This window comes from Phodopus roborovskii, unplaced genomic scaffold (genome assembly GCF_943737965.1).
Source record: "Phodopus roborovskii unplaced genomic scaffold, PHOROB, whole genome shotgun sequence".
Classification (NCBI taxonomy): domain Eukaryota; kingdom Metazoa; phylum Chordata; class Mammalia; order Rodentia; family Cricetidae; genus Phodopus; species Phodopus roborovskii.
This window is the reverse complement of record NW_026126612.1, coordinates 1-126,784: the sequence shown is the minus strand read 5'-3', so window position 1 is coordinate 126,784 and position 126,784 is coordinate 1. Positions and strand designations below refer to the sequence as shown.

The following is a 126,784-nucleotide window of genomic DNA, read 5'->3' as shown; positions in this document are numbered from 1 at the left end:
TCTCTCTCTCTCTCTCTCCCTCTCTCTCTCTCTGCCGCTCTGAGAAAATATCCCCATTGTGGTGGGGCGGAACAGGGAGTTCTTAGACTGCAATCAGCTCATGAGTCACCCTTGGGCCAATCACTGATGTCTGACTTCAGTCCTTTCAATGATCTTGTATAGTGTAGACAGTAAATATTTACTCTGACAATGACTGGGTGGTGAGTAAATGGGATGACATGTACTGGCCATGAGAACTGTACTTGGAGAAGACTAACAATGACCATTCCTAAATTTAGTCAGTCATTTTCTCCTAGTTGCATACACAGTGTCAATAGAGATTTGGGTTCATTGACATCCACCTGGTAACACAACAAATAAGATTGTGAGATAATGGCTCTTATGGTTAAGAGTTATTGCTGTTCTTCAAAAAGACCCAAGATTGATTCCCACACCACATTAGTGGGTCTAGTATCTTGTAGCCAGCTCCAGAGGAAGCCCATGGCTCCAACAGATATGTGTCTAAGAACAAAACCGTCATCTTTCAGGACAGGAGGGACAGAATTTCTTCCCTTCATTCCCAGGATTTCTACTGGCAATCATGTCAGCTAAAAGCAAGGGTAAGAATGCTTCTGTCACAGGATTGTTAACAGTACACCTACTTGGAGAAAAGCAAGGCAAAGAAGGCTGGAGGAGTATTGGGAGGGTGCAGAGTAAATATCCAGACAATCGCCAGATTTAGGAGGATTGCTTCATATAGAGGGACATCTTCAAAATTTGTTTTCTTTGACATTAATTCTACTTGAACACAAATTGCCTCAAATGGGTATATTCTTCATGAAGTTCTTCCTTATTAGGTTTTCTGGCATACCAGCAACTCTGCTCTGAATGAATCTTCCAGGGTAGGGAGACTGAACTTGACTATGGGTAGCAGTGGGGCAGTCACATCAGCCCCTGGTGCTTGTGGCTGGAAGAGATCCAGGAGGGAACCGGGTTTGCATATCTGTGAGCTGGGGTTGTATAATAGCCTAAACTCTAATTTGCCTCAGCAGCTGCTACCAGCTCCTGAGCCTTCTGTTCAATCTCTTTGTTTTATAATTTATCCATCTAAGAAAAGCAGAGAACACCTGCTTCATTACAAGATTGAGATGTTTGGGAAGAAAAAGGATCGCTCTTATGCAACGAAGATTCTATTTAAAATGCAAAGAAGTTTCAATGATGCTAAGTTCTTCATCATACGTGAAGCACATAAGGTGCCCTCACATTCAGCTTCTACTTACTGAATTTGTCTTCAGCATCACCTAGAGACCAGTGTTAGGCAGACTTGGCCTGGAGAGCCCTCAAGAGCCTGCTTAGCAGACTGGTATTGATTTTGAAGTGTTGGTATTCTTTCTCATAACTTCCATTTCATCCATTTCTATTGCTTATAAAAATCTTGGGTGCTTATGGAGTTGATTTATTAACACCTTTCATACTTCAAAACATCACATTCCCTGCAACTAGACCTCCTGGCACCTGCCTCACTGGCACCCTTCTCCTGCTTCCCTAGTCTCCAACTATTTAATATCCACATCTTGGTCCATCCCCACATCTCATCTGGATTCCCAAGTGGTATGCAGCTTTGTTCTCTAACTTATCCTAACCTGTCTCTTCACTGCCTATGTTAGATCTTTTGTACTGGCACCACCCAACATGCATATCCTCATTTCCCACCCAATGAAGTAGGTATTTATCTAGTCACTTACAAAGCCAACTGAATAACTACAAGTGGTAAAATATTCTCTTATCGAAAAACTGCTGAAAAGACTGGGCTTTTAATGTCTGGATGTTAGATCTAACAACCAGAGCAGTCTGCAGCCAGCAGAACTCAGGTGGGATATAAAGCACCTCCAGGCTGCATTATGGAGGATGAAGGGGTCCCATGAATGGGATGTGATCTTGATGTGAAAAGGAAATAGAAACCAAAAACACTGCTTATAAGAAAAGACTGGGAGTCAGAGATAAGTAATAGCTCAGCAGCAACTTGAGTAGGTGAAGAGCACCTGGCAAAATGTGATTACTGGGGTGCCTGCCATTTGCTCTTGGGGCTGTGTGTGTGTGTGTGTGTGTGTGTGTGTATTGAATGTTTGTGTGGGGCCATTGTTTGGAGTATGCATATTGATGACTGCTTTGTGTGTGTCGGTAAAGCTCAGAACAAGGGCTTTCCATATCTAAGCTCTACTGTGTGTATTGCTTGAGGAATGTAACGCATAGGTCAGTATGAGAGTCCATTACATTCAGCTCTATAGTCTTTGTGCCCAAGATTTCTGCAGTTCTATTTTATGTTTTGGAAGGTTCACCAAAGGGGGCCACTCTGCCTAGGGATCCTTGAGAATAGTAAATGGTATGTGCATGAGACATTTGAGTACTTTTCATGTGCATAACTTATGAAGGGACATTTCTGGACGATAACACTCTGGTCCGTCCTCCAAAGTGTTCTTAATCGGTGAGATGTATTTGCTATCTTTTGACTTGCAAATATTTTGAACGGCCACAGAGCAAGTGACATGAAATTCCCAGGCTTTGTCCAAAAGCTGGATTCTAGTCATTATCTTCCTGATAGTATTACCTGAAGGATGGTAGGCAGAGACGCCTATGATTTTAATGTTTCTGGTTCATTCATGTGTTGTACCATAACCCCCAATGCAATAATGTTGGTGAGAGGAGAGGACCTTTTGTGAGGTACAGTAATGCCATTACTATGGGAATGAATGAATTACTAATAGAAGGAAGAAATAAAAATACTTCACCCCATCAGGACCATTTACCTTGGTTTCTCCATGGTTTATGAAGTGTGAAGGTCTACAAGAGATTCAAATAAGATCCTTGCTTTCAGGCTTCTTACTTAGCTCCTAGGGACCTATGAGCCAACAAATCTGGTCAGAACTAAAAGGGCTCTGGGTATACTATCCCATCAATACACCAGTATGACAGCAAAGGGTATTTAAAGTAAAAATGGTCGCAACAAACACTTGACAGATTATTACAAAAATCTGTAAGAGTTAAATTTCAAAATTAGATTGCCCTGAATGGAACATTCAGGGCAATTGGGACAGGGGTTGAGAAGAAGGACAAGTGAGGGAAAACCAGGGTTCTTTCGGGATTACTCTGCTGCTCGTGATCCAAAGCTTAATCGACATGTGGACATTAAGAAGAGTTAGGCAGAGCTGATGAGTAAGGCATGTGGAAGCTAGGGAGGGAATACATTCTTTATTATGTAGTCGCCAAGAACTTGCATCACCTACGTCCCAGAGCTCCATGGATGGCAGAATATGAAAGTAGATAAATGTGGACAAGTAAGGAAATTTCTTCACACACTATTGGAAGAGCCACAAGACATTAACTGCCAAGGAAAAGGTGAGCAACAAGAGAAATGGTTTGAAGACAAGAGCTCACACCAAAACACTAGAAAACTTGCAACTTGGCCATATAAAGTGAGAAAAATTACTTTCTTTAGCATAAATAAAGGAGTAGCTTTTAAACAACTATTTGCTGGAAAAAAATGAGTTACAAAAGCAGGGACAAAGTGCTTTAATAAGCCTATGGGAAAGATGGTACAGTACTTCTCAGAGGCAGAGATATAGTACAACCAAAAACTTACGTAGACCTGGGGCCACAGCATTCATGCAGTCTTGTACCATGTGTAACCCTAACCCTGAAAACCCTAACCCTAACCCTGAAACCCTAACCCTAACCCATGATTCCTGTATTCCCAGCAGCACAGTGTTCCTTAGGTACTTTAGATTGGGTCTGTGTAAATGAGCTCAGTATAAAGGTCAATGCTTGCTGTATCTGAATGATACAAGCAGGGAAACCCATACGCCCACCTGATGCTGACTCTACAGGTGCAGCAAATGGCTGAACTGGGGGTCCTAGCAGTTCACCGGGAACCTTGGGGGCATGACATTGAAAGCTTGGAGAGCCCAGAAGACAATTCTTGACCCAGGGGGCAAGCACTGTAGACAGCCTCTACTAGGGCAATTATAAAAGTAACGGGGAGTCAGAGATGCCATAGAGAACATCCTTGGGCAAAGACTCCTGAAATTATGTAAGGGACGCCATTCAGAAATCTTGGCACTGTAGGATTATCAACATATAGCTTCAATCCAGACATGAAAATACACCCAATGAGCACTGCTAGGTGTACTGAGCATAGAAACCCTTAGGGATGATTGGGGGAAAGTACTGAGGGTCTAACTTCATTACTATTTGCTGAGAATATAGGGTAAGAGTCACGGGAGACTAGACCTGGTTCTAAGACTTGTTAGTTTTTCTGAGAATTTTAGATTTCACTCTGAAACTACCTCTTTTCTTGCTTTTGCTTATTATAGGAAATGTCTACTATGTCTCTTCCATTAGAGTGATTCACATTACTTGTGACTTCATGCACCTACAGCTCTGGTCCCAGTGTGTGTGCTGAGCTCCATTTCAAATGGGGTTCTGACCCTACGAGCTTTTGAGTTAGCACGAAGAAAGTCTGCCTTGGGGCCTGAACTTAGTTTCAAGTGAAAAGCCTTGGACTGGTAGGATAAGGATGGAGTGTTATACTTGAATGGCTCCCCAAAGTTGATATGTCATAAAACAACTTCTAATACACATTGTTGAGAGGGCCTTTTTAAGAGGTAACATGAACCACATTAGTCTCAAGGTAAATCCGCCCGCAACATCGGTCATAAAATTAAAGCACAGAAGCGGTAATATGAAGGATAAGTTAGACATTATGAAGACCCTAATGTTATTATTATGGCATCAGGTTCATTATCCTAAGAGTGAGCTTGTTATGAGAATGATTGCCCCAATTTTATTTCAGTCTTCTCACCCTTCTACCTGCCAGTAAGGAATGCCAGTGAACAGTCTCACGCCAAAAGCTCCCAACATCTTGAATCAGGTACCAATGCATTTCTGAAGTTTTTCATAAATTGCCCAATCTTGGGTTTTCTGTTTTTTGGTAGTACAAAATGATTTGAGGATGTGGAACAAGGGGTGGTGGAGATGACTGATAGCCTCATTTAGCCTCATCTATCTTTCTAATATTTGTTATAATGTTCAATATATGAAGACAGAATACCTTCCTGTAGATGGAAGTTTCTACAAACTCTCCATTGTTTCAGCTGTTACTGACAACGGAGGGAAAATCATAGCTCACAACTGTCTCCTCCCAATTTTGTCCTCTACCTAATTTACTTCTAATGATAGTTATTACTTCTTTATTAAGAATTGAAGAAGTGAGGGGAGTTGAGTTGTTGGGGAAGGTGAGAGATTAATTATTCTTTGTTCTTAAGGTTAACTGTAGTCCTTTACATTCATCTTGTTGTGAACATTAACTTTTCCTGATGATGTTAAATGAATTATTGAAAACAAATTAATTGTATTAAAGGTAAACTCTAAAATAAAGACTAAGTTTATTAGTGCCCAGGTGCAAGAGTACAAATATACAGGGGGTGTAATTGTAACAACAATTATGGGGGAGGAATAACAACAATTATGACAAAATTAATTCCATTTCTTTCTTTGCATGCTTCAAATAAACTATCTGTAGACTCATGGGCTCGTCCCAAAAGTAAACGTTTTTGATGTTGCTAAAACCAAAGTTTTTTGCAAACAAACATTTTGATGAAGAGACCAATATTCAAATATTCAAAGAAGTACTTTCATACTCATGTGTATACGTTACTCTAAACAACTGAGACTGAAGTAGATGATTCTAAAGGTCAGCAGCATCAGAGTGGGTTTTATTGAGCGTTAAGATAAATTGGCAAGGCCATCACAGTGCCTAGCTACTCCAGCCATTTCCCGTCATAAACACAGTGAATATAGACTTACTCTCAAAGTGCTTGAATTCCATAGTCTCAGTATTCATGCTCAGTTGATAATTAATCATTATAGTTAAAAGTGTGCTACAGTTGAAAGCAACCCCTAAGGAACAAAATGCTTTTAAATTCTTACATCCAAAGGCACCTGGTCACCTTTGAAGCAAAGAATTTATGAGACTATATGCTCTCTAGTAGATGTCACTTTTAACAAGAGAGGGCTATGTCTCAAATTGTGCCTGTAAGTCCCTGATCAGTAAAGACGAAGACAAAGCACAATTATATTATTTAGCATCGACAATAGGCAACAGGGAAAGACTTTTGTATTGGGAGTCTTCATCATCCCTGTCAAGGAGGAAGACTTCTAGATCACTGAGCACAACAGCTCTGCTGAGCTGCTAGGTGGACACTGCCAGGGTCTGGGGGCTGCTAACAGACATGAGCTTGCTAGGCAGAATCTTGATGGGAAACTGGCAGAACTCTGGGATCACTAAAGGGTAGAAGGAGCTTGTCAGGTAAGTGAAGTAAAGAAACCACTGGGGCAGAGGAGTCTCGGGTCTGGGGAGGCTGCATGTCTGACCTTCTTAGCACCCAGCACATACGAGGAGACTGTGCTAGAACTGTTAGACAACTCTTTTATGGATGTCCACCCGTGTGGGAACTGATTGTGGGCATGGCCTGTGGGGGTTCTTAATGGGGGTGAGGGGTTTAAGCATTCTCTGTCTCCAGTTTCTCTGTTATTTTGTAGCTCATATGAAATAAAAAGGCTCATGTTGTATATGTGAGCACCTCACTAGCATCTGATACTATAGGTACTTATTGTTCTGAATTGATCTAATGTTACAATGGGCAGAAATCAAGTTGCCTATTTAACCTAGGAGCAAAAGGCAAATCCCCTATAAGGGAGAGCGATATATACAGAAATCAGACAACACCGAAGTAGGAAACTTTCAACTATCAGCAAGAGTCAATAGGCCGTTTGCCCATTTTCCCTTTCAGTCATCCCCTTCTTTGGGACCCTGACTTTTTCTTTTCCCAGTCCATGGAAACACATGTCCCCCAACAGGCAACTACATTTGGTGAGGTAGTAGCTCCATGTCTCAGAGAACTGGACTTTCAGTCTCACCCTACATCCTCCCCAGGGAGTTGCTGCTGGCACCTAGAACAACAGGCCCACTCATCGGTTCACCTCCATGTCTGACAAGTAAGCTGGCACCCATCTTGCTGTCATAAAGCTGTGTGGAACTGGGAGGCAAAGAAGCTAAGGGCAGTGCCGAGGAACAAATTCTAAAATAGGGTAGGCTTAGCCTGCTGCTTCAGAGGGGGGACTGTGAAAGCAGCTAGAAGTGAATAATTGTTCTCAGAAAATGCCATAATCCTGGATAGAAGGCATGTGATAATATTTTACCCCATTAATTCTAATCCCATAGACTATATCTGCTTGTGGTTCTGTATCCTGATCTTTAGTGAAGTCAGAGGGAGAGGGAAAGAACTTAGATTATGTCTTTGCCTAGGGAAGTTTCTTGTTTTGGGATGTTACATCTTCAGAAGTAGGGATGCTGCTGTGTCTCTGTCAAACAATAGATTCTTTCAGACAGACATTTACTTGTTCTTTCCTCCTCCCATCCAGCTCTTCACTTTATCTGGTCTTCTGGTAGTAGTGACCCATACTAATGTAGCCGCTAGCGCCCATGCATACTTGTTGGTAATAAGAGGCAGCTGAGATCCTGAATGGCATGAATTACAGTGGTTAAGAAAAGCTGAATGGAAGGACTTTAAGGTAGGCAATGAGCCATGATCATATGAGAGAACAAAGATGTACAAACAGCTCAGTATATTTGTCATTGTTTCAGACATGATGAATGTGTTTTCCATCTACTACAGGCACAGATATTCTAGCTACACAAAATACTATGTTTTCTATGTATTTACTATTTTCCTTGTGTTCTTATGCTGTTGTAGACGTCATTTGCATACTTTATTATTTAATTGATATAAAACTGTATGGAGTAGATCTTTATCCTTTCTGATGGAGGAAACTGAGTTCTAGAGAAGGAAAGAATGGAACAGAGCCAACCTATTTCAAGAACCCTCACTCTGAGGCACATTTTCCATGTAGGGTCCAGTGGCATGGAAATTTAATGGGAGCTAACAGAAAGCTGAAGAACTTACTGCTAGAAATGTTTGAATAGATAGGGACTAAGAAATTACATGAAGGTGAGTGCTGACCACCATTTCCTAGTCTTTCAGTTTAAGACAGAACTGTAGGGTAGAGCTTTTCATCAGGACCTCACCTGCTCCCAACAACCACACAGATAATTTTATTAATTATAAATGCTGTTTGATAGTTCTGGCTTTCATTACTCACTAGCTCTCCACAACTTAACCCAGACATCTACACTCTGCCATGGAGTACCATTTTTCAGCATGGCATATCCTGTTTCTGCATCTGGCTGGTGACTCTGTCTTCACCTTCCCCGCCCCCCGTGAGACCCCCTTTTTGTCAGAAAGTCCCGCTCTGATATCTACCTGCTCTAGCTACTGGCCATTTAGCCAGTATTATTAAATCAATGAGAGAAATAAAACATTCACAGTGTACAAAAAGATTGTTTCACAGTACAGGCATGACTATTCATCACAACTGTCTTCAAGAGCTTTGGTTTTCTAAACCTTTAGTTTTCAGTCCAGATGAGCAGCTTGATTAATGAAGTAACAGTTAGTTTCCCAAATTCTAGCCCACAAACAAAGTCCTTGAGAGAACATTAAAACAAGCAATAGGGAAAGGCCATCTTAAATGCCCCTTCCCTCTTATAATGAGATTGATGGCTACCTTATATGCCATCCTAGAGTCTTCATCCAGTAGCTGCCGAAAGCAGAAGCAGACACCCACAGCTTAACACTGAGCAGAACTCGTAGGAATTCAACTGTAGAGAGGGAGAAGTGATGAGCAAAGGGGTCAAGAACAGGCTGAAGAAACCCACAGAAAGAGCTAACCTGGAACAAGGGGAGGAGCCTTGAACCCCAGACAGACAGCTTGAAGTTAACATAGATAGAACCAGGCCCCTGCACATGTGGATGATAAAGAAGCGAGGTCTGGGCACCAGGGGCCTCTGGTAGTGACAGGCATTTATCTCTAGTAGACACGGGCATTGGGGAGCCTACCCTATAGAGTGAATTCTCAGCCTAAACACATGTGTGTGACCTAGGTCTCGTCCCAAATGATGGGAGGACTTATGATTTCCATAGAAAGCCTCATCTTTCTTATGGAGGAGAAGAGGATGGGATGGGAGTCCTGGGGGGCAGGGAATTGGAGGGAGAGGGAACTGGGATTGATATATAAATAAGATTGTTTCTAATGTAACAAAAAAAGCATAAGTGGAAACTCTGTGGGCCATCTGCCCTTTTCCCAAATAGGACTGTTGAGATATCTCTGTGAGGGGAATGACTACAACAAGATGGTAAAATGTCCAGATGAGTTGTCCCATCCATTCCTCTTGATACAGTGATGTATTGGAGTGGGAGGTTCCTCCAAGATTTACTTTCATTTAGCTAAGAGTTCCAGAACTCAAGATTATTGGCAAGGGGTGTTGCAATTTTCTATAGAGTGAAAATATCAGCAAAACAGTCGAATCAGATTTCTTCTCACAGCATATTCTTAAAGCCTTCTGTAGAGTCTCAAGACTATTGAAATTCTTTGAATCCATTAGAAAGTATTGATTTTGGATTCTTTTGTTAGAAGAAATCCATGACAAGTCTTCAGCGCACAGTATTTTGCTTCTTAGAAGTGTGTGACTGTTCGCCATTGCCAGCCTAGTGTGTGCTGCTCAGGGCAAGAACATTGAGAATTGCAAATCTGTGATGTCACATTGAACAGTATGACCAGGTTTGTTCTCTATTAGCAAAATGAAAAAAGAAGAAAGCCACACGCTAAGTGCGGGTTTTTGTAGTAAGAAGGCATACATTTGAGTGTCTTTGTTTCTGAGCATAATGAAGAAAATGGGATTAAAGAGAATCAGACTGAAAATTCTGATATATTGTTGTAGAAGAAACCTGAGCAGCAGCTGCAGGAACCATAGAAATTTACCACAGCTTAAACAAGCGATTCGTTTGCTTCACTTCTAAAGGGGGCTATTTCATCTTTCTTCTTCATGTGTTCCTGAATCACGGTCTCAGAGGCAGTCAGTTTGACTATTTTGATGCCTCCCAGCTTGGTTGGCGTTGGGAAGCAAGGTCTGGGATTTTTACCACAGAAAGCATGATACACATTTAAAGAAAGCAAAGGGACCTCAAGGTGGTTGTGAAAGCAAACATTAGCTGCAACTGTGAAAGCAGGGACATGGAAGTGATCTACCAGCACAAAGGCTTTGATTTGCATCTTACATCACCGGTGGGGTTCAAAGATGTGGAATTAGTGTATATGTTCATACAGAACAAAAAACATTACTCTGAACAAAACTTATTCCTGCATATGTTATAAAATTCTTTGTCTCTGTTTTATTCTAACGTTTGAGAGGCTTACTGTGGCCCCCTTAGATTGAGCTGAGCACCAGTGGGAGCATTGAAATCCACTAAAATACTTTCTCATATTGGGCTATTAGAAATTGTAAGCACACTGTATGTGATGTCCTCTTATACAATCTCCTGGGTGCCTGCCTCCATTATCTCATCAAATAGAATTATGCCCAGTGGTTAAGTGAGCAAGGTATAATATTACTGTATTTTATTGGCTTATTGGCCAAGTGTTAAAAGCATTTTCTAAGAATAGATTTTACAGGTTCAGGAACTTTTTAAGAGAATTAAAGATGCTTGAACGGAAGATGAAATAATAAAATGCAGGGTACAAGATGACCTCAGCAAAGTTGATGAAATTATACTCCTTCTAGAATATCACAGAACACTTTTCCGGTCTATATGGAACATCCTGGTTCCTGCTTGAAACCACAAGGTTAATAAATGTTTGCTGGGAAAGAGATCTGCCTATCAATTCATAATATGGATGGTTCAACACTATAAAGAATGGGGTTCAATGAGATGAAGATGCAAGATGGGGAATGTATCATTCACCGCCCAGAAATGCAGGGAGATCTCTATGTCTTATATGAATGCTGCACTCTGCCACCCAAGCCCGCCACTCGTCCAGCCCCTGCTTTGAATTTATGAAAGGCAGTCCTAACATGGAGTCTAATTTCTTACTCTTCCTCTCTGTTTCATTTATATACTAAAAATTTAGAGTACCGTGTAAGTGCAATACCAAACTTCTTTGTCAGAAAGTGTGTTCTATCATGCCATACTGTCATGCCTTTCAACAATTAGTTTTCAACTCCTCCTTCCATTGGGTTTGTGCTGCCCTTAGATACTTGAATAGAGAAAAAATGGAGACCCACTAAACCTCCCAACTTCAACATTTACTTGTCTTTTTCTAATACATTGTCCCAGAGTTCCAGGTTCTCCCACTATATAATCTGTTTTGCATTCCATTGTCTGTATTCTTCTAGAGCAAAAATCACAAAGCTCTCTTTTGCTCACAAATGCAATTGCTCATTTTTCCAGGGCTGTGTGTGGATGGATCATAGACATTTAGGGCTGGCACACACTGGTTCTTGTCAACCTTCAGAGGAGCTCTGGACCTCCCCTAGCTGTGTAGAGCTGGTTCTTCCATTTGTATTATCTTTCCACTTTCAATTTTCTAAGAGTATTTTATGGTCATTTCACTTATCTGTCTGCAATGTATTTACATATAATTTTTCTCTTTGTTTTTACATGTTTCAGTGGTCTCTGATATATGTGATAAGCATATGTAAAATCCTTACACTAAAAATAGCACTTTTCCCTTACAGAGTACTGTCATAACTGGTTTTAGGGGCAAGAGAAACAACTCTCCTGCAGTTTGAACTCAACGGTGTCTAATGAAAATTGAGCATATAGCACAGATCGGGTGAAAACCCTATAGTTATATTTTTTTATTTAGGATTTTTATTTAAATCTGGAAACTAATAGTGTCATATGGTATACACTCGTATCAATTAGAGATTATCTCTGTCTGTGGGTATGACATCTGATTGTCTATCTCTGCCTAGATCTATTTTCCTATCTATCTACTTCTCCATCTATCTATCTCCATTCCATCTATCTATCTATCTACCTACCTACCTACTCTATCTATCATCTATATGATTTGCTTCTTTATGAACTAGCTCATAAAATTATGAAATGACTAAAGCCATAAGCTGAACGCCAGGGTATCCTATGGCCCTGTTCCAGTTAGGGGAGAAGACTTGCCAGTCAGGATGCTTCATTTCCTTTTCACATCTTTTGCCCTATTCACTCCTTGGTGGTAGATGATTACCTGTCCACAATGGGGAGTATAATTTTGCTTTAGAGCCCATGGGTCCTAATGCTAGCTTCTCCTCCAGAAAATTCCTGGAGGTCAAACTGAGAGTAATGTTTAGTCTGGGCATACCATGCTCTCAGCTTCAAATGGACACATAATCAACCAGCCACCACCCAAGCTGTCCAGGGGAATTCTCTTCTACCCACTCTTTCTAGTTTAAGGAATTTTTGTCTGATGGCAACCGTGTTCTAATAGCAACAGCAGATGTTTCCTACCTGGGCAGCACTATGCATATAATTTTTTGAGTAATCCTCGTGTTAGAAAAGTTGATTTAAGATTTCAAAACTTGTAAGGGAATTAAAGATTAAAGACCCCAGGGATGTTAGCTTCAAACACCTGATTCGTTACAGCAGCGCACCCATTGTAGAGTTTCTTTGAAAATTAGCTTCTAAGTACTTTACAGTGCCTAGGGTTCCTATTCTCGTTTATTCATCCATAAAATATTTGTTTTGTGTTGACATGTGCCTGTATGCACAGGCAACGAACTAGGTATGTTGAATCTCTAGACTTAATTTAGAGCCTGTGATCACAAAGACAGGCAGCCTGCATACCACTGGGGAGCTTCTAAGGCTCTTTGGCTTTTTTATCATAAATATATCATTTCCTTTTCTTTCCCGCATTCTACCTCTTCTGTTTTTATTTCTAAGTCCCTTTTATTTTGTTCTCTGCTTCCTATGTTTTTATTTTATTCTCAGGTTCTGTTAGGGTTTATTCAAGGGACCTACAGATTGCACTAAATTGACATTAGTTGTAAAGTTCTCGAAATTCCTAAGAGCACCAGAGAAACACCCCCCACACACACACACACACACACACACACACACACACACATACACACACCACTGTGTGAGGGGAACACAGTTTGGGGGGAATGCCCTTGATACCAACTTGTTACTGCATGCTAGAAGCTTCAGAGGCCATCTGTGGGATCCAGGTCCTGCAAGGCCTACTTGGCATTATAGCCTTAGTACTTCCCACAGTCCTCTAGCTCCAGTTTATCCCCATTATTGTGGTAAGAACCCCTGACAAAAGCAGCTTAGGAGAACTGAAAGTATCATAGGTGTATTTAGCATTTCTTTCAGGCCATGGTGCATCACTAAATGGAGCAGGGACTTGAAGTAGAAACTGTGGAGGAAGTCTGCTTGCTGAGCTTGCTCAGAGGCTTATCCTAGCTTTCTTTCTACATGGTCCAGGACCACATGGCCAGGGAATATTACAGCCTATATTAAAGGGTCCCTTCCTGTATCAGTTAGCACCACACAGAGCAACCAAATAAAGATGGAGGCACTATTGATTCCCTTTTAAGCAGGTGATTCTAGAATGGGGTCAGTTTGGGACACCCAATGCCAACTAGGACACACAGTGCATTGAAGTGTTAGATGTATTCATTGGAACAATAAATAGTAAGCATGCAAAGACATAAAGAAAGGACCAGTCACGGTTTTTAGGATTTATTGCTCTGGTCTTACTGTGTGGGACTAATGAGGACAGTTTTTATTTTTATAGTATTTTACATTTGTTTTCCTTTTGTTGAGAACAGACTGTTTCCTCACATAGATACCCTGATAATGGTTTATCTCCCCTACCCTCCAAGCTTCTCTCACCTCCTGTCCCATCTGTAGCACACTTTTTCTGTCTGTCCTTAGAAAGCAAAGAGGTTTCTAGGCATAACAATAAGATAAAATAAAGTATGATAAAACAAAACCAGCCACATCATATTTGAACAAAATAAGCATACAGAAAGGAAAAAGCCCAACAGAAGACACAAGAAATAGAGACCCATTCCATCACAAATTTGGAAATCCCATAAAAACACTAAACTTCTCATAAGATATACACAGAGGACCTGTAACATAAAAGAGGATTATATATGTGATATATACATATATAATATGTATATGCTATATTATATATCACATATATAATAAAGGCAAAGGATAAGATTAAAGTTTTAATGAAAAAGCCCTAGTGCAAAATTATGAAACAAGGAGCCCCAACAGATAGTGAGTTCATTTTCTGGGTCATCTACTCTTGAAATGAAGCCACCCCTTAAAAAATTGTTTGTTTACCTAGTGAGGTTCTCGGAGCAACTAAATTTTCATTTGCAAGTATTAGCAACTGAGATTGCTTCTGATGAGGGGACTGAAATCACTGCCAAGCCTTTGGAGGAACTACTGAATAGTCATTTAGTCTACTTTACTGCAGTAAAATAGTAAGTATCCATGTGGAAGTAATGATTCATCTCAATTTTCATCCAGCGTGATACTTGCCCTCTTTCTGCTATGCAGCTCGCCTCAGCTCTTGTTAACCTCACATTTCTAGGCTGTATTGGCAGATTTCCTTCGTATTTGGGCGTTTAATTAGTGGATTTTCTTGGGATCAATTGAACATCCAAGATGCTAAGCCTTCACCCAGCGGCAGCTCATTTGAGTCATCTTGAGTTCGTCTCTAAGAAGCTCATTATATCCCCAAGGGTTTTGCTGGAACACGCGCCACTTTCCCCTGGGTGGCTGGGACCCCCAGTGCCCCCCCCCCCCACACTCCCACATCCATGTATTATCTGTCCACTTGTCTTGATTGAGTTTGGATAACAAGAATCTCTATTCATATTTCTCTCTTCAGTTTCAACCACTAACAGATAATAGCAGGAATCTAGTTCTAAATGAAGAAAAAGGTCAAAATGAACACTCCACTGTGGGATATTTGTTTGTTAAAAAGGCATCTTTTAAAATGATGCCAGTCTTCTGGATATCCTACAAAGACAATTAGAGATGATGCTTCTTTCATTTGGATCCCCATAGAGCTTGGGGGTATTTCTCCATTACAGCTCATGAGGTTGTGTCTTAGTGTGTGTGTGTGTGTGTGTGTGTGTGTTAGTGAAAGTCTGTGCATATGTGTGTTCTTTGTTGGGTGGTGTTTATGAGTCCAAGGAATTAATCTTAGGTCCTCATTCTCTTGATTCCATGGCTCCTGGGACTAGGCCCCTAGGCAGAGAATCATTAAACACCCATTAGGAAGTTGAATTGCCAGATTAAGCAGATAACCCACGTTACATTCCTAGTCATATCTTAGATATACTAGTACTAATATCTGTGTTTTAGAAATGAGTTCGCAGAACATGCCTGTTTTTTACCATGTTTTCTGTGGAAACACATTTGATGAGACAGTATGAAGATAGTAAGGTGATGACTTCTTCTTGAACAATGTTAGAAACATATTATAGGTTAATTGTTTTAGGTATTTAAATAACTTCAAAGGAATGTGTAGAAGGTAAGCAAGTAGTGCTTATAACTTTCCATAAATAATATTATGCTTAGTCTGATGAACTGGGTGGGTATCAGATGTAGAGAAGTAAGGTCATTGTTGCAAGTTTCGAAATTTTCAGACATTCCTGTTACGAGTCATTGTTTACTCATAGGATGTGCATCCCAACCATCCTGGGACCGTGGGGATGGTAGAAATCTTGAGATGCTTATATTTCTTTGGAGGTAGGAACTAAACACTTATTGGAATGATGTTTAAATGCATTTTTATTTGAACCAACAGATGGCACGGGTTAGGGCAATCAGTAGCCATAATGTAGGAGCCTTGAATATATTTCATCTTCAGCACAGGCATCCCCATGCTATAGCCAGTCATTGGGCCTTGCCAGAGTGTAATGCCATGCTCAGTGTCTAGCAGTGTCTAGGAGGATGCTCTCGGAAAGCCAGTATTTAAAACTTTAATCTAGAATATTTTAACCATAATTGTATCTGCTTAACTAAAGTGATGACAGAATTGCTTTGGGATACAGAGTGATATTTGCATTTATTCAGAGTATAACCAATCGTGTTACTTTATTAAGTGAAGCATGCACATAGTATCTACTTGAATAATTTTTCAAGATGAGCAGCATAGAAATGATGACACAAAAATTAGTTTATTGCTGAGCATTTTTCTTTGGTGAGTACTTTATATATACATCAACTAATAACCTGTGAGGCTTGGAGAGGGTAAGCATGCTAGGAATTAAACACTAAAAGCCAACTTAGACAAGCAGACTTTGGGTCTTCAAACTTTAGCTGTTATGTGTAGATCAGTGCAATGATTTATTTTTAAAGAGACCAAATGTGAAAGACTTACATTGGATAATTTAAGTGTATAATCTGTAACTATAATACTTTTCTTAAAAATTCTTATTCATTTTTCATGTTTTAATACTTTTGACCAGTATGAGTTAATGCAATCTAACTATGACTTTCTGTTCACTAGCTCCTAGAATTAATCCTAAGATAGTTGAGATGTTTTGTTGTGTCCTGCTCTTAAGTGGTAGGGCACTGTAACAAAATAAATAACTAAATAAATAAATAACCAAAGCAAAAACAACAAAAACAGCAGCATAAGGAAGGGCCTATTTGGACTCACGTGCTGCCTCCTGGTTTATTCAGCCCGGGTTACGTCCATAGTGACAGTGAAGGCATGGTATCAGGGAGCAGGAGCAGAAGCAGCTGGTCACGCTAGTGTGGTCCCGCTTATGCTTCCTCCTGCAGCTTGAGACCCCGGCCCCTGGAATGACAACAATAAACACTTTGGGGCACTTTAACTAATTGATAAGTCTAGAAAAATTTCCCTCACAGACATGGCCGGAGACTTGTCTTCTAGGTGATTCCACCCCCCAAGTCTAACCTCACCTGTGCATTTTACAGTCTTAGGTAGATTATAATCACACAGCTTTACCCTGTCTTTATTTGTACCTAGTCTGAGGAGAAAACTACAGGTAGAAATCAGTAAGCTTATTTTTAAGTATGCAGCTGACAAACAGCTACAATTACAAATCTGAAGGATTCATCGTGTAGACTGTCACTGCTCCTGCAGTCTACGGCCATGTCTATGATTATTAATGAGAGGAAACCTGAGACATCTGACGGGTTAACTCACAGGAGACTGCAGGCATATGATAATGTTACTGGACCTCTATATTACGCATGGCTTTAATAATTTTTGCCCCTTTATTTATAAAAGGTATTCACCATCAATAAGTATAGAAAAAGAGAGCATAGTTCTTAACAGTAATGGCACCCATCATAACAAAATGGCAATGAGCACAGACATGAATTGGATTATCTTCAAGCTGTGCTTTATCAGAGAGCCAGCAGCCTGGGAGACAGAGGCTCGGCATCCTCACATGCCTGCCCTGGACTCCAGTCACCACCTCTACTGGAAATTAGGACAAAGGCAGCCATCATTCCAAAGTTTTAGCCCATTCCTCTGGGCCTCGTGGGTCAGCTTGGATTCCAGGCTGTGCCAATGCTGTACTTCCTTCATTTTTGTTATCCTCATCCTTATTAAACCGCAATACCTGCACTCCCCCCTTATCATCATCCCCTTGTTCAGATAAGCCCCAGGCCACCCGAGTTTCACATTCATCTCAAGATGCTGCCTAGGTCCAAGTTTAACGTAGCAACAAAACCATTAGCAGTGTGCAACTGCTGAGCTACTTACAGTGTGTTCATAATGACTCCCCGCTACAATATGCAGTACAAAAATGTAGCGAGAACAGAGAATATGAAAAACACCTCTATACAGTCCTCTTGTTCCCTATCATTATCAAAGCGTGCCCCAAAGAAAGATGTGTTTTTCATGAAGTTTCTGCAGCAGGGAGGGAAAGTTCTTGTGGTTAATATTACAATTTACAAGATCTAGAATTATCTAGGAAACAGCTTCTGGGCATGATTATCAGGGGCCCTTGGAATAGGGTTAGCCTGTAAGCATGCCTGTGAAAAAAATTTCCACATCAGGCTAGCCTAAGGGAATGTCCGTCAGAGATTGTCTAGATTGTGTTCACTGAAATAGGAAGGACCACCCTGAATGTAGGCTGGGAATACAGACTACAGAGAAAGTGAAAGAGCTGAGTGCCAGCCTTCACCCCCTCTGTTTCCTGGAGTATGACCAACTGTAGGTTTGACATCATGACTTTTCTGGCAGGATGGACTACATCCAGTATGTGAGCTGAAAGAGTCCTTTTCCTTTGGAATCGGTTTGTCTGTCTGCTTTTATTGTCCTGACTACAAATAGATTAACTAATACAGAATATATTATATCAAGATACCAGTGAGATAAATATTCCCTAGGTAATGCTTAGCCCATGAAGGGGAGCATCAAGCATATTACTGATGTGTAAAACACAGTGATAAAGCCATCATTTGGTGCTTCTGATTGATGTTTTCAAATCCTTTTATGGTTTTGAGGTAAGTGCATGCTTCATAGTTCATTTAACTTTGCCAAAATCTATAGCATGAGTCTCACTGTCATGGATGAGAACTCTGCTGGAGTGACCCATAGACTACTTTGTCCCACAGCTCCAGTCGCAACAACACAATGAACAAAATAACTGGTGAGCTGGGTCTGGAGGTCATGCAAACAGAGCTGTTAACAGTCCCTTAATGATATACTTTCATGAGTCAACACCCATGTTGGGCTGAGACTCTCTGGGATGTAGACAGCTGTTGAGTCACTTGTGTCCCTGTGAGTAGCCCCACAAACTCATTCGTTTACTGAAGTGGATGTGGATGGAATGATACTTCCGTCTATTGGGCATCCTATCTGGCTAGAGATGTTTTCTTTCGTGTCTCCCTGAGAGAATATACTTTTTTATAATAGATTTTAAAAGTAAGAGAGAGAGAGAGAGAGAGAGAGAACAGAGGTCATATGACCTCCACACTTCACAGACTAGGGAATCGTGGTCCTGGATAGTTGAAGTTTCAAAAGACAGAGGCCAGCATCAAGCAAGACAAACCTGTAAGTGACATTTGGTTGATGTGTAACCAGCGCCATTAATTCCTAACAAACTAAATTAAAACCACTATAGGAAATAATGTTTCTGATATGCAGTGAAAAGTAAAAATAAAATAAAGGAATATAATTTGCAGACACAAAACGGCATTGAGAAATGCTATTTTAGGTAGCAAATAATACTTTTATACTTCACCAACGAGGCCTGGATAGTTACTGAATATTTTCCCTGAACAATATTTCTGTGTCATTTAGTTCTTTTTCGCTGTGTTATATACAGAGGGCACAACTGGAAGAGGACAGTTTATTTTGGCTCACAGATCAGAAGGGTCAACCCATTGTTAACTTGCTCTGGGTGCTCTGGGAGTAGCATGGCGTGAGGGAAGTATTAGCAAAGAGGCCGTGTTCTCTCTCTCTCTCTCTCTCTCTCTGTCTCTCCCTCTTTCCTCTCTCCCTCTCTCTCTCTCCCTCTCTTTCCCTCTCTCTCTCTCTTTCCTCTCTCTCTGTCTCTCTCTTTCCTCTCTCTTCTCTCTTTCTCTCTCTCTCTCTCTCTCTCTCTCTCTCTCTCTCTCTCTCTCTCCCTTGCTCTTTTGGGGGTCTCAAATACATCACATGGAGGGTATTTATTTATTTATTTATTTATTTATTTATTTATTTATTTATTGTGAATACTCAGCCTTAGTTTAGCTTGTTTCTTGCCAGCTTTTCTTAACTTTAAATATCCCATCTATCTTATACCTATGGGCTTTTACCTTTTTTTTTTTTCTATTTCTTTACTTCTACTCCATGGCTTGGTGCATACCTGGGGTGGCTGGCTCCAATAGTCCACCTCCTTCTCTTGCTCCTACATCTCCCTCTCCCCAGATTTCTCTTCCTATTCATTCCTTTTGCCTGCTAGCCCTGCCTATCCTCTCTCCTGCCTTGCTATTATTGGTCATTCAGCTCTTTATGAGATCTATGAGGTGTTTTAGACAGGCAAAGTAACAGTTTCACGGAGTTAAACAAATGCAGCATAAGAATGCATCGTTAGACAAATGTTCCACAGCATAAACAAACGCCACACATTTTTAAAATAATATTCTACAACAGGAGGCAGCTAATGGTAGCTGGAAATAAAGGGGTACTGGAAGGGGCCTGAAACATGGGGTGTTTTTCCTAGATATCTACACATCTAGAGACTTTTGTCTTCCGTGCCTAGGCTCGGGCCTCCAACATCCTACCACCTCTCTAAGTCACCATTCTGTTAAAAGTTCATCAGTGCATATTGATTATGGAAGAATGGCCGTAGCTCCTGGGAGCTCATGGACTCTGGACTGACAGCTGGGGAGCCTGCATGGACTGAACTAAGTCCTGCATGTGGGCAACAGTTGTGTGGCTTGGTCTGTTTGTGGGAGGGCCCATGGCAGTGCTTCCAGGAGCTATTGCTTTGGTCCATGCCATAGGGTAGGTAGGATGCCTTGCTCAACCTTAATGCGCCAGGGGGAGGGGCTTGGTCCTGCCTCAACCAATGTGCCAGGGTTTGTTGATTCCTCATGGGGAGACTTTGCCCTTTCTGAGAAGTGGGGTGTGGGAACAGGGTTGAGGGGGGAGTTATGGGGGAACTGGGAGGAGGGGAGGAAGGGGGAACTATGGTTGGTATGTAAAATGAATAAGAAATTTAAAATTAAAAAATAGAAGCTTCAAGATCCAGACACCTGTGTTGATTAGATCCACCAGCTAGGACCAGTCTTTGGTGGTCGGGACATGTTTTCAAGACATACAACCCGTCTTCAAGAATGTTTAAAAAAAAACCAAAAAAGGAAAATAAATGTAGGAGAATGAGGAATTCACAGCAATTCTTCCCTGACAACAGGCTCAGGATCAAGCTTATTATTGTTTGATTAAAAAGAACAGGATGGCTTCTCAGAATATTCTGAAGATAAAGTGAATCAGGGCCGGTCAGTCAGAGTGTTTTACTGATTCAGTGTCTTCAAAGCCTTCATTAAAACTTTGTTTACCTCAGACAGAACCTTCTGCATGATGTCAATATTTTAAGAAAAACATTGGAAAGAACTGTTGCTTTTCAGTGATTTCTCCCTAATTAATATTTGAAGGAAAAGGATTCCAGAAGCTGCAGGGGGGGGGGGGGGGGGGACCCATTGCCTAAGGAATAAAGCAACAGCAGCAAAAGTGTTACCCTCCTGAACACACAACAAGGACCCCTCCACATTCCTTCCAGGACCCAAACCCTTTTTTCTCTCCTTCTGTGTGGCCCCTGGGGTAGCTGGCCAGTCTCCCTGCAAGAAAAAAGGCAATTCTCAAACCTCAAGCATGTGGAACCACAAGCTCAGTTTCATTAACACCATTGTGAGGAGAGGTTTACAGGTTCTCTAACTCCTCGTGCTCAATATGTGCTCACTAAAGAAATATACTCTTCTGTTAAATAAAATTAAGGAAGTCCAGCTGATAACCCAATTGAGAGGGTGCCGGGGCTGCCTGGCCTAGTGCCCAGAACCAGACTGGGAGTAATGAAGTAGAAGAGATTATGCGGCTCAGAGAGGAGTCTGTTTGGAAGCTGTGGAGGGTGTTAAGGAGGAGGGAGACTAGTGGGAGGGAGATAAAGGAACCGCTGAGAGAATCCTGAGAGGGAGGAGGGAGGACTAGGGGGTTCCGGGAGGCTCCTGACAGACAGATGGTCAATTTGAATGTTTGTCTCAGTGAAACACGATTTCAAAGTCTTTGATATCTGCCTGTCAGTTAGGTTTGGTAAGCATAGCATTGTGTTTTCCCAAATGGGAGCGCTTTGCCACCTAAAAAACGCTGGCCTTGTAAAGAGGAGGTGCTCTCCAAGTGAGCTACCCAATTTTCTCTGTGTGGGAGAATGTTCATTTTCAAGGGAATCTTGACGTTCAGACTTTGTTCCCTTACGACTGGAGTCAAATCGCTCCTTAGAAGAAAAGTGTTTGCCACAGGCAGATGAGACCTCACTTTCTCAGGTTGAAAACCTGGTCTTCGGTTGCATCGCCAGCCTGCAGCTTTTGTGGATGTGATTTTCCTGCCCACAGCCAGACCTCTGGAAAACTATCAATTCTTCTCTTAGTGCTGAGTTTTTACTGCCCTCATTTCTGGGTCCTATCAGTATTCAAAGCTTTCTGAGGCTGTGTGTGAACCCACAGTGAAGCTTCCTGCTCTTCCTATGAAGTCACACACATATACACTTGATGTAGGAGGTGAACAGCTGGCATTCTCTGTAATTTGAGGAGGCTTAAGAAAATCCCTATCCACCAAAAATATGAAAAGTAATCATGTGCTCACAGGTAGGTTAAGAACATCATTTTTAAAAATGCAAATTATCCTTACTGATATTCATACTCTTTTAAAATTATTACTAGCCGGAACTTATTTTCTTCTATGAATTCAAGTTCAGAAACAACCATCACATTTTATATTTGAAGAAAAACTTATTTACTTTATTGGATTCCAAATAATAATTACCCTCATAGCTGGACATCTTTTAGAGTTCCAGACTGGGTTTGCCAAAAGCAGACTGTCCTTCATGGTGCTAAGAATGGTAGAAGAAATTGGTGGTAGTTAGATGAATATGTCGGCAGATGATCCCAGTGGATTTCTTACACACAAGGACGTATGTATCCTTAGTGAAGTCCAGAACATGTTTCAGCAAAGTGAAGAATAAAATAAGATTTATAGAGGATGCTTCATTTAGCTTGGATTGTTGAGTCAGATTTAGGCAAGTTGCTATTAAAAAAGTAGACAAAGATCCTGAGGAAAAGTGTGATCCTGTTGAGGAAATGAGGAAGACAGGGCCAGGAGTGAGAAACAGTTTTATGACCAGAAACTGGGCCTTGTGAATATAAAGGAATGTGGCTATAAATCAACGAAGCAATGGGAGGTCATGGATGTTTTTTGCCATTAAAATGTGAGCATTGACCACTCTATAGGCTCGTATGTGTTGTCCAAAGGCCAGAGATTGAAGGCTTGGTCCCAGGCTATGGCACTTGGGGGAGAATCCGGGTCTTCTTTCCTTCTTTACCACTGCACAAAGGACAGCTTCCTTTCCTTACACCCTTTCTTACTCCCTTTCTTCACACACTATGATGTACTGCCTTGCCTTCGCCCCAAGTCTTTGATCAACCTAACGTGGCCTGGAAACCTCCACAACTGTGACCCCCAACCAATCTAGTCTGTTTCTAAGCTGATTTAAAGGAAATAGCAATGGAAAGCTAATGAACACAACACAGCTGCCATACTACTGATCAAATAAGATCATTGGAGTACTCAGAATTCGAGATATAAGGAAAATGCTAAATGACTTTGGAGCAAAGGGCATAGCAGATACAATCGACTTAGATTCCATGCATATGGCTGTCATAAGATTTTGTGGGGCCAAAAGTACTTTTCTTGGTCCTCCGATACTTTAATTATTAAAGGTATCTTCAAACATTTTCTGATCCCGTGACTAGTACACAAAGGGATCTTAAAGGCCAAGAGGCTTCGGCCAACTAGGGTGAAGAGCATGAGGAAGATTAGGGACCACCCTTGTGAAAGGATGTGGGTTCACAGAGGGAGAAGACATTCTTGAGTGCTGTCATGTGAGAAAAGACAGTGTTCTTCAGACACAGAACGGAAGTTTGTGTGATCACTTCATAAGTAACTTTACTGTACTACTGTTCCTTGTGTCTTTTAAAACCACAGGCGTGTGCTGAAATCTGGCCATGGCAGAAATAGAGCAGAGGCACCCACACAATTGATTCTCACCCCTTCCAAACTCTGTGAGCAGCCTCCAGCCCCCCGACGCACTGTCCTCAAAGATCTGAATGGTAGTCACAGGATGACGCTTTGATTTCCCATGATGGAGACCTAGAAAGGGCTCCCCTAGAGTTTGAAGGGGAATGTAAAAACGCCTCCTTCAGAGGAGGCTGCTATGGGCACAAAGGATCGGATTCAATGTTTTAGAAGTGGTCTTTTTTGTCAGATGGGTAATTATTAGGGGGTTATTGCAAGTAGTTGAAAGAAAAGGCAATTTTTGGAGGACACTGGGGATAAATGTGCCTTCACTGGGATTTGAGTGTTAGCACATTCAAGTATTTGTTGTGTGCTCCTGGTAATGGATTTCAGTCCTTTATCTTTTGTTAAAATGTTCTTCAATAATATATGATTATGCAGATGCATGGAATAAAACATGCATTACAGAGGCAGTCTGTGCACTCCTTTCTTGTAGCAAATTTAAAGTCTCTCCACTTTATGTCAGCACAATAAGAATGCACAATGTGGCTTTTGCTCAAGATTTGCATATGAGTTGGGGTGTTTTTTGTTTGGTTTAATTTCCGGCCACTTAAATAAAGAGGGGTTGAACACAGGCATATCACCAAGACATCTCTGAACAAGTGAAAACGTGTGGGAAATAATCCATGTCACTATCTTCTCAAACATTCTCTAATGTTATAAATTCAATCACCATGAAAATATTTTTAAAGTCTGTATCCCTGAAATACTTATTACCCAGACTTGTGAGGTATTTTCAGTGAAATCAATCTATGTAAGTTACTTCCACAGAACATTTCAGAGCCTCTCCCCCTTTATACCCCTAACGCAGGGATTTTGTAGAAGTAATATTAAATTTCATTTTATGCATCAATTTTCAAAATTGGCCCAAACTCTCAGTAGAAAAAACCACTATTTCTATTTATTTTTACTTTTACAGTAATGGTACAGCCAAGAGTTACCTCAACATTTCCTTTAAGCCTGTTATTTGTGGTGATTACTGGGTACTGGCAGCACAGAGAAAGGAACTCTGAATAAGCATGAAGTGAACCCACTTAATTCTGCACTCATCCCCATGGGATTTAAGAAACTCAGTTCATCTCCTGGAATCCTGGTGATGTCATTATCAAACCTAAACCCCCTTTTTATAAATTTTATTTTTCATTTGACATATCAACTCCAGTTTCTCCTCCCTTCCCCTTCTCCCATTCCCCCCCAGCCACACCCTTCCTTTCCACCCTCCATCCACTCCTCATAGTGGATAAGGCCTTCGCTGGGGGGGGGGTCAGTAAAGTCTGGCATACTAAGCTGGGGGCAGGACCAAGAACCTCCCCCCTGTGTCAAGGCTGAGCAAGGTATCCCACCATAGGGAATGGGCTCCAAAACAAAACAAAACAAAACAGTGCATGCACCTGGGATAGGTTCTGGTGACACTGCCCCCCCCCCCCGAACAGATCAAGCCACATAACCGTCACCCACATTCAGTAGGCCTAGTTCTGTCTCTAGTCTGTGAACGCCCACTAGCTTGAGTCAGCTGTCTCTGTGGTTTTCCCCATCATGCTCTACACACACACACACACACACACACACACACACACACACACACCCTTGTTCATATCATCCCTCCTCCAGGAGCTCAGCCCAGTGCGTGGCTGTAGGTCACCGCATCTGCTTCCCATCAGTTACTGGGTGTAGTTTCTATGATGGCAATTAGGGTAGTCACTAGCCTGATTAAAGGGGAAGGCCCATTCAGTCTTAGCTGGGGTCATCCTTGTAGATTCCTGTGACTCTCTCTAGCACCAGGTTTCTCTCTCTAACCCCACAGTGGCTCCCTCTATCAAGATATCTCTTTCATTGCACCTCTGTCCCTCCACCAACTCGGTCTTCTTGATCCCTCATGTTCCCATCCTCCATCCCCTGCCTTCAATCCTCCCCCTCCCAGTTTACCCAGGAGATCTTAACTGTTTTCTTTCTGGGGCCCTCCATGTGTATCCCTCTTAGTATCCCTTTTCATCTAGCTTCTCTGGGGTTGTGGATGCTAGTCTGTTTATTCTTTGCTTCACATCTAATACCCACTTATGAGTGAATATATACCATGTTTGTCTTTCTTTCTGGGTCTGAGTTAACTTCACGCAGGATAGTTTTGTTCTAGCTTCATAAATTTGTCTTCAAATTTCAAAATGTCATTGTTTTTTAGTGCTGAGTAGGACTCCATTGTATAAATGTACCACATTTTCTTTGTCCATTTTTAGTTGGTGGGCATCTAGGTTGTTTCCCAGGTTCTGGCTATTACAAATAATGCTGCTGTGAACACAGCTGAGCAAATGTCTTGTGGGTATGATTGTGCATCCTTTCAGTATATGCCCAAGAGTTATATACTGGGTCATGAGGTAGACTGACTTTCCAATTTGCTAAGAAAATGTCATATGATTTCCAGAGTGGCTGTACAAGTTTGCACTTCTACCAGTAATGGAGAAGTATTCCCCTTACTCTATATTTTCTCCAGCATAAGCTGTCATTAGTGTTTCTGTTCTTAGACATTCTGACAGGTGTTAAGATGGTATCTCAAAGTCATTTTGATTTTCATTTCCCTGATGACTAAGGGTGTTGAACAATTCCTTAAAAGTCTTTTGGCCATTTGTTTAAATTTCTTCTGTTGAGAATTCTCTGTTTAGGCTTGTGCCCCATTTTTTAATTGGATTATTTGGTATTTTGGTGACTAGGTTCTTGAGTTCTTTACTTATTTTTGGAGTTTATTCCTCTTTTTGATGTGGGGTTGGTGAAGATCTTTTCCCATTCCATAGGCTGCTGTCTTGTCTTATTGAGCATATCCTTTGCCTTGCAGAAGCTTCTCAGTTTCAGGAAGACCTATTTATTCATTATTTCTCTCAGAGTCTGTTCAACTGCTGTTATATTTAGGAGGTAGTTTCCTGTGTCAGTGCATTCAAAGCTACTTCCCAATTTCTCTTCTGTCAGATTCAGTATACCTGGATTTATGTTGAGATCTTTAATCCACTTGGACTTGAGTTCTGTACTTGGCAATAGAGATGGATCTATCTGCATTCTTCTACAGGTCGACATCCAGTTATGCCAGCAATATCTGTTGAAGATGCTTTCTTTTTTTTCCATTGTACAATTTTGGCTTCTTTGTCAAGTGTCAGAGTCTACAATTCAGTTCCTTTGATCCACGTGCCCATTTTTATGCCAGTACCAAACTGTTCTTGTTGGTTGTTGTTGTGTTGTGTTGTTTTGTTTTTATTACTGTAGCTCTATATAGTAGAAGTTGAAGTCAGGAATAGTGATGCTTTCAAAGTTCCTTTATTGAACAGGATTGCTTTGCTATCCTGTGGGTTTTTCCCCATATGAAGTTGAGTATTGTTCTTTTGAGGTCTATGAAGAATTTTACTAGGATTTTGATGGGGATTGCATTGAATATGTAGATTGCTTTTGGGAAGATTGCCAATTTTTAACTTAAAGTTCTTGTCATACAGATATTTTACTTATTTGGGTACAGTTACCCCTATATATTTTATATTATTGTGGCTATTGTAAAGGGTGATATTTCTCGTTTCTCTGATTTCTTTCTCAGCCCATTTATCACTTGTACAGGAATACTACTGATTTTTTTTTTCCTTTTTTGTTAATCTTGTATTCTGCTTCTAACCCCAAACTCTTGAGGTTGAAGTTGTCTAAGGATGTTTGAACCACTAAAATGTGCTGGTTAGACAAGAGTCAATCCAGGTGTAAATTCCCACATTTATCAGCAAGGATGCCAAACAGAAGTATGGTATGTCTGTAGGCCTTAAAGTCCAAGAGTATTTTCATAATGGAAATTGGGATAAAGAAAGAATGTTTCCTTGAGTCTACAATGCATATTGGCTCTAGATAAGAGTATAATACAGACTCTTATTGTGTCATATTTTTTCCTTTGTGTGTGTGTGTGTGTGTGTGTGTGTGTGATGTACATGTGTTTGTATGGGTTTGGATGTACTTGTGTTCATGCTTATAGATCAGAGGAGAATGTCAGTGACTCAGTGTCACTTTTTACCTTATTTCTTGGAGGCAGAGTCTCTACATAAACCTGGAGATCACCATTTTTGGCTAGGTTGGCAACCAGTAAGCCACTCTGACCCTTCTGTTTATTTCTCCCACGGTATTGGGGTAATAGGCACGTGGGAGACAATGTCTGGCTTCTGACATGGATGCTGGGATCTGAATTCAGGTCCCTACAGTTGCATAAGTGCTCTTAACTACCAACTCCCTCCAGCCCTCTAGTCTTCATTTTTAATTGCTTTTCTGCCTATATTTTCTTGCCACTGGGACCTAACAAATTTGTGTTGAGAAAGCTACTTTCCTTGACTATAATAGATTATTTATTTAGAAGCAAGGGCAGACATATATTTCTAAATAATGTTCAGATATTTCAAAAAGTAATTTAGAAATCCTTAGGAAGCATTATTTTCTCATTAGCACTGCTTTCTCCAATTTTTGCTTAAATGTGTGTATTTTGCTTAAATGTGTGTATGCTAACTTCATTATAAACCGAGTTCTTTTTAATGATTAATGCAGCAGGCAGTGAGGTAAGCCTCTGGACTGGGTTCTGGTATCAGCTCTGCCCCTGAGTAGAACATGACATTTAGCATGGTTTGTGTTAATGTCTGAAAAATCTTAATGACCCAGATGCTTGCTGTTAGCCAATTCTGCTATAAGTTTTATTTGAGATCTTTTGACACTTGAAATGTCTGTCTTTCCCAACATTGCTATGTCAGGCTCAAGGAAATTACAGTCATTAGAAATGTTATTTTACTACAATCAACCAAGAGGGGAAGGAAATAAGATAATGTGTATAAAAGCCATTTGAAAAAGTTTGAAATGCCTGAGTATAATTTGTATTATTATTATGTTGACTTCAAAGGGGCAATATTCACCAGTTCCTTATTGTATGCTATGTATGATACACATTGAATACTTTCATATTTTATACATTACTGGAAAAGGAAAATGAAAGTCAATATAACTGTGTCGTGGAAGAAAATGCAAATCGCCGCTTTTCAAATGGTGGCGTTTTCTGAGCATCTCTTCCTCCCACTTTGTCCCATTTAATCTTGGGCCTAGACTATCACTGATTCTTACACTGTGGAAAGTTTGTATTCATTGCATTTCAACGTAGTATTGACTGGAACCCTGATTGGATGCTGTCATTGATGTAAACATTACAACACCATATTTACACTACAACAACTCAAATTGTAATAGGTGGTACTCTACATCATACGAGGAAGTCGTTTGCAAATGTTGGGACCTGAAAAAATATGGCTTAGTTAGTAGAATGCTTGTCAAGCATGCACGAAACTGGCTGTAATTGCATGCCTCTAAGTCTGGCACTTGGGTTGTGAGCAGGCATATCAGAAGGTTGAGGTCATCTTTAGCTATGAGGTAAAGAATTGGAGTACAACCTGAACTACCTAAGACCCTGTCTTGAGATGGGGGAGGGAGGGAGGGAGAGAGAAAAACAGAAAGAAAGAAGAGAGAAATCTAGAAAGAAAGAAGAAGGAAAGGGAGGGAGGGAGAAAAGGCAGAAAGAAGAGAACAGAAAGAGTTGGAGAGGAGAATGAAAAGAAAAAGAAAAGGAGAGAAAATTGATGAGTTCCTTCTTTTAGGACCAGGGTTGAGAACTCTGCCAGCCCTGACCTCATTTTGTGACATAAGCAGGCCACTCTTTCCTGTCCGTGTCTCTATGACTACGGTTCCGTGCTCCCTGACTTCATGTCCTTCCTATAATTTCACTTCAGATTGTACATACTTGAACTGAAACATCGCTTTCCTTAGGACCCTCTCGCTCATATTTTCCAGAACAGTCTCATTATTGCATTTTGATTTCTGTATTTCTCTCCTTTACTTTTCCATTCCCTTATCATTAAGCTTCTCTCATTTCATATGTGTCACATTTTCACTGTGTGCCTCACCAACAACCTGGACCACACGTGACTGACAGCTGCCACTCAAAGAAATGTCTTAGTAAGTAAGGGATCAAAGAGAAAAGAATTAGAGACTGGTGACTGAGACTGGCTACCTTTCTTCTACTCTCCCTCACCCGAAAGCAGACAATTAAAGCAAAATGTCCCTCTCAATATTAATTCAGAAAATATTTATGGATTTGAGCACTATTCTAGGCCAGGGTATGTGATATATGAAAACGAACACTTTCCTTGCTAAAAAAAAAATTAATTTGTAGTCAGAAAACTTGAATTAGATTGAATTAATTGTGTAACAAAAAAGGCAAGGAAGGTTAACTCTCAAACAGTGTAACTGCACACACCCATTGGTGAGCTGTAGTACTACAGGCCACAGTCTGACAGATGATACCCTCTCCTCCAGAAGTACTGTATGACCCCTGTTTTTTGACTTGGAGTTCAACCATGCTGTCTGTGGAAGGCAGAGAAACACACAAGAAATGTGAAATTTCCTGGCCTGCCGGACTTTGTCAGCACCATTAGTAGATTCTCTTCCCTGTAGCCTGTAGTTTCTGCTCCCTCAACCTCGGACCAGGTCCAGGATGCGTCTGTAAGAATTAGACCTGAGTCTAATGCACCGAGAGGCCGCCTTGAAGCAACACATCCCAGAGCAACAGGAATCAGCTCTGTGCATACCATCCACAGGTGGTATGAATGAGCATACATTACTGTAGTTTAAAGCCAAGGATAGGGAAGGAAGAGATTTGTTATAATGAAGGGAATGTGAAAACCATTCCTGTAAAGCACTAACTACCTTAAGAAAATTAAATTTACATGGGACTCCAGGTTTTATGCTACTGAAAATGTGTGCTAGCTGGGAAAGCAAACTAGCAGGATGTGAGACAAAGGTTTCTACCAAAAACTTCTGCAAGGAGAGGACTCCACTGCTCACCTACTCCTTACAGTGTAAAGCCAATTTAGCATGCTGTCAATGAGTTTAGGATTGGCCAACAGTATTTACACTTCTTTTATCATGCGTACTTAGAAAAGACTAAGAAAAAGTGATAGTGGATGCTCTGACAGGCCTGCTTCTGTTCTCCATGTGTTTATAGCTCTAAACAGGCATGCACTGTTATTATTATTCCCATTTTATAGATGAGAAAACCAAGATACCAACCGGTTATGAATTAGCCCAAGGTCCAAGAGCTGGAGAGCATGGCTGAAATTTTAGCAGATGGCATGGGCGGTGTGACCCTGGAAAGGCAGGATTCGCATGGCTCTAGAACTTCTGGCCTCATTTGTTAACTCACTTAGGATAGGTTCAGAAACATTTGGTTTCTCGGGACTAATTCCTTCAAGAATCCCAAATAGATTGACATCATTTGAAGTACTGTAGTTTTGGCCGTTCAAAGGTTCCCTGGATGCAGGTGTTCTGATTCTGGCCTTTTGCAGTGAATCTTGGGAACTGACTAATTAGATCTCTGTCCTGCTATAGGGCCAGCAGTGTAGTATCAAGGGTCAGGCAACAGATGATTAGGAGGGGGGGTGCGGGGCCTGAATGACACTTAGATAAATGGCCTGAGACAGCTGATAGGCATCTCTCTTATCTCCTCTTGATAGCTGGCCAAGAAATAGTGTTTTAATAGCAACGATCCAAACATGGACAGTGACACCTTTGCTCTTTCTTTTATTTTTAATGGCAGCCACAGTTGCCATTCTTCATCAGATGAGCACATCTGTTTTTAATCTATAGATATGTGTCTTAAGGCAGTATCTGTTCAAAATCCAGTGTTTTCTGTCTCAGGTTCTAAAACGATAATGGGTATTTCATTTCACGAGCAACACAAAGAGAGCTCTGAGGATGAAGTGTGGATCTTAGCGCATGCAAATACTGGAGACAGTAGCCTCAGCTAATGCGCTTCTTCCTTCGAGACAAAAAAGTCTTTGGAATCAAAGGAAAAGGAGAATGGACAGCTCTTAGTTCCAGTAATCATCCAACCGGACCCAACGTAGCTCAGTGTGTTCCTGTCAGGTTGCTGTTTTCCTCTGCTCAAGCGCTCAGAGAATTTTGAAGATGGAAGACACTTGGCTGTCATTGGGATAAGTATCCTCTGACAGAGGAATGAATCACTTCTGAGTGTACCCAACATCACATCCAAACTCAGCTATTCAAACTTGTCCCAGGCTTTTCCCATCTGGTGTTGTCACAGCCATCTACTTGTGGCTCAAGTCAGCAACAATGGCTCATTCCTGCCCTGCCTCTCTATGCACAGTCATCACCAACTTGTGCTGAATGTGCCCCAGATCTCTCCTGGGAGTCTCCATCTCTTCTGCTTCTCAGGCACGTGATCTGTCATCCTGACGGCTTTGCAAGCCTCTTGACCAGGGTTTCTGGCTCTTACCTGTATCCTTTCAATCTCAGTAACGATTTTTCTCAGTCATGCTTTCTTCTATAAAACCCTCCACTGTGCTTAGACATAACTAGTCTTTGTCCTTGGGCTCTGCTAGCTTATACTGAGTTTATCCCTGGGAAATGATAGATCAATCCCACTGATATTTGAGATTTTGTAATAACAGTGAAAGGAAGCATGTCAGCCACTTAGAATAATGCTTAACATGTAGGTCTATACCTTAAAATTTTAAATTATGTTACCACTGTGGTTTATCTACCTGTGGCATTTCTGTTAGAATCCTAGAGCAGGAGTTGTGCCTGGTTTCTTCGTGGCCTGCTGTCTGGAAAAAGCGGCAATGCATAGTTCACAAATTAAGCATACACTAGATGAAATCTATCCTGTCTACAGGAGTTTAATTTCTATGTTATATCCCAGGTTATCACACTCATACAGCTCATCCAAATGATGGCCTTGCCACACTAATGAGTTATACTTTCTATGGAATTCTCAGCAGTCACATCTCGGCTGTACTCAATGAATTGATGATACATCTTTTAAAAACATTGACTTTGAAATATTTTTGTATATATATTTCTAAAAAATATATATATTTCTAAAAAAAATTAAAAATCTTAGTCATTTGAAAAAGTCACTTTGGCCTCCAAATATACTTTAAATTTCAGTTTTTAAAGACTGTTAATTTTAAGAAAACTCAGTATACAAAAAGGTCCCAATTGGAAAAGAATTACATGAGGGTGTGCTTTTTATATATCAGGTGATATTTTACTTAGAAAATCCTTGTTTTTAGATAGTGTGTAGCTTAAAAAAAATAGCATCTTTGCTTGTTTGCTTTTTAAGAAACATAACTGGCTGCTGAAATGTCAGGATTTTATCTGTAACATTGCACTTCTGTTTTACTGATGAAGGAATTGCAGTTGCTTAAAAAAAAATCCCAGTATTCCATGCAGGAACAAACTCTAAATTTGATCACTGTGCCAGCACATAAATACGCTTTTGTCAATTGAATCTGGTAATGGAAAAAGACTTCATGTTTGGATCCAAGGGAGAAATTTATAATTGGAAAGCACCCATGCTGGCAAGTTTTCATGACAAGGGACTTAAAATTCAGCTCCTACAAACCTATGTCAAATGACGTTGATGCACCAAGCTAGTGACAAGACTCACATGTGATAAACCATCCTGAGAGAATGTTCCTGAACAAAGAAGAGTCTCAACCAGGCCACATACTGCACACTTCTGTGTAAACTCTGAACAGTGAACAAGCTCAGATGAAGGCAGTGGTGAATGGTAGACTTGCAACACAGAGTATTTTTGTGGTGTCTGACATTAAGGTGATGGTGGGGTGGGTTATATTTACTTAATGTGGGCAGGTAATCCAATCTTTGAGGATGGGACACAAAGTATTGAAGGACATTTTTGCTCAAGTAATCTAGAGAAGGTCAGGAAGAGCAAAGGAACTTTATTCTAATATATAATGATTTGGAGTTTTATCATACTTTCAGCTGGGGCTGTTTTGAAAGCAGCTCAGGGATCCATCCTTTTCCATCCATTGGGGATGAGGGTTCTATTGAGGAAATTTTCCTCAGTTAGTCATATCACTGTAGTTAGTACATTGAAAAAGGTCTTAAGATATAGGTATGACATTTTATTTCTGAAATGAGTTCAGTTGTCTGTGTAGGCTTTAGTTTTTTGACTTCTTGATTTTATGGTGTTGTTTTTCTTCAAAACATTCCATATCCTGCACCCACCAGGAGCTGTTTGCTTCCCTAGCCTAATATACTAGTTCCTTGATATGTCAGCCAACCAGTGATCCAGACAGTATAATTTTAGCCTCTCAGCTTTATGTCCATATGTCTACAGTGTCCCCTGGAGTCTTACAGATCCCTATGGATATCTTTCCTTTCTACATAGTTTACTTATTTATGCTATCATTTCTGTCCAAGTTTTATACTTTCCAATGAGCTGCACACTCTCCTACAAATCATCTAAAGGGACATTTCATACCTCTCATCACTCTCTGCTGTAGGTAGAATACAGACAGATCTAAATACATGTATTTTCTCATTACTAGAACCTATACACATGTTACCTTTCTTTAAGGGTACAAAGGACACAGATATAGTTAAAATTATAATTTTGAGGAGAGAAAGTTATTCTGGATTTGCAGAGCTGGACAATGATAATGTCTAATAAGATAGAGGTTAAGGTCAGTTTGCAACTATGATGATGGAAGGATACCTCAGAGTGATGAATATTCTGCCTTTGTAAATGGATGAATGTCATAAAATTCCAGATGAGGATTACTGGAAGAGTCTAACATAAGGGAGGAATGGATTCAGTCGTTTAACCTCCTGAAAGAACACAACACTCCGGACATCTTGGTTTTAGACCAGTGAGAGACATTTGGGATTTATCATTTCCATAGATGTAATCTAATACACCTGTATCGTTTTCCACCATCAAGTTTGTGAGCATCTGTTATAGTGACAACAGGAAACTAGTAAGAATCCTAAGACTGGGTAGCGAGACACTGATGTAACAAATGTGTACAATGGCAGAATGACCTTGGGGGGTTGGTCCATGGACAGAGTCTGGAGGGTATTAAAGGGAACAGTTGCCTGGTTTGTCTTCAACAGAGGCAAGAATGTGGATGCAATTGCTTCTGCTAGTGAGGGTCCCAAAGGCAGAAAGAGGTATGGAAAAGAACACTGGTGTTGTCCTAAGCAACGCTCACGTTATGAACAGACAGTGGGTAGAGAGATACTAAAATCTTTCTAGTGAGGGTCCAAAGAAGACAAGGAACCTGCTGTTGAAACCGGAGGGGAGAGGGTCTTTGCTGTATTATGTCAGAAAACTTACTTGAATTATGTCTTGAAATTATACGGAAAGTAAAATTTATACAGTATGAACTCCAATATTTGCTGATTTCTAAGCAAATGGCTCAAGACTCATCATAGCTTTTTGTTGATGGGCTTGTGTGGCGTTTTGTTTTGTTTTGGAAATTGCACTGGGGTGTGAAATGAAGGAGATGAACCGATGAAAGAGCTACTAGATAAAAAAATAACGATTGGAAGAAATTTCAGGCAGTCCAGATTGTAAAAACTCTTCATCAATTCCTTAACAGGAGTAAGGGTTCAGTGTATGCACTGACAACAAGGGAGCCTGCATGGGACTGACCTAGGCATGACACATGTATGTTACAGTAGTGCATCTTGGTCCTCTTGTACGACTCCTAACAGGGACGCAGGGAGCTGTCTCTGACTCTTTTACTGGCTCTTGGGACCCTACCCCTCTGACTAAGTCACCTTGTCCAGCCTTATTATAATACATAGGGACGTGTAACTTGATATGCCGTATTTTGTTGATAGTCGTGGGAGACCTGCCCTTTCCTGAACAAAAATGGAGGAAGAGTAGATTCGGGGGTGGAAACAGAGCAGGATTTAGGCAAGAGGGACTAGGAGGAGAGGAGGGAGGGGATACTGTGACCAGGATGTTAAACATAAATAAAAATTTTAAAAAGAGTTTGATCTACCCTGTCACACAGGGAACTCTTTGAGGGACTAGAATAATCTTCTTGATGTCTCAACCATCCACACAACATCTACAGGCACAGAGTGGATTACGTAAGAAAGACCCACCCGTTGAAGAATCTACTGCCTAATGAGAACCATTTCCTGAACTCACATTTCCAGATTCCTAAGGACATCTGGCAAACAGGAAACACTGGCAGCTTTGCATGCAAGAGACACAGAGAATTTCAGAGGAAGCAGAGGTGTCAGACTCACAAACTTAGGCTGGCAGGACATGGGCTGAGCCAAGTATGTTTACCAATCTGCCGAACATGTGCTTCCATACATCCTAGAGGACACATGACTCTCACAACCAACCCTGACACCCAAAGGACAGAGTCCCCAAAGAAAGGAGCAGTCCCAGTCCTTGGGCTCTGCTGCTTGGCTGTTTTCACTTTTCACGTGGCTGCAATCGGTAGGCATGCTTTTCTTTTGCATTTTCTTTCTGTACAATGGGACATCTGCGTAACCTCATTCATGTCCTAATGTTTATTTGGGACCAGATAATTTGTTGTCTAATTTCACAGGCTCCCAGATGCAGAACCATTTCCGGTCACACTCATACATGATTTAGATGATTGAGGTGATGAGAGCCAAGAATAAAGAACTGATGAGATTTAGAAGAGATTTTGGACTCTCAGTTAATGTGTTAGGCAAAAACGTTTGGAGGTATTGAGATAGGATAATTTCATTTTTCATAGGGGATCAATATGAATCTGAATCATTATAGACCAAAGGTCAGACTGAGGTAGGCTGGCTAAGATCCCTAGAGATGGCTTTGTTTTAATTACCCAAACCTATGAATTAGTTCTGTTATACAGCAAACGGGAATTCAAGTTGTAAAATTTAAGATCTGCTTTTGCTTGAAGTTATTTTATTTTTATGTTAAAATTGTGATATCTGGCTTATTTTTATTTATATTTTTCAGGTGTAGTCTTACATTTCTTTTACTACCATGCTTGCTGAAATCGTCTCTTAGGTGTACACAACATAGTTTTGGTTCTTTCTTGGGATATGATTTAATATATTAATTTTTATCAGACTTGGTAGATTAGGTCAATGCCACTTTATTTGAAGTGACAGACATCCTCCAATGTCGTCTTATTATCAGTCAGCTTAACTTTGAACACTTCAGTCCTTTGTTACCTTGGTGTTCAAGGACATGTCTGTAAGCACGTCTACTTCTGATATTTAGGCTTTTCCAGGATAACTTTAAGAGTTGGTTTATGTCTTATGTCTTACTTTTAAATATGTGTACTTTTCAGGTATGATATTTAGGCAGAAAAGAGCAAAAATGTGCTAGGCTCAGAGAATTCTAATTAGATGGAAGTGCTCATATACCCCTATTCAGGTAAGGAAATGGCCTGTCATCTGGGCCCACAAGTCCTCCAATAGCTATCTGATTTCAAAAATAAAACTCATTCTGATTTTTAAAACTAGAGAAATGTCTTCTGTAACTGTGACTTAAATATTCTAGTTTACTTAGCATCTATTTTAAATAAGCCTTATGTGTATGAGATTTATCTTTGTTACTTTAAATAGTTCTTTTCTCATTTGATTTATAGTATTCACTTATAGGACTATAATGCCATTTATTTATCTCTTCTTTTTGATAAACTTTTGAGGTAATTACAGGTTACCTCTGATACTGGTTGTGCTTAATATCTATTGCAATGAAAAGAAAAAAAAAAGAAGGTGCACGAGAGAAAAGACATCATGCAACAAATTTCATTTGAGGGGTTTATTTTTATTAGGAGAAAGGGATTGTAAGAAGAGGGAGGGGCTGGCCTCTGGGGACAGAGAGGTAGGGGGAGGGAGAGACAGAGAGATGGGCAGAGAAGCAAAGAGAGAAAGAAAGGAACAAAGAGAGAGAGAGAGAGAGAGAGAGAGAGAGAGAGAGAGAGAGAGAGGAGGTGGGCAGGGCCCTTTTAAAAGGGAACACAATGAATGTGCACAGGTGGTGCTCTTAGTGGCAGCAACCTAGGCGTATCCTGTCAGAACCCCAAGGGCAGGCCAGTGCAGATGCCTGAATACTAACAATATCAGGACTTCATAATCTTTGGATTCCTTTCTTCGTGATATGTATGTATGTATATATGTACGTATGTATATATGTATGTATGTATCCCTCTGACTTCACCTGCTCTTCTGCCATGCAATACATCTGGACTGCAATATATCTTCCTTTCTTCTCCCTCAGTCTGCCCTACCCACACTCCCAGCTCAACCCCTCCTCTTCCCCTTCAGAAAAGCAAGAGTAAGCCTCCCAGAGATATGAACCAAACACAGTGTAAAAATATACAAGACCAGGCACATCCTCAGAGCAAGGCTGGACAAGGCAACCCAGTAGAAGGAAAAGAATCCCAAGAGTAGGCAAAAGAGTCAGAGACATCTCCACTCCACTGTTAGGAGTCCCACAAGAACATCATCCTTCACAACCATAATGTACATGCAGAGAACTTAGCACTGCCTTGTGCAGGCTGTGATTGCCCCTTCAGACTCTGTGAGAGCCTGCAAGCCCTGCTGCATTGATTCTGTGGGCCTTGTTCTCCTGGTGTTCTTGAGCCCTCTGGCTCCTACAATTCTCCCTCCTTTCATGGGGTTCCCTGAGCTCCAAGGGGAGGGACCCTATGAAGGGCTCCAATTTGGATTCTTTCTCTGCCCAATGTTTAGTTGTGGGTCCCTACATATCTGTTCCCATCCGTTGCTGGCAGCAGCCTCTCTCATGATGGTAGAACTAGGCACTGATCTATCAGTTTAGCAAAATATCATTAGGAATCATTTTGTTGATTTATTTTTTTTCTAAGTCTCTGTTTGGCTCCTTTCACTTAAAAAGTTTTGTATGACCCCAGGTATATTGCTATACAAAGTAAGTATAGAAACAAAAATTTATTGACAATAATTTATAAAGAAATTTATTTGAAAACAATTCCATGGTATGCTATATATATATATATATATATGTATATATATATATACATATATATAGTGTTTATTATATATATATATAGTGTTTATTAAAGACAAAGGCAAATTTACATACTAACGAGGTTTATATTTGTTTATTGCCTCATAAAAATATTAATCCTGGCTGAATATTTGATCCCACATTATGTAGAGCTTCTACAGTATTTTCTGAATTGATCAACATTTTTATTTCTTAATCTTCCATGCTGAAAACACTGCTTTGTACAAACATATAGTACAAAATGGTATAAATACATTTAGAGCTATTTCAGAACTTATTGGAAATTCTATTCTAATCCTAAGTCAAAAACTATTCAATGATGTTCTTAAAAAATGTGTCAACAATTCAAATAAACAAATTTTAAAATCAAATGTTTTAATATACTAGGATAAAGACCAGGATGGGGGGGGGAAGTAAGGAATCTCTGCTTAATTGGTAGTAAAATTTGTAATTTATAATGAAAATATTTTGGATTTAGACAGAGATTACCAACACACTGGCTGTTCTAAATGCTACCAAAGTATTCAGTTTAAAATGGTTGGTCTTCATTATGTAGATTTCTCATTAATCAAAATATCAGAATGATTTTTTTAATAAAAAAAAAGGTAAGAAGGATGCAGTTTCAGGTAACTTAGCAACATTAGCCTGAGGTCATAACAAAAATGTCTCAACTTTTAATAGTTTTCTAATGAGGCCAACCAGTCATCAGTGAAAAACAAATCCTTCACTTAGTTACTTCAATATGGTAATAATGTCCCTTTTGTGGTATAATCTTCCAATGTCTTCTGGGATTTTATTTTATAATGTTATTGTTTAAAAATAGCCTATGAAAGATATTGGAATGAATTGTTGGATTTTTTTTTTACGTCCTAAGCTTTCATAAAATGAATCAGAGAATATTCACTTTAAAAATTTCTGGATAAGATGATAGAATATAGTGACGATCTGTCCTTGTAACCCTTGTAAAATCATCATGAGTGTATTCTAGGCTGCTGTGTTCATTGTAATTAGACATATGATTATTCAGATTTTATACCCTGTCTTGAGTTGAGTTTGTTAAAGGTTTTCTAGGAAATTATCTTTGTCTGTTTAGGGTTAAATCGGTATCATGGTAAATTTTTCATAGTATTTCTAATTTTATTTTGAATTTCATATGTATCCTAATTTATATTTTAATTTTATTCTAAGCGCTTCACATTAGCACTTCCTTTTTCATCTGTACCAGCAACCTCGGGGGACTGTGTATTTTGTAATTTTAGTGTTTTCTAAGAAGCAATATTTTTTAGCGTGGCTCTCTCTCTCTCTCTCTCTGCTTCTCCCTTCTTGGGGAGAAGATAGAGTCACATTATATAGCCTTAGCTTATCTTAAACTTGTGATCCTCAGGTCTTGGTCTCCCAGGCATGGACACACCATGGCTGAGTCTACCTTCTTAAAGCTTATGTTTAGTTCATTTTTAAAGCTTTTTCCAGTATAAACATTTCTTGCAATAGACATCTTCCTTAGAGCCACAGAAGGTGTTTTTGTTTTACTTATTATTTAGTATTTTATTTAAATTCAACTAGTAGTTTTTCTAGTTCTACCCACTTCAATCTAATAATTAATTCAGGTATGATATACTATAAAGAGAATCAGATAATGATTTTCATGAGTGTTTTCTATCTTGAGGCTGTGTGATTCCATGTATAAATTTCAAATTATTGTAATTTGTACTGACGTATTGACTCCTCTTGTTCTTGAGGACAAGAGGAGTTATTTTGGTATGCTTGCATGTGAGATGAACCTATTACACAGAAGATGCAACTATAAGCATTTCTTTTTAAATCAATAAAAAGCCGGTCTTAAACCAATGTATTAAGTTGTAATTACTGAAAGACAAGTGACTATGAGCCGTCTGCTGTTAACAAATCCTAGGTCTTCTGCAAGAGAGGCTGGGTCTTTCAGCTGCTGAGCCATCTCTCCATCCCTCCTTTGCAGACAAGTCCACTTCACCCACTCTAGAACAGACCATTAGAAGTGACTCCCTAACTGAACTTCGAACATCTTCACACTTCCCCAAATGCCCCGTTTATCTAGGCTTCCTTAGACTTGGAAGCCATTTGTAAACATTGGCTTGCACAGATATTTTATGTGGGTTCTAGTGATTATCAATAACCTTACAGGAGACTTTATAATTTATTTTATTGTGGCTTTTGTATCATTATGTTAGTTCTGTCACATAACAAATACTTTAGATATTTAACATATAAAGAAAAACAAACAGTACTGGCTCTTTTGCTTGGGTCTTTGGTAGTGTCTTATGATGACAGCTGGAAGACAGAGAGGAAGAGAAAGGGATGGAAAGGAGGGGGAGGAGAGGGGGAGGGATATGGAGAGGAGAGGAGGGGATGGTCCTAGTAATCATTATGGTACCATTCCAGGGATCTAAAACCTCCAGCTCTGTTCCATCTCTTCAAGTTCCCGCCACCTGCCAACAGCTCAAGGGCAAACCTTGTAACTCCTGGGCTTCAGGAAGTCCTGCAGCCCTGATCTACAATGGCCATCCATAGTCTCTGTCCTAGATTCATGTATCACATGTGCTTCGCCAATTCCTGTGCTTTCTATCCTAGTCCAGGCACTGACGGCTGCTGGGTATTATGTCCATTCCAGTTTATTGAAAGCTCACTATTCTAAGCTGGGGTATCAGCTTCAGCTCTATGACTGCCATGGAACATCTTTGCCATGAACAAGTGGATGCTAGAACTCGTTTTCCATCCTCTAGAGCTACAGCACAGAAACTAAGCTTCTTTGGACTGATGTCAGTTATTGGTTCTTGATTAAATTTCATTTGTTACTTCTGGGTTATTATTTTAAGAGGAATCACATATAAATTTATTTGACTAGCTTATGAGAAACTGCAATACTTTTATTTAAATTTACTTTGAATGAAGAAGCCATATTGCTGTTGACCCCAAACTGATATGGGCATTTTTTTATTTTTTTTTCTTTTAACAGTAGGACCTAGGAACGAGAGGTTAGAATAAGCTGCACTGTGTCTGTTGGGGGAATTTGTTAATGAAGTTATTAAACCATTGGATTTGCTTTCAAAAACCCACAAATTGGTGTGCTTTGACCTTTTGTTCAAGTTGGAAAAATAAATCCGTTTTACAAAGAAACTGAAAGATTCTGACATCCCCAGTGTCATCTCAGAGTGTTAAAAAGTGGCCGTGGCCCTGGAAAACCACACAGCTATAGCTCATTCACTCTCTACTTTCATCGTCAAAACCCTGGCTCCTTGCCCATGATCCCTGCCCCATGCATGTTCACATGTTTCTTTTACAAGGGACATGGTCAGTTGAGGCTGAGAATATTGGCATAAACAGAAGGTTATTTCTATGTCATTACAAGGTCAGAAACAACCTCATTGCTAAGTAGCCCAGAGAGGCATCCCAAGTGTTCTGAGATGCCCCCAAACCTAGCTTGTGTTATGGGAAGCCTACTGCTGGTGCTTAGGACCTCACAAGGTCTAGCATTGTCTCCTCAAAGTTGCCTCCTGAGAAATTAGAGCTTTCTTCAATCTAAAATATACTCACTGTCATTCTGTCACATGACTCTGGAACCCCCTGCTTGACCTATATTGCCATCTAGTACATTTTAGAGTTATGGCTTTAATATTTTTCTTCCTATCATCCTGCATGTAGAGTTTTGTGTCTGATCCTTTTTATTTGATCCTAAATGTTGTTTGTCTTTGAGTCCTGGGACCTCTATGTTTCTTAAGGTAGCTCTAGAGGAAGGTTAGAGTCCTTTGATCCCTTTTTATCTTGCTCTTTAGTCTCTGTTAGGCAGGATTGAGCTCAGGAACAAACTTTCCTCAGTATTGAGAGAAGACCTTTCTTAGTATTTTAACAAACTCCACAGAAATATGGAGTTTTCTTCTCTGGGAACTGAGAACACGTGCTGTTTCCAGCCCCGGATTTTCTGCTTCCCAGGTGCTAGTACTCCAGAGTCTTTCAGTTGGTTCTTTTCTTGAAACCTAGAACTTTTAACATTCAGTCAAGCACAGTCTGGAGGGAGGTGTATTCTGCTGGTAGCTGTGCCTTCTCCAGTGTTTCAGCTGAGATATCTGACCAAACTGGCTTGCCAGGCTTATGGCTCATCTTAGCGAATTCACTGGGCTCAGATCATCATCACCTTATTTTCTTGTGTCGTGATCTGGGGACCTCTAAGTAGTAATTACAAACAAACAAACAAACAAACAAACAAACATTGCAGGTCTTACCTCATTTTTTTCTCAGTTAATGAATGAATACTTATTTTGATAAAAACCCAAGTGATTTGCAACAGTTTAAATGATGGGTGCAAAAAGGCCACTGCATTACCTTCATGAAATTTCCAATATTTCTTTCCCATTAGCTCACCTGAATTACATGATGACACATTTTCTTCAACCATTATGAATTTGCTTCATATTATAAATTATAGAATCTTATGTTTGTCTGCATGTGAGGCCTATGTGTATGCACAAGTGTGTGTGTGTGTGTGTGTGTGTGTGTGTGTGTGTGTGTGTGTGTGTGTAGGCTAGAGAACAACCATAGCTTTTGTTCCCCAGGCATATTTTACCTAGTTTTTCCTAGACAAGGTCTCTTACTGGACTGAGATTTGCTAAGTAGGCTAGGCTCGCTGTCCGGCTACCTCCGAGGATTCTTCTGTCTCCATTTCTCCAGCTCTGGGACTGCAAGCATGGATCACTACTCCCAGCTTTTGTATTTTTTCATGAATTCAGGGCTCTTAGTTTGCTGACTGAGCTATTTATCTACTCCTACATGTATTTTGAAGATACTGTTTTATCCTGATTTTCCTAGCTAAGTTGACAAGCTGTAGGTTCAGTGACAAACCTTCTCTCAAAATCTCTAAAATATTTTAAATGAGTTCTAATTTTACTATTAAGAATACAGAGTTTGCCAGGCAGTGGTGGTTCATGCCTTTTATCCCAGTACTAAGGTGTCAAATGCAGATATTTCTCTGAGTTCATGGCCAACCTGGTCTACAGAGCAAGTTCCAGGGCTACACAGAGAAACAGTGTCTCAAAAACAAAAACAAACAAACAAAACAAAAAACAAAAAAGCAAAAACAAAACAAAACAACAAAACAAAAAATAGAGATTCAGAATAGAGCCAAGTGTGAGTCTGGAGAGATGGGTCAGCCGTTGAGAACACTGGCTGCTCTTCCAGAGGACTCAGGTTCAATTCCCAGCACCCACATGGCAGCTCACACCCGTCTGTAACTCCAGTTCCAGGGATCCTGACACCCTCACACAGACATATATTCAGGCAAAACACCAATGAAAATAAAATAAAAATAGATTATTAAAAAAAATAAGAAAGTCCTTTGAATTCATGACACTTCAAATAAAAAATCATTTAGCATCAAATTGAGGTTTATAAAATATGAATATATTTCCTAAAATAATTGCATATTTAAAGAACATTAATATATTCTATAATTTCCCATGCTTGCTATCTATTTCTTGCAAAAATAATGCCTATGAAGCTTAGTGAAATCACTGATGGAGTTTGAAGAAACAGTATTTTCCTGTTATTAATGCCAGAAATTGTTTATTAGGAGAAATCTTACAGTTATCCAAGCTTTACGTATGAAATTTTATAAGGAAGAGGAAAACGGCTTGGCAGGGAGAGGCAGCCCTTTGAAGAATTGCTGAATAAAACTACGGAGAGCAGGGACCTAGGGAGAAGACTCAGTCAGTTGAGGGCTTGCCAAGCTGGCGGGATAACCTGAGTTTATCCCCAGCGCCAATGTGAGAGGAGCCAGATGCGCAGCGGTTGCCTGCATCCCAGAGGTTGCCTGCATTCGCAGCCTGAGGAAGAGGAGGCTGGAGGATCCCTGAAATTCGCTGGCCAGCCAGCCTGGCCAATAGTCCCAGCTCCCGCGATAACCGCACCACAAAAATAAGCTAGGGAACAATTGAGGAAGAGTCCTCTCAACCTCCAGCACTCACATGCAAATACATACACATGTACACATGTGACATGTAGGCTCACACATAAACACACATAAAATAATTGAAGGGAGGTAAGAAGCAAGGGTCCTGATGTTTTTGAGAAACCCTTAAGGATTGACTGGGTTTTCTCTTAGACAATTGCCCTGATCCTCCACATTGTGAAGTTTTGTTTCCAGGTTCAGGGCAGGGAAAGGAACTCACGATGCGAAAGCAGATGATGCAGCGCAGGCTCGCCAGAGGCGGTAAAGTGCCTCTGAGTCCAGTGATGCCTGAAATGGACTCCTCTCCTCCCAGCACTCCCTGACCAGGTGATGGAAGTCACCTCAGGTCAAGCACAGTGTACGCCGTGAGGCATGCCTCTGGCTCCCTGTTAAAACGCATTTCATAGAAAACACATAAAAAAAAAAAAAAAAGTCACCCAAATTCCTAACACAGATAAACAGGAAAATGACCTTTAACGTTCTCTGTAGGCGTGCTTGGCAAGGGATATATGGATAAAGTAATTTAAAGTATGAGACTGAAGTTGTTACCTTACCAATATTTCTATAGAATATTTTATTTAAATTGCTCATATATCCTGGGAGTGGTGGCACACACCTTTAATTGGAGAAGAGTTCAAATCTCTATGAGTTCAAAACCAGACTGGTCTATATTGTAAGTTCTTGGTCAGCCATGAGTGTTTAATGATACCTGCTTTAAAAAAAATTAAAATTAAAAAAAAGGCCAACAACAATAAAAGTTCCTTGCATATTACTGGGAAGAGATTTAAGCTTTAAGCTCACATATAATATTCTAATCACACCCTGCTTACATAAATATCCACCCCATAATCCTGCCTGAATGATTTTGCTGCCACATTCTCCCCCCCCATGACCTCTTGAATTTAACACTAGTGGTAACTTTTGAAGGGTACCATCTTTAATGAAGATGAAAGCATTCAACGTGTGATCAAAGGATCTAGGGCTCCAACTCTCTAAACTGCAAATTGGTCTGTGTTCACAGATAATGCTTTGTTCCTGAGATGTGGAGGTCAAAAATGTTCTGCTCTTTGGAGCAACACATTAAATTTTACTTTTACAACAATGGGGCTTAAGGAAAGAAAGAAGGCAGAGACTGAAAGAGAGGAGAAGACAGAAGGGAAAGGATGGAGAGGGAGACGGGGGAGGGAGGAAGCAAAACATATGTACAGTTTTCACTCATAGTCTATTTAAAATACACTGTTACACATCTCTTAAATAGTTGGTAAGCTAAATAAACCTCTCACAATATTGAATTTGAGGAAGCGACATGGCCAGACTGACCTCTATGTAAAAAATTAATTCTTTTCTTTAAGCGGAAATTCATTTTGATTTCAAATAATAACCATAGGTAGAAGCCCTTGAAAGTCTAACCGGTTTTGATGTGCTCTCCTTTAACATGACATGAACTGCAGTTCCAACCTCCAGCTGTTGGAGATGTAGTTAAGATGTAACAGAATTGATTTGAACGTATGAATTTAAATGTATTCCTATTGGCTTTCATCATGATTTGTATTGCTTTCCAGCAGACAATTAATTTAATATGGATTTAAAGGTCATGCCTTTCTTAGTAGATTGATCAGAGAGAAAGGTGGCTATGTCAGCCTGTTAAATCAATTTGACTATCTCTCATATTCAGTGACAGTGAGCGGAGAAACCCATCATGGGTCCTGTACTCTGGTTACTTCACCTGCTGGAGGAAGGAAGAGGTACCTTATGAGTAACAGGACAACAATATTTTAAGCCTGTCCCCTGGTCCATAGCCCGGAATGTTTATGTCCATCCCAGGCTATGACACACTTTCTTACTCCAGCTGTACGGATGACTGTCTCTACCAGAGACCATTGGCGCCTCTCTCCACTCTGACTAATGCTGACTCCTCCTTAGGCCAGATCGCACCTTCTTACAGAAGTCTTTGCACACTCTCTCTCATACATACACACATACACAGAGACACACTCATACATAGACATTCTCACACACTTTCTCTCTCTGTCTCTGTCTCTCACACACATACATACACACACTCATACACAGAAACATACACGCGCACACACACACACACACACACACACACACACACACGCACGCACGCACGCACAGCTGTGTTTAACTTCCAATGTCTGCTTCATGGTGAAACTGGCCACTTCTTTAACCTTATAGGATTTGTAATTCTTGTTAGATATCTGTTTCTCTACTTTAAACCTTTTCTACTTAAGTTACCTTTAAATAAATAACGGAAACGGTGATGCTGAGGTAGGCAGGAAATCGTGCATTTTATTCTCAGTTGGGTTGTAGCTCAGCCTCATGGTGGCAAGGGTGTGGATGCAGCTGTGAAATGTCTTCCTTAGCAGGGTTGGAGACATGCCCACATGCTCTGGTCTGGTTATCCTATGCTGTGCCTCCAAGTCCCTTAAACTCACGGACGCACTTTCTGCCTTACTCTTTATCACTCTGGACCTGTTGAAGATGTAACTCATGGTGGTTCACTAGGGGCCTTCTAGGAACTCAACCAACTAGCTCAGCTCAGGAGACAGCACATATTCCCAGGTAACCAGGGGTGAGCGGTGCTCAGTCAAATGCACGCTTCCAGGTTCCTTGCTCTGTGAAAAGCAAACAAGACTTTCTGTAGCACAGACTATAGCATCATGTTCCATTAATTTCAGCTGGCTGTGCTATGTGCCTGTGTCTACTGATAAATCTACTCTCTGGCCAAGGTGTTCTTAACATGCCTATTAGCTCTAATAAGCTTCCTGGGGGCGGGTCCCAACTTCCCTTTAATTTACACACTGCTTTGGCAAACCTGTAATTGTAAATTATTTGTAAATAATTGTAAATTATTATCCTTTGAGACAACCCCCCACGCCCAACTGCTTGCCGGTTTTTAAAACCTTAGGATATCTTTCTTCTTCAGTCTGGGAGCCATCCTTTTGAAATGTATGCTAAACTTTGCCTCCTGGGTTTTGTGAGAAGTTATGAGATTAATTTATATGTGACAATAAACAAACCCAGATGGCGTAGTCACCCAGACCAACCTCTTCATGGCGTCTTGTGGTGTTTTTCCAATGTTTCCCTTGGCCCCTAAAAACCTCCTTTCTTTTAATTCAGTGCAGCTGAGTTCAATGTGTTTCACATACAGTAATAATCATTCATAAAGAAAGGCTCTTTGTGTGCTCAGCTCTTGGTACCTCTCAGGTCACATATACTCTAGAGTTTAATTGATACTATGTCACTCATGGAAAATGTGACTGCCCCAGAAGGTTTAAAAACCCAACCTTCTGGGTAATATGTTAGTGGCATTCATTTAGTGAGCAGGAGGGCTCTTTATATCTGGGAGTGAGATGGTTTTCCACAAATGCTGTTATTTTGGGATAGCACTGGGAAAATGATCTGGCTAAATGGGAGAAAATATCTCAGGAGCAAACACTACTAAATTAACCTTTTCCTTCACACTTGTAATGCTTTGACTACAATGTTGAAACCACATTTTTTAGGAGCACAGCAATCAAGTTCTTGCACCCACAAATTCCCCAGGGAGACCAGGAATGTTAAGACCACAGATTGTCTTTCTAATGGGAAAGATGGAAAACCTGTTCTTCCATCAAGAAAGATGGTATTTGGAGGTGATTAATAACACTATTATCTGTTTTATTTGTTGGATCAAACCATATCAAGCTTCTACATCAGGACTGGAAGTAGGTAGCAATCTAAATGACCCTTATAGCCAGGGGCTCCCACAAGCTCCCTCAACAAGGACTAGAGATACTTTTTGTTTGTTTGTTTGGTTTTTGAGACAGGGTTTCTCTGTGTAGCAGCCCTGGCTGTCCTGGAACTAGCTCTGGAGACCAGGCTGGAGAGCAGAGATACTTAATAGTCTAAAAGGCCTTTGCATTATCTCTGGAGCCAGAGGTCCTGCCCAAAGCACCCACAACCATGACCAGAGGTGGCTAATATCTCAAGTGACCCCTATAATTTCTGTATGGTCAAGACCAGGTCAGACCTTTCCTTGGCCCTTAAGCTAGAGCCGTTCTTGTTGGAAGAAATAACATGTACCCTGAGTAAGTACACTTCCTTGTTCACCAGGGAATTTTTATACCAGAAAACTGTTTTCCAAATTGTCCTATGTTTAAATCTGTTGTTAATAAAGCACCTGGCATCAGACTCCCTGACGTCGTGGTCCTGGTTGATGAAGTCAATCTAAACCGAATTTTCATTCTCGCCTCTTCACACTTGGTTTTGCTGCCATGACCACCTGCCGGGTTCCCCTCACATGTTGAGTGCTCAGTGTGAAAAATCTGGGCATTTGGACTTTGTTGTCGCCAGTGTGGAGATGATTTTATTATTCAGCATTGTGAGAACTAGACATGGGAACTTGATTGCCGGAACCCAGCAAAACTTCGGATAATTTCTGAAATCTCCATTCCATGAAAGCGATGAACAGAATCCCCTGACTAGAAAAGGCTCGGTGAATTTTGGCTGTAGTCACTTTCCCTATGCAAATACCCAAGCGGGAACTTTCACTTCCACAACTTTCTCCTGTCTAATAAAGGGTAACCACTAAGGGGTAGTTACAGTGGCTTAAAGCAGACTTTAACGTCTCTGGATTGCTTTGTTTGTAAATACTCACAAATACTCACTTGTGAGACATTGTCTTCTTCTCTCCTCACCCCAATCTCTCAATTGTTTTAGTGATGGATGGGCAGACAGAGATGAAGTCATCGAAGGCTACGAGGTGGAAGCCAATGGAGGAATCACAATAAAGCTACAGTCCCCAGAGGTCAGGTCATTCGATGACTACTTCCTGAAGCTGAGACTAGATACCAACACAAGGAATCCTTGGTTCCCCGAGTTCTGGCAACATCGGTTCCAGTGTCGCCTACCTGGACACCTCCTGGAAAACCCCAACTTTAAAAAGTCTGCACAGGTAACTGTGGGCAAAGCAGCAGCTCGGTGTGGGTCATCTTCTCTTCTTCTGTTACAGACTGTGAATGGGAATCTAAGGGAGAATAAATGAAAGCTTAGCTTATAAAAGATCTTAAATGAAGCAAGTGTATATTGTGCCCTTCCACCATGGATTTGTGTTCCTACATGTTGGAAAGACTAGTCTCTTGTGGAGTTAGTGACAAGAAGAAAGAACACAAGTAGACGACAAGCAAACAGTGCAGTCAGGCATTTTGTATTTGAACTAGAGGGAAAAGGTGGTTTTGCTCACGTAAGTGATGGTAGCCACAGACACATATATGCAACATTGATCTGGTCTTTTCCTCTGTGACTACTTTAATCCACAGGTCAGGGGGAAAGTGTGTGGCATCATTTTAGGTCATGCAACAAACATGCTGTTTGTGGATACAGGTACCAAGAAAGGGCAGTCTCACCTGCCTTCCGGGTGGACAGCAGCTGCTGGTGCACTGCTCACTCAAGCCAGGAGGAAGGGTAGCATGTCTTCCCAGGGTGTCTGGGGGCTTGGTGGACCCCACAGGGTGATGTTTTCCCCTAGAAAGTTATTTAACATTGATTTATAACACTGTAACTATTATGTGATTTATCATTATTGGGTAGAGACATTGATGCCTCTTGTCATTTTTCCAGTGTGATCTATGATCATAATGCCATTCCAAGCAATGTGATCATACCAAGATGGTATGGCATGAAGATTTACCCATAATGATAGATTGAACTCTACTAAAGACCTCATTTTAGAGTGCATAACAAAAGTGTGGGTTTCCTGGAGTGAGGTTATCAGATACTTAGAACATCCTAGAAATTGATTGTTTACATACTAGCTTGCATAGAGCTTGTGGATAGAAGCAATTGGAAAGAGAAGAGTATTATCTATATTCTTGAACTGTGAGCATGTATTCTTTTAAGGCATAATCAAAGTGAAAGAGAAAATAACCCAAGACAATGAGCTTTTACAAGATATGATAAAAATGTTTATTACATAGAATATTCTATTTTTTTCTTTCTTTGGTTTTTCAAAGCAGGGTTTCTCTGTATTGCTTTGGAGCCTGTCCTGGACCTTACTCTGTAGACAAAGCTGGTCTTGAACTCACAGAGATCCACCTGCCTCTGCCTCCCAAGTGTTGGGATTAAAGGCATGTACCTCCAATGTCTGGAAAAATATTCTATTTTCAGTAATACTTAAATTTGATATATGAAAAGTTTATAATGCCTATGTATGTAAATAGAATATGATAGGTCTTACTTGGTCATATTTAATAGAATTCCCTGGGGGAATTGCTTGGTATAAATCTGTTTCCAATCTAGGCTTTTAGAACATCTACAGCATGGCTTACAGGGAAATTAAGAATACAACCTATCTGAGAGGCAGGAGGAAGTGGTGGGGAGGAACTACACAGAGAATCTGTTTGCCATGCACACATTTTGGCTTTTTTTTTCCTCTAAAATAGACTCATAGAGGCTAAGAATTCTGAAAGTCCAATAAATCTTCTCAGTCTCCTTGTTTAGAAACCCAACGTGTTTAGAATGAGCAGTGGCAGTCTCTCTCTCTCTCTCTCTCTCTCTCTCTCTCTCTCTCTCTCTCTCTCTCTCTCTCTCTCAAAGAGAAACAATGGAATTGGGGCTATGCACACAGCCTGTATCAGTTTACTTGGCTCTTAATGCTACATTGCCTTTCTTGTTCTGTTTTCTAAGAAATGCTTTTGTACTTAAACTGTAACATCCTTGAAGACAGGTCTTGCATCTCTGAAAGCTAATTTTTCTTAACTAAATAATCTATTTAGCTTGCATTTTCTTAGGGTACAGAAATGCTTTTCTTGAAGACTTATTGTATAGGAAATATGCTTCTTTCATTCAATAAATATTTAATAAGTACCTACTATTGCAAAGGGCTTATAGCTCAACTGAGGGAAAAACATTGAAAAAGACAGACGCAACGGAAGAAGAACAAAAGAACAGAAGGAGGAAAGCCTTAGTAACCGGGTGGGGGTGCCCATTATTACCTAATCATAAGAGCTCTGGTAAGGACCAATGGAATCAGAGGACTGCAATTCAGAAAGGACAAGTGGAGGAAACCTTGCTGGGAAGAGCACCACAGACTTGAGGGTGATGAGTGTCAGCATACCAACATTAGCAGGAGCTTCCCGGAAAGCGGGAAGAGCACGTGAGCATAAGAACAAACACTGGCCTGGTAGAAGGGCAACGCAAGGCCAGTGCTTTTAGAACCAGTGAGAGTCCCAGCATGGGGAAAGGTGGGAGGGGCCAGCCAACTGGAAGTACCAATGAAGTCCCCTGAGATGAGGCTATGGCAATGGCGGGAGGATGGAGCCTGAGATTCCGTCTGAGGTGATCCTGAATGAGATCCTGATTGGGCTGAAGGGATTGGCTGACAGACTGTCAAGCATGACTCTGCTTTGAAGAGGTAGATGTCATCCACCAAGACCTGCAAAGCTGACTGAAAGCTGGTAGCTTTGGATTATGAAATATAAGTGAATTGACTTGGAGCTGTCCTCTTCGGTTAGAAAATTCAACACAAGTCACCCAAATCATCAGGAAGACAATGGAATTCTCATTTGTGGAATCGGTAAAATAGTACACAGTATAGAACAGTGCTGGTCAATAGAGCTTTCTCTAGGAATGGAAATCTGCTTAACTGCTGTCCACTAAGTTGGCCTCCAGCCATGTGTGGCTACCGACACATAACTGTGGCTTGTGGAAACAGAGGAGCCAAAAATTAGATTCATTTATCTTTAGTAAATTTAAATTGAAACTTGGTTAAGGCACATGTGCTCACTATATTTGATAGTACTGATTAACAGTATCAAGAAGGAACCTATCATGATGGCCCAGGCCTCTAATTCTAGCATTTAGGAAGCTGAGGCAGGAGGATTAAGAGTTTGAAGGCATCCTGGGCTACATAATGAGACATTATCTTAAAAATAAAACAAATCACCAGACTTGCTAGGGCACACCTTTAATTACAGCACTCCAGAAGCAGTGGCAGGTGAATCTCTGTGAGATCGAGACCAGCCTGGCCTATAGAGGGAGTTCCAGGACAGCCCTGGCTACACAGTGAAACCCTGTCTAGAAAAACAAAACACACACACACACACACACACACACACACACACACACACACAAAACCCAACAGATAGAGGGTGGACAGGTCACTCAGCAGTTCTCTGTAGCCATGAAGACCAGAGTTCAGAACCCAGCACCCAAGAGACACAAATACTGATAACCCCAGTTCTGAGTAGGGGAGGGTAGTGAGCTCACTTAAGTTCTCTAATTAAAAGCAAGTTTCAGGTATATGAAGAGACCCTTCCTGGGCAGAAATAGGTAGAAAATGGTGGAAGATGACACCCGGCAATACTCTTGGCTCTCATACGAATGAACAAAAGAAAAGGTGTGCACACGAGCACATGCATGTGCTTATACTCACAAACACACATAAAACATTTTAGGGCACTGGAGATGGCTCAGTAGTTAACAGAGGGTATTGCTCTTGCAAAGGGCCCACTTGTAACTCCAGCTCATGCATGCCCATGCATACACACACACACACACACACACACAATTTTAAAACAACAAAATTGAATCTTAAATAAATTAATTTTTGAAGTGGTACAGATTACCAATGATAACAAAAATATTGATAGGAAATAGGCAGCTGGTGAATACTGTGCATAATGCATGAAATTATTCTCAGTTTCATCGCTCTGTGACAATAACACTTGAGAAATTATGGTGTATAGATTCAACACAAAGTTAGAGGATATTATGCTTCTATCTAAGCTTTGGTACATATTTTCATGGAACTCAGCACAGCACAAATAACACATGATCGTAAAAGGGTCCCTTTCTTAATATCACCTCTGTGTATACTAGAATTCCTAGATTGTGTAGCCTCACTGCCTTAGCTAAATCCTCTTTATCTCAGGAACTATACAAACATTGGGCTTTGTTCTGTGAGATCCAGATGTAATGTTGTACCATTCCTCTCAGGAGGGAAAAAATACACTAAACATTCCCTAGGCTCAGCTCTGTTCCTTAATTGAATTAAACCATTGTTCTGTCAGGGTCATAGACTATAAGGTTACAGAGAATATTCACCAGTTATCTATTGATATACCTTCAAAACAAGCCACTACCAATGGTTGCACTTTTAAATAACAATAATTTATTTAGTTTGTGAATCTGGGGGTCCCCTAGGAGGTTTTTCTGCTCTTGGCTGGACATGGCTCATCTCTCAGGGCTGGAGTAATCTGGGGACTGGAAGATCTCAGAGATATTCCCCAAGAACTTGCCTCCTTCTGATTCATGTTTTTTCTGGAGGTGAGCTCTAATGTTTTCACAGCACAGAAACAGGGTTCTGAGAAGCAGATGAGAGTAGGCTAAGGCCATGGACGCTTGGACTGGGGACTAATAAATTGAATGTTAATTGAGATTTAAGAAGTAGGGAAAAATTGGGTGTGGTGAGTCCCTGCTAAAATCTAGTGTGAGTTCTAAGCCAGCCTGTTTCAAAGAGCAAATGCAGAGGAGGGGTGGACAGACATAATATTTTCCTCAACCCTGATTGACAGTCATTTTCTTGGTTGATCTTCAGGATTGTAATTTGCCACTGGGGCCAAACTTCCAAAGGGAAAAAGGAAAGTTAAACCTTAGGACACCATGGATGAAAATAAATTAGAACCTATCTCAGCTAATAGACACACAATAATATGTCTTTGATCTGTCTTGTATGATAAGTAAATCCAAAGTTGGAACATCTACATAACAGTAAAATTAATAATAAAGCAAACGTATCATAAAATGAAGTACAGTCTGAAAACTAATGGTAGTCTCAAAGCTACTGTGGTACAACTCTGCATGCCAGGACTCTTGGAATGCTATCTTACCAGATACCTTATTCTGTTTTCTGCTACTGTAACTGGTGAAAATTACTAATAAGGGATGTTCAGCTTTTCAGGATTCTAGAGGCTGGAAGTCTACAAGTGAAGGGCTACATCATCCTGCTCATGGTGTAAGGAATAAGCAGGCTGGGAGACAGAATGGGGACAGCCCTATAGCATTTTATCAACATTCCCCTATTGCAATATTGGCAATAACACCCTTCGTATGGTCTCTTGACGATTCAGTTTCTAAAGATTGAGTTTATTAATGCTGTCAATTCCAATTAAATATCAATGTGTGTTTTGAGGAAACATATTGACTAGCCATCAATATCATAGAAGCCATGAATTGGTGGACATAACCACAAAATTATCTCATTCTACCATAGACAACAGACAAATACAAGTATACACTAAATTAAAAAGCATTGTTCCCATTTGCTTCCAATTGGAAGACCAAATGGAGTCTATTTAAAAAGAGGCTGAGGACACAGTACGTTTGGTAAACTTAAGCTCTTAATTAACACACTGCCCAACCACAAAATTATATATGTGTTTCTAAGAGATCCCAAGCTACCATGCGTTTAGGCTGGTAATTACATGTTTAGGAATCTATTATAAGGGAACACTCTAAAAATAGTAACAGCAACAGTCAAGAAAAACCCTCTGTCTCATATTCATTATTTTTTAATAAGGAAAATTGGAAGCATCCTAAGTGTCCAACAATAAGATAAGAATGGCTAAGTAATTATAGTGCTTTTATGGGAAAGAATACTACAGAGCTATTGAACGGGGACTATAAAGCCAAACTGTAATATCAAAAACATGGGAAGTATAATCCTCCCGAATGTGAGATACTGAATTACACACACGCTGTGATTATCACAACGCAATCAAAATGGAAAAACACCAGAGAGTGTCTCATGCAGTGCTGGTAGGAGTTGACTTTTGAAACATTTTATTTTCAAAAAGCCTGAGAACTACCCATGTCTACAGAGTGAACTTCTGGAAGTTAATTCCACTTCTGGAAGCAAAACTTCAAGAAAAAAAAATTCTAGAATGGAAAGGCATGGGTTAGAAAGATTTTCTTGTTACCTCGTTGCAGCATCTTGCTTAATGTTGATGGTCTAGAATTAATAGGATGAGAAAGGACTAAATGATACATTACCTATGTGCAAAATGTTATGTAACCATTGAAATTTTGATAGGAAAAAAAGAATCCATAAATAAAAGCAGCAGTTGCATTTAAGAGGTAATATGTAATATACCAAATATATGACTTAAAATTACATGAAAAGATGAAAATACTCCAAAAATTTATCAGTAATTAATTGTGGGTAAGTAAATTGCATTACAAGCGTTTTTCCTTTTATTTTCTTTTTCTCTTTTCTTTTTTGAGACAGGGTCTTACTGTGTAGCTTCTACTGCTTTGGAATTCACTATAAAATTATGTAGACCAGACTGGCTTCAAACTCCAGAGATCCACCTGTTTCTAACTCCTGGGTGTTGGGATTAATGGGTGTGTGCCACCACACCTGTCACTGCAATGCTTTTAAAATCAGAAAAAAAATACATTAGCATTTCAATAGTAATGCAAAGAAAATGTCTTTTAACGATGTGTACAGGAGATTAAGGATTGATTATATTGATTTTTTGTCTGTTTTTCATACTTTTGGATAGAATTATGTTAAATTTACAACTTCAAGAAGCGCATTTCTGTAATGGTCAGTATCACTGTCTTTCTCTGGTCAATTACGACACTTGGCACTAGAACTTAGCATTGTGTAAGTACAGTCAACCCCAACCTACACTCAACCAAATGTGAAACAACTCGAGGGACATTGCATCAGTAATATGTACAGACTTCCTCCTTGCCATTATCCTTAACCTATGTCGTAGAATGTACACTGTCTCCAACATTACAGCTGACCTGGAGATTTGATACTCATAAACAAGAGGATATGCTTATTTTATATTCAACTTTTATTCTAGCTTATGCAAAAGACCTGACTACCCTTAGGTTTTGGTGTCTGTAAAAGAAGATTGTCTTAGAACCAATCCCTTGAAGTCATTCCAGTTTGCAGTATTTCCTTGCAAAGAAACTCAAATTATCTTATTAAATTTGCTAAGCATCTGTGTGAAGTAGATACTATTATCATGTTACAGTTGTTGGACCTGAGACTCAGAGGTTAAGGAAGGGCATCCATCAGCTAAGAGAAATGTAAATGAGTCAGTGAGGCATCTACAGGTACTTTCTAGCTCAGAGCGTCTTCAGCAAGAATCCCAGGGACCTGTCCAGTGTTTTCTTGTTAGGAAAGATAAAGTGCTGTTCCAGTGCAAACATGATACAAATCCCTTCAGTAGGTAAGCTGAATGCTACAAGAGAATGACTGGTTTACATAATGCGACTCTTTCCACTGTCCTCACAATGATTAAAATTTTAGGAGGTACACTATGTCAGTTTGTGCTTTTCCAACACATCTCCAAATCCCCTGATGGCGTCGACTAATTAGACAGCGATATGGACTTTGCATAAAGCACTTTTTAATTAGTCTTAGTGATTTCCAAATCACTCAGCCTTGGCTTAGTACCCTCAGTGTCCAAATCAGCAATCTAATGAATGTAAACTCTATTTACATAGCAAAATCTGAAATGATGCTTAATAAAGGTTTCTATGGAAACTAACAGCAGTTTCATACCCCCCCCAAAATAAATAAATGACAGACAATGTATAAAATGAATGACAGAAATGTAGCTATCAATAATCTGGAAAGGTTAACAGGTTAATTCCTCTTCTTTATGCTAATGCTAATTTTCATAAGTATGTCTGCATTTTTATTATAGGACTATGGAGCTCATTTGATATGCGTGACTCTCAAGATGCATAAAAATAATACAGAAAGTAAAAGTTTATCTTTGTCAATAATATCATGTCATAGAAATATGAAGATTAAATCTTAAATGCAAATTTACATGAATGTATCATGGAGATACAAACGCAGAACTGTCAAGTGTAAATTTCTAGGGTTTTTGCAGCAAAAAAGAACAATGCATTTTGTTGAGTTCATTCTGAATGGAAATTTAAAGCCTTTTGCCTTCCTTTGGTCTCAGAGCACAGAGAAATGTTTTCTGAACGTTTCCTTGGAATGAAGTGCAAACAAATATTTATGAATAGTGGCGTACCCCTCTTCCAAACAGCACAGTCAAGAACAGTGCATGGCTATGTAAGGTGTTGCTCAAGTGTTCACCTTGGCAGGGACATGTCCTGTCACAATTGAGAACTTTATATATTATTGTGCACGGCTGCAGAGATCTAATTGTGTTGCGGGGGCCCAGGTTATAGAATTCTTTCCAAGAGGTCCTTTCATAAAACATAGTGACCTTGAAAAACCACTAATTGACCTGAAATTTGTCTGAAGTCAACCTCATAATCTTCCAAACATATTTTCCCATTGGGTCACAAGTAGGGATCCTACAGCAACGGAGCAAGTTCTTCTTGGCCTATTCAAGTTACCCAATGCTAGTCTATCCCTCATCCCACGTTAGCTTCTACTTAATACGGTTTATTATTCTACAATTTTATACAGGCATATAATGCACTCTGTTTACTCGTTTCATCCTATCGCCCTCCTGCCCTGTCAGCTCTCACTCACCCTCACACATGACCCCTTTCTATGTACATGACTGTTTGCGAGTTAGTGATGAACTTGGAGAAACATACGCATGTCTGTAACCCATTAGTCATAAAAGGTGATGATTGGCTATGATGCTTTTTTTTAAACTCTATTTCTTCTTTGTCATTTTTATTTATTTGTCTATTTGTCTTAGTTGGGGTTTCTATTCCAGTGAAGGGACACCTCGACCATGACAACTATTATAAAGAAAAACATTTCCTTAATCCTGGCTTAAAGTTTCAGAGGTTTAGTCCATTATCATCATGGAGGGAACCATGGAGGAACTCAAACAAGAGCTAGAGAAGGAACTGAGGATTCTATGTTTGGATCAGCAGGCAGCAGGAAGAGGATGCCACAAAGTCTGTCCCCAGTGACACTTCCTCCAACAAGGCCACACCTACTCCAACAAGACCACTCCTCCTGATAGTGTCCCTCACTATGAGCTTATGGGGACCCTTTTTATTCAAACTGCCACACAATTATTATTTATTTACAGGACTGGGGAAGAACCCAGGCAAGAGCTTTACTGATGAACTGTACTCACACACACCGCAGCCAATACTAGAATTTGGCAAGAGCCATAAATATATTTGTTGACTAGGTGAATATTTCACTTAGTAAACCATTTACACGTTTATAAACGAAAATGCCATCTCATGTAGTCTAGCCTGTGTTCTGAACAATTTAGACAGGTAGGAGTTCTATGATTAAAAGCCACGGCTGTTCTCCTAAAGATCTGTGGAAAGATCTGTGGCTAGTATATATTCCTAGTCTCAGACAGCTGCACACAGGAAAGCTTTCCCATAGACGGTCAGGTGTGCTGATTCTCGCCAGAGGAATTTTTAATGTCTTCTACCTGTTTGTCTTTGAGAAAATTAACATGAGCTAAAGTCCTAATTTCAGACATCATTAGAAGTGTCTGAAGATGTAGCTCAGTGATAAAGTGCTTGCCTAACATGCTTAAGGCCCTGGCTTTAACTGTTGGCCATCCTAAAAAATAAGAAGTAAATAAGAGGCAATGGTTCTTTCAGAGCAGGATGGATTGTTGGGTGCTGGCACGTTTGTTATTCCCCCCCCTCTTATTTTTAATTTCAGTAAGGTAATACAATTGTGCATTGTACAACCCTTCCTCTTTTCCTCAGCACAACTGTTTTTGGGATCATCATTACCTTGTGTATTTTAACAATTACTCTCTTTGCTGAGTGTTCCTTTACATATGTTTATAATCATCATGTATCTATCCACCTGGTAATGAAACTTCGAGTTGTTCGTAACTTCAGGCTCTTTTATACCTGGATATACATGTATAGTCCTGGGCATATGCTTTCATTTTCTTGGATGAATTCTTAGGAACAGAAAAGCTATGGTCTTGAGAGATAGCTCAGAAGGTAAAGGCTCTGGCTACACAAGTCAGACAACCTAAGTTCCATGTTAAAGGCGGAAGGAAAGAATCAACTCTACGAAGTTTGTCCTCTGTTTCCACACATGCACCATGGCATGCATTCCCACATACATATGCAGAATAGTAACAAGTAGAAAGGATCCTAAATATTAATGCCTGAACTTTGGGAGAACATTCCATGTGGAGGGCTACTCCCCTAATCTAGAGGCAGGAGGGAGAACCTAGTCCCTACTCCAAATGGCTTGACAGATTCTGTTGACCCCTCCTGGGAGGCATCATTCTCCCTGTGGATGGGGAGATGGGATGGGAGGGTGGCCGGGGGGGGGCATGGGATGGAGGGAGAGGGAACTGGAATCGATATGTAAAATAAGAAAAATAAATAAATAATTGCCATACCTACAAATATATTAATACCTGGAATGGTTAGATTAAATGGTGGGTGTATCTTTGGCCCTCCTCCCTGTGGCAGGGATGGGGGACTGAGCAAAGAAAGCCTCACAGGATTTTAGATGGGAAGACATGTGGCTTGTGAGTATTTAAGAACCAGTGATGCTTCCCAATTTCTCCTTGCATACTTCCACTCTTTCATTATTTTTGCTATATGGAGACTGCTGTTAAGGGCGAGGGGATCGTTTATGTCCGCATTATAAACAAACTCTGTAAACACAAGAGCCATCTAACATGATATTTTATGGACTACTGTGAAATTAAGATCTGTCCTAAATAGATCCCACAGCAGTAGAGTCCCCAGTAAGTGTTTTCTGAAAGCAGATCCGATACCATGGGTTGCGTTTCTGCTCTGAGGAGTGGGATGTGGCTCCCACCAGTAAGATCTATGGTGTAACCTTTCCCTCTACATCACAGTAAACTAGTGGAGCATCGTTCTACACATCCAGGAGCTGTTCTTCAAACTCACCCCGCTACACTTTGAGTATGGCATTTCTTCCGCAGAATACTGAAGTTGAGACACACATCCACTGATGGTGCTGTTTTAGGAGGCTATGGAGCCTTTTGGATGTGGAGTCTAAGGGGAAGATTTAGAGTCGTGGGAGGAGGGATTGGATGATATAGCCTGGTCCCAGGTCTTCGGCTTCATCTCTGGTCAAGCTACTTAACATTTCAAAAATAACACAAAACCTGGACATTTCTAGTATTGTCCAAAGCTGAATGTCTGCTAGTGTTTTTTGGTTCTGGCTGTGGTCTCCAAGTTAGTTCGTAAGAGCTTCACCATCCTGAATGCTGAGCTGGCCTCTTCTGTTGCTCATGTTCATTTATCGGTAGGCTTGTTCTGTACAGGGGTATGGATATTCCCATCTAGTAAGTCACAGCCAAACATCATGCTTGTAGTGGTATCTACCTCTGCACCTGTAGCCCTTACTGGCTAAAAGGAAAAGGATTGTGGCTCAGAAGCCCTTTTTTCAAATCACGGAGAGCATCTTGGGTGGCAGGGTCAGCATCCTTGGAGCGGGAGCCTACAACAGTCACTTGTTTCCTGTGTAAGTTATTTTCCCCAAACAAACTCCATTTTGCTCATACTGAGTCTGGCGAATCCTGATTTCCATGCCCTGAGGATGGGATATAGGTAGATAAACATGTCTTCTTGTGAACTAACTTTAGCTATTATTAGCTATAGATAACTTAAATTGTTAGATTCTTGTATGTTGACTGTATAGTCTTCTTTCTGTTTATGATGTTTTGCACACAAATGTAAAGCTATCTGAATGTATATACATTTTGTATATTGATACAGCTTAGGATATTTTATCATTCTGCACTTTACAGTTCTACTCTAGTCAGGACATTTCAGTTCCATCTTGGTTACTGAGAATTATATGTATGTACATAGTTATGTACATTTTTGAAGTCATTGTCCTTGCTAAATTATTTCCGGAAGCTTCAGCCATTGAGCAACTATGTTTCTGAGAATTACAGATTTTAGTTACCCCTGTTTCTCAACCTATGAGATTAGTCAGACATAGATATTTGGTCTTCAAATACTTCAAAGACCTGCAGAATTTGGCATTTAAATGTTTTAATATTAGTACTCAGTTGACATGAGACACTATTGCTCCTGACAGCACCAAGGTGTTCCCAAGAGTATGTTGGACACCGATGACACTCCATTTGGACTTCATTCTCTCCTAGGCTAATGGCCTCTTGGGCAAAGAACTGGCCCCAACTCGACCACTGACTTTGGACATGCTGAACCTTGCCAAGTCAAGCTAAGACAGTCTTTCAACCTCCCTGCTTCTGTGTTAGTCAGTCAGATTAAGTCAAACCTGGCTGCCCCTACACTGCTGTGAGACTTTAGGTGACTGTCCAGGTAGCCTGCTGTTCCTGTCTTCACCTGCACCTCTGGAAGTCACTCACCTGCACTTCCTGCCCACCCTAGAATTGTTATCTTCCTTCTTAGGTCTTTGATGAGGCTGAAGATTAGACTGTCACAGTTATTATCCTCTCTTCCTAGATAGAAATGTTAGGTATAAGACTTAAGCTTTCCAGTTTAGGACAACTTCGTAGTAATCTCTGTTGTGCCTTCACTCTAGAACTGGATATGTAGTTCTTGCCAATTGATCTGTGTTGCTTCACTGGCATTAGGTCTTAAATTGTGTATATTTTTACCTTTCCTTCTCCTAGAGCATACTTGATATTTGCCATCATTGTATACAGTTTTGTATCAAGCCAAAATCATCTTCTTTAGACTAAAGGGGGAATCTCACTGATATCAACCCATCCAAGCTTCTCTATGTCAGTGGTTCTCAACCTAGGGGCCACTGCCCTTCTGTGTGGTGGAATGACCCTTTCACAGGGCTCACTTATGACCATCAGGAAACACAGATGTTTATATTACAATTCATAACCATAACAAAATTAGGATTCTGGAATAGTAATGAAAATAATTTTATTTTGGGGGTCATCAGAACATGAGGAATTTTACTAAAGGGTCACAGCATTAGGAAGCTTGAGACCACTGCTCTATGCCCATACTGGATAATTAGTAGAGATGGTAATTATTCTGTAATATTAATATAAAAATCCACAACAAATGCAGTGGCGTAAACAGCACAGACATATTACATCAAATGTTGTTGGCCTAGAAACCTGAGAAGAATCTCACTGATCTAAAAGAAAATTGTCAGAAGGCACACATTCTGTGATGAAATGCCCAGATGGGAATCTGGCCTGTGCTTTCTCTGGAAGCCACCTGCATTGCTGGGCTCACAGCCCTGTTTCACATTCGAAGAGGAATATCGTGTTCCTCTGAATTTCTTCCTCAACCACACCTGTCTCTGACCACGGACAGGGAAGGCTTTCCACTGTTAAGATGAAACAGAGCTCATCCAGATAATTCAGGACAGCCACACCATCTCAAGAGCAGACTAATTGTGTTATTCTAAAGTTCCTCTCACCGTGAAATAGAATTTCTCTGCACATTCCGCAATGAGGATGTGGCATCTTTGAAGAAGGACCTTTGTTTTATTCTAGATGTCTAGACAGTCTGTCTAGACAGAGCAAGGATTAGACTCTCTAAACCATCTGTTTGTTGTTAGGGCTTCAACCCAAGGCCTTCTGCACCTTCAGCTAATTGCACTAATCTGCACTTGGCCTTCCAGTTTCTTTCTATTGGCTACTTTTTAAAGTTTCCCTGGAATGGTAGTCCTGCCTTTGTTCCCAAAAGATGAGAGTGGGTGTGATGTAGAAGAGGTTGGGATTGAGGCTTTTAAAATCACACAATAAAAGTTAAACTGTATTACCAATTGAAGATGTGTGTGACTGGAGGCTAATCTCCAGATGGTTCCTTACTTTCCACCATCCTCTTCGGCCTCACCCGTTACCAGCTGTTCCTTCAGTGTGGATGTCTTACTTTTGTTTTTGGTCCCCAGCAGGTAGGGAACACAGAAGAATTTTAAATCCTGAGGTTCCACTGTCATTTTTAGGTTCCTAGTATTCTTAGGAAAATTGTATAAGTATGTAGTTTCTTTTTAACTAGTTTATCAGTCATGACACATGCCAATGGGCATGCCTAAAATTCCTTGTAGACTTAACTTTAGGTTCATTGAGCCTAATTTTTAATGAATGTCACAGGTTCATTTTATTCTTGCCAATTAATTCCTCTCAAAGATTTATCAATGTCAAATTATTTCTTTGTAACAAAAAAAAATGTGTTTTATTTTCCTTACTCCTAGCCATAAATTTGAATGCTTATTGACTTTGGGGAGAGGGTTTCTTATGTGTAGCACAAATAGAGATGAAAATCAATTTCACAGTCATCCTTGCATATTTAACCTTCCCAGTTCTTTGCCTAAACATGCAGGCTCATTTTACAATGTGTCTGGTGTCAAGCTGGAGCATGTGACAATGTTGCAGCTCTTTACCATTTCAGATCGGAGCCCTTTCAGACCCTGCTCACAGCTTATCAGCAACTTGTTCCTATATGCCTTACTTTTTACACTCCCTGGTTGGCTGCACTGTTACAGTATGTGGGATGCCCCTCTGTATGCTGTGAAGATACTTTATTACTATTGGTCAATAAAGAAGCTGATTTGACTAACGGCCAGGCCAAACAGAGCCAGGTGGGAAATCCAAACAGAGATATGGAGAGAAGGAAGGCAGAGTCCGGGAGTAGCCACATAGCCACCAAAGGGGTAAGATGCCAAAACATTGCCGGTAAGCCATAGCCATGTGGTAACACACAGGTTAGAAGGATTTGGGTTAATTTATTTTGTGTGCCTGAGTCACTGGCCAAACAATATAATTAATAATAAGCCTCTGAGTGTCTATTAGGGAACTGGCGGCCGGGAGGGAAACCTCCATTTACAGTATATCTCCCACATTTAGTGCCAAATCCTGAATTAGTCCAGTAGGCTTATATAGCATATACTGCAATAATAAATTACTCTTAATATCTTAGAATAATAATGTTTCACACATGCTGTGCATTCATTATGTATTGTCTACAAAATATCTTCTGTGGCGATTTGTGTTCTCTACAAAATATCTTCTGTGCAATTTGTGTTCATGATGCTAAACAGAGAAAGCTTCCATCTGGGATCTTGATAGTCTTGATAATGAGAAAAGAGCATGACCAATTGTGCTAAAAACTATGCCATGTCCACTAAAACTTCACTGACCAACGTGAAGCAAGTAGAGAGAGTCTCGCTCCTGGGAGGAGAACCTACATTAATAAGTAAAACCGCAACTTATTCAGATATTGCTGGGATTAGTGTAATAGTTCTTTATTTCAAAGCTAGTGTATGCAATACATGATTACATGTATTTTTTTTTTCAGAATTTTGAGCTTAACTAAACACTTACACAGCAAAATCACTGTATGGAAATGTGTTTAGAAATTCTTTGAAAAAGACTCTGGAATTTCCTTTTTCCTTCATGGAGATCCTTTATATTAGTTGTTTAAGGCAGTAGACAACAGAGTCAGAATTCTCAGAATCAGACGGATTTGTCAACAATGTATCCTTTCCTTTCCAGTCATGGTAAGAACTAAGCAGTCATCAGCTAAAACTGTACTGAGCACTCAAGTTTTCACTACTGACATTTTCTTTCCTTAAAGGCTTTGAGAAAATCTAGAGTATTCTTCTATCTTCTCAGAAGAACATGAAGAAAGGGCTTCCCAACAAAGCAAATTACCTGTATGGAGATGTTCCACCGACAATGATTGATAAAAATATAATAATATCTTTTAGGCATGAGAGACTCACTCCTCTCTACATGAGAGCTTTGGGAAGGAAACGTACACACACATTCTGATGATTCAGTACAGAAGTTGTTTAATATCTCTTTCCCTCAATCCCTCTTCATAGGTTTTTATTCTTGTCATATCATAGCAGTAAAATAAGCTCAGCCCCATTTCAAGGAATTGTCATACTCTTGAGAAGGCAGGACATCTTTTTCAAACTTCATTTTACCTAAGAAAAATACTATAATCTTGAAAAGGCTACTTCTGTAGGTCTTATTTATACGTCCTTGAGTCTGATAAGGTTGGGGAAGCAAAAGTATGGGACCTTAGGTAAATGCCATGTCATTGGCTTAGTGTGAGTTCTCCCAATTCTACCTCTCTCCACTTTTGAACCACTTAGTACCATCTGTTACATACCCGCATCTTTGATCTTTCCCTAAGGAAAATCTGAATACTCTTCAGCCAGTGACAGACTTCTCTCTTGGACCCCATTTTGCTTAAACTTGCAATGGTTCTCAACGTGTGGGTCATGACCCATTTGGGGGTCAAAGGAGTCTTTAATAGGGATGGTCTAAGACCATTAGAAAACACAGATATTTGTTACGATTTGTAACAGTAGCAAAATCACGGTTAGTATTAATACAGTGACAAAAGTAATTTTACAGTGGGGGTCACCACAACATGAGGGCCTGTATTGATGGATGGCAGCATTAGGGAGGTTAAGAACCATGGCTTAAAGGTTATGAATGTATGCGTTTACCTACCCTCAATAGCACTATGAACTCATGAGTCGAGTTTGGGACTCTAAGGACTGAACTCAAACTTTCTGTGGGTTTTAGGGGTCCCAAGTGGTTAGGATGCTATGATGATCCTCCTTTGGGTGGACATGTAGTGCTGTGAAGTGAGGACACTGGATTAGCAATGCCAGGAATCTGGTGAATTGGAGAGAGTAGTCAAAGACGGGTAAAGAAAGTGGGTACCCGAGAAGACCGGGGTAAAAGCAAATAAACGATAACTCCAGATGAACAAAACAGGCAGGCGCAAGTTTCTTGAATAGCAGGGAGTATGCCAAGTAGTCAGTGTGAAAGCAGCTGGAGGAGCCCTGGGCCTCCCCTCAGCTCCAGGCCAGATGAAAAGCAGGAAGATGCCCAGTGCATTGGTTATCATTTGTCCTGAATGGATGTTTTTTTACTGTCATTGACTTAGCAGACAAGAGAGGATGTTCCTCCAAACAACTGATTTCTTTTAGAAGGGCTTTTAATGGCTGTTTTCTGCTACTACTCCAATAACAACAGAAGTTGATGATCTTCCTGAACTTCCACCACTTAGCCAATTTGTTGTCCCTTATCCTACTTTATCTTGTAGATTCTGTTCTAAGCATCCAAAAGACCTATGTTATGACAATAATATGGCAGAATCCCTTAATTTAAACTTGGGTTTAAAGATGGCATCTACTGGGCTGGGCTATTTTGGTAGCACGTGCCTTTAATTTGAGCACTTAGGAGACTGGGGTGAGCGGATAGCTATTAGTTTGAGACCAGCCTAGTCTATGTAGCAAGTTCCAAACCAGTCAGACCTACATAGGAAAGCTCTATCTCTACAACAGCAACTACAAAACAGTAAATAAACAAAAAATGGCATTCCTTTTCAAATTATTTTTGTACATGTTCTCTCCAAGTATACAGACTGCATGATTTTTCTGCTAATACCCTCAATGGGGGTAGTCTGGTGAAAAAAAAATGCCTTTGAAGGATGGCCTTGAAGGTCAGCTGGCTGATCAGGAAAATTGGCTTGTAGATGATGCAATACCATGGAAATCAGAATGAAACACTCAACTGCCTTGGAGACAGCACACTCCCTAGTTATCATTTCAGCAATGAGTCCATTCTTACCTGACAAAGGAAAGTGCACTGTGCTTCCGATGGATCTCATGAAGTATGAAGTCCAGGTGTCTTTAGAACAGCCTTTTGTCTCCCTTCTGGGAAGGGTGTCTAAACATTCATATCCCATGCAGATTAGCTAATGAGGGATGCGCTAGATTTTTACCACTGCCTTAGCATGTTATGGCAGAGTCAGCTGGTCAAGATAACACCACCCTTTGTTATGTATTGGTTTTGTGGGTCACAAGGTGCAGCCCAGCATGGGACAGCTGAAGGTTTTTAGCATCCTATCAGACTGGGGAGGACTCTGTGCCCAGGTCATTTAGGTTATTGGCTGAATTCTGTACCTAGACTCTACAGTCCTGATATCTCGTTTGTTGCCGCCTGGTAGTCAGTAATAGTTCCTAGAGTTGATATATATATATATATATATATATATATATATATATATATATATATATATATATTTCATACGATAGACTGATAACATTCCCCTCCCGTGTCACATCTCTTAGGTGTACTTTGACCAACCTCCTCTGACTAAAAGCAGACATGCCTTTCCAGTTCTGTTGTCTCCAGCAGTATAGATTGAACCAATCTGAGTTGGTTATCTACTATAACCTTATCCATCTACTATAACCCTGATTTTAGGGTGTTATCTCTAATTATACCTGTAAAACCCTTGCCTGTGTAACATAATTCTCAAGATTCCAGGGGTTTCTTTGTAGACATCTATTGAAAATACAGCCCTTTTCCTTTGAAAATTTAAAAGCTATTATATGACTCCTTATCCATTTCCAGAGCACAGCGCTGCCCTAAAAGGCACTTTCCTATTCTGAAGAAATGGAGTAGGTGGCTGCTTTCTTCTGACATGGCTGGAGTATAATCCTTTATAGGGGCTCTTCTTGACACCGCTAACTCAATGTAATTTGCATAGGTGCTTGCTATTTGAATTCTAACTGTTTTTATTTAAATAACATATCTTTTGCCTATTTTATATATCAACCGTAGTTTCCCCTCCCTCCTCTCCTCCAGGTGTCCCCACCCCAACCCTACCCAGATTCCTGTCTATCCCCTTCCTCTTCTGCTCCTCCTCCATCTCCATTCAGAAAGGAGCAGGCATCCCACGGGCTTGAACAAAGTGTCAAGGCTAAGCAAGGTAATCCTGCATGGGGAACAAGTTTCCAAAATCCAGCTAAGCTTCCAGGACAGGTCCTGATCTAGTATGCTAGGAGCCTTATGAAGAGCCCAAACTACACAACCATCACACACACGGAGAGGGTTGGATTCTGCCTCAAGGTGGATAAATAACTCTTCTTCATTCGACCTCATCTTTACATAATGTTTGGGACCCTGGCCAGTGAAGGAGCTTAAAACAGATTTGGATGGTTGAGGAGATCGTTCAGTGGATACAATACTTGCCACAAACAAGAGGACTGGCATTTTGATCCCAATAACTCAAAAAAACTTAAACAAAAAGCCAAACATACCTGAAATGTATGGCGGTTACTTGTCCAGGGATCCTTGGGGTGAGCTGTCTAGCTAAACTAGCTAGAATCTGTGAGCTCCAGGTGCAGTGAAGGACCCTGTGAGACAAAACAAATCAACAACATGAGCTATGGGGGAAGACGCCTGGTGCCACCTCCCGGGGCATGTGCACATAACACACACACACACACACACACACACACACACACACACACGTGTATGCATACAGCTACTAACATTTATATACACACGAGCAACACACACACACACACACATATACACGTGTGTATGCATATAGCTACTAACATTTATATACACATGAGCACCACACACATACACACATACACACACACACATATACATGTGTGTATGCATACAGCTACTAACATTTATATATACACGAGCAATACACACATACACACACACGTGTGTATGCATACAGCTACTAACATTTATATACACACAAGCACCACACACACACACACACACACACATACACACACACACACGTGTGTATGCATACAGCTACTAACATTTATATACACATATATACATTATATACACATTTATATACACATATAACATTATATACACATGAGCACCACACACGCGCACACACACACACACACACACACACACACACACACACACGAATAAAAACCAGAATTAACCTCAAGTACCCAAGTAGAACTGACTGCATTTTCTAACAGTTGCATGGGAAAATGTAGATGCAGAATAGTTTGCTATCACCCGGTAAGCAAGCCTTTGTGTCTCTGGAAAAGAGGCCATTTCTGACGAGAGAAAGTGTTGTTTTTGAGAGGGGACTAATTCTTTGGTATATGGTGGAAGGATGGGCCTGGTATGCAAGGGGTCTCCTTCAGGACAGAAAGTAGGTGACAATTTTGTCTGTTTCATCCATAGTAACACATTTTCCTTCACCCAGCTCAGGAAAAGACTTTCTTTCTTGTTCAGTATTAATTTCCCTTAAATCGAGATAAATTGAGGAGAAGTAAGTCAGACATAATTATTTTAACATCCTTATTCTTTAGGCTGATTTTTCCTTCAGTCATTGGTTGCTAATTAGGATTTCTGTCAGGAAGTGAACAGTGACAGAGAGGTAGAAAGCAGTTAGAACTGAGCTTATTTATCAGTCCTATTGGAAGGTTTGGGGAAAGAGAAGGTGACAAGCAATGACCAGAAAGAGTGGAGCTCTTGGATCATCCATAGTAACTGGCAGGGTCTGAGCGTCAGGAACTAAGTGTCTCCCTTACCAATCTGTGGATGGCTTCTGACTTAGAATTCAGGATGGCCTGAACATAGAATTCAGACTGGAGATGTTAGAACCTTACCTTTAGCATTCTTGCTCATTTTACAAGATAACCCATATCTAAGTGGGCTTATCATGTACATATGGCCATGTAATACAGACACTAGGTAAATTGACTCATCGGGTATCTAGAAAACTAATCCTACTATCGTCCCTGATATGTGTGGGAAAGCTGTAGGGTTTGTAACTATCTTACAATTGCCATAGTCAATATAGATGCACTAAGAGCAGAATCAAAATCTTCTCTCTGTATGCAATTCTTATCAGCTTGTTATCTGGTGAAGTATGGAGTTGTTCAAGGTAGCAGGTGTAGTGTGTTGGATAGATACATAGGGTGGAATGCTCCTGATCTATCATTATCTGTATCTTCATAGGTTGTTATTAACGTGTCTTGATCCATTGTTTCCTAGTAATAAATCACCATCAGTCTCAGGCTTTTGTCTTGACAATCTCATTTTCTCCTTGTTCAGGACTATTTCATGTTCCTGGTGATGTAAAGACAGGACTTATTCTTGTGTGAGTTCCCATCTAAATAATTTCTCTTCATTTGAGAGTCCCTTTCCCTTTGAATTCAGGTAACATTTAATGAGAAAAAATTGCCCATTTCTTTGCTTTCCCATTGTTAAATGTGATTCTCATAGATGGAAGAGAGTGGTCTTGCAGATTCTATCTGTCTTCAGTTAGGAATAATTTAAGAGTGGAGTGCAAGATCTCTTTCACTGACTGACATTTTGCAAATGAAATCTGTGGCCTCTTGAACTTCATTATAACTTCATGAGTATTGGAAAACTTCAAGACTTGCCTGTGGTTTTGAAACTCATCCAGGAAGGACCTAATAGTGTTATAACTCATTCTTCTGCAATCCTCTTTCTTCTGCTTGGTTCAAAGCACCTGGCTCATTGTTTTTCTCTCACCAGTAATAGGCATGTGAATTGGTAAGTGGAAGACTTATAAGTAGGAGCCCAAAGTGTCAATGAAGTGACATAAACTAACAAAGACCACACAATGTGTCTTTGTGCTCCGAATTTCTCCCTGGGAAAATTGCATTCACTACCCAGGTATCATTTGTTTGCACTCCATTGTGCTAGCTATGTATTCAATATCAACTTCGGATTCAACCATCAATCTTAACTCCAATGCCCCTCTTCTTTCATGTCCGTGACCACATGACTTCTGCCAAGAAATTCTTCTTACTCCTCCTCCAGAATATGACTCTTGATCTCTGAAGTCTGTGGGACTTCCAAAGTGCTTTACACTATATAAAAGTAGTAAATCCTTTTGTTTTCAAAGGGGGTTTCCCTCTGAAGGTGCCCAGTAATCAGAATTTAATGAATGAACTCCAAAAAGGATGGTGATGATCGTAATTGAGAAATTCTGATGTGAGGAATCAAAGTTAAGGAAAGTGTTAGAGTGTCAAGCCCCTGGACCAAAGGTAGATGATTCTACACCATTCTCAGGTTGGATTTCCAAGGAAAAGCTGGAATCTGGATCCCTTGTCTAGTGAGTTATTGAAGTGTGTGTTCAAGAAGGAAAGAGGGAGACAAAGTTAAGTTGGGAAATAAACTAAGCAATTTCTCATCTGGAGAGAAACTTCCATGAGGCATGATCTGGAAGACAGGAAGTGGCACCTGTTGCTTATTATCATCAACATTTCTGCCATCTAGAATGTAGTTGGTAAAGGTGGCAGGGCAAGGGTCCAGGCATACACACTATAGCTCTACAGCTATCAGCCATCCTCTTTGGAACACTATACTCATATCTTTCTGTCTTTACCCTTTCTCTAGGCATGCTCAATTTTCTACTTTGATTGCAAAGCACAGTGTTACATTAATTCAGTCCCAATACATGTCTCTATACATTTTTCTATGCTTTAGTTCCTTCTCAATAATTTCGATAGTACCGCAATTTCTTTAAAAACCTGATTTGAATAATCCTTGACCATTACTTTAGAGAAAATTCTTGCTTTAGGACATGCCCATTACAACAGCGACTACTACTATCAGGTATGGGTGTCTGCATGATTCCTCCATTGCTTCTTGTTTCTAAGATCTTGACCCAGGCTTTCTCTTTTCTGTTTAACTTATTAATCTGGCCTTCTCCCTATTTCTAGCAGGGACTTCTGTCTGAAGGCACTGTTGTCTTGCAATCTCTGAGAATTTACACTATAAGGTACATCAGGGAGCCTGGGCAATACTCCCTGGGATCAGGGTTCTACTTTACTAGATTTGTTTGCCTGATGAAGAATCTCACTCCCCATCCTGATATGGTCCCTAATATCCCAGGTTTGTCTGGTGATACCCACATGGTGTTAGGGGTATTTCAGTACTCTATGCCTAGATATCCTTTAATTAAAAAGGAAAAGAAGATTGTAAAATTAAAAGCTGCTATAAACTGTGATCACACGTTTGGTAAACTAATAATGGGTTAACTCTTCGATAAAAGGATTTCTCTTGGGAGAAATGTTGATAAAGTAAGTAAACACCATAAACTGAATATGGAAATGGGTAAAAATATTAAGCCAGCTTTCTAGTTCCTGGGATTGCTGCCTGCACATGGCTTTGCCTTCTCAAGGAACTTGAGGTCTATGAGCTATGGCAGTTATCCAGATTCATTACTTCCAGCTACTTCCTGCCAAGAACTTTCTGTTTGGAAGATACAACTTAATGGTGTGCTTTGATAAATCAGAAACATTTCATGTTTATTGACAATAGGACTAACAAAAGAAAAAAATACCTACTCAAAAAATTCTACTTCTATTCACTACAAAGTAGTGAGGGAACAGTCAGGAGAATAAATATACTAGAAAAGAAAAGGATGTTACTCCTAATAACAAAAAAGGCAAAAAAAAAAAATAATCATTACCCATATATCAAATTGGCTGACACTATGTAAAACTATCGTATCTAGTGTTGGTTAAGATGTGATAAAGTGTTCAGCTGATGAGCATAAGAATGAAATTGTATTCCTAAAAGAAGAGAAACTAACAACAGTAGGCCAGCCCATCCTATCTGAGTTTTGAATATGAGCCTAAACTCTGACTGACAGGAGAATGTGAGCTTTACCTTCATAATTGGTCTTCCTTGGAACCCAGTGGGTATTTAAGACAGAAAATACTGTGATTGTGGGCATAATTAGTATAGTCATAGCAACCAGGTCCTTTCATAAGACAGTGTCTGAAGACAGGTGTCATAAAATGGCCTGAGTACTCTATGCTAAAGAAGCCAAGGGTTCTCCTTTACTTGCTGCCTAACACGTGAGGCTCTCTGACCCACTATGCAAAATTCAACAAATAAGGAACAGCCTTTGTTATTGTCATCTGCTCATTAAAACATAGGTTAACCATGCTTCACTCATATTCCCCATGGTGTTGGTTTAGTCTACATTTTACTGTTAAGGAACTTCTAATTTTGTTCCCGTCTTCACCACGTCCAGTACCTGTGCTTAATAACAGCCTCCATGAGGCTTTTTAGGAGTCTGCAGTGATTGGCTCTTTTCCTTCAAGCTGAACCTCCACTATTTTACCCTTTGTATGTACAAATAGCATTGAGTTAGACATATGCAGCTTGCTTCATGGCCCGCTGAATGAGCAGTTTTCAAAGCGACAATGCAATTGTTGCAGTATTAAATTCCTTTTTATCCTCTGTTGAATAACGTCAATGAATGATCTGACGTTGTCATTCTAATCTGATTCTAACTGCTATTAGACATTTCTATGACTTCACACACTGATAGATTTATTCCATCAGAGAAATGAGCATGTGTAAGTCCTGGACAATTCTGCTCCAATTATACTCGGTCCATGAACTTAAAATGGAATGTAAGTCTGCTTCGGCCCTTAAGGGATTTGAGGAGCACTCTTCCTTACCACTTAGACTGCAAGAATTGTCTGAACTTCCCTTTTCCACTTCTCCCCCATTGTTATACAGCTTCTCATTTCATCTCTACAGACGCAAAGAGTTCCTAATTTGACTAATACATTAACTAGACACTTCATTTTGCATTACAGTTTTATTCAGGAATCTCAAATGATAGCTTATAGTAATCATATTAGGCTTTATTGGAATGTCATGAAATGTGTTGTAGTCGCCATTAGTAATAAGCATACTCAGTCAGATCATCATCCTGTTCCTGAGCTGCCAGTCGTGCTGTGAAGAACAATTGAGATATATAGGAGTAACTATAAAAACACTCAGACTACACATACCAAGGCAGGCAGGGGCCACTCTGGCCCCCGCAGAGGTACATTTTTGCTCTTGCCACTATGGTTAGAGGAAGGGTTCTAGTTGATTTCCGGTCTCAAAATCAGCATCAGAATAGTTTTTCCTTTGTATCCAAGCTATTCTGAGCTCCTATCCCTGGCACTAGAAAAACACTAAACTTCAGGAATCCAGGACAGTAGAAAGAGCTACAGTAAGACAACACAGCCTGCATGTTGAACAGGTCTTTCCTCTTGAACTAATGCAGCTTGGAAAAAAAAAATGCACACTGTCCCAACTCCCAGGAGCAGTCACAAGCATGCCTGGTTATTGTCATTCTCTCGTAGGTAAGACCGAAGGAACTTTTGCAGCTTTCATGTTACAGGTTCTGTGAGCTTTCAGGGCAAAGCTGGGAAATCGATGCCAGGTTTGTCCTTAGAGAAGAGGCTTTTAATGGTTTTTCTATTGACCTCACTGCTAGTGAAACCCTGTCGTTGTTGATCAGTGTGGCACTGTCGTACTGGCCACCCTTTTCTCTGCTTTTCCTATCGCAAATATTCCTGAAGACAGAGTACACACGCCATGGTGCAAATTAATTCTGTAAAGCCCTTATTGTTGACAGCTGAGGATGCAAGTCATCTCTGCTTCCTGCGCTTTTGTTTGTAATTATGTAATGAGAAATCCGGGAAGTGGGGCTTTGCAAAGCCTTTTCTCCAACCTCAGCCACAGTGTTTAGACAGCTCAGCGTGTCTTTGTTAATGAGGTTTCCCTTTCCTTTGTAAGGTCACTTAGAGGATACTGCGAAGCATCAAATCCCCAAACTATACAGTGCCTCCAATACATGCACACAGCTGTTTAACTCAAGTCATATGCGGGAACACATTCATGGCAAGAGAGTTATGTTATCGGTGCAATCCACACCTGGAACTAGGGTGATGAGTTACTGGTCTCTGTTGTTTGTTGGTTCACACTCACTTTGTTATCACCCATCTTCATTTCTTGGTTTTGAAGTTTAATGGTCAGCTTACTTTTTCCTTTCTTTTTCTCATTCACCAGCCAACTTTATTTAGAGCAACAGACAATTTACACTCTGAGGGTTAAGAAGAATCACATGCGTAAAATGTGTAATCACAGGGACAAGCCACACGTGACAAAAAAAAAATGGCTTTCCATAGAGGCGTGTGAATAACAAGAGCTGAGGTAAACTCATGCCTGTCTGCTACCCTTGGGAAGAGGCCTGGGTTGAGAACAAGCCTGGGTTCTTAAGAAACTGAGGTCACAAGATTCACGTCTTGTTTTCTTACACGCATTCAGAATTTCCCTCATGTGACTCCATTTTTGGGCTGTGCTCTGACAATACTGAGCTTGCACAGTTGTGGAGAAAGAGTACTGTCTGAATGCATTCTGCCAGGTGATGGGACAGGCCAGCATAATGCCTGAACCCTTAATCACAGGGCATTTCAGAAATTAGCATTCCCACAAAGCACGTGAAAATAGTCTTATTTCTACAGACATATCATTGAGGCAAATCATGATAACCTCATCTTGGGATAAAATGTATAGAAGGTCTCTTAAGTTTCAGATTGTCTAAAAGACAGGACAAACTTCATTTGTACTCCAACCACTTGTTTATCACTACGGTGACAGATGTCACCTCTTTCCACATACTGCCAAGTGTAATGTTACTCTGTGGCAGCAACCAGACAGGAGAGAGAGAGAGGAACATGGTACTTAGATTGGACAGTTAGTTCTACAGTCAGACAGCCAGCCATTAATGTAACAACTACTACTATTGAGTTGTGTGACCCACATGACCTCTGATTTTTTCATCATTATGCGTAGGGGAAGTAATTCCATCCATTCCCTGTCTTGTGCTTCAGCTACTTTGCTTTTCTCGGGGCCCATGGCAATAGGAATGATGGCTTTTGCAGGAGGCATGTTGCCATTCTATTCACATCTATGCTTTTGCATTTTGGATCCAGGCATCCGGGGTTGTGATATATGAAGTGTTTCTTGACATAGATATCTGGTCTCTCATCTTTATCGAGTCAGATTTCTTGCTTGCTTGCTTGCTTGCTTGCTTGCTTGCTTGCTATTGGGCATTCTGGGTCCCAGGTAAGTGTAGCCTCTGTGAGGTCACTGGTATAGAGTGCTTAAGTGGATCACCTGGTGTCACAGAGGAACATAGACAGGTTAGAAGGCAAGGATGACAGTGGCCGCAGGAAAGAATGAGAGGAACCCTGGGTCTGCACCAAGAGGCTGAGTCCCCAGGGCGTGGAAATGGGGTGAAGGAAGGGGCTTCAGCCAGACCAAGATTAAGGCATCTGGTGAGATCTGGAATAAGAGGCCAGGACAGACAATGATGATCACCTCCCTGAATCCCAGCCTAGTGTGGCCTTTGGGGGTGCCTGGTAGACAGTGGTCCTATAAGGAAACACTGAAAGGTTTTCTGGGGTAAGAACTTGGGCGGGGTGGGGCAGGGGAGGCTGGGTATGCCAATGTCATTCATTCCATCAGTCCTTGTGAGGTGACTTAGATATTTTTTTAAACCACTTAAATCCCTGTCACAGAGCATTTGAGGATGCTATCTCTTATTACCTGATGCTAAATTGAGATATGATGCTAATTCTTAGGCTCTTAAGAAAAAGCTACTTGAAAAGCTGTGAGGAAAGTGTGATTGGCTCATGGAGCGGAGCATCCACCTTTCTCTATTGCTAACATCTTATAACGCAGCCTAACATTGGCCACAGTTAAGAACCAACATGGATGCATTATTAATTAAATATCAAACCTTAGATTTTGCCAACTTTTCCTTTCTCTCCCCCCCTCAGATTTCTATTGAAGATATTATAACTCATCTTTTCTTCCCTGTCTTTTTGAGTTCCCTTAGGTTGTGACAGCCCTCAAATGTCCTTTTGTATAATGACCTTGACAGTTTTTAGGAGTAGCAGTTGGGCTTAGCTAATATATGACGTATACCACTCTGTGACTGGTAGGAAACAACAACAAACAAACAACCCCTTCCCGAGAGTCTAGTACATACTGGGTTAGCACTGACATGGGTAAGGGTGTGATTGCCAAGCCTCTCTACTGTGGACCACTTACCTTTACAGCCTTTCTTATGCTGTAACCTTTGGAAGCAGGCCACTAACTTCATGAACACCAGAGGGTGGAGAGTCACATTGTGTCTGGCTAAAGGCAAAGTAGCTATCCACATATTTGCATTGGTCTTGTTTGGAAGAGTTGTATTTTCTCCTCACTAATCTTTATTTCTCCCCACTTATACTCGATTAGTGTGATCAGTTATGTCTTCGATCATATTCCCATACTCAACCGTTGATTTGATTGTCCACATTGCTTTGGCTTTGGCCACGGGAAGTCTCTTACTTGACTTCATTGTAGTTTTGAGAATATTTTCTTTTCACTTTTGGAGAACACAAAATCCCCAGGCTTGCAGCGTATTTACTGTCCCCTCCATATAACTCTTTTAAAAAGTACTTAAAGCTTTATGTTTGTTTTCTTTTACACATATTTGTGTTTTCTCTGCACATATGTCTATGTTCCATATGTATGCCTGATGCCTGTGGAAAGGAGTGTTGGATGTCATAGAACTTGAGTTACAGAGGATTGTGAGGCATGACTTGAATGTCGGGACTCAAAGGTCCTCTGGAAGAACGGCCACTGCTCTTAACCACTGAGTAATCCCCCAGTCCCACCTCTAAATCATTAATTGATTATCTCTTCCAAAGAGTGCTGCTGCTGGTGTGTGTGTGTGTGTGTGTGTGTGTGTGTGTGTGTGTGTGTGTTATATTAGAAACCAAGACCTGATTGCTGGGTGTGTGTGAAATTTGGGGTGTTTTTTCTTTAGTGTGCATAAATAGGAAATGTACATGCATGAAGCCACACATAGGGCTCAGTGGTTGAGTGCTTGCTGTTGCTTTTGCAGAGGAATAGGCTTTGGTTCCCAGCACTTATATCAGATAGCCCACAATCAACTGCATGGTCAGGTCTGGGGATGGGACATCCTCTTCTGATTTCTGCAGACAGTTACCATACACATACACATACACATACACATACACATACACATACACATACACATACATACATACACACACACACACACATACACATACACTCACACACTCACACACACATACACACACACTCACACACATACACACACACATACACACATACACACATACACATACACACACACACACACTTACACATACACATACACACATACACATACACACACACTTACACACACATACACATACACACATACACACACATACACATACACACACATACACACACACATACACACACACATACACACACACACACACAGACACAGACACAGAAACACACAGGAGCATATACATAAGGATTTTAAAGTATTTAAAACCACATATAGACATTTCTACATAAATTCATTAGCTTTTGGTAAATTCATGCTGACATCTCCAGGTTTGTTCTCATATTGAATGGCTTATAATAACTTTATTTTTTCCTTTTCTACAATCTCCTATTCCACCAGTGATATACCCTACTTATACCATTTGCCATTGATTTATTTATTTGTTTAACCTTGTTATACCCATGAGCAGCTATTTCAGATTTGTTAATGCATGTCCCATGAGAAGCAATTTCCTTCTACTAGAGTAGAATTATGCTTACACTCCCTTTCTGAGTATAATTTGAGCAGATTTGGATCAGCCCTGTGACCTCTCAAGGTGATCCTTCTTAGGGTAGAATTATATTTGGCTTTCTTGTTTCTGTAAATATTTTTCTCACAGCCTGAGCTGAGTGGTTGTTACATCCAAGTGGATTTGCATGGAGTCTAGACCTTGCATGCGTTTTATTGATAGTTTCTGGCTAACAGCTCTTCATCTATGTGTTCTTGACAATATTGATTTTAGAAGCTACTTTTTACATTTCTGTGACACTTATTGGCCAAATCGTACTAGCAATGTGATTTTATTATGCCCTTGGGAATCCCAAATTTGATTTGTTCAAGAGATGCTGTTGGGAGACATCACAGAAAAAGGAACATGGCTTTCATGAAATCTCAAGAGTTGTGATATGGGGACAAGGTTGTGTCATAGTTTACATAGACTGATAAATCCATTACAATATTCATGTAAAATATCAACAAATAGTCTCCTGTGGCAATCGATCTGAAGTTAAAAGTCACAGCATAGCTCATTCCCAGATGCCTTAGCATATTATAAACCACATGTCCTGTGTTTAAACATCAAAGTCTTTCCAGTGAATGGCAGCCTCCTGTGCTACCGTTTCACCCAGATGACTTACAAATCACAGAAATAAAACCCTAAAGAATATGAAATGTGTTACAATGTCTCAAATTGTATTTTTATGTATATAGATTGGTTAGCTTATAAATACTATATTGTACTGGTCAAAATCCCATCACCAAACTGAATTTAGAATGCCAATGTCATATTGAATTTATGCTTGTGTTTTTATAGTAAACATGACTCTAAGCTGGTTACCAGAACCGCTTTGTTAAACCATAAGGAAAGCAGTCATAAATGAGTAGAGTTCTAACCCACAGTGCTTAGGTTTCAGCCAAAGCTACTCTGTTTAAGCCACTCAGTCTAAGTCACTGAAGTGTGAAAGTAGGGTGACTCATAAGGAACAACCTGCTCATGGAACATCAGAGAAAAGGTCAGAGCATTAAACCATAGACTCCCCATGCATAAAGACTCCCCATCACCCATAAAGAAATAGAAGTGGTGCTAGATGCGTAGACCTGTTTCCTTGGAACATAGGAGAGATCAAGAGAGGAACACACTTTAAATGGTTGCAGAGCAGCAGGTTGTTGATGAAAGGAGATGGTTCCTGGTGTATTTTAACAACAGACAGACTTCCCACACTCAACAAAAGCTGCCAGCTCTCTGCAATATACTCCATCTACAACAAGCTGCCAAGTATTTACTGCAAATCTGCAAAGATTGTACTCTGGGGGGTGTGGTTTGCAAAATGATTTGCTGTTCTCTGCCCTATCGATAATAAAAGCAAAGGCACAGCAAGCCACCCTGTTTTCTCTCTCTAGAGAGAGGCAAGGAGTCCCACAGTTCAGCTGAATGCTACTAGCTGATCCTCAGGATACTTAAACACACCGGCAATTGTCCTTACTTGTTATTCCCACGCACCGTAATTTTTCGAAATATGAATTGACTAATGTAGTAATGTTGTCAGAGAATTGAGGCTTACCATATATTAACTTCAACCTGTAAAGGCCTGCTATTTACGTGTCATGTAGTGGGGAAGTTTCTGTCTCAATAATAGATTGCAAGGATGTGCTTAGAGTGTTCCCTTGTGAGGCACAGGTGGGATTGGGCATTAGGATTTCAACTAACAATAGTAGTGATAGCATAGACTCAACTAAATGACCTCCTTTTCTTCTCTCTGATCCCACATAGCACTTCATTTACATTTTAATACAAGGAACAGAAGATAAGGGGAGGGTCTTTTTTTTTTTTTTTTCAATATTAGCAGAGAGAATCCTTATGGGATGAGAAGAATGTATAATCAGGGAAGACAACGAAGTCGCAGCTCTTACACTTGAACATGGGAAAGACCAATCTATTCTGAATCTTATCATAAATTCTCTCTGGGGAAGGTATATAGAAAATTTAGCTGCCTAAGCCTTTAAGCCAAATTGAGGGCACTGTATACTTGGAAGTCGGTATTTTAAAAATGGCCTGATTAATCTTCCTTCAATAAATCTACTACTTGGCAATGCAAAGGAACCTGAATGCCATCCTCTTCGCTTGATTCATTAACAATAGAAAATAATCATTGACCTTTCTATTTCAATCTAAATGACACTGTATCAAATAGTGTATTGAATATATAATGCTGTCAAAGAAAATGAAGATGTGGAGAGACAAATGCCAAGACACTGAGTTCCCACTCCCCCCAGGGAGAAACGTAGTCAATAATAGTTCCCAGAATTCTCCCTGTTTTATGAGAGGGTAACATATTGCTTATTGTATTCACATTTTTTTTTTATCTGAAGTTAGTGCCAAGGACCTAGATTTTAAAGAGTCAAGCTTACAGGCATCCTGGTGAGGATGAATTAATAAAATGGAAAGTCCAGACACCAACAAAGTTGATTTAAATGTAACTAGTATTTCAATACATTGTCTATATTTTGCAACTTAGGACACTTAAAGTAGGTCAGTATTATTTTAAAATACACAAAAATTCACATTAATGATTTTTTTTTGTATTTTTTGCTACAAATATCATACTCTTTGTAATACAGCCTCATCAGTTACAGGACGAGGCTACTATATGCATGCACAGTGCTATTTGGCAGGAAATAGCTTCAGATGTACACGATTCATGTCCTTGCTGGTCATGGGTTATTGAACATTTAACTAATGGGATTTTAGAAGGCTCACTAATGGATATCCTTCCCCAGTCTTCTTACAAACAACTAGGCCTGGAGTAGGCTGATTAAACATCAGTTCTATAAATAATGTCAGTTTACAGAGTCTTTTAAAAACTGTATAAAAGTAGAATTAATAAGTAAGTTCAGCCAATCAAATTGATGTTCACTCGCGATCTCAGTGCTGGAGAAGTCAGGTGAGATCATTTGTTCAAAGTCGAAAGCCTATCTCAAAGTTAAACAAGTAACTGAAATTATTCAGCTTCCAGGATAACCAGGACTGCTATGCAAATGTCAATTGTATATTTGTACACTAAAGAGGAACAGAATTTTACAAATGAAAAGTTTACCAATTGGAGTGAAACCAGAAAGTCAAATACTTGGGACCTACACCATCAAAGGGATGGAACATTGGTGATACACATGACGCAAGTCCTAAATAAACATATATCTTCTGAAAATGCCCTGTGTTGATATCTTATAGCAGTTACATAGATATATACATATATGAAAATTCATTTACCTGCATAGTAGAGACTTCAGCATTTTACTGTAGGTGAGGCCATTCCCAATGAGAAAGTTTTGAGTTTTGTTTTACTTGAGTCAGGGATTCATGATCTAACCCAATCTGGCCTGGAACTTATTATGTAGTCCAGCTGAGCCTTGAACAGTATGTAGTCCTGCATCAGCCTCCCAAGCTCTAGGATTATAGGTGTGAGCTACCATGTATATCTAAAAGTTTTGAAGAAGTTAAGAAAAACCACCACCAACAACAACAAAAGAAGTGGATGGAGGCCTGTGTTAGTTATATGCCTACCCACAAATAACTTTTAAACATTGACCCTAGATGTCATTTCAATCATTGACCCTAGAATTGGACAGACTAACCTGTCCAGTCTCCGGTGCAACTTGAAAACCACAGACCACAGTTTTTCAATCTGCATGGGCCTGAGAACCAACCAATATGTTTGGGTGAAATGCCTAGATCCCAACCAAAGAGAAACAGCAGGCCCCTTCCTCATTCTCTGCACATCATGAGAGGTGAGAGGTGAAAGGTGAAAGAGCAAATGTCATCAAGGAAGATGTGCAAGGTGAAGGAAGGCAACTCTTCCTGGCACAGTTTGACTTCCCTGTGTTTTCGTCTTCTCCTGCAAGAGGGGGAAAAGATAACACAGGTGAAAGTCTCCACCAACCACAAGGACCAGTAATTGGAGGTGGAGGAGCAGGCTGGAGAGGTTAAAGGCAGACGGAGACTCAGCAAGATTATCTAACCCACCTGTGCTATTTTACGGTTAGGAAGCTAAGGCCAAGTTTCATGGCTTATTGGAAGTGTGTTGATTATGGGCAATGGGAAGGCTGCCTCTAATCCAGCTGTGTGGGTGCCTAGTCTGGAGTCCCTTTCATTATACAGTTGTGCTGGATAGCCAACCTGAATATCAATGATGAAACCGCTGGTTATTTGCCCAAGCACCAGAGCGCCCTGATTTCAGAAATTTCAAAGCAGAATCCCAAGCAAGCCCGGGGAGGCCTGTTGTGCCACTGACTCCAGGAGCATTTTATAGTGTTTGTTATGCGTCTGCAACAAGAACAAGATTGCTGTTTAGAACTGAGGAAGCTATTTTCATAATCCTCAGCAGGCAGGTATTCTTATGAAGGTAAACAAACACCGGCAACCTCAATTGGTTGACTCTATTTAGTATATTTTAAAAGGTGATGGTTTAATGACCCCCTAGTAGTCTATAACAATTAGTGCACCACAGAAAAGGAAACATGAAATCCGCTTCTCACAAATAACGGTGAGACTAGTGTTAGGAAAAGGCAATCAATCCCAGGGAATGGAATTGCTTTTACCTTCTCACCAGAGGACAATGTTATTAGTTTTGATTCTTAATTCCCTGTTTCTGAAAATATATGATCTTTGGGGGACATGGAAAACGAACAAACACACTATACAATGCCTAGTTACGTAGGTAAGTAAGTGGGTGGATGGCTGGGGAGACAGATAGACAGACAGACAGACAGACAGACAGACATATGATACATCTTTGCAATATGACCTGGGGCAGTTGTGACATAGCAAGTGTCCACCATAGTGGAGCCAATAGGGTTGAGCCTGGGTTAGTAGCTGAAAAGAAAGTTCTCATTGTGGCTGCCCCTTTCACATGCAGAGGCCGTGGACTACGAGGATAGGGAGATCTGTGGGCTGTCAGGTTTATTTGAAAGAGCATAAAAAGATTTATCTTCTGAGCATTGCTTAGACACATTGCCAAAGTTCCTAGGGCTCTCTATGACAAATATGGCAGGCTGGGTTTCTCTGTCATAGATTGCTGCTGGTGAATTGCGTGCCAGGACTTCTCACTTGTAGGGCATCTGTGTACATCTGGAATAATCCAAGGGGGACACACTAAACTGGGCCTAGAAAGATTTTGGTGCGCAGCTCAATGCCCTGCCTCTGCCTCCTGTGTAAAGTCTTGTATCTGCCATGTAGCTGCTGAGCATAATTGAAAGAGGAGAGACATTTGGACCCATATTATACCCTGTTCTTTCCTCACCTATAAAGTGGGAAGGTTAGTGTCTGTCTGGAAGATCTCATTTACTGAGTTATAACATAGACTCAAAATTGGTAGCAATGCACATTATGTACTTGTCATTAAAATGAAGTTGAATCTAACATTAATTAAAACTAATAAAAGCATTCTACTGACTGTATGATACATTTGCATGTGTTTATATTTACCTTTGTATATACAAAAAGCCTGTCCATATTATATTGTTAAGTAGGTGCAGTTGGAGGTCATAGCCTCTGGAACAAGTATCAGCTTCCCTAGCCTGCCTTCTTATCACTTGCATTCTGGAAAAATTATGATTCCCACTCACTTTCATCCTGAAAAGAAATGACCCATTTTGGATAAGTTATATGATCGCCCTAAATAAGGTTCAAAAGGACAGCACTGATTTCACAGACATCCAAGAATAGATTCTGTCTTGGTGCTGATGAATGATGAACCACTAGACAGCCACTGGGTTAAGACAGATTTTAGTGGGGATACCAACAGACCTTGGTCACCTTATTTCAATGACTTGGCAAGTTTTGTAAGGAGCGTCTGTATTTTCTGCCTAGTTCAATGCTGTGCACTCATTCTGTGTGGTTTGATTTTCCAGTGCCCTCTTGACCTGGCTTACTCTTAGTTTCCTCTTGGAACCTTTTCTTTCAGTGTGACAAATAGTACTTAAGCAAATTCCACTCCTAACATGGACCACTCAGGCATTTGGAAGATGGATTTCAGTTAATTCCATCATTTGCACCTCACTCTTGGAAATGATACACAAGTGTCTGTCTTAATTTTCAACTTCATCTAAATAGACCATTCTTTAAATAGAACTCCAGGAATTTCTATTTTTATCTCAAGTTCAACATCAAAGTCAAAGTTCCTTACTGCTCCTTAGAGAAGCTCTAATCTGGACTTTGTAAATAGTGATATAGTCAGTCAACTTTGTTTTCCAAAAGTGTTACTTTTCTTTCCCAAAGCCCAAAAGGACTCTAAACTTCTCATGCATATCCATGTGCTAAAGCAGAAATTTCCAATATGGACGTCAGATCTCATGCTACAGTTACTATGAAACTAGCTGGATGTTGGGGAAGTTTTACTCACCTCTAACAAGGGTAGAAAGGAATGCAGGGATTTCAAGTAACAAAGCTTGTGATTCACAAGTAAACAGGAATAAATTTGTTGTAGAGTATGACTTTTCCACCATGAAATACTTCCAAGTGTCTGCTGATTGACAAACGCATTTTAAACATAATTCTTCCAACCCTGGCTTTTTACGTTCCTAGAGACGACAATCTAAGAACAGTCACAAAAACAAACCACCAGAGACTTGACATTGTACAAGCAGAATTACCATGAATTACAGATCGTCATAACAGATGCAAAAATAATTTTCCTGAACCATGAGATGGAGAGGTTTGCATATAAGTACCTGCAAAAGGAAAGGGGAAAGAAGTCTTTCCATTGCTCCTTGATGGATGATTTACTTATATGAAAATTCTTTATTTCCTCCTCAATGCTGTTTGTGCCATAACTCATAAAATAGTTCCTGAACAAAGAGGGGGGAAGGGAAAACACGCTGTTTCCAGACAGAATGTGGTACAGTTGGTCAAAGTACAAAGTGGGCTTTGCTTTGTGCCAACATCATGATCCTTTCAGTGTCTCAGTTTCTATAGCTTTGATTCATACTGAGTATGAATGGTAGTGCAAATGGTAGCCAGCCTCATTTTGCACTGGACACTGAGTGTGCAGCCCTAATTTTTCCTGAGTATTGGTGATCAGCTCTGATTTGCATTGAACTTTGGGTGTGTAGCCCTGATTTGCACTGGACACTGAGTGTGCAGCCCTGATTTGCACTGGACACTGAGTGTGTAGCCCTGATTTGCACTGAACTTTAGGTGTGTAGCCCTGATTTGCCCTGGACACCGAGTGTGCAGCCCTGATTTTTCCTGAGTATTGGTGATCATCCCTGATTTGCATTGAACTTTGGTTATGTAGCCCTGATTTGCACTGGACACTGAGTGTGCAGCCCTGATTTGCACTGAACTTTAGGTGTGTAGCCCCATTTTGCGCTGCACACTGAGTGTGTAGCCCTGATTTGTCCTGAGTATTGGGTGATCAGCTCTGATTTGCATTGAACTTTGGGTGTGTAGCCCTGATTTGTCCTGAGTATTGGGTGATCAGCTCTGATTTGCATTGAACTTTGGGTGTGTAGCCCTGATTTGCACTGGACACCGAGTGTGCAGCCCTGATTTTTCCTGAGTATTGGTGATCATCCCTGATTTGCATTGAACTTTGGTTGTGTAGCCCTGATTTGCACTGGACACTGAGTGTGCAGCCCTGATTTGCACTGGACACTGAGTGTGTAGCCCTGATTTGCATTGAACTTTAGGTGTGTAGCCCTGATTTGCACTGGACACCGAGTGTGCAGCCCTGATTTTTCCTGAGTATTGGTGATCATCCCTGATTTGCATTGAACTTTGGGTGTGTAGTCCTGATTTGCACTGGACACTGAGTGTGTAGCCCTGTTTTGATTCATTTATGCTTCTGACCTTGGCAGTGATCTGTTCTTATTGTTACAGGGAATGAAAGCTTAGAAGAAAACTATGTCCAGGACAGTAAAATGGGGTTTGTCATCAACGCCATCTACGCCATGGCCCATGGGCTCCAGAACATGCACCATGCTCTATGTCCTGGCCATGTGGGCCTGTGTGATGCCATGAAGCCCATTGATGGCAGGAAGCTCCTGGATTTCCTCATTAAATCATCCTTTGTTGGAGTATCTGGAGAGGAGGTGTGGTTCGATGAGAAGGGGGATGCTCCTGGAAGGTAAAGAATCTGTATCCCCATGACCCCTGAGCTAGACAATGGCAACTGGAGTCCCATAGTTTGGGAATGTTGAAGATAAACTCACCTAGACAGATAAAAAATATGGATGAAGCTAAGACCACACCTCTTTTGAAAAAGTCAAAATATTTCATGTTTAATTCTAAGAACCCTGCACCCTGCTAGCTACACCCTCACACCAAGAAATCACCTGGTTTTTCCCTCAGGATTCCTGAGACCTCCTAAGAGCATTACACTTGTATAGTAGGACATAGCACCCACTGCCTAGACCAGCCAGCACCATTCATAACTGATAGACACAGTGCTATTCTACCCATGCAATAGTATCCATATTACACCTGGTTAATACTATGTGACAGGAAGCAAACCCTGCATGCACATCCTTATCTCTCAAAAGAAGGACTTGGGATTTGGGGACGGAAGTTTGGTTTGTAGTGGCTTCCCCCCCCCCAAAAAAAAAGCAAACAGAAAAGGAAGTTACATATATAATTTTCCTTTGAGTCATTTTACACACAATCTGTTCTACAACATTTGTTTCGATGCCATCAGTGAGCTCATACATAGCTGGTACATAGCAAATGTGCTCCATGTCAGTATTAGTTGTATTAATTCATATGCATTTTCCTAGGAAAGAGATAATAAGAATGGCGGGAAACTGAAATCTATAGCAGGAAGTCAAAAAGCCCTGTAGATGAGCCTATAGATGACACAGTGAGCCCATCATATAGGTCCTGCTATCTTCCAGGGTGTGGTTTTATAGACTCAGAGATTCCCAGGGTAACATTTTCTATGCTAAGTTGAAACATCAAATGATTTAAGTCTTACAACTCTTGGTGCATTGATTTCCTTTTCTGACATGTAATGAGTGTCAAAGTAAGCCTGTCACTAAGAGTCACACACAGAGCAAGTGGAGGAGGCAGTGTGATCTGATCCTGGGGTTTGCCATTGCCTGGCCACACCAAGCTGCTTTTTATCTAATCCTAAAATTAGGCTAATTTACTGGGAGCTTTCTTTGTATCACAATGGGAGCACTGTGAGAGACTTTGCATGGAGGTGTCAAGTTCTACCTGAGGGGAAATCCCCCATGTGGGCTAAGTGAAATCTGTAAAAATCCAATACAACCCAATACAGGATAAATGATATGTCTTTGTCAACAATTAAAACGTGTATTACAGCATTCCTTCCAAGATGCTGGTTAGGTGGGGAGAGATGTCGCTTAGCTTAGAATGTGAGTAGGATGGATGCTTCAGGGCCTGGGAATGTGGAGCTCTAAGTACCTTAGGGCATTGTATCAGGAGGAACAAAAGGTTTGAGATTCAGAAGATGAGAGGTGGTCCACCCATCTAACCCCACTGTTATAAGCCTGAATCCACTGAAAATGAGGCTTAGTAGAGGGTCAGACTTGCACTGTAAACCCTCCTCCATGATTCCGAACAGCAAAATAATAATAATAATAATAATAATAATAATAGCAACAACAGAACTCCAAATCGCATGTGAAATTTACAGTGTTTAATTACCACAGGGCTGGATTACCACACTCTAAATCATCCAGGTCACAAGAAAGCAACTCAGCTTCCATGTCTTCCATCTTTAATTGCACGTTAAACTTCCAAGTCTTTCCCAGATTCCTTTTCAGGGATCTTTTCTCCCCTCCAAATAAAGTGAAAGAACATACCAGAAGGAACCCTGGGGATAAAGGGGGTGGGGTGGGGCTGTGCTTATTATTTAGATGCCAGTGCTGGGAACTCTGTTCTTCCATAAGCCTGGATTCTTCCCTTGATATTTAAGTAGTTTTGTTGTTGTTGTTTTCCCTCCAGCATTTGGAACTTTTTGTAAAAAAAAAAAAAAAAAAAAAAAGTGTTTTCATAAGAAACTATTGTGAAATTGCGGTTTCCAAATGCTAATGAAGTGTGAACTGATTTCTTTATGAAAGCATGAACGAGGAGGTGCTAATAAGAGTTTCAGGAAGTGATTTACAGGGAGAAAGTGGTTTAAGCTGGCAGCTTGCAAGGCCATCGTTAAGCGCATGAGGAATTGTCACTTCCTAATATGGACTGAAGTGCAGAAATTAATGGGGGAAATGGAAAGGCTCCTATTGAACAGTCACAAGTTTCATTGCCTGTGTTCAGGTATAGATCATTCATTGACCCTTAGATGAGTATGAGCTACGAGCTCACAATTAATAGCCATTTAACTCCAACTCGGAGCTACTTCGAAATATTCTGGTAAGCCTCAGTAACAAGGGGGAATCATAAGTATTAATCAAAAGCCAGAGCAGAAAAGATAAATAATGAGCTCCAGACACACTCTGTAAGTTTTCCCCACTGGGCAAGGGGAAAGTTTCTTTATTTTCCATAAGTTGCTTTTCTTTCAAGAAGCTGCTATTTGTAGAAACTGTTAGTTAGAATCTGAATGTGGAGAAGCCTTGAGTTACCCTGTGGGGGACAGGGCACATTTGCACATTAAGAACTGGCAGAGCAATGCCAGTAAGTGGATAGTTACTGTCTGGATAAGGAAGTGGGGCCAGGTATAGCCAAATGGGAGACAACACAGGCTAATAGTCAGTAGCTGTCCAGAGTACTGAAAAGGAGATTGAACCTGACTAGGTCAAAGACAAAAGAATTCTGGAATGAAAAAAGTAGGGGCAAGGAGGTAGGGCGGGATAGAAGACTGCTCAGGAAGAGGTTAATGTCCATCTAGTTCCTTTGGTTAAGCATAAGGAGAGGGAGACACGATGACTCATATTCTAGTCCAGGAGGTTAAGGACAGTGCAGAGCTCAGCAGACAACAGTCCCTCTGCATAGAGCGTAAGTAAACTACTGTGTGTTCTAGTAGGGAAAAAAGGAAGACCTCTAGAGAATTGTCAGAAATGAATGGCTATGCCAACAGCAATGTCTTCCCAAGGGTGTGTTTTGTTTTTGTTCTTGTTTTTTTTAATGTAATAGAGTTAGCCAGTATATTAAGTATATTAACAAGTTCCTAGAAATAGAACTATGAATGATCTTAAGCAATGCTCCAAATGCATACTGAGTCTTACCTTTAGGGCTGTATAAGGTACCATCTGCCCTGTGGTTTATGAATAGTAGATGCCTGGTTCTGGACACCTAAGATCAAGGCACCAGCAGGTTTGGTGTCTGACAAGGGCCTGATTTCTGACTCATGGATGGCCCCTTGTAATGGTTTCATATGGACTAGAAAGGCAAGAGAGGTTTCTCAAACTGATTTTGCAGAGGCAAGAATCTCAACCCTGAGGGTTCCCTCCTCATGAGCCTGTCACTGCCCAATCGCTTTGGAGTAAGGGTCTTAGCACATAAATTGGGGAAGATGTAGACATTGAGATATAGGACCTATGCACGTTCCTGAAATATAAAGTAGCTTCTGACATGTCTTAGGTTCTCAAATCCATATAAGAGCCCTAAGAAAGCTGCAGAGATTAGTGACAGTTTCTGAGTAGTACTGCTTGCTGTTAAAATGTGAGATGAGGCTCTAGCCTGATCCCGATGACAAGTCCTCTGTTCTATCCATCGTATTCTGCCATAGTAGCCCTGGGGAAAAATATTTTCTGGCTCCCAGAAGACACTTTGATTACAGTAAATATTTCTTGAAGGGAAAAAGAAAACAGGAAAAAAAAAAGTAGGTACACAGTGCCACCCTCACTAGAGGAAGTTTTCAGGTTTTCTGCTGAGATAGCTTAGCTGACACCATATGTTCAGTTTGACAAATGTTTGTCTCAATCAGGTAGAGATCCATTTGAATGTCAATGTACAAAATAATAAATTGGCTGGCAAAATGGCTCTATGGGTAAGAGTGCTTGCTTGATAAGAAAGAAAACCTGTGTGTTAAATCCCTAGCACACATATAAAACACCAGGAACAATTACTCATATTGTAGTCCCAGCACGGGGTATTAGAAACAGGAAGACCTCAGAAGCTCACTGGCCGACCAACATAGCTAAAATCATGAGCTTCTGGTTCAATGAGAGACCCTGCCACTAGGCAGCAAGATAGAGAACGAAAGAAGATGGCAAATGTCATATTCCAGACTCCACAAGTACACATGGGTGTCATTCATAATTCATGTGTGTGTACCACACACAAATGCAGCAAATGCAACATTTAATACACACATACATCAAATCCTTAACCTCTTTACTAACTAAAGATGCCCTTTTCAGGTTCCTTGCCGTGCAATACCTCCACTTCCCCCTTAAAAGTTCATTGTAATGAAAATTATAACTGAAAATTGTAACTGAGTATAAAAGGGGAATATGAAATAAAATTCATCTAACTTGGAAATTAATGTTCTCATGAATTGTTACTTGTTCAAAGTGTACCACATGGGTTTAAGGAGTTGATCAATTAAACACATATATCATTACCCTTTGGAGTATAAATAGAGAAAAACTTCAAGAGCAATATATTCTTTAGCAGAAATTGATGGTATATAGATATTCTCTGAAAAGAAATATTCAGAATAAACTATAAACGTGACAGTCACCGGTGCTGGGATGTGCGATGACCCTAACTTAGATTTCTCTTCTTTTACTGAAACCTGCTTGTTTACAAGTGTCCTTGTTTTCTCCATCAGGGAGACATGCCCAGGAAGACTGACATGTATGCACTTTCTATGTAGGTATGACATCATGAATCTGCAGTACACTGAAGGTAATCGCTATGACTATGTCCACGTGGGAACCTGGCATGAAGGCGTACTGAACATCGATGATTACAAAATCCAGATGAACAAAAGTGGAATGGTCCGCTCTGTGTGCAGTGAGCCTTGCTTAAAGGGTCAGATTAAGGTAAGCCACGGCTATATCCCTGGACATTATTGGGAAGGAGGTTGGCCGCCTGTGCAGTAGTAGGAAGAACATATGTTAAAAGCAAGACTACCCAAAAGGGTGTGGGAGAGAAAGGTTAAGACACTGGTGACTATTACGTTAGGATATAAGATTTTAGACATTTAGATAGGTATTTAGATTATATTAGATATTTAGATCTCTAGACATTTGCCTTAGAACTATATGAACTATTGGATTAGTGTTACGTTTTTATTTTAATAGCAATGACAAACTTGGGACTTACATACAATGTAGGCAGCAAAGAGATAAATAACAGCATTAAAATTCAAAACAAGAACAAGTGTGGAAGCCAGTAATGGTGCTTAGTCATAGTGGCAGCTATTACGAAAGAGAGCTCTGGGGACCTGATGCGCAGCATGGATTGTGATGGATGTGTTAATGAACTTCACTGTGGCACCATTTCAGCTATGGTTAAAGAAGGCAGAAGCTGTCCAGTGCCATACATAGAACTAAAATGACAATCGATCATGGGCCAGAGGAAGACCAAAACAAAGCAGACACTTTGGTTAGCAGTGCCCTTTCCCTACTGAGTTCTCCTGAACTGGATTATTTTTTTTGAACAATGATAGTGTCCAATATTTAATTATAGTCAGGGACTTTTGAGAGAGAGGAAATAGCTCATGATATTACTGTATGCAGAAAACTAGAGAAAATAAATATGAAATACCAGGTTTCTTGCTGGATATGCTGGGCAGAAAGGTCAGTGAAGAAGGTTGGGAAGCATGGCTTCAGGTCCAGGCTGTTTACACTCTGACTGGGCATTGCAGGAAGCAGTAGAGTATAGGGAAGGGGCGTTGAGCTGGCAGGCTCACAATAGCTCAGATAAACTAATAGGTCTTCCCTGGCTCTAATTTGCTATGATTCATCTCAAGAAGCAGACAGGCAGCCACGTAAATGTCGTACACCACAGCTGTAGCTGGAGTCGATCTTGTGTGAAGATCTGGACCCCTCCCTTGTGTCATCATGATGCTGTGCTCTTCCCAGGAGACTCTTCCCACGCCATACAGGCAAGGTCCAAAGGATGCTGAGGAACACTGAGTATACTTAAGTTTCCTGGGACCAGAACCTAGCCTAAGTTTTTTTTTTTTTTTTTTTTTTTTGTAGAGGATTGAGAATCCTTTTATGAACTACTAGAAAAGCTGAAAGTTTTAGAACATCTAAGACCATGAAGCAGCTAAGAAAGCTTGTCAGGGAGGAAAAAACTCATGGTAACTCTTGCCACTTTGAGGAAATAATGAAGCTGTAGGTGTAACTATCTTGTACCTTCTCAGAAGAAGTTGCACTAAAGCTAATTATACTCATGGTAGCTAGATAGGTGTGTGCTGATGATCTCTTACTATGGCCACCATGGTCATGGCTAAGCCCTTAGTTTGTAGGTATTATAGTCTGTGTGTGCCACAAAGGTTTGTGTGCTGCAACTTAGTATTCAGTGTGACACGTGAGAGATGGTAGGACCTTTAAGAGGTAGGCCCAATGGAAAAGTAATTAATTAGGTCATTGGGGGTGTCAGTCCCCAAACAGATTAATATATATCCTTTGTCTCATTCAATAAGTTATTTTGGCAGCAGTGTGTTATGAAGTCAGGTCACTCATGTGCTTAGACCCTTCTGTATACAACCAGTTCTCCTCTTTGTTGTGCTGTAGCTCAAAGGAGCCCCGATAAGCAACCAAACAATGTTGTCCAATCCTGGGCTTTAAGTCATCAAAACTACGAACTAAATGATTCTGTCTTGTTTCAAAATCTTGTAGCCCCCAGTATTTTGTTTTAGGAAAAGAACATGTACTAATTCAGTGGACCTCATTCGCCAAGGATTCTGTTCATGGCCTGGGTAGTATAAGGCAAAGGAAATAGGGAGATGATGTTAGTTTCCAGCCTATGCAGAGATATTTCAGTTGTGTATGAGTGACTCCAGCCAAATCACCACAGGTGAGCAAATAGGTCTGCTTCTCAGTAGACATCCCCTTTCTTCTCTAGATGGAACTCTTTCACCTAAGGCTAGCTGGTGGTGAGATCCGAGGCTTCAGACTTCCCCTTGACTGTTACTATGAGGCATCAGACCAATGGATGTTTTGTTGTATTGAGCTCTTTTTGTTTGTTTGTATGTAGAGAAAAAAACAAAACATTGGATGACTCAAGTCATATGTGGGGTAAACAGAGAAGTTCCCAATCACTATCGTTCTGACTCTTTTTCAATTGGAGTGATACTGAGTTGACTTTACAGATGATCATTGCTGAACAGCTAATGAAATGATCTTATTCTTCAGGTATAGGGTGGAGGAGAAAACTGACGGGAAAAACATTTCCGCCCCCCCCCCACGGATTTGCCAGATTCCAGATCCCTGCATAGCCTCTCCTGTCATTCTGTCCTTGGCAGGCCATGACTGGTGCTCACAGAGCATGCTCACACAGGTTCTCATTGTACATTCCAGAAGAGAGGCAAGGCTGCCTGCATGTATCTGTCTGCCGAAATGCTGAAGTGTTTCTAGCAGTATGTCTGCATTACACCCTTATGACGTTCTCACATGAGAACGTGGTAATCATTGTTGAGCCATTGCAAAGTACTCACCATAAATGCAAATCTCTTGGGGGCCAATTTTAGAAATATTCTGTACTCTGCAAGAGAAAACCATGTCTGTTTTCAGCAGCACCTGGATTGGAGAGATGTTTGTTTGTTTCCCATAAATACCTTGGGAGGTAGAAAAACAAATGAAATCTGAATCCTGTTACCAGATAATAGCACTTATAGTCTAACACCGCTAATTTACCACCTACCAGGTTTAGGATAGCAAGCAAGATCTCAATAGCCACTGTGAGGAGAGTCAGCCTGAAAAGGATCATAGGACATGAATTTGTATTAACTGGAAAGTGGAGTCTTCACAAACAAACAAACAAACTAAAAACCTTTTAAACATCAAATAACATAAAGTTAATACATTTAACACAATAAAGTAATAATTTGATGCCTTTTTTGAGAATCCATAAAACTTTATTCTAATAATTAAAGTTTATGATAATAATTTATTCTGAGGCTATTAAGAACCCATTTCTATTCCTTATTTTTAGACATATGTAACTTATAAAAACAATATATTTGGTGCTAATACTTTATCGAGAGAGCCAATTCTAGACAATGTAAACAAAATACATTTTGTTGTTTTTTTTCTTACAAATCTAGCCTGGTCAAAAGACTCTGTGCCACACAGTTTAATAAAGGGCATTGAATATAGGAAACTGGTTATAAAAAAAAAAAGTAACAGAGGTCACTGTGGCAACCCAAGGGTGAGAAACAGTGGGGCCCAGTTCGCACTCCTGGAATAGAAGGACAATGAAAAGTTCAGAGCCTTGTTCTAAGATGCTTTCATGTACAGTGGGGTGGGGAGGGTGAAGATCCCCTGTGTTCTGTGTTCTTGCCCTTAGTCCTTCTTCATTGTCAAATGGACCTAGAAGAGAGTAGGCAACATCTCACAGGTACCCTTGCACCATAAGAACTGGACTATTTGCAAGCCTTCAGTGGCAAGTCATTGGGTGATTCTAACCCAGACAAGTGGGAGCAAAGGATGAGAGGACATAAGACGTAGAGGAGCAAAACTGGGTAGGAAGTTGACGATTAGAAGAAAGAAGGAGGAAGGAAGCCAGGGACTTAGAGTCACCCTGTAAGTCCTTGTCAAAGTACGGTGAATTCCTTAGCAGTTAACTCCTCGCAGTGGCTCTTACACAGAAGGTATTACTGGCCCTCCCTTTCTAGGTGATGGATCTAAGACCCAGAGGGCTTCAGTCTCATGCTTCTTCATTCTTGCATCTAGAATGTTAGTTACAAAGCTGGGCTGACAGCCAACCCAAAGCTCTTATCATCCCACGGCCACATGTCGTTCAACTCTGTCGTTATGTGAACTGGCATGTTTCCTGTAAGTGCGGATTTCAATTTCCAAGCACTGGGTTTTCAACAGTTCACAATAAAAACAAAAATACTGATCCACTTTAAAAATACAAAAGGAAGAGTATGTAGAATTAGGGAGAAAAGCTCAGGGGGAGGGGAAGTTTAGTAGAGACAAAGAAAGTACCAGAGAATGAACGAATCTGTAGAGATTGCTTTATAGATCTCCCGCATGCTCTCTCTCCTCCCCCCTCAACACCTCCACTTACACAGTTTCCATTTAAGTTGACTTATAGATGGTGTTCCCAAGACTCTGAGACTGGGTTGGAGGCTGGGGCAAGAGAGAGGAGAGGTTCCTTTCATCCTCGCATATCCTGGAGAAAATGGCACATATGGCAAACATTTCCTCTTTATACATGGCCTATTGTTGTGCAGTAAAGCAATGCTGGTTTTTTTTTTTTAATTTGTTTTTGGTTGTTGTTTCTTTTTTAGATCAAATTCAGGCCACACATACAGGCTTCAAAACTGAAATAATTTTTTCTACTCATGATTTTGGCCAATGTGTTTACTGTATTTTATACAGAGATAGAGAGATAGAGAGAGGTTAAGTTTTAAAAGAATATAGAAATATGGATCTCAAAAGACTGCTTAATTTGAACTGATAAACATCCCCTCATGCAAGATTAGCCTCTTATATCTCTCTGGAATTAGTATTATTGTTTTATTGATTGTTTGTTTTTATGGCTGCAGAAAAATGGGTAAGAGCAGATCTGTTGAGCATCAAAGTACAGGGGACATTATAATTTTCAGTGTGATATCAGATGTTCTGATAGATACAAGGTCTCTTAAAGAGTATGTTAAGCAACCATTTCTACTTGTTCCTAATTGGATCAGGGTATTCCTAGATATGTGCCCTGAGCATTTGAGGATGCACTGCCATTGGGGTGTTAGGGTGGATGGGGGAGGAGTTATCATGGAGAAGTTCCCTTTGGAGAAAACTTGGTATTTCTAATGATATCTTTTAAATTGCATTGATAATTTCAATTCTTTATATTTACCCTATCTTCTTTAGACACAAAATAGTATTAGACAATTGCTGAGTGTTTGCAAGACTGTAGCACAGTAGGGGTTTAGGATTCCAAGTGATGTGAGTATTCTCTGATCATCCTTGCAATAACTGACCCTTACTAACACTTTCTTATGCTCTGCCGTTTCCATGCTATATGTCTGCACATTTTCCAGCTTATTTTTTATTGTTGTTAAGTAGTTCTAGGTATTACCTTTGCCTATTCAGTCCAATTTCAGAATTATTCTCTAAAAGATGTTACTTGAGAAAAACATGACAAGACAGAGAAGCTATAGACTATGTGACTCTTTGCCTGTATATGTGTATCTCTACTCTTTGATGTGAATTGTTCCTGCTGCTTTATATAGAAACAACAATGAGAAATAGACTTTATACCAAGTCTGTGTTATTTAACAGGAACCTGAAGACAGAGGTGTGGGAATGCTGTAATATTCCTATACTAATCTCCATCACACCTGTTCGTAGCACACTCAATGTCCCCTGAGAGGAAAAACAACTTCAGGCAACATGATAGAATATAAACATTGCATTATGTGAGCTCTGCTGGATAGGACTTTGAAAAGCATGATCATCCCATTCATTTTATAATGACGGAAGCATTGTAACATACCCACAGAATTTTGTGTCACTAATATTATATCAGCATTCCTGTTAAAATCAACTAGTAGATTAGCTCTTGCCATTTTGATCCCAAAGCTTTGTTTGAAGAACAGAAAACATGAGAGGTATTAAAAGAATTCAGAAAGTAAGGGTTGGTAAATGTATTTAGTATTATCTTTTGAATTTACCTAAATAGTAATATTAGTTTTACTGGGAGATGAAAGATTAAAGCTGGTTGAACTGATACATAGTATTTTATATTGATTTTTAATATGCAACTCATCTTAATTAAATAAGAAAGCAATAAAAATATGCCTTACCATTTAGAAAGCAATGATTGTTTGAAAATATTATGTCATTTGATCTTTCCCTGCAATTCTAAAGTCAGGGTATAAATTTCAACTCTTCCTGAAAATAATTTCAGATTTATGAAGGCTGGGGTGTCTATCACTTCAAATTATGGCAATATTTACAGCTTAATTCTGACTTTACATATGGAAATGTTTGTTATTTTTAATGTGCGAGTGATGGACTTCTGCTACTTTCTGAGAGGGAATACCAGGGTGCAGTCTGTGCCTTCTGCCATAAACAATGAGAAAGCTTGATGGAGTATTTGAAAACACTGTGTTCCGACATTGGAAGACAGCTCGTGACCTTGATGCCAGGGAAGCAAAAAAAAAAAAAAAAAAAAAAAAAAAAAAATGTGCAAAGAAAACCCTAAAACCATGCAGGCTTCCGGCCTGAAGGCAATCTCCCGATTGTTCAACTACACAGAACACAGAGTTTGGTCATCTTGCTAATTCAAGAAGACAGAATCAGATTTGGGGAAGGCCAGGAGAACTGCAATTTGCAGTACAGAGTAACAAGACGACGGATTTCTGCAGGAAACAAACAAATAGTCCCGGAATAAGCACAGACATCCCCTTGAGTATTTGAGCATCATTCTGCATATAAGTGGAGTAGAATCTGAAGAATCCAGGCAAAGGGCAAAGCCCATGGAAGTGAATTCTCAGAGGTGACACAGAGCCAACAACTGTCTCAATTTCTGATAGCCAGAATGGAGATGTCTTGTTGAATACGATTGAACAGGAACTAGAATAATCAGAATTTATTAATGAGGCTTACTCTATAGCAAGTATGTCCAACCTGCAGCCCCTGGGCCACATGTATTTTAAGATAGCTGTGAATGTGGCCCGACACATTTGTAGATGAAAAACAACATCACAGTGTCAAAGGGTTGGATATTCCCCATCAAAGGCAGGGTCCAAAGTGGTGAAGACTTGGCTTAGCAAACTGCCTGCTAGACAAGGTCGAAAACTAATGAAAGATGGAGAGAAAGAACTCAGTGCCTGGTTCCTTCACCAGCATCATGACCAGCATCTGGTTTAAACTTCTTAGACACTGTGAGAAATGTGGAAAACCCAACACGTTATCAGGACGAATATCACATGATACTGTTTCTGAGGTCTTGGCCAAAGAAGCCTAGCTCTAGGTCCAGCCACTCATCCACATAGGGAGAAGACGATCTAAAATATTCAAAATGAAAAGTATGTGTCCAATTTCTGCTCTATCTCCACCTTCCCACAGCATCGATGGAAAAGTTTCTTCAGGGGAAAATATTTCATCAGTTTTTACTTTTAAAGGTAACTAGCAAGTGTTAAAATAAATAAGGATAATGATGTATTTTTGTTTCATGTTGTTACAGGGTTTTACTATGTACTTTTTACTGTCCTGGAACTCTGGCTATAGACCAGGCTGGCCTCAAACTCACAGGGATCACCCTTCCTCTGCCTCCTGAGTGCTGGGATGAAAGGCATGCACCACCATATGCCTGTTTTAAATTTTTATTTCTTAAAAAATGCTAAAAAGTAATGTAATTGATTCATTGTTTAAAAGTGATACCAAAACACTTCCAGACCCAGAATGGAATGAGTTGATGTCCACTCACAATCTCTAAGATCATGAGGTTTGCAAACTTTCCTTGCTTTCCTTTAGCCAGTAGATTTGTCAAGGTTGTTGTAAAGACAAGTCCCCACCTGAAACAGGAGCGTGTCTGGGGTGCTGACTTCCAAGCATCTTTCTACGAACCGTCATGTCCAGCATAAGCATCTTTTCATACTAATTGCTATGCTATATTTTCCTCCCACTTCTTCCCTAACAGATTTGAAGAAAATAAAAGCTAAGATCATAGCTGGGCCCAGTGTTGGCTCACACCTGCCATCTTAGCATTTCCATAGCTGGAAGGCTGGATCAGGAGGATAGCCTATGGAACCGTGCACACCTTCCTGTCTTGCAGGTCATCCGGAAAGGAGAAGTGAGCTGCTGCTGGATCTGTACCGCGTGCAAAGAGAATGAGTTTGTGCAAGATGAGTTCACCTGCAGAGCCTGCGACCTGGGGTGGTGGGCCCAACGCAGAGCTGACCGGTAGGAGCAGCCTGCCTGCTTGATTATTGCCCTTCCTTCCTTCCTTCCTTCCTTCCTTCCTTCCTTCCTTCCTTCCTTCCTTCCTTCCGTCCTTCCGTCCTTCCTCAGAGCTCCATCTGCCTCTGCCTCCCCAGTGCTGGGATTGAAGGTGTGTGTCACCACACCTCCTGATACCTCTCAGCAATTGGCGCCATCTCTTTGTCACTGCCTTTGGGTCCACACTTTGAGCCCCGTAGCACGTACAAGTCCCTTGAAGTTTTCATGGCCTACATTGAAAACAAAATGCATTTCCCATCTGAATACAAGTGAGCTGACACGTGGTAGGAGAGTCTGCTACAGAGATGCTTTCTTTTCAAAATTTTACTGGAAGGCATTTCAAGCCAATCAAATTTGTATTTGCTACCATTTCTTGAACATCTGTTGTGCGTGTGTAAGTTACTAATATAATCCCTAAAGATATAAAGGTAAATAAACCACAAACCTAGCCTTTCATTTTTTTTGGCATTTGTATGCCCTCTCTCTCTCTCTCTCTCTCTCTCTCTCTCTCTCTCTCCTCTGTGTGTGTGTGTATGTCAATTACTAATATAATCCGTAAAGATATAATGGTAAATAAACCACAAACCTAGCCTTTTGTTTTTTGGCATTTGTATGCCTCTGTGTGTGTGTGTGTGTGTGTGTGTGTGTGTGTGTGTGTGTGTGTGTGTGTGGTTATGGGCACGTGAGAGTATATTTTATGTGTGTCCATCTTGTCATTGTTCTCTTGGCTAAATGCTGAGATTACAGGTATGAGCCACCAGGCCCAGCTATAATTTTAGCTTTTATTTTGTTAAAATCTGTTAGGGAAGAAAAGGAAAGTACAATTAATGTAAAAAGATGCACATACAGTATGGGAAGGTTCTTAGGCAAACAAGGAGAGGAAAAGCATGCCATGGGAGAGTCGAAAGTTCGTAACAGACTTGGGGCAAATTAGGGAACAAGCCCTGGGTTGGGTTGATGGACACCACAAGTGTTAAGAAGTGAGACTGGGTAGGATTACTGATGGCAGGGTACTTATGGTGATTGCTGACCTTTCTCCCAGCCCTAGTCTGTGCTTAGACTTCAGCTTTCAGCGCAGGAGAACCATGGGGAGAGTTTTGAGGTAGAGAATGGCCTCATGATACCCCCTTTGTAGATAGATGGATCTGATGGCACTGTGGAATGCAGACAAGCCTGGAAACAGCCATGAGGGAGCAGCCACTTTGGTCTCAATGAGGCAGTTCAAAGGGTATGGACTAGAGCAGCTTCAGAGGAAAAGAAGGGGTAGCAATTGGATGCAGAAAACTATTTGGGAGTAAAATGAATAGAGCTAGGGTGTACTGATCATGTGTATATACACACATACATGTATGTTATATGTCAGTATATATGATATATATATATATATATATATACATATATATATATTCCTAAAAAGCAGTGTTCATATACACAAATCTTGTGTTTTATAACCCATGGCATGATCTCACAGGAGAGAACCATTTCAGAAATATTTCACGTAAATTTTAAGTCTAGGGTCATAGGAACCTTGGCCCGTGGATAAACATAGACTTGCTGCACTAAGCCTTCATCTTAGAGGAAGTAGGAGAAACCCAGAGGCATGAAGCTGTGTGTACAAGGTCCCGGAGCTCCTGATCCCAAGACTCCCTGGATGCCTTTGGAAGTCTTCAGGAAAGGTGACAAGGCTGCTGAAGGTTGATTGCGTTTTGCCTCAATCTAAAGAAAACTATGAAAGTAAAACACATGGTTTTCTCCAAATATAGTCTTAAAAATGGTTAGACAAGTAGAACTAGGTCGCATAGCTAAAATTATACTAAAATGGCACAACCTTGCAAAATGTTAGCCCTGTTAGAGTCAGGTCTAAATGAGTATCAGAAATCATCCGATATAAAGACCCCTTTCAAAGAAAGAAAATTAGATGGGAGTGTGGCACGTCTGTTAGATTGGAATGTGGTACATTTTTGTTTGTTTCTTTGTTTCCTTTTTGAGACATGGTTTCTCTGTGTAACAATCCTGGCTGTACTGGAACTCACCCTGTAGAACAGGCTGGCCTTGAACTCGGAGATCCTCCTACCTTTGCTTCCTGAGTGCTGGGATTTAAAGGTGTGTGCCACCACCAACTGGCTGGAATGTGATATTTTTGAGGGTGCTGACTACATTAAACACACTCTTCTTTTTTCTTAATTATTCTCTAGTTACGTAACCACCTTCGTACTCTCTCTAGTTCTGGAGTGGGACCTACTATTATGGGACACAATAAATGCCCATGCTCGTGCAGGCAAGCTTAATTAAGTGTAGTACGTCACACACACAATACTACATCAAAAGAAGTGGCCCAGGGAGGAGAATAGACAAAGAAAATAAGAACAAATTTAAGGACACTTTGATCAAAGGTACAGGGAATTATAAAAGAATAGTTTTATAACTTTTATTTGTACTTATGTTATATTTATTCTAGCATGCAGTGATATATTATTTATGATTTATTGAAGCTTGCCTGAGGATTCAGAAAGCAAAGCCAGCCTCAAGCTATAGAGAGAGGCGATGGTGATACACACCTCTACTCCCAGCGGCAAGAAACTAGGACTCAGGATTATGAGGTAGACCGATCTCTGGGAGTCCAAGGCCACTCAGATCTACACAAGATTGATCCAGTCCTAAAGAGAAACAGCTCACACCAAGATGATCCCAACACCTGCGATCACATGCCTTTTAATACTAGCACTACAGGGGCATAAAAGATAGGAGAAGCAGGATCTTCAGTGGTCAGTATCTGGGATTTATTCTCCAGCCACATTGAGGATAGGAAGACATTGGAGTCCCAGAATTTTCCAGCCACATGGAGGAGAGGTTACAGTCTGAGGTTTGGTGGAGCCAAGGTTCCTCTTCAGTCTGAGGTAGATTGAAAGCTAGCGCCGGCTGCTTTGCTTTTCTAATCTTCAGCTTGAAGTTTGAACCCTAATATCAGTCTCCGGGACTTTTATTTTTCATGTTACACTGACGCCTTAAGTTTTAAGTTTTTGTTTCTCTGGCGTCTTCCCAGTTATCTTTTTCTTCTTTGCAGCCTCTGTTTCTGGCTTAGGAACAATGTGTTCCTGGTCAGGGAGAGTCATTTCCATGTGGTGGGAGAGAGCTTGTGGATGGGTTAATCCACCATGTGTTCCTTATGCTCAGCAGAACATCCTGGGGCTTTCTTCACCTGGGTATTGCTCAATGGCAGAGAACCACACCCAAACTCCAGCTTGGTATTACTCCAACCATCCTTAAGCATGTGAAGCCAGAATTCAGTATAATTTGGGAGCCAGTGATCCTGCATCCATTCCTGCTCTTTGGCCTGGGCATACCTACCAACTCCATATTACACAGATGGAGGAGCACACATTGCTTCTTCAAGGTGACACCCTTCAAATATTTCTTTTGAGATAAGAATACCCTTGATGGCCTAGTTCCATGGATGTCCTTAAGGTGAACGTGAATATTTGCTTTGAATGACTTTTTTTTTTTTTTTAGGGCTTTTGGGTCAAGAGTGCATTGAGCCTCTTTTCTAGGTGGCTTACAGAAAGGAAAACAAAATGTAAAGAATACACATTAGAGAAAGGATGACCTTTTACTAACTGGTGCTGAAAGAGTTGAAACTTGATTCTATCATTCATTTTGAGTAGAAAGGATCCAAAGTCTATCAAAGTCCTAAACGTGAGATCTAACACAACGAAACTTTCAGAAGAAAGCACCCGTGAAGAGATATTTTAACAAGCTGGTTGGTGCAGGCTAAGAGCTTCGGGATCATTTTCCCCAAAGCACTGACAGCAAAAGCAGAAACGGACAGAGCACATGATATCAGTTTAAGAAGCTTATGTACATCTTTGGAGGCAGTCAGTAAGGGGAAGAGAAAGCCCAAAGGGTGAGGGACCAGTTTCATACTACCCCCCTGATTTCGAGAACATACAAGCAAATCTTGAGTCTACATCACCAAGTTAGGTCGAAGCTTAGGCTAATCACTTGGCAACTCTGAATCCCAATGTTATTGCTTGTCAGATAGAGGTAATTAATTAAATTGCATCAGTGTCTTAAACACTACTTCCAATCCTACCCATTGAGCAACACTACTCTCATGCTCATAGCCTGGTGCCTTGGACGTAATAGCTGTGTTATACTGTGTCTGTTCCATTTAAAGAATTAGATCAATGCAGTTGTCGATAGAATGGCTACCTCATATACATACATACATACATGTATACATACATACACACATAATACATACATACATACATACATATCTCCTCACTGGGCCCAACAGCCTTGTCACCTACCTCTTAGTTGCATGCCCTGGGTGGCTTCCAAGTGATTTTCCAGTAGTCTCCTTTGGACTCAGGCCTGCCATGTCACTGAGAAGGTCTCCAGTTTTCTCTTCCTCCACTGCAGGGGAGCTTCCTGCTCTGCCTCCTCTCTTCACAAGTCCATCCCTTAAACAGCCATGCTGTTTGAGAGCTGGAGTTGACCTAGCACCCATTCTCCCCTTTGAGCTATTTAAATGAGATCTGGCTGACCAGGAAGGGAATCAGGGCTTTCTTAGGTTGTTCTAAGAAGTCAGAGGTTCAGGATGGTTTTTCTTCTTTGCATTCTTTTAAGAGTACCCAAGCCTTCCCTACTGTTCTATTTTCACATGAAAAAGAACTTTTATTTAAACCTTAAAATGCATTTTAAAGGACTGCCAAGGTGCCTCAATAGGTTAAGGTGACTGCTGCCAAACCTGCTGACCTGAGTTCAATCCCTGGGACCCACTGAAAGGAAAGATGTCTGCAAGGTGTCTTCCAGCCTTCACATGTACACACACACATGCACACACACACACACACACATGCACACACATATAGTATGACAGACACACACACACACATGCACACACATATAGTATGACAGACATACACACACACACACACGCACACACAACACTCACATACATGCACACACATATAGTATGACAGACACATACACACACACACATGCACACACATATAGTATGACAGACACACACACATGCACACACATATAGTATGACAGACACATACACACACACACACATGCACACACATATAGTATGACAGACACATACACACACAGTGAAATTTAAAACATCATTAAAAAAGAAAGATCTAGTATATTGTAATACTTCCTGATGGTTCTTTGGGAACATATCACATGGCATTTCCCTTGCAGAAACCCTACTGTAGCCCTGCTCTCACAATGGAACCTAGTCAAACTCAATTCCTTGGATTCTCCTACTGTGAGAGTATTATCTACTTGTTGTCGAATGATTCTTCCCATTAATTAGGATTTCATCAGGATTTCATCTTGAGGAAGGAGGAAAGAAATCTCCATGACCATAAATTAGATAAATGCCAGTACAATTGCTTTTCTAAAGATTGGCTGTGTTAAGTGCAACCTATGGTGCACACAAAGCCTACCTTAGCATTCAAATGGGTTGAGGCATGTAGCAGCTCATGCTGCGTCTCTTCCCACCAGCCAGCTACTTTTCCATTACTATATATACAGTCTATTTTGCAAATATTACCCCCAGTATCTTCAGAACATACATCTCTAATACTTATTCATACTTATATGTAAATGACACCAATTGTTTCGTGTATGAGCAGAAAATTAGATCCTATTTGCCACTTACTTGGTGCCATGTCAAGCACAGAGCAAGGGCACAGAGCATGGCAATGTGTTTTTTGGTGTTGCCATGGTAGCAGTAGTTGTGCAAAGAAAAAAAAAACACCCCACTGGTAGAGAATACCAAAACTCCAAAGAAAAATTTAGAGGTGTAAGGGCAGTGCCTTTTAGTGGGTGTTTTGTTTTGATGGGTGGTTTTTTTTTTTTTTTTTAGTATAAAATTTCTGTTAAAATGAAAAGCTATTTTTCCCTGAAAAATGATTGTTGTTGCTGAAGACAAGGTTTGTAAAACTGTACTGGAATCACCCTCAGAGATAGTTATTGTCTCCATAGATGGCAGAAAGTTTCATTAATGAAAACAAATACCTATATGTGATTTTAATTTTCATTAGCATGTTTTCTTTTTCTGGGTCAGAGAATACACTGGGTGAATTCTCAGATGAAGTGAATTTGGAAGCTATTGGGCTTTTCGTATTTTCACCTGGGGTATGTACATTTTAATTCTGCACATAAATTTCATGCTTCAATTCTTATGATTCATAAACATGTTTCTTTCCCATGACGATATAGGACTGGACAGTGATTTAATGTTTCACGGACCAATTAAAAGTGATGAACTAATGTTTATTTGTTCTAGAATATCAAAAAGGCAGCCTATAATAAATCTGTTGTTAAAAAGCAGAAAAAATAACTAGCTTTAGTTATTTTCCCCATTTTGCCCATCACTGTGACTTCTACACTATTGTCTGTCTGTCTGTCTGTCTGTCTATCATCTATCTATCTAATTCTCCAATGAAACTTACCAATCACTTTATGCCCAGAGTTTTTGGAAGAAACTGAGGCAATCATACAAGAAGCATCACATGAGACTAGATATGTAAACAGTGAACTAAATCCCACAGCATGACCCTGTACACAGTGCCATATGAACAAAAGGCAAGAGGCAATATTTGTTCCTTGAAAGAAAAAAGCCTGCAATGAACGAACTGCACATTTGAGCTGCACATTGAATTATGAGCAGATATTCACCTTGTAGGTAACTGATATTATGGAAATACATTGAGGAGAGCATTTTGGAATGTTACCATGGAAAAATAGTGTTATAAATGTCATGAATTCTCCTATGACAATTAGGGTAAAATAATTATCACCTCTGTTTCTTGATCCACGTTAAGTGTGACTTGACCTACTTAGAAAGAAATAAGATATTCCATTTTAGCCTCCTAATGCATTTGGATATTATAAACTATGAAATATCTGGTTCACAGATGAGAAATGGCCTCTGGTGCTTGGGTTAGAGTTATTGCCACTTGCCTGTGCTTGCTGAGTAATCTGTTGCCTGCTGGAAGGCTAACTTGTATAACGCCTGTGGTTCTCTGAATGATTGGCTATGGACATTTGCCAAGACATTGTCCTTTAACTGTAGGTGGCAAACTATTCAGGATGCTGTGCAGCTTAATCTGGTGTCTTGTGGAGACGCTCACTTGGTCTTTGACTTTTGACAGTGTTATAGGCTGTGAGATTTGTAAGATGCAAACTTTGAAATTTTCCTGGTGACGACAGCCAATGAAACCCATCAGAACAGGCTGGCTGATTTTTCTGCCTCTAGCTTTATCAAAGCTGGCATTCATCAGACAGATCTCGGCAGTGCACACTCTGGATGGAATGTATCTGTGGATGAATGAGAGTCTGCACCTGGATCTCTCTTGATTTGGTGGTGCTGACAAGCTGTCTGTCTTTTGCTGCAGTATGCATTTTGCTTTTAAATGAAGATGTTACATGAATGTGTCTAGTGAGCTTCTGATTTTTTTTTCAAATATGTGAACTCAGGCAATCCTTGCTTGCCTGTGTGAAATGTATCAGAAAAGTGAGCGTGACTTGTCTGCATACCGTTTCTCAAATGATCTGAACTAATAGAATTGCTGGCTATGGTTAAGTTATTGAGTTAGAGATGCCGACTGGCTAGAAAAGCCTTAATAACAGATTCCTGTTATGGGTAAGAGAAACAACAAAGATGGAGTCATATTTGCATAACTTCAAATCAGTAAAGAAAAGCATGTATGAACAAGGGGAGTCTACGAATATGACACATACAATAACCTTTAGAAATTGTGTTGAAGTTGTTCATTGACAGTTTTGTACATATATATAATGCAGTCTAGTGACTCTCATCCTCTCTTACCTCTTTCCTGGCCCCATTCAACCTCCTACAAATCCCCTTCTCCATTCTCTTTTGATTGTTTGCTTGCTTTGTTTATCCAGAGCTGTGTGTGTGGTTATGGGTTTGGAACTATTCATTGGAGCCTGGTTGGGTTCACAGTGGATATCAAGTTTAAACTTCTAGCATCTATTCTTAACCAAGATGTCAGAAGAGAAGGTAGGACCCCATGATACTCACATCCCATGACTAACTGCTGTAACGATCAGTCTTGTGCAGGCCCAGGGCAGGTAGCTACTGCTGTGAATGTTCACTTGTGCAATCACTCCATCATGGCTCAAGGAGGGCATTTCACAGCTCTGCTCTGTGTCTTGTGACCCATGAATCCCTCCCAGTCTCTTTACTACCACATTCACCAAACTTAGTGGGGGCGGTATAAATGTCTTGCTTAGGGCTGGGTCTTCAACTGTACTTATCCTCAGCAACTGGAGCAGCCACGAGTCTCCTCATTCACTACTGTCAAGGCTGAGACTAGTACCTGTCTATATGTATAGGAATAAATATTCAGATGGTGGTTGCAAAAGTAACAGGATGCCCTCTAGAGACTTTGCCTTCCCCAGCCATGGGTTTTGACTGTGTTTTAGTATCAGATGTGAGTAATGTACAGTGGATTATGTCTCAAATTCAGAGAGCAGTTAGTTGCCTTCTAACAGTGATACCACTGTTGATAATCTTGCAATGTAGTTTTCTCTGAGAATTTTGGTTTAGGAGCTTACCAAGAAGAGCATTTTGTTTTTAAGCTTGCCATAGCTGGGTTTTTTTAACTTTGCTAATTATTTAATTATTCAGTAATGTTAAGGTTCTGTTTTACTTCCCAGAGGGTTGAGAATGATGAAGTATAAATTTATGAGTAAGCATTATGATGGATGAATGTTTCCTTATACCACTGATTCATAAATCAGAATGTTCCAGATAAGAAGTACAAAAAGTTAATCATAATTTTTACCATTTTAAGGATTTTATCATATTAACAGGGACTACTATATCAGGTTTTCTTTTGGGCCCTCTACTGTCTAGCTATTGGTTGTTCAGACTTTTATTAGACCAGTCATAAACAAATGAAACACATATTTGCCTATTTAGAGTAACATTCTGCAATATAATATATCAGTATATCCATCTTCTCTTAAAAACCACATAATTTAAGATAATTCATATTTTTAAATGATAGAGGGGCAGTTGCATGTTATGCAATCCATTAGAAATTCTCAAAAGATTTTTTTTTAAATTTCAGTGTCCACCTTTCACAATTTTCAGATTAATATAAATCATAAATTAACCATGAACTGGCTACATCTCTACTATCTTGGAAATCGGATTGCATTTTATTCTTATGGCCAATTTGTCTCTCCTAATAAATGATTCCATTTCTTCATGAGGAGTTTATCTAGGACTCAGAAGGGAGCCCATGGTAGATGACATTTATGTTATCTCAGGCTTATCACAATGAATCTTACATAATAATCCTGGCATTTTTTTCAACAATGTATTCTTCCCCATTTTTGTATCTGTGACTGAAACCTTAATCTTTTCCATGGATTTCCTATTATAAAAAACTGATTTTGTTTTATGTGAGATTCTTTTTCAGAATATCCTTTTCATATCACATGATAATCTACGAAAACTATCTAACATACTTCACAGTTTTCATAATACTTTCTTTACTATAAATCAACTTTTATGACAGCCATTTGTTGGGTTATATTATTTATGATTTATTAAAGCTTGCCTGAGGATTCAGAAAGCAAAGTCAGCCACAAGCAGTAGAAGCCAGGCACAAATCTTTAATCCCAACAGCCAGAAGCTAGGAGGTGGTGGTACATACCTTAACCCTAGGACTCAGGTTTAAGAGGTAGAAGGATCTCTGTGAGTCCAAGGTCACCCAGATCTGCACAAGATTGTATCAGTGTAAAGAGAATTATAGGTCACACATTTAATCCCAGAACTCATGAGAAGAATGTAAAACAGGAGCAAGAGTCAGTATCAGGCATTCATTCTCCAGCCACACTGAGGAGAGGCAGCAGCAGCAGCCCATTCAGCCTGAGGTATTATAAGAGCTAGTGGCCCTCTGCTTTGCTTTGCTGATCACCAGCTTGAAGTTTGAACCCCAATATCAGTCATGTGAGAGTTGGTTGATTGATTGACACTCCTGTGTTGATGTGAGAACTTCCCAGCTGGTTGATCATCAGAAGTGATGGCTAACACTCAATAGTTGGTGGGCAAAAACATGTTCACTGAGGTGGGTTGGTGCTGAAGGACTAAAGAGAGGTAAAAATGGTTCTCCTGATCTGTTTTGTGGGGCTCGTTCTCTAGGGTTATAAAACAGAGAATCTCTCTCTAGATTCATTAAAATAATTCCAAAATCACAGTGTGGGAAAATACTGGTCTAAACCAAACAGATTCTTGAGAAGAAGTCGTCTCTTGAGCAATTCCTTAGACATGCAATACCCACAGAGATTGAGGGGAGAGAGCTTTCACTCATTGCTTATGGGCAAGGGCGGCATACAATAAAAAATAATTTTATTTTTTTTTTTTCTTATCAGTATATTCCCTTTAGGTGATCCCCATGTTATTTTTCCTTCCTTTCTTTTTTAACAAGTGCAGAATTAAATTTAACCAAGGCAGTGACAACCGCTACGATGCTGGAGCTGAAAGGGAAAGATACTGTTTAAGTAAGTCACAGCAGGCTGTAATGAGATTACGTTTGGAGACATGGTTATTGGGAAGGCAACGGAGGTATCTCTGAGTAACATGGATGCATTTTGTACCCACAAAACCCATGAAGGATGTGGTTATAGCTATGTCTCCAGTAACTGGAAAGCACCAGTGTAATTGCTCAACAGAAATCCAAGACTCAGATTAAAATCATTTTTTCTCCTTGCAGGCTGTGAGCCCATTCCTGTCCGTTACCCAGAGTGGAGTGACATAGAATCTATCATAGCCATCGCCTTCTCTTGCCTGGGCATCCTCGTGACTCTGTTTGTCACCCTCATCTTTGTGCTGTACCGGGACACACCTGTGGTCAAATCCTCCAGCAGAGAGCTCTGCTATATCATTCTGGCTGGCATCTTCCTGGGCTACGTGTGCCCTTTCACCCTTATCGCCAAACCCACCACCACATCCTGCTACCTCCAGCGCCTCCTGGTCGGCCTCGTCTGCCATGTGCTACTCTGCTTTAGTCACCAAAACCAACCGTATTGCACGCATCCTGGCCGGCAGCAAAAAGAAGATCTGTACCCGGAAGCCTAGGTTCATGAGCGCTTGGGCCCAGGTGATCATCGCCTCCATTCTGATTAGTGTCCAGCTGACACTGGTGGTGACCTTGATTATCATGGAGCCTCCCATGCCCATTTTGTCCTACCCGAGTATCAAGGAAGTCTACCTTATCTGCAATACCAGCAACTTGGGTGTAGTGGCCCCTGTGGGCTACAACGGACTTCTCATCATGAGCTGTACCTACTATGCCTTCAAGACCCGCAATGTGCCGGCCAACTTCAATGAGGCTAAATACATCGCCTTCACCATGTACACTACCTGCATCATCTGGCTGGCTTTCGTGCCCATTTACTTTGGGAGCAACTACAAGATCATCACTACCTGCTTCGCAGTGAGCCTCAGTGTGACGGTGGCCCTGGGGTGCATGTTCACTCCCAAGATGTACATCATTATTGCCAAGCCCGAGAGGAATGTCCGCAGTGCCTTCACCACCTCCGATGTAGTCCGCATGCACGTTGGTGATGGCAAGCTGCCCTGCCGCTCCAACACCTTCCTCAACATTTTCCGGAGAAAGAAGCCGGGGGCAGGAAATGCCAAGTGAGTTGTCAGAACTCTCTCTCTCCCTCTCCCTCTCCCTCTCCCTCTCCCTCTCCCTCTCCCTCTCCCTCTCCCTCTCCCTCTCCCTCTCCCTCTCCCTCTCCCTCTCCCTCTCCCTCTCCCTCTCCCTCTCCCTCTCCCTCTCCCTCTCCCTCTCCCTCTCCCTCTCCCTCTCCCTCCCCCCTCCCCCTCCCCCCCCCCCCCTCTCTCTCCCTCTCTCTCTCTCTCTCTTCCTTCCTCCCCTCCTCTCTCCCTCCTCCTCTCTTTCTCCCTGCCTCCTTCTCTCCCGCTATTAGCAGATCTCTGTTTCTGAAAGTTTTCAAATCTCACCGTTGGAATAGGGATATAAACGAAAAAAGTGCTTCTGCTTTTCGTTGCTTTGCAACAGCCAGAATCATGGAGCAATGCTGACCACAGCACATCATTTTTTTTTTTTTTCTAGAGGTCCAAACTACAGTTCTGTCAGCAACATCTTTGCTGTTATGTAGGTTCCCAGTCTGTAGGGAATCAATATGGACAGGTCCTGGGTCAGAGAGGCAAACAGCAGTTCTAAGTGAAAGTTTAGATCGAGGTTGAAGATAATGTCCAATTTATTTTTATTCTGAGAACACACTTTTAGCAATCTGAGGGAGCTCACCCTGGGGAGAGCTCCATTTCAAAATTGGTTTGCAATGGAGCATAGAGCAAGTTCTGTTATGATGTCCCCGAAGCATCTGCCTTATCCTACATCCCTTATTTATTAAACTTTAACACATATTGTAATGAACATGTTCCAGTGTTCCACATGAACTGGGGTGTCTTCTCATTGTAATGAAAAGAGTAGGTTTTTAGTCCAGTGAATAAGGAGCCCCAAACTTGAACATCAAAGTACAAATCATTTGTATTCTAGTAATTCTGGGTAATTAATTTTCCATGTAAATGTTTCACTGATTTTATTAAATATACCATATTTCAGAGACTTATGAAAACATATTTCATGCAGTATTTATAATTTTAAAAGGTGACATGGGCAGGGCAGTGATGATTTACACCTTTAATGGCAGCACTCAGGAAGCAGAGGCAGATGGGTCTCCGTGAGTTTGAGGCCAGCCTGGTCTACAGAGTGAATTTCAGGACAGCCAGGGTGACACAGAGAAACCCTGTCTTAAAAAAACAAACAATCAAAAATTTAAAAAATGACATAGATGCACCATTATCAGGCTTAAGTGTGCTCTTTGGGATGCTCCTAAAAATAAATGTTGCATCATATATGGCATTTTATAACCACCACATTCACGTAAGTCGACTAACAGGTAAGAGGATGTCGCTTTCCTCCCCTGTAGCTAAGGAAATGAACTTGCTACAAATTTCTGTAACTTTTAAGTGTAAATCCCTTTAGCCTGTTTTAAATTGGTATAAAATTTATCTTAACATATATCTAAAACTCTATATGCATAAAGTTCTTTATTTTTAAAGCCACACCTGGACTTCTTACAGAAATTATAACCTGTGTCTGTGATGCAAAATTTAGGGGGGAACCTATGAAATTCATAGTCATTAACTCAAATGAAAACATTCCTAACCCTTAGCAGCATTAGAACAGAGCCAACAATTCATGCTTATTTCTCATTTCAAGCCCGTGATGATCTCCTGGTCATAAAAGGTGCCTAGTAATGTTTTTCTACTTGTCATGATCTTTCTTCTAGCCAGTGTCCCGTCGACAGCGACTTCCCAATAGTTCTTAGCATGACAACAAAATATAAGTCTATTGCATGAGCAAAGAGGTGACAGAAAGGAAAATATCAGGGGAAGGAAGACACCCTTGAAGCTAGGGAGGTAGGTGGCTTAGTGGTTAAGAAGACTTGTTGCACAAGCATGGCAGCCTGAGTTTAAAACAAAACAAACAAAAACCCCCAGCACTTGTAAAAAGCCAAGAATGTCTGAGCACCTGTAAGCCCAGGGCTGGATGATGGAGAGAGGCATAAGTAAAGGAGGATTGATAAGACTTTCCAGCTTCCAGCCCTGCTCCAGCATCAGTGATAGATCCCAACAAGGGTATAAGGCATGGAATACTAGAGCAGGGTGCTAAACATCCTTCTCCACTCTTCTGGTTCCCCTCATACTCTCACAGGCTTGAGTACCCCTTATACAGCTGTTTACATGCCAAACACACTCACATAGTCACATTCACACGCATAAATGGACATACACATACATAGACACACATGCACACACTGGGAGGGCACTTTAAACTGGAACGTCCACAGGCAGTAAGTCATAAGGATTCCTTTCTTCTACCACCCAGCTTCATGTCTCTGCATTTATTTTACGGCCTAAGGAAATGTCATGGTTTTTGGTCATGCAGCATTTCTCAAAGTTATTATTCTGAGAATCTATGGGATTGAAATATCTCATGGTGATGTCCAGGAATGTGATTTCCTGTGGATATATGGTAATGCTGTGCAAGAGAACTGTGAGTAATGAGTCTTATGCTTGTTGCTGGGGTGCAAAAGGGCTCTGTGGCGTTATATGAGTGATGCCTGGCACTTTACGATCAGCCAGGATCACTGATGAGTCTTATGCTTGTTGCTGGGGTGAAAAAGGGATCTGTGGCATTATATAAGTGATGCCTGGCACTTTACGATCAGCCAGAATCACTGTGTGTTTGGACCAGACTTCCACGCCCAAAGTGCTTTTCCTATAATTTGAGAAGACTCTTTTCCCAATCATGAATTTAGAAATTAATCTCATTTTTATTCAAAGGAGAGTTTGATGTAATCTAAGCTGATTCGGTTTTCCTGGAAGAGGTACTTTCACCAGTGAACTATTAGCTACAAACTATCAAGTGTTATCCGAGGGCTTTGTTGATAAATTTAGTTCTAATTAATAATAATAACTCACAGCTTTCTTAGCATAATTTGTAGCTTCTTCAATATGTTCCATGCAAATGAGTTGACCCACAGTGGGTAACTTGGGCTATGTTGCTGTGAAAACAATACTTTGATTATTAATTTTTTCCCTTTATTCTCTTCTTGCTTCTGTTGTAAGTCTCCACAAGACTGTAATTTTAAACCATAACAATAACCTCAGTGCCTATGTGTTTTTGCCTTTTTTTATTGCCATTTTCCTTGGTTTGTCTCCAAAGTTACAAAACCATAAACAGTCTAATATATTCTGCAGCAACAACAACAACAACAAAAAAAAACTGGCAGTTTTGCAACTAAAGAAAGGGGTTGAAAACTCTCGCTAATGTGTCACCCTATGAGTTTATTGCCACTCTGAACCTGCAGTTCCTACATTTATGGCTGGCTGAGGGTGTCTGGCAGTCTGGTTCAGCCACCATAACGAACAGCTTCCACCTGGTATATGGTTGTTTTGGGGGGACACAAGTCCAGAGACATTCTATTAGCAGCCTGTTCCTGCAAATACACAAGAGAGATCATGGCACATGGTTGATTTTTGGCAAGTTTATTTAAATACTTTTAATTTTAGTCATAGTCAAATGTCTGATAGAAGTGACATTTGGATTGCTCGCTATGCATTTTCTGGAAGAAAACTTAGAGAGGTTTAACCAATACATTTTACATACCGGTTTAGCTATTCAGTCCTGTGTCTCTTTATATTTTAGTTTTTGTTGCAAGTCTTTGAGGCATAACCTAACTTTAAAGGCCAACTAAAGTGTATTTGCCTTTTATACTCTCCTCTGAGCTGTGTCCTACAGATTTATTTAGTCAGAAAGTATTTTTAATCCTAAGCTAATATAAAAGGTATCAGAAGTTTTCCTCCCTTTTTTTCACCAAAAAGTCATTGTTTGAACACAAATTAAGAATGACTTTCTGTTGAGGCAAAAATGATTTGACATTACTTCACTAAAGGAGTAAAGCCACGAGGTAAATGGCATACTTATTTTAAAACAATTATGCTAATAGCACTGTTCAGTTATTTTTTTAAATACACTAAAATTAACAAAGTATCTTAGGTTTGCATACAACCGATTTTTTTTAAAGGCATTTTTTCAATTGAGGGTTCCCTCCTCTCTGATGACTATACTTTGTGTCAAGTTAATATAAAGTAACTAGCACATACGACACTAGCTGAAGATAAAATGAAGGTCAGTTTGGCAGTTCATGGAGCTGAAAAGTTACAACACACCTCTGGGCTTTTGCATTTACATAATTGGGCATAAAATGAACTACAACCACAAGAAAAGTATGGAGCTGATACATGAGTAATATTAGCGCAGATTTTCTTATACAAGCTGATTTTTACGTTTGATGCAATGTTTTCCAAGCATTCACATATTTTTGTTTGTTTGGGGTGTTTGTTTTTTTCCAAGTTTGAGAGCCAATTAAAGTACTGCATGGACCAATGCTATGAGAATATCCCTCCTCTTTTCACTCCTGTGATGGTTAGTTTTGATTGACAACTTAACACAACATATAAACTCTCTGGAAGAGAGTCTCCATGAGGAGTTGTCTTAATTGGGTTGGAATGTGAATGATTTCCTTGACTGGGTAAGTAGATTGGGATAACCCACTCTGAGTGTGGAATTTACAATGTGTGGTCACCAGAGTGACCACTGGCTCAAGAGCAAGGAGCAGGAGTGATCCCAGGAGAGATGAGGATGAAAACACCACATCCTTGCCTTATTTTTCTTTTCTAGCAAAGGGCATATTGAATACTCAAATGGCACACAAATAGCTACTTTTAATATTCACTTTTTTTTATTTTGAGTTTTATAATGACACAATGAGCAGATTATACCATGACTTTAAGCAGAGGATAATCCAATTTGAATACAGGTCACCTTTATAATTCTTTTCACATTTAAATGAACTTGTGTGATTGAGACATTCACCTTCCCCAGTGTAAGACCTTGGGCTCGTTTGCCTTGGGCTCATTTGTCAGCAATATATATGGCCTAAAATTAACTTAGAAACAGGCTCATGAGATTACTTGCAATGGTCCAAGATAGGCACATTTATAATACCACGTTGCAAACAAGGAACAGGCTTGGAAAGGTCAAAGCCATTCTGATAAGAGAAAGAAATGGGGGTTGCAATATTACTCCCCTGAATAAAGTCATTAATTTTCATCACTCATAAACGTCTACGTTTGCTTCTTCAATGATGTATTTATTTGTTCTTGAATTTAATAAAATGAATAAACTGTAGAGCATCTCATAAAGGAATTTATACTTTATTGATGGGACACCATTGCAAAGGAAGTAGGCGCATTAAACAACAAATAATGTGGTAATTTATGTGGCCAGATAACTACGGAGGAGTCCGATCTTACCTTAGTTGGTGCTTCCATAGCAAACGCACCACAGACAAGGGGCTTAGACAGTGGGAATTTAGTTTCCTACTTCTGGAGGCTGAGAGGTGCCAGTATTGTTGCATTCCAATGAGCTGTTTTCTCATGGTCTCATAGGACAGAGGGCAGAGAGAAAGGGAAGCAAGCCCCACTTCTGTACTTAAAATAAGGACACTGATTCCATTTGTGAGGCTCTACCCTCATGACCCAATTCCCCTGCTAACTACCTCTTAACATCACATTAAGGTCAGACTTCATCATGCATATTTTGAGGGGACATAAACAGTCTGTAGCAAATGTTTGCGTAATCTTGCTACTAGTCTGGCGATTACATAACACCTACATATTTGTTATAAAATGGAGCAACACCTGTACTTAGAGAGTTCGTGAATTAAATGAGTGTAGTGCAGTGTCCAGTATAGTCGCTATCATTCTTGTATGTAGTAACATTAATACCACCAAAATATGGGTGAATGCATGGAAGCCCATACCCTAATATAAAACTCCCTTATTCTGGAAACAGTGCATATGCATTATCACCACCCACTTACTCTAAGTATGCCATGTGGAATGGCAAACCTGTAGATCTGTAGCAAGCAGGGCCACAGAATGCCACTCAGTATGAGATGTGTGTGTGGAAGGATGCCCTGTTTGGCAACTTGTCCATGCTTGGCCCCAGCTACAGAAAGATGAGGTCATTTGCATTCCATCCTGTTCACCTTAGCATCCAGTATGAAGTGTAAGCTGCTCACAAGGGATGCAAACCATGGGACTGTAGTTTGTAAAGATAGACTCCGGGTAAAAACATTAGCAGTTTGCAGATTGAGCACACAAGAGAAATTCACCAACAGGATTAGAAGACTTGGCTCATGTAGACAGAGCCCATGGGGCTCATTAATTAGAACTCTGCGGATGCAGGTTTATAAACCCCAAGTTTCGCCAGCCTAAGCAAAGGTGAGAGAGGGGGTTTAAGATGAAAAAAAGTTGCACTGGGTAGCTCAGATTGTGAGATTTAGAATGCTTGTACTAAACCACATGGAGGACTGAGCTCCTGTGTAGAAAGACTGGAGACTAAATGATCCTCCTACATCTTCTGTGGATCTAGTCAATGTTTCTTCAGTGTTCATGGTCAGCCCATGAGTATCCATCCCCAGGCTCCTGGATCTGCGTGTTTTTACATGTCCAGCTACCCAGAGAGACATACAATGTAGAAAAACACTAGCAGCGCAAGGGAAGGAAACCCTTACAGCACAAGCACCCGGATGTGTTTGTAATGTATGAAGGGAAGAAAGAAGCACAAGGGAGACCCACACCTTACTGTGGTTAAGTTTCAAAATTGTTTCAGACCAAAAAGAGATGGGAAGAAGAGATTTTGTTTATGTTTATTATTATTATTATTATTATTATTATTATTATTATTATTATTATTTTTGCTTCATAATAAATGCAGGCTACCAAGACACTGTCTGTTAAAAATAAAATGCACCAAAAGTTGCAGACCAAGATTGAAATCAGTTTATAATTAGCAGTGACTAATAAAAATTTAAAAACACCAAGGGGTTGAGAGGCTATAACTATATTGGTAAGTGCCTGTCTACCATGCATGAGACCCTGGGTTCCAATCTCCAGAACTATATAAACGGTGCTGTGGGGCATTTCTGTAATCCCATCACTTGGAAAATAGAAGCAAAAGGATCAGGAGTTCAAGGTCATAAGCTCACTACATAGCAAGCCTCAAGACTAGCCTGGGCTAGTATCAAAGTAAACCATAAAATATAAAAACAAATCAATACTTATTCAGGTTCACCCAAACACATGTATACTTTCATTTCAAAGGCCAAAGGAAACTTTAAGTGACTCAGGGCTATTGAATAACACTTTCTATGCAGATATTCTTTGAGATATATGAAGAATCAGCTACCAGGAAAACTAGATCCTGTCTTGGGGGTGATGGGTGCTGAAGGTACTGAGAAACAACCATTTGGAAGAAATCAGTAACAAAAAGAATCACCCTTTCCCTGGGTTTTCAATTTTAAAGATAGATGCTCTGCTTTAGTTACTCTGTTAGCAGTAGCAAGTAGCAGCTTTATAGAGAAAGAGTTCACAGAGTCGGCCACCTATCTTATATGGTAGGTTCCAGGCCACGTAGTGACTCTGATTCACAAAAGAATATATACTTTCTGAGGAACAGTATCTGAACTTGACTTTTCTTACATGCACATATATGTACATGTACCTGCCCACAAGTTAATGTGTACACACATGCTTACATGCATGATCCCACAAGGAAGAAAATTTTTGCAGTAGTTACGCCAATTTGTTTTCTGTCATTATAAAAATACTTGAAGATGGTTACTTCTAAGGAGATTTTCTTAGCTCACGGTTTAGACAGCCCAAAGTCCAAGATTGAGAGGCCTCATCTGCCTTCTTTAGGGTGAAGTCCTGCTTGACTTCTTCATAATATAAGAGAGGAAGGGGAGGGTATCTAGTAGAGCACAGAGTGGGACAAATGCCCAGTGTTAGCTTCTCTCTATCAATTTTACTCCCTCAAGAGCCCATTCATTCCAAAGGTCAGCATCTCCCTACGACCTTGAGACCCCTGCTCTAAATTGTTCCATAATTTCTTAATGAGGTCATACATGACAAATCCTCCACTGCGTAGTCTCTGAGAGAATAAAGCTCATCTGAACCTTAGAAACAGGACTGGGCACAATTTCCTACCATGGCATTAGTTTGCCTCTAATGTGCACAAATGAGACTTCTTTTATGGTCCCAGGGAATGCAATCCACTTTTTCTAGGATGTTTAGAACAGCTTTAAGTCTGTAGACATACACCCTTCAAATCTGGAAGAGAATAAGGTGGTGGCTTATTCACTCAATAATGGCTGTCAGGCACCTGATATATCTGAGTCACTAAAACAAATGCCTGGTAGTGAGGAAAACCAGATTTGGTCCTGTTCTTTGTGGGAAATGGTATCTAACCAAAGACTACACACATTGAAGGGTAATGACAAGAATAAGTTGAGGTATCCCAGAGCACTGTGAGATATTTAACTAATCCAAAGGTGTGGGAATATTACCAGGAAGTATTTATTGCTAAAGCTAGGATGTGTTTCTACTAATTTATTCTTTGACAAATTCTTACATGGATATAATACATACGGTCATATTCATCTCTTCAACCTTCTCCAATCTACCCTCTATCCATGTGAATGCCTCCTCCTGCCCACCAAGTTCCCATTGGACTTCCATGACCTTTTGCTTTCATATGTGTAGTCTGACCATACAGGCACTATGAACTAGAATTCTCAGTTTCAACCTTCATTTTGTTTTAGTCCTACAATTATGTTTGACAGCACCCTTACTTAACTTTTTACATTTATTTGTTCTGTGTATGTGTATTCGTGTGTGTGTGTGTGTGTGTGTGTGTGTGTGTGTGTGTGTGTGCGTATGCAGGTATGTACATTTGTTGCATGCTACAGCACATGCTTGAAGATCAGAGAATTTGTATGATCTGTTGAACTGTCTCTTCACCCCCTAATATCATTTCTATAGTTAATTTTTATGTTGCGTGTATGGGCATGCTATATACTTATGCAAAACATATCAATCATCATTAAAATCTATGCATGTTACAATATGGATTAATATTTTACTTCAAATGCTATGAATAAATTAATAAAAAGAACTGAAAAGTCTAGATATTTAAACAAATTTCCATGATAATTTATATTATACATGTTTCTGTATCTTTGACTTGATGCTTTATTTTATTGGGCATATCTCTTGAAGAATGAGGAGTGTTAATTTTGATGAAGTTAGAATATAACTGTTTATGATTAATTATTTTTGTGCACTCTATAGCATATTTACACTACCAGGTCTTTGGGACATTCCTGTTTTTTTTTTTTTTTTTTTTATGAGCTTTGTGAATTTGAGTCCTACCTTCAGTGCTACAACACATCTTGACAAATTTCTCTGTGTGGTTTGAGGGATGTGTCTTCATTAAGTTTCTACTGTGAACCACATTGATTACTCATGTATTCTGCATATCTCATCTTTCAAGTGAGGGTGCTGTTTGGTGGGTTTTGGTTATGACCCTCTTCTTAGATGAGGACTTTGTATGTATATATATATATATATATATATATATATATATATATACATATATATATGTATACATATATACATATACACACATATATATGTGTATATATATACATATATATATATATGTGTGTATATGTATATATCTATACATATATATATATATCTTCATCTGACCAAAAAAAAAATAAGCTTAGATAATTCTCTGGAGTCTGTTTATAGAGGCATTAACTTGATTCATGAAGGCCAATCCCAACTCCTCAAATTTCAGTAAAGTTTCTACTGAGTACAAGCAACATGTTTCCATGGTTATGCCTGGACTTGCTTGGGACATCATTTCTTCTTTTAGCTGTCATTTGATGATGGGAGTGAAATGAACTGAAGGGGTAGACTGCAATTTTATAAATATCTTCCAACCCACCTTTCTTTTCTTCACTCCTCCAGGGTCTCGGATCCTCAAGTCCTGACTTTTGAGGCTTAAATTCAAATGTGCCTGTTAACAGCCCAATTAAAAAACTTCCTATCACCCTGTGCCCACATCTGTTTTGTTCTACTTGGATACTTTGTTTTCATATCAAGAATCATGAAATATCCCGAGTGGTTTAAAATAGCTTGAAGCTTATCCTCTTCAAACTGAAGTTCTCTTTCCTCTGACTTATTGATCCCTTGGATTCTGGTTGTCATGACGCCATCCCAATGTCTGCAAGGGCTTTTAAAAAATATTTTATTTGGTTGTTTTCAGCATAAGAGTTGGTTTACCTCAAGGCATTGTATTTTAGCCGAAATAAATCTCTCCCTTTAATCTTTCTCAGCAGGCTATAATGGAACTGTGACTATTTTGGAGGTTATGGTGTATATACTTGACATTATGATAGTTGCTTAATATTTTTTATTTTGTTTTGTTTTACAGATTGGAGGGGTGATGATATGAAAGTTAATTTTGTGATTATCATGCCTTTCCTTCTGGGTGCCATTTTCGAGTAGAGCACATGAAGCACTCTCCAAAGGAAAGCCGAATGGGGTTGGAGTTTTACACACTGTTGTCTTTGTTAGGCAGGTGTTCACCAGCTCATGAAATGCCCTCAGACCTTTCTTATAGTTCCAGTGCAAAGAGGCTAGCTTTTTCATAGCAACCAATTTCCTTTTACAAATGCACTGCCCTTCCCTGAATAGCAGTTAATTGCATACATGTTTCTGCTCTTCAATTTCCTCAAAATTATCACTATAAACCTGGCTAAAAGCAGCTAGTGACACAAATCCAAGCTACAGCCTATAAGTAATGCTGTCTTGAAATTTCCTTACAAAATGGATTAGTCTATTACCTTAGAATTCAACATCATACAGTTTTTCAGCTTATAGGTCAAACGTAGGCAAACAGTTCAACAAAATGCAATATAGTTTCTAGTGCAGTTCTCCATACTGAGCCCTTATTTCCATCTGAGACTTCATGACTAAAACCATCTGTGTGTCTATCTGCTTTGTAGTTTGAAATTTATCAAGTTTACCAGTAAAGTTGGGCTTAAAGCTTTCTAGGGCTTCTAGCTCATACTTCTAAACACTTCCAAATTTCTCCCACAAACCATTTTCAAATGCCTAACATGACATAGATTTAGTCAAAGCAATGGTCCTGTTTCTCTGGTGGCAGTATTCTATATTAGTCACCTTTCCATGATGCTTGACAGAAATCTCTTAAGGAAAAACAATAAACTTTACTTTTGTTCTTAGTTTCAGTCCACAGGATGAGGAAATATGGTGCGTCTGATTAGCACTTTCTGTCCAAGTTTTTTTATAATTTGAAGAAGGTTAATAGCTCATAAGGGAAATTTCCCTTCAAGAAGAAATTTAGGTGACAGACACTGAAAAGATGGTGGAATTATAGTATCACTTTGCAATCGTGTAATAAAAAACAGTTGGCTTTCCTTTGACCATTAATGACAGCTAAAACCAGTGACATTGGCTGTTATGTTTATGTTGAGCAAACTCCATTTTATTTAAACAGCCATGATAAAAAGTTAATTTTTAAAAGGCTGAAATGTAAATGGAATTAAAAATAATAATATTGCATAATTGCTGGCTCAACCTCTGGTACCTGCTGTAAAAGAACACACCACTCATGTGCAAGGGTATTTGCCGGAGTCTTTGTTCCCAAGAGCAGAATGTGAGAAACAACTCAGACAGACATTGAAAGAAGAATGGGTAATTTGTGGGGTGTATTTAATCAGTTCAGTTTAAGTAATGAACTAATTGTCTGTGCCTGTAATACCATGTGAAAAGGGCAATCATTAAATGAAAATATAGGTGAGGCCATACATACAAAATATTATAATATAAAAGTTTCTATGTGTTATTTGCTATTGCATAGATATACAAATGTTACAATCTGATTAAAATGTCCAAAATGGTAAAGTGAAACAAATTTTCTCTTTAAAATGGGATTAGTATGTTATAGACATATCCTTAGTGTTTTTCAAAGTAAATGGGTTTTAATATGTGATGAATCTGTGGAGTAAATACATTTTTTATTAAATCATTTTCACAGTCTCATTGGCTTGTAAATATTAGTGATTAAGAATTTTTAATGGAGCAAGATTTTACAACTCTAAATAGAGACTGCATTTGTATTTACTGAAGAATAATATACTATGCTAACCATGTGTGTTACAAATAAATGTGGAAGAGATTAAGGTCCACCGAAGACCTACATCTACATGCAAAGTTTCACTCTCCACTCTAATAAGTGAACACTGATGAATAAATATGAAATTTAGATAACAGAAGTGCATTTGGCTTCTGCAAATCAATCAGAGATACAAATGATTACACTTATCCATGTCAATGACAACTTAAAAACTAGACCTCAGTTGGCTAACAAGGTCTTCAGTGGTTGTGGTCATTCTTCATGATTAGCTTGGACAGGTCCTACATTATTTCCATGGTGAGCCTTATATAACTTTGAGAATGACCATCTGGAATTGCTTAGAATATCCTGTCTTTGCTAAAAGTAGATTCAACTCCCAGCCTACCATGGACATCCAACTCCAGATAAAGGCAGCTCACCTGACTCTACGTCGTAGCATTTACCTTTGCCTGACACACCCACTTAATGTCACCCATGCTGCCTAAAGAGAAAGAGAATTCTGGTTGGGGGTGAAAATAAAAATTAAGTTTAGTTGCTACTATATTTATTGAAATCTGTGAGTGAAGAAGATGGGTTGAAGTCAGTGATATGGAAGGTGAATATTGAGTCGCTGTGAGCTGATGTAATCTAAATACACAGCAGGGTTGAGACGGCTGGCTTCTCCTGTAGATGACTTCCTTCGTGTTTCATGGTATGGTTTAAACTAGGACAGAACTTGCTTCTGGGGCTACAGACACACACACACACAGACACGCACGCACACGCGTGCACACACACACACGACTTCAACAATCCTTTATGGGTAAAAGAGGTGAATTTGAAAGAGACAATGACCTAATTGAAGACATCAAGTCTCCGGGGTTCCTCATTCAGTGACCAATATCATGTCATCCTTAGTAAAACAATCACCAATCATCGGAATTTCTGAAGTTCCCATAAAGGATAAATCAGAGAAACTGAGGTAGGGACTGTTTAATGTAGATAAAGTACCACAATAAAAGAAAATTGTTTGGAGCTATGTCCACTCAAAGAGATATAGGCTACTATACAAAGGAATATTGTTAGGACAATAGAACCAAGTGGGGGAAGAGGAAGAGCTCATTGGCCCAGACGAGCAAATTTATAGAAAATGGACAGAAGAAAGGGAGGGAAGATGACAGAGGAAGGAGGGGACACCTTGCACTTTCAAAAGAAATTGTTGAAAAGATCTTCCTAACTAAGATTCTGGGATTTCTTTAAATTCCACAATTTGTGCCAAAAAGATTCTGTTAACGATTTGGGGACTTATATTTGACAAGCCCCCATATGCTTGCCTTTTCCTCCAAGATTTTACTCTGATTTGATGAATCTGTAGTTGGTTGAATATGTGGCTTTACGATTGCTAAAAATACCATAAAGCCAAGGTCTTTTCTTTCAGTACTTATGCATCTGGTAAAATGGCCAGTTAAGCATCAGAATTTTCGCTTCCTGGCCAATAATCTCTAGTAAACACTCCCTTTTCATAAGCTCAAGGTCCATGTGGAGGGGTATTTCATGTTTTATTTCAATGCAAAGGTAAAGCCAGAGACCAAAACAGGGAGAGTGTAAATCTCCTAACTGCTTTGGTCCATGGTTAACTAGTGTGGCTTTGGGATTCTTATAGTTACTACTAAAGCTAAGTCGTCTGACTGAAACCAAAAAGCAACCTTCACTAAATGAGGATGAAGTCCCAAAAAGAGAGAGTCAGCGTTGCAGAGACTATGAGGCTCTTATCACAGACTTTCTGGGGACCACAGAAACACAGGTGCTGCCCCAGCATGCAAATCAGTGCACCTGTGCAAGACTCTAGGTTACCAGAACAGTCCTCACCTTGTTTGTGTGCTATACATCCCTAGCAGACAGAACTTGCTACATTGCTCGATGAATCCACTGCAAAACTGAAACATGAATTACTTGGTTCAAAAGCTGGAAAAGTGTTAAAGGTACAATGCACACCTATTACCTCTGTGAGTTTTCCTTTATTTAATGTTCACATGTACTGAAAGACATTCTAGTTGTAACCCTAACTATCCATTCTGGGACATGCATATGTGCACCCTCCCGAGATGCAAAAGTTCTACCTCCAATTAATCTCTGTGCAGCTAGCATGGAGAACTCAAAGTGATTTGTATCTTTATTTCATGAGCTTCCTACGTGAGCCATGTTAGGTATGTGAGCAACTGAGACATCTGAAGCTTTACCCCTGTAGTATGTCAATTGTTACTGAATATTGAGAAAGAGGGAGGGGGCCTTCCACTTACTTCCTATAGGGATTTAACTGGGACACGTGAGACCACAACTGGGGCCTTGGGAGGCTTGTACCCAAGATCGTCTCCAGTGAGGGCTATGGGGTTACCTTGCCATCTGCAGGGATCAGAAACTGAAATGACTGACACACAACAGATAAGATAGCAGATAGCCAAAGATCCATGCAGTAAAGTATGGAGGCTGGTGATAAGGGACCATCTGTGAGGTGATGCCCCAAGATCGTGTCCCACTTTCTCATCCCCCATTATTTACAGAGTGCATATGTTTAAATATACACAGAGAGAATTGTAAAAGAGATTGAAGAATACTGAACTGCAAACGTAGTTCTGTTGGTCTCAAGCTTTCTGAAGCTAGCCCTGCCAGGAACCCTGCTGCTTGACACCATTTGACCAGGCCAATATGTAGACATTTCTTTAAAGTAGAGTTCATTTTAAAGTCCAATGAATGCAGGCAGTTTTTTAGCAAAACAAAAGCCCTGTGCTTTGGACACATTCTCCAGCTTCTTTCTTGAAAGAAAAGTTTTAGCAATATTTTACAAGTTAAATGTTCTCTCTAATTTTATTTATATAGTCGGAGCACCATTTTCTCTTTTGTTGTCCCCTCTTTTGCTGCTCATTTTTAAATGGTATTCTTGATTTCAGGTTAGCCTGTTGGATGTCATTGTTAGTTTAGTTCGGCAAGTTTAACAACAAACATGGTCTCTGTCTAATTTCTTTAAATAAATGGGTTCTCTCAGTAGGCATGAACTTTCACTCAGCTTGTCTCTAGTTCTCATTTCTGGACAAGCATTTCAGATTGCAGAATTTAGCATCCGTTTCAAATGGGTTGTGAGTGCTTGCGACTCGGTAGCAATCGATC

The 126,784-nt window shown here is 40.2% G+C and overlaps 1 protein-coding gene across 1 annotated transcript; it reads left to right on the top strand.

The window, feature by feature from the left end:
• Positions 1-44,854: 44,854 nt before the first annotated feature.
• LOC127237766 (metabotropic glutamate receptor 1-like) lies at positions 44,855-111,604 on the top strand. Its single transcript, XM_051206150.1, is given in 10 exon segments — positions 44,855-44,894; positions 46,309-46,378; positions 49,359-49,593; positions 51,766-51,880; positions 86,746-86,992; positions 91,646-91,814; positions 99,733-99,840; positions 99,842-99,860; positions 110,672-110,936; positions 110,938-111,604. Coding segments are annotated over 10 exon segments (1,935 nt in total).
• Positions 111,605-126,784: the final 15,180 nt, after the last annotated feature.